This window comes from Pimephales promelas, chromosome 24 (genome assembly GCF_988280905.1).
Source record: "Pimephales promelas chromosome 24, fPimPro1.hap1.1, whole genome shotgun sequence".
Classification (NCBI taxonomy): Eukaryota; Metazoa; Chordata; class Actinopteri; order Cypriniformes; family Leuciscidae; genus Pimephales; species Pimephales promelas.
The window spans coordinates 20,736,468-20,880,646 of record NC_142792.1 but is presented as its reverse complement, the minus strand read 5'-3'; the positions used below and the strand labels follow the sequence as shown (position 1 = coordinate 20,880,646).

General features: G+C 41.6%; 2 protein-coding genes across 2 annotated transcripts; both read left to right on the top strand.

Annotated features, from left to right (window-relative positions):
• The first annotated feature begins 46,434 nt into the window (after positions 1–46,434).
• On the top strand, positions 46,435–104,297 carry LOC120462309 (potassium voltage-gated channel subfamily A member 1). The gene is made up of 2 exons (XM_039650916.2): positions 46,435–49,044; positions 103,680–104,297. The coding sequence occupies exon 1, from the start codon at positions 46,452–46,454 to the stop codon at positions 48,090–48,092; it is 1,641 nt and encodes a 546-aa protein (XP_039506850.2). The 5' UTR covers positions 46,435–46,451; the 3' UTR covers positions 48,093–49,044; positions 103,680–104,297.
• A 15,249-nt stretch (positions 104,298–119,546) lies between these two features.
• Positions 119,547–120,695, top strand: LOC148965232 (zinc finger BED domain-containing protein 4). Its single transcript, XM_089127323.1, has one exon. The coding sequence runs from the start codon at positions 119,547–119,549 to the stop codon at positions 120,693–120,695; it is 1,149 nt and encodes a 382-aa protein (XP_088983449.1).
• Positions 120,696–144,179: the final 23,484 nt, after the last annotated feature.

Here is a 144,179-nt window from a genome sequence, read left to right as displayed (position 1 = left end):
AATGCACTTCCACTGCAGTCACGAGTAACAGCAGGAATAGGCGGTTAAAGTTTTCTATGCTTAATTTGATTTGATGACAGTCACGAGACCGATTACTCGATCCAATCACGTTGATGGATAAAAATAAAATAAAATTAAAACAAGCATGTAACGAGCACAAACAGAAGGAAAATAGAGGGGAAAAAGTACCGATACATCACTTAAAATGTACTCAAGTAAAAGTAAAATTACACAATTTTAAACTTACTCAAAAAAGTACAATTTCTGAAAAAAACTACTTAATTACAGTAACGTGAGTATTTGTAATTTGTTACTTTACACCCCTGGTGTCTCTCAGTGGATTCAAACCCAGGTCTCTCACACCCAAGGCATTTGTCTTATCCATTGCGCCATCACCAGCCCTATGCGGTTCCAATGCGGTTCTATAAAAACAAAGAAACCTAAGAGCACACCTGTCTCATGTCTATTTATGGCCTCTTATGTGTGCAGTCTAATGACATCATCATCAGAGGTTATTTAAGCCAAATTCTTGGTATGTTTACCACACGAGCTTCACAACAGGTCAAACAAAGATGTTTCTCATAGTGCTAACTCAGCACACCATTGATAGTAGCTTTTGAAAGGGAACATATTTTCAAACTGCCTGAGGTTTTGTTATTACCACTAAATGGAAAAATGAAGTTTTTAAAGCATATTTGTGTGTGTGTGTGTGTGTGTGTGTGTGTGTGTGTGTGTGTGTGTGTATGTCTATAGGAGAAAGGTCTGAAATGTTAAAGTTATTGGTGTGAGTCAAAGATGGATGAGCACTGCTGGCGGAAAGCTGTCAGACATCACTGCTGTCAGGCTGGAGCTAGACAGGAAACACCATGTCGCATGGGGTGAAGGTTGTGTGTGTTTGAGATTATGACACTCTGACACTGGGATAATGTGTATAGCAAGATTGTGCACAATACAGAACTGATTTGACAATGGCTTTTTTAATTATTGAATCCCAATTGCGCTAGTAAACAAGATGCAGAATTGTGTAAATGGAGTTAGATGTCACAACAGAATCTGCCAGTAAACAGCCTATTGAGTTTTAGCAATATGTACACTGTAAAACACTAAACAGTGCGTGACATGTAAGAGTAAAAATGTAGTACAGAAGACATTTATAGCATTCATTTTTTTAAAAATATTTTTTAATACTATACCAAACAATAACGATGCTTTCGGGAAACGCACCCCAGAATGGAACAGCATAACTTTCACACATACTCCGTGTTACCCCTTATTTACACTGCACATGTCTGTCTTACGGCTCTGACAAGGTTTTATTCTGTCCTTAACGCAGTGCTCACATTTCAGAAGCAAAGCAACTGGATGCATGAGAGCACGTGATTTGCTTGTCCGACTTGTTTTTTCTTGATTTTTTGGGTTTCTACCATACAGTCTATGGTTTCTACCAAGGATATATTGGTGTGCAATACAATTGGGAGTATGCACAGGGTGTTTATTTTGAAATTGACAGTGTTTTCTGACTTTTATTTTGGATTTACGGTGCGGCTTGGATGTAGCGTCCGTCAAAAATAGAATCTATTTAGTGCCTATCAGTGCAGAGAGCCGCTTCTGGGACACTTCTGAAACGCGCCGCATTGCGGCTGACGTGTGCAGTCTAAATAAGAGGTAAATAAGGGGTAAAACGGCCGTGAAACAGTAACCAAGGCTTAGCCAGTGTCAATGAAAAGCTACTGTCGGGGTTCTGTCACTTCTGTCAAGTCTATTTCTTGGTTTTGTGACAGAGCCCTGACACACCCGTTTTGCCTTGTGTCTAGTTTCATGTACTTTCATGTCATATTTTTTCTTGTGCTGTTTTTGTGTTGTGATATTTTGTCTTGTGCTGTGTTGTCACTAGCTGTGTGCTTTCATGTTGTCATGTTTTGTGAAACACGTGTAAACACGTTATGAGTGTTCTTATTAGCTGCGTTTTGTGTGAGCACATGGCTTGTTATGTTTCCTTGTGCCATGTGCTCTCCTGTTGATTGTCTAGCCCCTCCTTTCTTGTTACCTGTTTATTGATTTATTTGCCCCACCTGTCCTCTGTTATCTGATTAATTCATTTTCCCACCTGTCCTTCCTCGTTACATGCTTTGTTTGCTTTCCCTATTTATTCTCCTTGTTTTTTCAGTCCTGTGCTGGTTGGTTGTTGTATGTACAAAATGTGTTCCCCTGCTGTCAAGTCAATTCAAGTCAATTCAAGTCATCCCCAGTCAAATCAAGTCATCCCTAGTCGAGTCAAGTCATCCTCAGTCAAGTCAAGTCATCCCCAGTCAATTCAAGTCATCCCCAGTCAAGTCCAGTCATCCCCAGTCAAGTCCAGTCATCCCCAGTCAAGTCATCCCCAGTCAAGTTATCCCCAGTCAAGTCATCCCCAGTCAAGCCAAGTCATCCCCAGTCAAGTCAAGTCATCCCCAGTCAAGTCAAGTCATCCCCAGTCAAGTCAAGTCATCCCCCTTGGGGTAGTTTTTGTTGTATTCTGTTTTATTTGTATTATTAATTAAAAATCCATCAACTCTGCACCTGAGTCCTCACTCCTTTCACCACCACCACACTTGACAGTTCATGCAAGTCTAGTCAAGTCATCCCCAGTCAAGTCCAGTCAAGTCATCCCCAGTGAAGTCCAGTCAAGTCATCCCCAGTCAAGTCAAGTCATCCCCAGTCAAGTCAAGTCACCCCCCTTGGGGTAGTTTTTGTTGTATTCTGGTTTATTTGTATTATTCATTAAAAGTCCATCAATTCTGCACCTGAGTCCTCACTCCTTTCACCACCACCACACTTGACAGTGCATGCAAGTCAAGTCATCCCCAGTCAAGTCCAGTCAAGTCATCCCCAGTCAAGTCAAGTCATCCCCTGTCAAGTCAAAGTCATCCCAAGTCATCCCCAGCCAAGTCAAATCACCCCCAGTCAAGTCAAGTCATCCCCAGTCAAGTCAAGTCATCCCCCTTGGGGTAGTATTTGTTGTATTCTGTTTTATTTGTATTATTCATTAAAAGCCCATCAACGCTGCACCTGAGTCCTCGCTCCTTTCACCACCACCACACTTGACAGTGCATGCATACAAACGATCTTGACACAGCAGCCCAAAATGTAAAAGCACAATCCTACTCATTAATTTTAGTTGGATTCTCCAGGCCTTTCTTTCAGCAAATTCATCCATGTCCTTGGTGTTTAATTCACGGCTTTGTGCATTCTAAATAAAAAAGATAGTCTGTTCTGTGACATGGTGCTCTGCAAATCTTTTTTAATTAGCTTGAGTTTAAAAAAAATTGTGCTGAAGCAAAAATAACCTTTCACACACAGGTTTCTTTTTTGATTTGGCGTTATAGAGCGTTTGCACGTAGTAAAATAAACATGGTGAAATTACTGCACATGACATACAAAAATATGTTTATTTTGGCCACGAATTAATGAATACATTCCCTCATTCTATTGGGAGGCGGGTTGGGCCCCCAATTGGCCCGTGCCCATTTGCACGGGCATACCCTGCATGCCCAGATGCTACGCCACTGGTTTAGCTGTAGTTAGCTGGTTTTCCATCCAAGTAGGTTAGGCTGTTCTGTTTTGATGTTTTCATAGTTGTACGGGTACTTGTCAACTGATGAAGCCGGGAGACTAGCTAAACTCTGCTAAGACCAGCAAACAGGCAAATAAACTTCAGGTGGAGATAACAGTTGCTTATAACAGCAGTGAGTTTGAGAAACCTCAGATATTCAGAATAACATTTCTGTATATTAGCATCTCACCACAGCTTAGCAGAGAAAATCCTCCGCAGAGAGACACAACTGCAGGCCACCATAAACACCATGAGTCACAGTATTCCTCTTGCCACCATTTCTCATCTCATGTGCTCTCCCTGTTTTTTAACATTCTTCCACTTTCACTGTCAAGTGTAAAGCACTGGTGGTTTCTAGGTCATAGGTGGATGTGAACGAATAGTTGACACCAAAATGAAAATTTTGTCATCCATAATTTATCATTTCATATAGGGGGTATATTTGTCCCCTGGAATTGATTGCCAGCAGATTTTTGAAACCTTTGGAAAGAGAATATTTGTAATAATCTTATTAAATATATCGGTGTTGTTTTATGTCTATACTTTACATTTCTGGGTTTCTCAGAAGCGGAAGTTGTCATCGCTGGGTTATTTCCATTATTTCAGCATATCTGAAAACTTGCAATTTATCACAATCTCTACATATGTCTCTCCATAATTCAAACGCTCTGCTGATGTTGATCCATGTTTTCGTTCTAAGTCGATCCAATTTACGTTTGGCCTGACGAACTTCAGCAGATACATTTTTGTTTTGTTTTTCATTTATGTGGAGTTTGTGTTGTGCTGGAGGCAGAAGTTTTTGGGGTGTCAGACTCCTGTCGTCAGCTGCAGTGCCGTCACACAGACTGTATATAAAAAGGGGAGAGGCTCGGGAGCACGCATGCACGTCATCCGATGGATTTCGCAGAAAATCCGATCCGGAGACTTTACATAGAAATAGGAATACTAGTGTCACAGGTGGGCTGACCTGACCTGCACCCGCCCCTCGAGACCCGCACCACCCTTGGGAAGCTTGACGAAGGACAGAGCAAGGAGGACAGACAAGAGGAGAACAGTTAAAACCAGGCTTTTATTAACAAAGATATAATGTCTAAAAGAATGCAGGGTCAGGGCAGCTCTGTTGTCCACTTCTCCGGTAGTCTCTCAGGGGGGAATTTAAAGCACTTATTCATTTCGGTTGCAGGCTGGAGGTTTCACTGTGAAGCAGACAGGTGAGTATACAGGCACGTCATCCTCTTCACTGCAGGGCCTACAGACACAGAGCTTACAGCGGAGGAACTTCACTGCAAAGCAGACAGGTGAGTATACAGGTACGTAATCCTCTGGCATACAAACACACACTCCTCGTCTTAGCACATAATCCTCTTCCTCTCCGTGGACAGTGAATTTACGGCTGGAGGTCTCCACTGCAAAGCAGTCGGGTGTGAGTATACAGGCACGTCATCCTCTTCACTGCAGGGCCGACAGACACAGAGCTTACAGCGGGGAAACCACTGCAAAGCAGACAGGTGAGTATATAGGTACGTAATCCTCTGGCATACGAACACACAATCCTCGTCTTGGCACATAATCCTCTTCTTCTCCCTGGACAGACAGAGAACTTACGGCTGGAGGTCTCCACTGCAAAGCAGTCAGGTGTGAGTATACAGGCACGTAGTCCTCTTCACTGCAAAGCAGTCGGTTACACATTCCCTACGTGTCTCTTCACAGCGGGCTGCCAGATAAATATACTCAATGGTCTGTGGAGTACAACAGTGTTAGCCTCTTCTTATACAGTCAGAATGTGATAGAAAACTCAGAAATGGACATCCAGCGGGTTTAGGTTCACACTTCACACAGCAAGCAGTGCATCTCAGCAATTCAGCACTCAGTGGGAAAATACACATATATATGGCTGTTGCCCATCTTCTGATCTGGCTTTCACATCTAGGTGTCCCACAGACACAAGAGAGGATGATGGAAATTGATTTGGTCTACTCATTATCTCTCACAAACGATCTTCAGCCCCATGTTTACCCCTGTCTCCCAACTCACGGGCCTGCGTCCGTCTGTTGGCCCCACTTCCTCTTCACCATGGCTCACTCTTCCCACAGTACACTGTTCCCAAAAGCAACGCCCCGTTTAGTCTCTACTTCCTCCTTTTATATTCTTTTATGACATGACGTGTCCCAATCGCGAGGCTTTGTTCCCCATGTGCAGCTGTCAGCGATCTTCTCTGATTATCCCGTTTGAGGGGATTGTTTGCACTACCCCGGAACTAGCCTGGTGTCCCGTTGTTATGGGTCCGGCGGGAGGCAAAACTCAGAGAACTTTGGTTCCACTTGCACTCTTTAAAAAAATAAAATGTGTCACCCCATGACACTAGCAAGGAAATAGCAAAACCCGACAAGGGGATCATTGCAGGGGCATAGCAGCCATTATAGAAGTGGGGTTTTTTGTGATTGTTTTTTTCTTATGCAATGAAATTGCAGGAACTTGCAAAAAGTGCGGTTAAATGAGAAAGAGAAAGTGATTCGCCAACACCCTGTTCTCACAAGGCTACTACCTTAAAGGAGTCATGAACTGGCTTTTTAAATTGTATTATATCGTTGTCTGAGATCAACTTATGACATTCTCTTGGTTTTTGCATTCAAAAACATCAAAATGAATAAGTAATAGACTATTTTGTATAAGCTTACCTGAAACATAGTCGGTTTTTATGGGCGTGTCGCACTGAAGACTTGGAAGTAAACGCCCACTGCTGCGAGTGGAGTGCACGGGGAGACCCGTCGGTGCACGTGGGGGAAAACGTCCAATGTTGTAAAATGACAACCGGATTCGCCCATACATGTTCGACCCAGTGTCCGTGTGTTGCACAATTCCTGTCAGATCCAATATAGATGGCACAGCACAGCTCTTTAATCTTAATCGGTCTGCAAATCCATTCTTGTTTACAAAACAATACTCGGTGAAATTAAGCGAACAGACGACGATGTTTTACCCTCATCAGCTGGAACGTCATTAAAAATAAAGTTTATCCATGCAGTACTATTGGAATCCACAGGAAGCATATGCAGCGACTGTCTTCTTCCACAACCAGTCACTGCACAATATTCTGTATTGCTCGGTATCTCGATCCGGTTTGTCATCATGAGGTAAGCATGTATGTTACTTAGTCAAGTCAAGTCAAGTCACATTTATTTATATAGCGCTTTTCACAATACAGATTGTATCAAAGCAGCTTCACAGTGATAACATGAAAGTAGTACAACACAGATCAATAATATTTTTAAATATTAAATAACCCTAACTGAGCAAGCCAAAAGCAAGGCGACAGTGGCAAGGAACCAAAACTCCATCAGATTGGATGGAGAAAAAACCTTGGGAGAACCCAGGCTCAGTCGGGGGCCAGTTCTCCTCTGGCTTACATTCATATTGTTTATATTTAAATATTAAATATAAATATTGTTTATGTATAAAACGGCGCCATAACATATCGCAGGCGCTGGTCTTCTCATCACAGGCGTTGGGGCATCCGAAATCCCCGTGAGAGCCTGGATACAAAACTGGACCTGACGAACGCCATTTTTCTCGGGACAAGCGTCCCGAGATAACAGCAGAAAGGCAGATGGGAAATAATTAGCATAGCTGATGTTCATAATGATTTCCATTATACGGGAGTCGGTGTTAGAAAACCCCTATCTCACAAACTCTCCCCAACCCAAACTCTCTGCAACCCAACCATACGCGCCGACCCGTTTGTCTAGAAGGCTGTCGAGCCCCACTGGTGCGTTAAGCAGTTAGCTATGCGTTTAATGCGCGAGTCGGTGGGCGGGGCTAAACCGGCTGTGTTGAAGTAGGAGTTGATCTTCTGCGGGGGTGGTGTTTTATCCTCTTTGTCGTCATAGTTACCCACTTTTAAAAACGAGTCGTTTGTAGAGGCTGGTGTCAATAAACGCTTTTATTGGACTAACAAGGACGTTTTCAGTTCTGAAAGTTACAGGATATTATTATAATATGATGACCTCTTAGATAAAGCTAAAGGAAAATTTGATTTCTCAGTTCATCACCCCTTTAATGTAAAGATCATTTTTTTTACTTCCTATACTACATTACAGAAATTGTTGAAATATTTCAGTTCTCATCTGGTTTTATTTCAGACCTTAATAAACACGACTCAACTTACAAGAGAGTCAAATGAGTTCTGTAGCTTTACAAAAGGAATATGCTACAACTTCTGTAAAAAAAGAATGAATAAAATATATTTAAAAAATGTGTGCTTCATGTTTTACTGCTTTTTGATTAGGTTCACTTAAATGAAATAAAGATATTTTATGATATTTACAATATTTCAGTTACACTTGAACCATAACTTTCATCTTACTTCTTAACAGTTGTAAAAATAAGTGTTCATTGAGTATAGAAATTACATCTACAGTAATTTTATACAACAGACATTTTATTAAAAAAAAAAATATATCAATAAAACCTAAATCAATGTATTTGGTATTGGACACAAATTTAACATTGACATTAGATGTTGAATTTAATATTGAATTTGGTCACCGAAATTTAACCAATGATGATGATTCGTGCTGTGATTGGCTAAATGTTAGTTCACTCAAGTCTAACAAATCAGAGACCACAGGAGGAAATATTGGCACTGGGTAAAAAAAAATTGCAGGGAACAAAATTAATCTGTTTCTAAAAGTGTCCCCCTGGTTGCTACGCCCCTGCCACAATGTGTGATTACAACCCCCTCACACACAGGCAATAAAAAAAGGATTCGTTTTAGAAAAAAGTTCCATATAGCACCTTTAAAGAGCATGATGGATTGTAGTGCGAAATAAACATAAATGTAATGCTGCAATCAACACTCATTCATTTTCACTTTAATTTTGAAAAATAGATTTAGTTAAATTTAGCAGGGGCATTTTTTTCCCTTTCCTTGAATTTGTAGGCCATTTAGTTCATTTTACCGGCTTTTTATCAGTTCATTTTTTTTCAATATCATGACTGATATTCAGCCTGTTTACTCTAGAAGAAGTGATGACTGCATGTTCCTATCTCAGATTGGACTGTGAGGCCTTGTGGCTGGGAGTGTAAAGGCCTGTCATATGAGAAAACGTTGAGTTTAGCTATGCATGACATCTTTTGTCATCACCTCATTAATGACATATCTCAGCTAAAGACAGAACGTAGAGAACAACAAAACATGATGGGTAAAAATAGCACCACATGGTCAAGAAAAACGTTCTTCGTTTGCCTACACTGGTGTCGAATCATAAAGATTATTGTTTAAATTGTTTATTTTTTTGACAGAACTTATTTCTTTAAGATCTCATCTTAACTACAGTTCAGATATCTCTCTCACGTGTTCTTGTTTAGACCGATTGAAGCGGCTAGCATGTTACGTGCAGAATCGACAAGTATAGCCCACTGTGCTGTGGGTGACTTACATACTTACATAAGAGACTTCATAAGTGAAGATGACTAATGACTAATATAGAAACACACATCTAGCACTTGCTCGATGCAAAATGCCAACACATTGTCATCTGATTTTCTTAAGGCATTTCCTGAAGTCCCACAAAGTCTTTGCAACGTGATTTACTGACGTAAGACACGTTTCTGGATCATTGCTTTGTTCACCCTGGAACAACATTCTTGTCAACAATTGATCACAAAGGGTCACTGGATATATCAGTTAATGAATCTGTTCTCTTTGGTGAATAGATTCAAAATAAGTGACAGGGAGGATTCAAAATGCCCCACTTATTTAGGAATACTTGGGTAAATCAGGTTAGGTGTCCCCTAAATATTCTTGAAATTCTAAAATAGTGTCTCTACAGTTAATATCTACATAAATATCTACAATTTTTGTCAAATATTAGTGGAGCCATTCTTCATTTGGGGTGGCAAGTGGTGTCCCTCTGCTTTGGAACAGTTTAGATAAACTTTAAATACCAACAACATTTTTGAGTATTTGTGGGGTGAAACAATTTGTTAAAAGTTACATTTTTGAGTCGCTGGCAACAATGTATGCCTTTATGTTGTTTAAGTTTGGTTAATAAACAATAAAGGTAAAGCAAGATGGCCTGCTGATATTTATTTTAGCTGCAAAGGAAAAGCATGAATTGTGACGGGGAGGATAATTTATATGTGTGTCAGGTTTCTTGACAAGAAAGACTTCCACATAGGATACACTTGTGCATCCTCGCTCATAACTCCTCGCCTCCTCGTGGTGCAATCAGAGGAGGGTGCGTTTGTTTTGTTTAGTTTTATTTTATGTATAACAATCTTTCTGTAAACATTTTTGAGATTTGGATATGTTTTGTGTACAAAAAACTGCTACAAATAAAATTATTAAAAAAAAAAAAAAAAAAAAGGATGAGGATGCGTTGTGCATGGTCAGTTTATGCATTAAGCATTTCTGCTGGATCCTTATATATTTTATATCTGGACAACAGTAGCATTAACGTGACTGGACAAACTGAGGGTATGTTTACATGACAACAATATGCTTAAAACGGAGAAGTTTATCCTTTAAGTTTTCCGCATAAATACAACACTAATGTCAAAAATATCCCCCTTCACACGATCCACGAAAATGCCTAGAAACAGTATTCTGCTGCCAGGTCACTAGATGGCGATGAAAAACTATAGATTGAACATGTAATATGCATGTGAATGACATCATCGTCTTCAGAAGTTCATGTTTTTGTTTTTGGAGACCGTTTTCAAAAATTTGCACTTTGAAACCCGTTTTCAAAACGTTGCAACGTTGTTTGTTTTCAGGCACCCAAAGCGCCGTTGTCGTGTAAACAAATGGCTAAAATGCATAAAGAGTTTTACGTGTCCAGTTGAAAAGCAGAGCTCACCAGGGATGACAGCCCATGGCAGAGTTGTGGGAGGGAGGAGCCAAGGTGTAGATGTGGCTGAAGACCTCTTGGTGACGACTGACAGAGGCGGAGCCGATGGATCCCAGGATGCATACGGAGATCCGATGGAATTGAGCAACATTGCGTCTGAGGCGGAGCCGGTTTGATGGAGGACAGAGGCGATGCTAAAGGGAAGGAGGAGTCCGCTGCAGCCGTAGGGGTGGAGGAATAGAGCAGAAAGCAGACTGACAACTGACCAAGGTGGGACGAGGGAACCCAATGAAGCCATAAAGTGGCTATCTGGTGGAGCCGAAGGTGGAAGGAGCCAAGGCGGAGCCAAACAGGTCGACGGGCCGAGATGGAGCGAAGGGATCGGAGGTGGAGCCACAGGATCCACTTGCTCAGGCACTGATGGAGGTGAGTCTCGGCATCATAGCAGGGCATCCTTAGAGACGGCGAAGGGCTGCAAACCTCCAATACAAGCAGGTTTGGAGGACTGGCTGAGCTCTGCGGTGATGTGACAGAGGTAGGCTTGACGAGATCAATGACGGTTATTCCAACAGTGTCAGTGCAAACTACAAGGGATCAACTTAAATACTAAAGATAACGAGGTGTAGACAGCTGAAACAAACTAACTAATAACAGTGACCATGGAACTAATGAGTAGCGGGAAACACACGTGATGAAAGAAAACAAACTAAAAGTCCATGAAAGCAAACTAACTGAACATTATGGTGACATCATCATTTAAGCTAATTGTAAATACATAGCAATGCATTCTTCTTCATACTCCTGTACAAATCACCAAAATACCAGTTGAACAAAAGGGAATGAACAAAATAAGGATTTAGTGAAAAAGGAGTCATTTTTATTTTAAAATATATTAATTTCAGATCTATTCATTTTACAGTTTTTTTCGATTGCTAAACGACAATGAGCACAACTGGAGCTAAATGTGCAAAACTCTAACCACAGTCTGCATTACCAACAGTCACCTGAGCACAACTCTTAACACACGGCTCAAAACAGGCTCAGTGTGCACAACACTATGCACAACCCTCACTGAGATAACACACACTGTCACTCAGAACACACTGAGAGGAAAAACAGTAGCATCAAACACCAATGCAGAAAATCCAAACTTTTCATCTTTACAGTTTCAACAATTTCACACTTGATACAAAGTAATATTTTCTTCAAAGAAAACAGTGACATTCTTTCATTTGATATATTTACATTTTTAGAACATAACAATTGAAAATTAGCAGTTTGCTTCAATAGTCTGTAGTAATTTACAGAATTACAGTAATGAGAAAAAAAGGTAGAAACTAAAAGTACATACTGTGATACTGTAACCCTCCCTCCCCAGACAGCAAACTGACATTGAATCAACGTGGAAACGACGTCTCTCATGACATCGAAACAACGTTGATTTTGCTCATTGAATTACAGTAACGTTGAACCAACGTCAGACGCGGCATTCTTCAAAGCTAAATGAAAATCGAAAATTGGTTTGCTTTCGTAACGTTGAAACAATGTTGATTTCAAGTTGATTTTCCGTTAGTTTTGAAAGAATGACACGTCTGACGTTGGTTCAACGTTAATTCGATGAGCAGATCAACGTTGTTTCGATGTCATGTTTCCACGTTGATTCAGTTTGCTATCTGGGTCTCTCAAGCATTAGGCCACAAGTTTTCAGCCTTTCAGCTGAAATAGTTTGAACATCAGCAGTGTGTGAAATGCACAAGGCTGAAATTTATTCTGTTTTGAATGAGTGGTTTACAGTTTTGACAGCAGTGTGTTAGCATTTGAACAAAGTGCTGTAAATCCACAGTGTTGTGCAGGTTGTGGTTAAAGTCATGGGATAAGTGTGTAGAGTTTTGAAAACTGTGTTCAAGCACTGAAAAACGATCTAGAGTTTGGTCAACATGAACTGCTGCTGTGCAGACTGGAGTTAGAGTTTTGCACATGTAGCTCCAGTTGTGCTCCACTGTGGTTTAGCAATCGAAAAAAACTGTAAGCATTTGCATATTTTGCAGAATAATGACACTGATTAACTTTAATAGACTGACTTTTTTGACACTGTTAAAATTGTATATTTGTGGGTCGATGAATTTAACTCTTAGAATAATGAGTGGAATGATTCTTAGTACCTCATGACGCCATTAGAGGGCGGAGTTTGAATTTTTGTATTGACTGTTGGCTCTGACTACAGAGGTGAATCAGATTGCTGCAAGCACTGTTTGATTGACATTAGAGTTTATTTGTCTGTTTCACTGTGCATTTTAGTACTTGTTGGTAAAGGGTTCTCTGTGTGAGTATGATACATGTCTTGTACAGTACATGTCTTGTATTCCGCATACTCAACTCATACTCTTGTGCACAGGCTGATTAGAGAACATTGATCAACTTTTTAACTAAAGTATTCATTAAAGACAATCTAAAAAAAGACAAGAAACAAAGTCTGAATTCTGTAATAAATCACCATAGGACTTTTTATTTTTCATTGGTCATGAACATGACCATTAGAAAAGATAATTGTTTTTTTACTTTATTAACGGCATCATGAAATTTATTTGAAGTAAAGTACTTTAGACCTGGTGCTAATTATTATTATTCTTTCAAGTAGCCATATTATTTTTCCATAGCCATTAAGCACCTCCTGATAAAGAACATGGCATGTATTTTCCATTAATGACCAGTAGGGGTCACTCAGTATTTGTGTACATTTTCTAATCCGGTTGTCTTTGAATGTGTTTGATTGTTACTGTTTACTGTTACATTCCCATTCATCTTAAGGACATTTTCACTGATTGCTCATACAGCCCTGGGAGTGCTATAATGAGTTGTGAAGACAGCAGGCAGAAAAAGTCAATTTCATGCTTTCAAGAGCTTCCAATTAACTTTAACATATCACATTGATTCTTAAAGGGATAGTTCACACAAAAATGAAAATTCTGTCAGTATTTACTCAGAATTTACGTTCAAGATTTTCGTTCATCTTAGAAACACAAATAAAGATCTGAATTTTATGAAGAGACTCGATCACAATATATGATTAAACAGATTTAATTTACTTTTTAAACCATCCCTAGTTAAAAGACTAACTTTCCCTTTAATGGTTGTTGAGGGTTTTTTTCTTACAGAAAGATGATTTCCTTAATGATGCAGTTAGCATATACCAGGGGCTAACTGTCTATGCTAACCAGCCAAACCCTAATTTCTCTGACATGATGTGAATATTGCATCATGAACACTAATTTGGGCACTAACAAGGGCCTTAATCCACTACATATTGGGACAATGATGACTCACTGACCTGAAAGTTAGTATTTCAGCATTGCAGTATTTTGTATTTGTCATTCATTCTGGCGGTGTTATAATGTGATTTGCGCTCTGTTTTCTGCCTGTTTGTTTACTGTTTACCAGGATATGGAACACAAGAATGGCCAAATGGAGCGTCAGATGATGGGCTAGATGTTTCATGCCTCTCCCACGCTGCACATGTGAGCTGTTATCAACATTAAAATTATGTTATAAGAAGGAGTAAAACTAGTATAATGAAACTAAAAAAATGTCTGCCTTCCAATAGAAATGTTAGCTTTTCTAGACAACATTGAGGGTTCTTTTGTATGTAAAGCATCCTTTGTTTTTAAATGATTCATTTGAAAATCATACTTTTCTCAAATATTTGACTGTCTTGACAGACAAATGGGAGGTTCTGGGACATTGTGCTATATCATTCTCAATCTCTATAAACCGAAGAGTGTTCTCAGAGTGGGGCGTCCTCTTGAGTTCTGTCCTAAATCCCAGTGGGCTGTCTGTAGAGTCACTCCTTCCGTCAGTCTTATAGGGGTCCGACCAATCTGCCACCAACCACAGCCCAATTTTATTATCATACACAAACAGTAAAATCAAAATTAAATACTGAGACACATAGTAAAATTCAGATTTTGAGTTTTTGTAGTTAAAAAAAAAGCATATGAATTTTCTAAAAGAAAGTACCAAACAAAACAACATGTACTGCATAATTTATGGAAATCCTTTAAATTGATGCCTGGTTCTAGATATATTCTCTTTTTACTAGAAAAGACAAGTATATTCATTAAGAATGTGAATGTGCATGCATGTTCATATTCAGAATTCCTCTGGTATACAGCAGTATTTGCTCATAATTTAGACGGCTGTATGTGCATTGAGGACATCTCTGTAAATCCCGGTAGATTGAAAAGCAATGATCAGACAGTGTTATCTGCAGAAAACACACGCTCTTTTCACATGTTCAGGAGGAGAAAGACAGGAAAGGACATCAGCGTGCAGGAATGCTCTGGCTATGATTTCCTCCTGTCGCTCCTCTTAATTCCTAATCTGAGGGGAAAGCTGTCTATCTAGGGGATTTGTACAGCTGTCAATTAAAATCCCTTGACACAGCCCTCCCCCTCTCCCTCCCCCTCTCTTTCTCTTTTATTCACTGCTTTTCCCTTGCCCTTTGTTTCCCTTCTTCACTGGGGCTGTGTAGTCTTTAAAGTCATTGTGAAATGGCGACCTTTGCAATCCGGAAGAACATTTCAAAGAAAAGATAAGGGGTGCAATGTGTAGCATTTCATGTTAAAAATACCCTTTTTCTAACCCATACATGCTTAAACAATTGCCTGATGGGCTGAATGAGCCCTTCTCTGATCACTGCGATTGCCTCTATAATCCTGTACAGCAAAATTAATAAGAGGGATTCGGGCTCGAATTTGAGACTGGGCGTGACGTCATGGGCTCGCTTGGCTATGACTGACTGACAGGTTTGTGTATTCGCCGCCATTCTCCGTGTCAGAGAAGATAACTTGAGCGACAAATCTTTAGTCAACTTTCCACAAAAGTAGAAGATGGATTCAAAGGGGCCGTGTACACCTGGGGCCTCATGTATAAACGTTGCGTACGCACAAAATGGCCATAGAAATATGCGTACGCATTTTTCCACGCGCACATCGGGATTTATAAAAAATAAACTTGGCGTAAATAAGTGCGCACCGTAAGGATGCTCTTGACCGTGCGTACGCACTCTTTTAGAAGATTATAGGTTTTGGCGACACCGATGGTGAGCTGGAGTCAAATGTCTTTTTGCTTACTATTAGACAGAGAATCTAAAGAAAATTATACATCTACAGAAAGATAATACAAATATAATTTCACAAACCTATCATCACTTGAAGCAAACATCCATCCCTTCTTAAATGACCGCGCCAGCACGCGCGTTGGGCCATTTGGTGAAACTGACGCATATAGCCTATAATCTAACGGCAGATGGAGTAAAACCGTAAATCTTCATTATGAGTCCAAATCATAAATACAGTCCATATTCACAATAACAGTTTAAATAAATAAGAGAATGGTTTAAACTATGTTTTACTTCTGATATAAACATGTAGATTAAATATGCCATTCTCATTAATGGAGTTAAACTCTTAAACTACATGAAATCATTACTGAGAAGTTACTATATATATATATATATATATATATATATATACAGTATATTCAATAAATAGAAATAGACCTATTTGTTGTGGATGCATTGCTTTTGAACACTTTTCTTCTGGCATGCTGTGTTTTAATGTTTTAACTAGAGATTGTCTGGGAAAACTGTTTCGTGCAAATAATGCACAACCATGTCTATCTCTTCCATTAAAATCTCTTCCATTATCCATTAAAATATAAATCAATTAAAAATACTATGGCCAGTGGAAAAGATTGAGAAAAACTTTCTCTGAAATGTATTTAACACTATTTGATTTATTCATTCAAAAACAAGGCAAGGATAGGCTACTAAAAAAAATGTTTGCAATAATGTGACGGCACATCCGCATTTCATATTTTCCTAACGTCTTGTACCGTTAAACTTGGTATCACGTGGATGAATAATCATATGCAAATGATATGCAGATGAGGATATGCATAGTAAAACTAGGCGTTGTAATCTTCATATATAGTTATTTCGGGGAGGAGACGCACGTGCGCATAATCTCCCGCTGACTGGGATTTATAAAGTGAATTCTGCGCAGCTTCTGGCATACGAACGGTTTTATAAATCTGAAAACTTTTGTGCGTACGCAAATTCTGCCTTATGTGCGTACGCACACTTTAAGGATGAAATCTACGCAAAGTTTTATACATGAGGCCCCTGGTCACTTCATGTGTTTTCTGTGATTGGATAGCTATTCGATCGTGAAAAGACCTGGGGCCTCATTTATAAAACTTTGCGTAGGATTTGCGTCAGAAGTGGCGTACGGATGAAACATGGACGTGCGTACGCACAGAAATATTCGGATTTATAAAACCGTGCGCACGCACATCCTACACAATTTTCCCTTAATAAATCACAATCAATTCTAAATGTAGCGCAGCTTTTGAGGCTTCATGTCACGCCCATAGTTGCCCATAAATAGTCCGTGAAACGCCCACAAGTTAATATTCATCGATTGCGAAATCATGTTAAACACAGAGAGGAAATAAAAAAAAACGTAACTTCACTCAATCGTTGGCAAGGTGAAAAAGAGGAGAAAATGTTGTTTGGAGGGCACAGTGTGGGCATTACTAATGCCAAAAAGGCACTTGAGTGGCAAAAGGTTACAGACGCCGTAAATGCTCACAACCTCGGACTGTGGCCGAAATAAAAAAGAAATGGTCGGACATCAGAGTCGAGGCAAAAAAGCGTCTCATTAATTCAATTAGAGAGATGGCCAAGGAGTTGGGCGAATTCAAGACGGTCCTAACTGAAATAAACTGCACAATGAGGGAATTCTTATTCTTGAATAATAATATATTTTATTCCACACCTTTTGTTGTGAAGATGATGCGTTCACTCCGAATCCTTCCATTTAATCGCCACATCTTCTAAGAGCGCAAGATCAGCCATTGTGCGTCATTATACGCATTGTAATGGGACATTTTATTTACATCCATTTAATTCTGCATCTGACAAGCTACGGATGTTGGTTACAATCTACTTGGAAATGGGAAATAGTTCAGCGCAAATGTAATTTCTTGCAGCTTTCTGAATGGTTGAGAGTTGAGACGTACGTCATACGTTATTTTATCAAAAATAAAACAAACTAAAGGCATATGAATACCATGATTCCGTAGCTGATGAAAACATTTTTACTGTGAAAACAACTTTCCCCAGTGGACAAATAATACATCCATTTATCGATCTATCTATAGCCTAATATCTCCCTATCATCTATCTATCTGACTGACTATCTAATTGCTATAGGCTATCTGCTCCGTTAGACAGAGATATTGGCGATATCAATTTTGTACATTATTTCGTTCTGTTTACCGTCTTATTTATGTGGATGAATTGTATAACATTCCAATATTATTGCAGAACATATTTCACCTTTCTTTTTGGAAATAGGCTATGTGTTAATTTGCATTTCTGTTGCAGATCGATCAAACGGGTGTTCGTGTAGGCTGTTAATTGTAAGACTTGCTTTGTGAAGTCTTCGTGTTATTTATGTGAGGCAGCATTGCCATTTATTTTACACAACCGTCTACAGTTTCACACACTTTCACGTGTTTTTTCCAACTGCCGACGGTGTCGCCATTTCTCATTTCACCCGTTTTTGTGCGTACGCCTGGGTCAGAGCTTGCGTGAAGGACCGCACATTTTACCGTCAAGTTTGCTTTTTATAAATACCAACTATTGCGTAGAGAGCGGCGTACGCCTTCTTTTGTGCATACGCAACGTTTATAAATGAGGCCCCAGGTGTAAATGTCCTCCGAAACGCATTCGAGACGGATTTGAATCTGATTGCTCAAACCACTTGAGGACGTGGTCTGGGCCGCATTCCAGTGTAAATGCAAGTGTAAATGCATCTGGTTGTTGAAACCAGGCTATTTGTCATGTTATTTTAGTCAGAAATGACGATGCTATACTGTGAGATGAGCAGCTGAGCCCCTATTCATAAAGCCAGCGCACCACAATCTATCGCAAATCAAAGTGAAAGTAATTCCCAGATGCTTAACACTACCATCTTCATTAAAAGTAAAGAAATTAAATGATCTTACTAGGGCTGTTGCCGCTCTCTCTAATTGCTGACTTTGCTGATTTTGAAATTAGCCGATCATCAATAAAATGCAGCTCATATCTGTTGCTTTCGGTGACGTGCACTTCATTAAATCTGTATATAGCGCGGAAATTATCGGATTTATATTCGTTTTGCAAAAACACATTTATGTGACCAGGTGTAAATGGAGTCGTTTTGATAAATCAGATAGCTATCCGATCTGAGAAAACGCATGAAGTGGCCAGGTGTAAACAGCCCCAAAGAGACCGGCTTGTAGTTCATTCCAAGCCGCAACGCAAACTCCACGTAAAACAAAGAAAATAAAACTTTTGTCTAGTGCCAGGTGTCGAATAAGACGAGAGAGTCAACATCGGGATGCTTTCAACAAATGGAGAGATCCCAGATAGCAAACTGACATTGAATCAACGTGGAAATATGACATCGAAACAACGTTGATCTGACATTGTTTTGCTCATCGAATTAACGTTGAACCAACGTCAGACGCGTCATTCTTTCAAAACTAACGGAAAATCAACTTGAAATCAACGCGTTGTTTCAACGTTATGAAAGCAAACCAATTTTCGATTTTCATTTAGCTTTGAAGAATGCAGCGTCTGACGTTGGTTCAACGTTAATTCGATGAGCAAAATCAACGTTGTTTCAATGTCATGAGAGACGTAGTTTCCACGTTGATTCAATGTCAGTTTGCTGTCTGGGATCTGTGGTCTGCTCTAGCGCTCAAACGGGTCCTATACAAAGTAATAACTTATATTGTTCATGAATGTGTTTCCATAATAATACAATCATAAGTGGATACAGTAAGCACATAAAACAGTTCAACATGGAGATAGAAGGAAACAAAAAACAAAGTTTTCTTTGCTTCATTTAGCACAGGGGTGCCCAATCCTGCTCCTGGCGATCGACTGTCCTGCACAGTTCATCTCAAACCCTAATCAAACACACCTGAAGTAGCTAATTAAGGTCTTTAGGATCACATTCAGGTGTGTTTGATTAGGGTTGGAGATGAACTGTACAGGACAGTCGATTGCCAGGAGCAGGATTGGGCACCCCTGATTTAGCATATGTGGATTCATGAATATGCAAATAAGTTCCACCTCTACTCACTCATTCAGGCTTGTCTACAAGTCCATGTATCGGAATGGTAATGTGTTTTATGCAACGTCGGACATTTAATCTCCTTGGTCCCCTCGGGAACCTGACAATCAGATCGTGCCTTCCCAATGATTTTCCATCCATCGTGATTTGTGGCAATAGAGCAAACACTTTGAGGGTGGAGGGAGACAGATCGCTCCAACCCATTTTGCTGGAAAGAAAACACAGAACTGATCGAACATCATCAGTTCAGGGGTCTTCATCATCAGGGGTCTTCTCGGCGAGAAGAACACCACTCAATGAACAGGTTCCACTTGAGGGCGAAAGCATGCCTTGTAGAGGGTGCTCTCGCAGAAGTGATGGTGTCAGAAGTGACTGTGGTAGATCACCTAGAACCTCCACGTTCCGTCCAGGGACCAACAGTCTGGAAGCAGACCACCTTGAGGCGACTCTTGAGGCAGTTGATGTGCCAATGCAGGTGGGACCCCATCCAGATCTCAGCTACTTCATGTCATGAAGTCAGTGATGAAGTGGTCTCATATGAAGCAAGCCGAGCGGTGTAACTGCAGCTGCAGCTGCCGTATGCCCCAGGAGTCTCTGAAAAAGTTTCAGTGGAACCACTGTTCTGCTCTTGACTAAATTCAGGCACTTCAGCAACAATCAGACACGTTCCCACGTTCTGTTGGACCGAGTCCAGCTTCATACCGAGAAAAAAGATCCTCTGCACGGGGGCGAGTTTGCTCTTCTCGCAAGACCCAACTGGCTGGAGCAGCAAATCCCAGTTTTCGCACAACTGCTCCCAAGACTGCGCTAGTATCAGCCAGTCGTCGAGATAGTTGAGAATGCAAACCTCATGGGAGTGATGGCTGCCTCCGCGACCTTTGTAAAGAAATGGGGCGACAGGGCCAGCCCAAAGGGTAGTACTTTGTACTGATACGCCCAACCCTCGAACGTAAAATGCAGGAATGGCCTGGGTCGCGGCAGGATGGAGACATGAAAGTATGCGTTGTTCAGGTCGATCGCTGCAATCCAATATTGGAGATGGATGTATTAGAGAATGTGCTTCTGTTTTAGCATCCTGAAAGGGCGCTTGTGAAGGGCCTGGTTCAAGACACCCAGGTCCAAGATTGCCCCCAAACCCCCCTACACGTTTGTGACATAAGAAACAGGCTATTTCAAACCACGTCTTTTTTTTCTCTTCAGTTTTAAGGAGAAAACACTCAGCAATGATGAGATGACTTGCAAATGGCTTGTCTTAAAGAATATTAAACACACCACATAGACATATAAACAATATTGGGAAAAAAAACAAATAGTCTTTAATAGTCTATAAATGCATTCTATCTCTTTAATCAGAACAATTGATAAAATCAAGACAAAAACAGCCTTCAATCAATCAGCTGTCATTCTGTTTGTCAGCTAAAACTACATGATACTAAAACTGCCATTGGGTGGAGGGAAATCATTGTCCTAACAAGTGAATAATTGAATCATTCAGTCAAAATGACTAATTAATTCAAAGCAAGTGACTGGCTGTGTCAAAAAACGTAGGCATCTGACTGAGGGCAATGCTGAGGCAATAGCCGCGTTTCCACTGCTGGGCCAGGGCCGAGCTGTGCTAGTGCGTGCCAGGGCCAGTCGTGTTTCCACTGTCACTTCCGGGGGTTGATCGGGGCTTACTCGGGGCCAACGGCCAGGATTTCTGGCCCGTCGAATACCTTGGGCCAGAGGGGGCCAGCTCGGGCTAGAGGCGTGCTCAAGGTAAAAGGCGGAGTTTATCGGTGTTCTGGAACGTTATGATCTGAAGCAAGATGCACATTTCACTTTTTTATATCACGCAAAAAAATCGCTGCTCGAAATGAAGAATCGGCTGTACTGGTCTGTCGAAGATACAACAGCTCTTCTGAGCATTTGGGCAGAAGAAAGGGTATGGTGTCAATTTGACGGCGTGTGAAGAAACAAGTATGTTACAAAATACATCGATGCCGAACTTTCTTAGCTAAACTTTCAGCGAGCAACGCTTCAAGTTCAGGAAAAAATAAAAAAGGTTGCGGGCGCAATATTGTACAAGGCGATTAAAATGCACAATGGACAAAGCGGAGTTCAGAGAAGGATTTTTCCATGGTTCGACTTGATGGACGGTGTACTGGGTCACCGTCCCTCTGTTAGTGGCGACTCGCGAGACAATTGGGAATTCATAATACCCGCTGAAATGGGTTTGGATTGTATGACATTTGATCCAGAAAGGCGTGTTAGAGGCGGGGTTTAGGGCAGCACTGGCCCGGCAGTGGAAACGCAAGCCCGGGGCTCGAGGCCGGAGGCCACGAGCTCGGCTCGGCTCCCTGTTAGCTCTGGCCCAGCCCTAGCCCGGCAGTGGAAATGCGGCTAATGACTTTGCAGGCAGTATTTGTGCTGAAGGTACCTTACAATACTGATTTCAGACAGGCTTCTGAGGCAGTGTAATGGTTAAATGATCTACTGCAAAGTAGAGCAAGCTTTGGTGAAAACTAAGCAAATATTTCTCGGTATAATGACATCAAAAGCAGAAAACATTAGTCAAAAACACACATTTACACAAATTGACCACCAACCACGACTTCCAGGCACTTTATTTTATTTAACTAGACTGTCATGGAATGGCATGCACAGGATACATGCCCTCAAAAATCGGTCAGATGAAGGTATCTCAGGAGACAGGAAGTGAAGTTACCATTAGATTAAGACATGCCTTAATGCCTTCCTTAATGCCTTCCTAACTTACAATGTATCCTACTAAGGCAGCATTTTTAAGCTTTTGGACGCAGCCACTGTCTTTATGAATGAGTCGTCGAGTCATTCATTAGAAAGATTTGTTCAAAAATGCAGATTAATTCAAGAAGCAAATGTCACTGTATTGCTTGGAGACACACAATGGCTGTTGTGTGGATTTGTTTAGAACTAAAATGTCTAAAATGTGTAAAATGTCACCTAATATGCTTGTTTATTGAACTGTATAAAATCAATATCACATTTACAAACTCACTGATATTCAGGAAATCAGCAATCTTGCTTGTGTGGTATTGCTTATTAATATATTAAAGTCAAGAACAGAGACATTTATTGCACTATATCTTGGACTTTGGCAGTGTTGGACACTCAAGTTGTTCCAAACCTGTATGAATTTCTTTCGTCTGCTGAACACAAAATACATTTGCAATAATATGGGTAACCAAACTTTGGTGAACAACTTTTTTCAAAATATTTTCTTTTGTGTCCAACAAAAGAAAGAAATTCATACAGTATTTTGTCTTTTTTACCAAATTGCTTCCTTCAATTATTTCCTCCTAGTGTCCTGTCTCTTCTGTAGTCTACTACTCACCGGAGGAGGAGCGTGAACGGCCACACTCTGCCTCTGGCCCAGACTCCAATCCTAAGACTGTGACGGACCAGGTCCCTCAGATGTGTTACTGTAGGTGAAGACTCAGACTGGTACAGCAAGTATCCCCTGAAAGATGCCGACCCTTCTCCCGCCTCTCTAAACCTTCTGCCTACTGTATCTTTAGATGTGCCAAAATGTTCAGAGGGCAATACTGGTACATCAAGGAGAATGTTTTTCTCATTCTCCTTGATTTCTATGACCGGTGTCTTAAGTACGTATTAAACACAGTTTCATTGGCTGACAACAGTCCATGACGTCGCTACCAGAGCTTCTGTGTGTATAAGAGAACAACAATTATAGTATATATAGTATTATAGTCTACAATTATAGTAATACAACTTTTTGGTCTGAAGGAGATATAGGAACTAGGCAAATAAGACCGAGGCATGGCAATGAGACGCGGTGTTTCATTCCCCTTCGCAGGAAATTCCCCTTCTTGTTGAACTAAACTCTGCATCTTGGATTGATGCCATGGAGAACAAATATCCACTCCACCATGCTAAAGGAATGCCTGCCTCATTAGCTGTGTCTATGTACTACAACTACAATGAGACATAGCATTTTTGACTTTACGAACTTGTTTAGGCAGATTCATTTTCAGGTATGTCAATCATACAGGTGCATCCTAAAACTCATAGACCTGTCAACTGGTAATAATCCCTTGACCATTTGCCAAGCTCATAAGCTCTGTGACAAGAAAAGTCCCAACCTTTTTCAACCTTCCTCACTTGGCCCAGTCTTAGCCATGTGCAGAAGCAGAGCAGAGCTCGAAGGTTTAGCTATGTCAGCTTCTTTAGCTTGACATAGCTATTCATGAATACTGCCCCAGACTATTTTTATAAGCTACCCTGGGCTACCACTACCACAAGAGGGAAGAAACCAGTTGCCAGGTTCTAAGGCTCCAACAGGAAATGGAGGTCCATACATTAAAATCCTGATGCTATTGGAGGGTTCTACTCTACCCTCATCCCAGAAAGGACTTTCCAGGCCTGTCCAGGATACCAATACTCCCAGCACCTGACAAAGGTGCCTGATAGGAAAAAGAGCTACTAAACAAAACAATTTAAGGAAGCAATCTGTTAGGTTCCACAGGACTAGTTGAGGCTCCAACAGGGAGTGAACGACCCTACTTTAAAACCTAAACTGCAGTGGAGGGTTCTACTTTACAGTCAAAACTTGCCAGGGTCCCAAGAATCCCAGCACCTGACCAAAGGTGACTTATAACGAAAGTTGCTAAAGGCAAATTAATCCTTACTTGTTATGTTATACTGGGCTGTTTGAGTTGCAACAGGGGCTGGAGGATCCCATTTTAAGGGATGTTACTTCTCCTATGTGATTTGGTCTTATTTACCAAATGGCTTCCTTCATGACTTCGTCCTAGTGTCCCGGAGGTCTAAATCCATGGTGCCGCATGGCTCCATGACCGCTTCACAGGAAACAGTCCCTGCCCTGGTCCAAGTCTTTAGGCAGATCTGTCTGGTAAGTTTGCACTGTCATCATGTGCAAGGAACCACCAGCCTGACCTATTGCTGTATAAGTCCTGCCGTTTAAACACAAGTTAGTCCTCAATTCAAGGACTAGCTTCTGACCCGAACCACGGGGTGTAGGTGCTCAACTCTCATCCCTCAAGAAAGAGTCAAGCATAGGTGGAGCTTCTCACTGTGATCGCATCACAAAGCACTCATTCAACTCCTTCAAGGCCCGAACAAGCTCCGTTCAAAGCAAAATTCTTATCACTCACTCAGAATTTTAAGTCAACAGTCTGCTACCACAAATGCATTGCTATGAGTGCCTTCAACTCCCTCTGGAGCTGAACAAGCTTGTATAAATGCTGACAACTATCCCTCGGATGAGAATCAAGAAAGTTTCTTTCTTGTCTCTTTCAGTCAGTATCACAAATGCATCATAATGAGCACATCCGGCTTCCTTGAGTCATCGAACGCATTCCACTCACAGTGTTTGCTTTAAACAGTTATACAAACGAGGATCTCCTTAAGACAAACAAGCATCTATTGCAGGTGCCCTCTTATACACACACAAGCACTCTGGTAGTGATGTCATGTACTGTCGTCAGCCAGTCAAAATTGTTATGTGTATACACGTGCTTCAGACACCGGTCACATAGATTCTGTTCCCCATAGCTTTTGAAAGTGAACCTTTTTAATCTTTATAACAGTTGTATTCAAATGGCGAAAAATCTATTTTAATAATTCTCAGTATTAAGTGGTGTGAAATTTACGCTTTAAATACAATATGCATTGATTTCCATGGCAACAACAAATAAAATAACATAATATTAATGTTAATTGCTAATTCGTAATGCTGTTCAACCATGATAGTCTATTAAGAAAGTTAATTTTTATTCATGTTGGATGTAAAAGGCAGTTTAGCAGGCAGATACAGGCTGTGCATGAGTCGCTACATTTTTACAGCTACAAGAAGTGCTACAGACAGACTTTAGTCTTGTTTAGAGCAAGAGAAAGACCTTTCCTTACGCTGACATGATGAAGGGATGACTCAACTGTCTGTGCTGCACAGAAGGGTTTAACCCGTTCACGAGCTTCAGGAACAGGCAGGGCGCCCAACAATGACAGCAGCTGCTGACTGACTCTTCAAAAGAACTAATATTAATGATGCTTTATGTAATGCAAACATGAAACATACCACCAAACCCTTAAGCATCACACCCAAACTAGGACGAAAGCATAGAAACAATAAATGGACAAATATTATAAAAACAACAAACATTGTTATTATTATTTTGGTGCCTTATATATTTCTTTTAAAATTACAATATTTACAGAGACTTAAAATATATTACTCAAAAAATATGAATGCTTTTAGGCAGCGTCACTAAGATTTTTTTTTTTTTTTTTTTTACAGTAGAATGTGGCAAAAAATATCACCAGTTGAGAAACAAGGTTGAAAGTGATAATAGTAAGAAATGATTTCTAAACATATTTGTGTCATGTTTAAGGGAGTATTATGCATGCCATTTCGTTTTGTTGGTACATATATGCCCCGACATCAGCTCAGATCTGCTGTCAGGACGCTTTACCTTCATAGAATGCACTCAAACCAGCCCTCACCGGCTAATTCTCTCTCTCAGTGCACAGATGCCACAGGCTCTCTGTGTTTGCTGTGAGTGCATGATGGTCAGTGTTAGTCATCAGACCCTCTATTCCCTGCAGGTACTTCATGACTCTTCTTTTCATTCCAACTTCTGTCTTTACTCAGTGCACTGAAAGGGGCTTGAGATAATAGCACTTTAAAGGGCTTGTGTCGTGAGGAAACTCATTTCCTTTGATCTTTTCAGATAAAAGACTTAAAACATACTATGACTTTTTATTGAAACTAAACTGCACATACTCAGCTCGCACAGTAGAGCATGATGCTAGCAGCACCAGTGGCATTGGGGCAGTTGTGGACTGTAACGAAGTACAAATACTTTGTTACTTTACTTAAGTACATTTTTCACGTATCTTTACTTTACTTAAGTAGAATAAATAGTGCATACTTTTTACTTTTACTTCGTTACATTTTGCAGCAATTATTATACTTTCTACTCCACTACATTTCTACAACTTCTGTTACATTTTCGTTACATTTTCTGATCAGTTTTTCCCCTGACAAAACGTAATCTGACCGTCCGTTCGTTGCACGTTTGTCTCACCAGTGACGTTTGGTTGCCATAGATACATCAACTAAATGCGTCTCGCACGCAGTGTGTTTATCGTGCAATTTATACGCGAAAATTTGTTTTTATGTGCATAGGAAATGCACCGTGTGTAATATACGTTTGATTAGGATTATGGCAAGCCAAGAGGTTCAGAATTACACCATAAATGAATCGCGTTTACTGCCAAACATCCTTATTAATATATAGTATAAGCATGATGTGCATATTGCCTAATTGCAAGCTTGTTTCAGAAATGGTGACAACAATTTTTTTCCATAATTTTTGACCAGTAGTATTAGGTGGAACGAGTTAGAATTAAATGTTTTATTAATCATTAGAAAAAAATAGATATTAAGAGAATAAATTGTTATGCAAGTACTTTTACTTTTAATACATTTAAAATCAGGTACTTTTTACTTTTTACTTATGTATGGTTGTCATTGTGTTACTTCTACTTTTACTAAAGTAAATATTTATCTGTTTATTTGTACTTTTACTTAAGTACTGAGATTCAGTACTTCCTCCACCACTGACCACAAGACAATGCATGAATAGATAAAATGCATAATTTGAATGCAGTGGAAGTAAGCATATCCCTGAAGTTATCCTTACTTTAAAGGGATAGTTCACTTTGAAATTAATTTTTGGTATGTTTTAGCTTACCTCAAGGGCATCCAAGATGTAGGTGTCTTTGTTTCCACAGTATTTTCAATTTTGACATTTTTCGGTCAAACCGTTGTTGTCTATCAGTCATATAATGCAGGTTTAGGGGGTCCACCCTGAGTTCACCTCAAAGAGCATGCACAGAGAAATCAAATTAAACATGATTTAATGACTCATAAATGTACCCAGATAGCAAACTGACATTGAATCAACGTGGAAATATGACATCGAAACAACGTTCATCTGACATTGTTTTGCTCATCGAATTAACGTTGAACCAACGTCAGACGCGTCATTCTTTCAAAACTAACGGAAAATCAACTTGAAATCAACGCGTTGTTTCAACGTTATGAAAGCAAACCAATTTTCGATTTTCATTTAGCTTTGAAGAATGCCGCGTCTGACGTTGGTTCAACGTTAATTCGATGAGCAAAATCAACGTTGTTTCAATGTCATGAGAGACGTCGTTTCCACGTTGATTCAATGTCAGTTTGCTATCTGGGTAAGTACACATTGACGGCCTAAGACACGAAACGAGCGGTTTGTGTCAGAAAAAGAACAGTATTTATATTGTTTTTACCTCGTGTAACCACAGCCATGTCCAGCTGATCTGAAGGCATGGGCGCTTCAGTCTGTGCATGCACCGGAAGTGATCGCTTGCGCGTGTACGTCACATATTGTTTACACAGAGATTTAAGAAGTTTTACCTTTCACTGTGAAGATCTTAAAATATTTAGATATACAGGAAATCGCAATGGAAGAGGATTTCGATATATGTAAATATGTTTAGTGAAAGGTAAAACTTCCGAAATCTCTGTGTAAACAATGAGTGACGTACACGTGCAAGCGATCACTTCCGGTGCCGTCAGATCAGTTGAATAATGGCTGTGGTTGCACGAGGTAAAAACGATATAAATACTGTTCGTTTTCTCACACAAACCACTCGTTTTGTGTCTTAGGCCATCAATGTGTACTTACATTTACGAGTCATTAAATCATGTTTAATTTTGAATATGACTGATAGACAACAATGGTTTGACCGAAAAATATCAAAATTGAAAATACTGTGGAAACAAAGACACCTACATCTTGGATGCCCTTGAGGTAAGCTAAAACATATTAAAAATTAATTTCAAAGTGAACTATCCCTTTAAGGCCAGGCACTACAGGCAAAAACAGTAGCTGCATTTACATGGACACTTATAATCGGATTGATGGTTCAAACGGACTAAAAACTCTTCATGTAAACACCTTAATCGATCTAAATGAGCTGGATCCGATTGGAATTTCTAGTTTACTCCTTTTGTAATCCGATCGACAGAACCTGTAAACACTCGATCAGATTGAAAACTGAAACTGATAGGATTGCGTATGTGCAGTGACGTATGACTCACGACACGAGCTGTTCTGATGTGTCTTATAAATGGACTGCATTTATATAGCGCTTTCACAGACCCAATGGCCACCAAAGAGCTTTACATTTTGCCTCACATTCACCCATTCATACACTGACGACAGTGTCAGCCACACAAGGCGCCATCCAGCGCGTCAGGAGCAGCTGGGGTTAGGTGTCTTGTTCATGGACACCTCGACACTTGGTCAGGTTGAAGCGGGGATTGAACCACCAACCTTCCAGTTTGTAGTCAACCTACATGAACCACTGAGCCACTTGCCGCCCCTGAGTTTAAGGACAATGTTACTCCAGTTCTTGTTTCAGATTATCATCCACGGACAACTCGTTCTGGGCACGGGGTTTTACTGCGTGATAAATATTTGCAGCATGGTTCGACGGTTCATGCTCATCATCTCCAAATCATGACCAGAGACGGATAAATATTATGTCCTGTGTTTAGAACAAATAAAGAAACAATAGATCATAGGCATATTCATGCAGTGTGCCTTTGTCAAATTCAAATTCTTGCGCATCCTTTCTTAAAGGATTAGTTCACTTTTGAAAAAACTTTTGCTGATAATTTACTCACCCCCATGTCATCCAAGATGTCCATGTCTTTCTTTCCTCAGTCGAAAAGAAATTTAGGTTTTTGATGAAAACATTCCAGGATTTTTCTCCATATAATAGACTTCAATGGGAACCGGATGGTTCAATGTGCAAAAGACAATTAATAACTGTTTCAGATGCAGCTTCAAATGTCTTTAAACGACACCAGACGATGAATAAGGGTCTTATCTAGCGAAACGATCGGTTATTTCAAAGCTTATTCCAAAAATGTAACTTTTCTAAGGACAAATGCTAGCCTTGCTATATTCTCTGAGGCGCGTTTGTAACGTCACGTAATACGTAATTACGTTCAAAAGGTCACGGGTGACGTAGCCGGAAGTACAGAATCAAAATCGTCCGACATCGTTATACCTTTTAATTCCTTTTTTGTAAACGGCGTTTGAGTTAGTTTTCACGTTCAACCTATGCGTTCAACTTGTAAACACTCTGACTCTGTACTTCTGGCTACGTCGCCCGTGACCTTTTGAACGTAATTACGTATTACGTGACGTTGCAAACGCGCCTCACAGAATGGAGAAAGGCTAGCATTTGTCCTTAGAAAAGTTACATTTTTGGAATAAGCTTTGAAATAACCGATCGTTTCGCATGATAAGACCCTTATTCATCGTCTGGTGTCGTTTAAAGACATTTGAAGCTGCATCTGAAACTGTTATTAACACTATCTTTTGGACCTGAACCATCCGGTTCCCATTGAAGTCCATTATATGGAGAAAAATCCTGGAATGTTTTCATCAAAAACCTAAATTTCTTTTCGACTGAGGAAAGAAAGACATGGACATCTTGGATGACATGGGGGTGAGTAAATTATCAGCAAAAGTTTTTTTAAAAGTTAACTAATCCTTTAATCATTGTTTATTTGCTTCCCTGAACTCTATCTGCTTTATTAGTGTCAAGTTGTTAGGCCTTCGTTAGGCCTCTCCTTGACATACATTGGATGTAGCCAGTCTTCCTCTCTTGTGAGGATCAGTATATCAAGCTCTCTGTCTTCCAAACTCAGCCTGGGGCTAAGTTGTTAGGCTCTCTGTGAACGTCCTTGGTCACTGTTAGCTTTATCAGAGCGTTGTTAGGCCTCCTCTCACTACAGGGAGTCATTCTTTAGAGGCCTCTGCTCCTCTGGGCTCTGCTGATTATTATGCCAGGCTGCTAGCTTTGTTATATAATAGACTGAAATAGAGCTCGACGAGCCTGGTTTGCTAAGTCGTTATGGTTCTTGTGAGCCTCCTATGCTTCTGCAAGCACTGTTAGGCCTCCTCTCGCTAGAGAGAGTTATCTTACCGAGGCCTCTACTTCCAAGAGATCACAGAGAGCTCTCTGTGAGCCTCCTTACAAGATATCCTGTGTGGGGCATCGTTAGGTCTCCTCTCCCTTTGAGAGTCATAATGCTGAGACCTCCACTCCTAAAGCTCGGCAAGATTGTTTGCCAAGTGGTTAGGCTCTTTGTGAGACTTCTTGGCTGCTGCGAGCATCGCTAGGCCTCTTCTCACTATACTGTATATTATTGAGGCCTCTGCACCCCAGAGCTCCGCTAGGATAGCAATTACGAGTTGTAGGCTCTCTGTGATTTTCCTTACAAAATACCCTGAATGTGGTGCGTTGTTATGTTACATTCACGCCGGACGCGAATAGCGCGTCAAATTCGTGTCTACCACGTCTAGTTTGACACTTGACCACTTTGAATCCATTCGTGCGTCAATTTAAAAAACAGAAGTTTGAAGCGAAATTTACACGCATGATGTTGGCGGCCATTTTTTTTATTTTGACCGAGCAATTATTGAGAGAGTCACCGCTCTGTATTTACTCTGGAGAGCAGAATGGCGGTGTGGGGATTATCGTCGCCGTATTTGTGTCTACCGGACCCTTCGGAGGCGAACCGTTTGGCGAGTTTCACCGTTTGCTCGCTCCAGGAGCTGCGCTGGATGACGGCCGCTGTCAGCGGTACTTCCGCCTGTCCCACGCCCAGACCTGTTGTCCGCCATCGGAGCGAGGATCACCCTCGCCCTCATCCACCTAATCTGTCATTTATTTTTGTTTTGATGATAAATAGAGCCAGCCTCCTAAAGTTATTAACCTGTTCTGTGATTTTTTTTCTCTCTCCCGTCCAGACACGAGCTAATGCACTAGTATTTTGTTTGTCTTTACATCAAAATAATTTCATATGATCTAGATATGGAATAAATTACATTCAAAATGACACAAAATGAACATGTCTCATATGTTGAAACTTTTGAGTGATAAAATATTTGCTTTGTTGTGCATTAGAAGCACAAGCATATTAGTCATATTACAAAATAATTTATTGAAGCATTCAGATCCTTAACCACGTGAGCAAGCAGCTAGGCTCCTGATTGGTTAACGCGGCATGAATTTTACGCCAAAGTTCAGATTTTTCAACTCAGGCGGCAGATGCGAATTTGCGTCAAACGCGTGAATGCACAAATAGCACTAACTAAATCATTAAATCACTTAACGCGCCAGACGCTCAATTTGCGCCATTCGCGCGAACTTGACCGCACCGCGCTCTATGCCTCATTCGCGCCGCAGGAATTTTTTTACCCGCGTAACGTGTCTTTGCACACACAGCCGGGGGATCAGGCCTCAAACAGAACGCTATATCAGAGCCAGGCCAGGCGGCCAAGAAGCTCTCTCCAAAACGCACACACATAAACAGACATTGATTGAAATCTTTAACTTGTGTTAGACAAACTATAATGACCTAATGTTCCAGACTGTGCATAATATGGGTAACCAGAATAGGATGTGTGTGGCATATTTGGTCTCTATAACATGGTAGTATGTAGATCGAAATGACTGTGTACATGATATGTCGATAACCAAAACATATGAGTATTAAAAGGATCTTTCATAGTTCTTCATCGGCTAACACCCCCAGTGCACCCTCAGAACAAAGAGCAATAAACCAAATTCCCCCCCTGGGATTTCCAACCCTCTTATTGGCCGAGCCAACACGGACAGGATGGACTTTCCTCAGATTATAAAATGCATCCTCTGCAGACGGGTAAATTAATTTAAAGGGCAAGTTCGGTATTTTACAATTAAAGCCAGATGCTTTTTTTTAGTTTTTTAGACAGATGCTCCTTTTTGGATTCTGTGTTAGCACCCCCCCACCTTTAGAATGAAAGCATAGGTGCACTCGAACAATCATTCATTAAAACGCATAAAACTTTAGTTTACAAAGACGTGAAACTCACCGAGTGGTCTGGGGTGTTCACTGATATGCTCACACAAAAATCGCTGCAAAAGATGCTTTCCAACAGGTTTTATCGTCGTTTTTGTCCAAGTTCATTTTCTTCCTGTTTTTGGTCGAAGTCCACAGTAGTCGATTATCGAGTTTGCGTGCGCGATCCTTAGTTACCAATGATCGCGCACGTGAACTCGACAGTTTATTACTGTAGACTTCGACTGAAAACAGGAAGAAAATGAAGTCGGACAAAAACTACGATAAAACCTGTTGGAAAGCATCTTTTGCAGCGATTTTTGTGTGAGCATATCAGTGAACACCAAAATGTAACAAACACAACACAGAAATATTTAACAGCCTTTAAATCTCCTTTATAAATGCTTTACAAGGCATGAATAGTCAACGTGTTCTCATAGGGCGTCATATAGTGACACTTTTGAAATTTCCTCTAAATCCAACGCACATGGCACCCTTTAGCATCAATATAACACGCACAGAGCTTTGTTCGGTTATGGGTAGGTTTAGTTCTGGGGTAGGTTTAGGGTTACAACACTAGGATGCGCCTTCTGGCCCATATCTGCGAATGTACATTTAAATAGTTTATTATTCATTTACTTACACATTCTAAGCAATCTTATGTAGCACTGAAAACTCTTAAAAAACTGGTTTATAAAAAATGTAATTCTTCATTTATAAATGATTAATTGATCATTAATAAAGGATGAAAATACAATTATTAAACAAATTATAGATATGTTTTTAAATCAAGAAGGCATTTATAGCTGTATTTATAACTGATGTCTATTATTAATGCTTTATGAATGATGAATTAACTGTTTACTCATGCTTAACTAATGATTATTAGCGTGTAGTTATTATACAGGCTATCTTTGTAAATTCATGGCCTTTCCTGTGAATCCTTGAGATGATTTATGTGTGAGAATTGATAAAGATAAATAATTTTAACCTCTCTGTAAAATATAGTCTACATAGGCAATTAATTATATTACCCTTTGTGGTTAATTGTCTAGGTACATACATGAATGCAGATGCAGGGAGATACATTTTCGGGAGATTTAATAATGTAACGTTTATCTGGTTCAAACCTGTATGAATAATTATTAATTATCAATTATTAATTATTGTATACATATTCTCCAAATTGACCAGAGATACTCTACACTAATAAAGCCAGAGAAAGGCCCCACCTGTCCAGGTTTGCTTGCCCAGTGAGAAACTAACATGGTAAGACCTTCTTCCCCGTCTGGGGGTATGGGACCACAGATCCCAGAGTGAGTTTAAATTATTATTTGTTAACAATAACAAATACTTGTGTCTGATTTGTCTCAGTCGTTACATCGCTTAATTTTGATAGTCTACTTGACACTCTACTGACTAGTATCTTTGCAACTACATCAACTTCAACTAACTCTAATCTATCTACTAACAGTCTAGTCTGCTAATACTCTAATGAGAGCTAGTCGACGTGTAGAAAGTTACTTAGACTGTCGAAAGGGGACCATTGAAATAAATTGTAACCTAAACTACTACTTCTGTAAGAGTATTATTTTTATGTTTTTTTTTTCTTAATATGCAATTGAATCTATATAATGTATTGAGTAATGTCTGGTCTAGAATTTGAGGGATTTGAGGTAGTATTATATTCTGTGTGAATTTGTGTTAAGAACACTAGTTTTTCAAATTAGACATTGTTTCAAATCAGTTTTACAGAGCATCGTGATGTTAATTTTTACAATATCAGTTGAATCTGAAATAATCACTACATACAAAAATCTCAAGTTGGTATTTTACCAGCTAATGGCAAGTAAAATTGCAGGACACATTTGGACTCATGTCTCATGAATAAGAAGGGAGCTGTGCCCGTGGATATTAGCATCTCTAGCCTGCTGATCTGAACAACTAAATTCTTCCACTGCAATTAGAGGTGCTCACTAGTGTGCTCAACATGATCAACGCTGGTTGTTAGTGGTTACCTGTTGTTATGGTTACCATTTCCCTCCTCGCAACAAAATCTCCCAAGAGCTCTGTGTAAGCACCAAGACACTGCATTCTGTTTGAACCTGGCATTTGTCCCTGAGATGTGCAGCAGACACAGACACACGCAGACAGTTACTCAGCATATATAAACCCACACACACACACACACGTGTGTTTCACTATATTTTGAGGACTTGCATAGATGTTGGGGCTGTAATGTTTTATCGGGATGTTCCATAGGCATAATGAATTTTATCAACAACAACAATAACAACAACAAAAAACTGACAAAAAATGTCCCCACAAAGTCAAGGATTTGTGATATGGCTGTCGTTTATGGGGACGTAGGGTTTACCAGGACCAGACACACACTCCATTTGTCGATAGGCCTAAATGGAAAATAAAAATATGAAATTTAATGCAAACACTATATAAGTGTAAAATAAAGACCATCATTTTAATGGTAATATGTTTATGCATCTGTTTGTTCTAACAACAACAACAAAAACATGTTTTTTGAGGCAATTTTGTTACAGTATATTTTGACAGATCCAAAATGATGCATTCAATGTCCAACTATGTTTTTATTTGATTTGTTAACTTGGAACAACAAATTTCTGCTTTATACCTTTTTTATTTATTTATTTTATTAATATTTTGTAAAATTATGTTTTATATAAGGTTTCTATAGGTTTTACCATATATACTGTATGTATAGACCATTTCACAAGATGTAAACAACACTGGTCCAGAAGCACTTCCTGTTTCAGTTTGTAACTGTTTTCTTTATTTCACATGTAAAGAAAACATCTTAAAGATGTTTAACTTTTTGATTCAGTTTTATATGTTCTGTTGGTTGTATTTTATCCCAGCTTTTATGTAGTGTTAAAAAACTGAAACAGGAAGTGCTTCTGGACCAGTGTTGTTTACATCTTGTGAAATGGTCTATATATATATATATAAGCCTGTTTCCATTTCAGCATGAAAAATACATAAGAAAATAATATTTTTTATATCTCAAAATTGCGACATTAAGAAGTTTTTTTTTTACAAAAAGGTTATTTAAAAATGTATCACACATTTTTATTTTTTAATTACACAGTTTATAGTTTGATAAAATGTATTAAACTATATAAATTTTTTTAATGCTGAGATCAATTATTAAGCAGTTTTTTCACATTTTTACTGTATATATGACTTAATATATACAGTATATATATATATATATATATATATATATATATATATAATTTATTATATATATTCAGTATATATATATATATATATACAGTGTATATATATATATATATATATATATATATATATATATATACAGTATATATGTATATTAATAGTGTAGTTCTGGTATTTGGGGTTGGTAAATAAAATGCATGCGATAAGAAAACTTTGTATCTAGTGCATGAAATTGTACTGCTGCTATAGGCCAATTACGCTGCCACATTAGCTGCTGTTGTTTGCTTTTATATTAGCACAGGCCTGCGGACAAAACCTTTATATGAGTCAAGAACATGCAGATTCTCACAAGATTAAACTGGGCGAGCAGATAAACATACATATAACAATCACAGTCATCAAAGCAGCAAATGCACTGGAAGCCTTTAAAAAGGACATACATAAAAAGGAAGCAGCCATCATCTGAGCTGCGGTCATCTCTCGATCATGTCCAGAGCTTGCGTCTTTTTGTATTTGCATTTCACTGAAGACTGGCATTATTGCTCCGGGCAAGCTTTCATGACAGTTAATGCAAAGACGAGAAGAGCTGTGTCACGTGTATAGATTAGAGTCTCTCACAAAAGCCATGTATTCAGACTGCAGCCCTTGGCATCTGCTGCACTCTCAGCTCCTGCTGAAACAAGAAAAGGAGCTTCTTTAAATCTCCATTGACTTACCGCTCATTCAGAATGCCTAAAGGGAGCAAACGCAACAGACGAATAAAGCTATTTGCTGTGTAAATATAAATGGGGGCTGGCTGGCAGTACCACATCAAACAAAAATCAATAGTAGGCTACAAGAGAACAAGAAAACTCAAAACTTGAGAAATATTAGGAAAAATAATATTAGACAGCATATTAACCACCAATTGTTCTTATCTGTCCAACAGCTGATTGAGCAGAAAAAAAAGCGGAAGCCTAGCATATCATTTTGTTGTGTGTAGGGTTTCTGGGTTTATTTTTGGGAAACAATTTCTAATGTTTTGAGTTCGTTTTAGGTTCTATTATTTGTAACCATAAATTAACATTCCCAGAATGTTGTAGGAATGAAATGTTGTTAGTTGTATGGCAGCATGAATTGTAATTGTAAAGCACTATGAAAATTAGAGATTAATCGATCCTGTGGGCAGTGTGGAGGGCCAGGCCCGTGTGGCGGAAGTGAGCCTAGACACTAAAGGTCCTTGCACAACTGAGTCCGAATTTTTCGTATGTGTTTTCCAAATTTCCGGAGGCAGTGTTGCCAAAACATGAGCTTGAATTTATTTTTTAACGTGTAAAAATTTTGGACACGAATTTCGGACTCAATGTGCAAGGACCTTAAGGTGGAGACGGAAGTTCCGAGAGCCAAGGCGGAGGTGGCAGTGACAAGGATGGAACCAGTGGAGTAGAAGGGCATTCAAAGATGGAGCAGGATGGAGCTGAAGATCTCAGGACACCACCAGGGTGAAGTAGGCCAGACAGAAGACCACCACAGCCAAGTAGATGGGACTGAAGACCCCCCTGGTGGAGCAGAAGGCCACCGCAACCAAGTAGAGGGGACCCAAGACCCCAAAAGTAGAGCAGAAGACCCCCATGGTTGAGCAGACAGGGCTGAAGACCATGGTGGATCTGGACTCCACGGCAAAACAAACATAGAGAACAGAGAGATTATTGATGGTGTCAATGGCTGTATTGGAGCTCAGATAGTTCAAAACAGGCAGATATTTTATGAATGGCCTCCTTTGTCATGACAGGACAGACAGATCATATTCATCATATTCAGTCTCCTTGGCTGTGACTGGGCAGAGAGAGAATTCATTTTTGGCCTCCTTGTCCATGAAAACGATAACTGGGAACACAGGTAAAAAAGAGTTCACAAGCAGACGTCTCGGAAGGAGCTGTAGCGGACGATGCCGCCACAGGAGGAGCTGTCTCAGTCGAGGAGCTGTAGCGGACGATCAGGAGGAGCTGTCTCAGTCGAGGAGCTGTAGGGGTAGATGCCGCCTTAGGAGGTGCTGTTGCGGTCGCGGAGCTGTAGTGGTCGCTGCCGCCTCAGAAGGAGCTGAAGCGGTTGCTGCTGCCTCAGGAGGAGCTGACAAGGAGCTGTAGTGGTCGCTGTCGCCGTTGGAGGAGCTGTCACAGTTGAGTAAATGTAGATGTTGCAGCTCCCTCAGGAGGAGCTGATGTGGTCGAGTGGCTGTAGGGGTCGCAGCCCCCTCAGGAGAAGCTGTCACTGTCAAGGCGCTGTAGGAGTAGCTGCCGCCTCAGGAGGAGCGGTCGCGGTCGAGGAGCTGTAGGAGTAGCTGCTGCCTCAGGAGGAGCTGTCACGGATGAGGAGCTGTAGCGGTCGATGCCATCTCAGGAGGAGCTGACAAGGAGCTGTAGTGTTCGCTGTCGCTGTTGGAGGAGCTGTGACAGTCAAGTAAATGTAGATGTTGCAGCTCCCTCAGGAGGAGCTGATGCGGTCGAGTGCCTCTATGGGTCGCAGCCCCCTCAGGAGGAGCTGACGCTGTCAAGGCGCTGTAGGGGTAGCTGCCGCCTCAGGAGGAGCGGTCGCAGTCCAGGAGCTGTAGGAGTAGCTGCTGCCTCAGGAGGAGCTGTCATGGATGAGGAGCTGTAGCGGTCACTGCCATCTCAGGAGGAGCTGACAAGGAGCTGTAGTGGTCGCTGTCACTGTTGGAGGAGCTGTCACAGTCGAGTAAATGTAGATGTTGCAGCTCCCTCACGAGGAGCTGATGCAGTCGAGTGCCTGTATGGGTAGCAGCCCCCTCAGGAGAAGCTGTCGCTGTCAAGGCGCTATAGGAGTAGCTGCCGCCTCAGGAGGAGCGGTCACGGTCGAGGAGCTGTAGGGGTAGCTGCTGCCTCAGGAGGAGCTGACAAGGAGCTGTAGTGGTCGCTGTCGCTGTTGGAGGAGCTGTCACAGTCGAGTAAATGTAGATGTTGCAGCTCCCTCAGGAGGAGCTGATGCGGTCCAGTGGCTGTAGGGGTCGCAGCCCCTTCAGGAGGAGCTGACGCTGTCAAGGTGCTGTAGGGGTAGCTGCCGCCTCAGGAGGAGCGGTCGCGGTCGAGGAGCTGTAGGGGTAGCTGCTGCCTCAGGAGGAGCTGTCACGGATGAGGAGCTGTAGCGGTCGATGCCATCTCAGGAGGAGCTGACAAGGAGCTGTAGTGGTCGCTGTCGCTGTTGGAGGAGCTGTCACAGTCGAGTAAATGTAGATGTTGCAGCTCCCTCAGGAGGAGCTGATGCGGTCGAGTGGCTGTAGGGGTCGCAGCCCCCTCAGGAGGAGCTGACGCTGTCAAGGCGCTGTAGGGGTAGCTGCCGCCTCAGGAGGAGCGGTCCCGGTCCAGGAGCTGTAGGAGTAGCTGCTACCTCAGGAGGAGCTGTCACGGATGAGGAGCTGTAGCGGTCGAGGCCATCTCAGGAGGAGCTGACAAGGAGCCGTAGTGGTCGCTGTCGCTGTTGGAGGAGCTGTCACAGTCGAGTAAATGTAGATGTTGCAGCTCCCTCAGGAGGAGCTGATGCGGTCGAGTGGCTGTAGGGGTCGCAGCCCCCTCAGGAGGAGCTGACGCTGTCAAGGCGCTGTAGGGGTAGCTGCCGCCTCAGGAGGAGCGGTCGCGGTCCAGGAGCTGTAGGAGTAGCTGCTGCCTCAGGAGGAGCTGTCATGGATGAGGAGCTGTAGCGGTCACTGCCATCTCAGGAGAAGCTGACAAGGAGCTGTAGTGGTCGCTGTCGCTGTTGGAGGAGCTGTCACAGTCGAGTAAATGTAGATGTTGCAGCTCCCTCAGGAGGAGCTGATGCAGTCGAGTGCCTGTATGGGTAGCAGCCCCCTCAGGAGAAGCTGTCGCTGTCAAGGCGCTATAGGAGTAGCTGCCGCCTCAGGAGGAGCGGTCGCGGTCGAGGAGCTGTAGGGGTAGCTGCTGCCTCAGGAGGAGCTGTCACGGATGAGGAGCTGTAGCGGTCGATGCCATCTCAGGAGGAGCTGACAAGGAGCTGTAGTGGTCGCTGTCGCTGTTGGAGGAGCTGTCACAGTCGAGTAAATGTAGATGTTGCAGCTCCCTCAGGAGGAGCTGATGCGGTCGAGTGGCTGTAGGGGTCGCAGCCCCTTCAGGAGGAGCTGACGCTGTCAAGGTGCTGTAGGGGTAGCTGCCGCCTCAGGAGGAGCGGTCGCGGTCCAGGAGCTGTAGGAGTAGCTGCTGCCTCAGGAGGAGCTGTCACGGATGAGGAGCTGTAGCGGTCGCTGCCAACTCAGGAGGAGCTGACAAGGAGCTGTAGTGGTCGCTGTCGCTGTTGGAGGAGCTGTCACAGTCGAGTAAATGTAGATGTTGCAGCTCCCTCAGGAGGAGCTGATGCAGTCGAGTGCCTGTATGGGTAGCAGCCCCCTCAGGAGAAGCTGTCGCTGTCAAGGCGCTATAGGAGTAGCTGCCGCCTCAGGAGGAGCGGTCGCGGTCGAGGAGCTGTAGGGGTAGCTGCTGCCTCAGGAGGAGCTGTCACGGATGAGGAGCTGTAGCGGTCGATGCCATCTCAGGAGGAGCTGACAAGGAGCTGTAGTGGTCGCTGTCGCTGTTGGAGGAGCTGTCACAGTCGAGTAAATGTAGATGTTGCAGCTCCCTCAGGAGGAGCTGATGCGGTCGAGTGGCTGTAGGGGTCGCAGCCCCTTCAGGAGGAGCTGACGCTGTCAAGGTGCTGTAGGGGTAGCTGCCGCCTCAGGAGGAGCGGTCGCGGTCCAGGAGCTGTAGGAGTAGCTGCTGCCTCAGGAGGAGCTGTCACGGATGAGGAGCTGTAGCGGTCGCTGCCAACTCAGGAGGAGCTGACAAGGAGCTGTAGTGGTCGCTGTCGCTGTTGGAGGAGCTGTCACAGTTGAGTAAATGTAGATGTTGCAGCTCCCTCAGGAGGAGCTGATGCGGTCGAGTGGCTGTAGGGGTCGCAGCCCCCTCAGGAGGAGCTGATGTGGTCGAGTGGCTGTAGGGGTCGCAGCCCCCTCAGGAGGAGCTGATGCGGTCGAGTGGCTGTAGGGGTCGCAGCCCCCTCAGGAGGAGCTGACGCTGTCAAGGCGCTATAGGAGTAGCTGCCGCCTCAGGAGGAGCGGTCGCGGTCCAGGAGCCCCCCACGAGCGGTCGCGGTCCTTAGGAGGAGCCCTCCTCCTGAGGGGGCTGCGACCCCTACAGCCACTCGACCGCATCAGCTCCTCCTGAGGGAGCTGCAACATCTACATTTACTCGACTGTGACAGCTCCTCCAACGGCGACAGCGACCACTACAGCTCCTTGTCAGCTCCTCCTGAGGTAGCAGCTACTCCTACAGCTCCTGGACCGCGACCGCTCCTCCTGAGGCGGCAGCTACTCCTATAGCGCCTTGACAGCGTCAGCTCCTCCTGAGGCGCTATAGGAGTAGCTGCCGCCTCAGGAGGAGCGGTCGCGGTCGAGGAGCTGTAGGAGTAGCTGCTGCCTCAGGAGGAGCTGTCATGGATGAGGAGCTGTAGCGGTCACTGCCATCTCAGGAGGAGCTGACAAGGAGCTGTAGTGGTCGCTGTCGCTGTTGGAGGAGCTGTCACAGTCGAGTAAATGTAGATGTTGCAGCTCCCTCAGGAGGAGCTGATGCGGTCGAGTGGCTGTAGGGGTCGCAGCCCCCTCAGGAGGAGCTGTCGCTGTCAAGGCGCTGTAGGGGTAGCTGCCGCCTCAGGAGGAGCGGTCGCAGTCGAGGAGCTGTAGGGGTAGCTGCTGCCTCAGGAGGAGCTGTCGCAGTCAAGGAGCTGTAAGGGTAGCTGCCGCCTTAGGAGGAGCTGTCACAGTCGAGCAGCTGCAGTGGTCACAGCCACTTCAGGAGGAGCTGACATGGTCGAGGAGCTGTAGCGATTGCTGCCGTCTCAGGGGGAGCTGTCGATGTCAAGGAGCTGTAGTGGTAGCTGCCACCTCAGGAGGAGCTGATGCGGTCGAGGAACTGAAGCGGTCGCTGCCACCTCAGTGGGAGCAGTAGCGGTCAAGGAGCTGTAGGGGTAGCTTCTGCCTCAGGAGGAGCTGTAGCGTTCAAGGAACTGTAGGGGTAGCTGTCGCTTCAGGAGGAGCTGTCAGGGTCAAGGAGCCGTAGTGGTAGCTGCCACGTCAGCGGGAGCTGTCGCAGTCAAGGAACTGTTGCGGTCGCTGCCGTTTCAGGGGGAGCTGTCACGGTCGAGGAGCTGTAGGGGTAGCTGCCACCTCAGGAGGAGCTAGTAGTGGTTAGTAGCTTATTACTTTGAGGAAAATATAAAAACGATGCACCCCATTTTTTCTCAGTCCCAATGCCTTCTATGTGTCATAGACATAGGTGTTTAAATGTAAATAAATAAATAATAGCCTGATCTTATCTCACTTTTTTATATTCATATCCAGTTGGGATAAATACTTAATTTTTTTTTTTGGTAAATATTGGTAAAAATTCTCAGACATTACTGCTTTGGTCCTCAGGGTCCAAGATTCTCATCTTTGATTAATATTTTGAGTGTTTAGGATTTTTTCTTTTACAAAATACAATGGCTGCCTCGATGGAAATGATTTTTTTTTTTTTTAAAGTATTGTCTGGTACCTCTGCTGGGAAGGAAATAGAGACTGGACCTCTTGGAACTTTAATTGAATATCCCTGCTTTAGGTGAACACTTGACCCTGATTTCGATGTCACAATAGGGCCAATCCCAATTCTACCCCTTACCCCTTCACTTTCCCCTTCCCCTCCGTTTTGCGCGTCCACGTGAAGGGGTAGGGCTGTCCCAATTCTCTTTTGGTTGGAGGGGGAGGGCTAGGGTGAAGGGCCAGATAGCCCTTCAAACGAAGATTTTTCGGGAGCACACTTCAAACGAAGGGGTATGAGAAGTGTCACTGCTAACCCAGGCTACAGACGCAAAATGGCTGCCCAAGCAAAAAAGGAGACCCATAAATGTAAGTATTTGTGGCTTTAATAAGTATTGTAACGACAAATAATTATTTGCTTTATGTTACATTCAATATTGTGTTCATATTTACGGTCAGTTTCTTCACAGAAACGTTTGTAAAAAAATCGCTAAAATTACTGTAGTTTGCTAACGATAGTCCCGCAACATATTTTTGTCGTCTCCGTTGTTTCCTGCGAACTTCACAAGATAAATGCAAGAAAATAGCTGTAACCCATGCGACTGAGATAACTGCAGCTGTCGACGGCATCTTGGAAGTTGTGATAAACATCGGCGCATCTCCTGTGACGTAGGCGCAAGCGACGACTTATAATGACGTTTAACGGAGGCGTAGTGGTGTCCCATTTCTTAGGGGAATATTTTCACCCCTACGCATTGCCACTCTGTTTGAAGGGTCAAGGGGAAGGCGAAGGGGTAGGGCTAGGGGAAAGTGAAGGGGTAAGGGGTAGAATTGGGATTGGCCCTTATACATCTGGTTTCACAAGTGATAGCCTCAACAAACTACAGACAGAAACAGGTGAATGCAGTTCTATTTTAAACTGTTTTATATAGCTCTGGAGATTATCTTGAAGCATGGATAAAGACTGAGGTCATGTGAGCCATATTTTACCACAGAATGGAGTGAATGAGAAAGAGTGCAAATGCCACGATAAGAGAGGCAGCAGCAGGTCTTCAGCTACCTTATTCAGTGTTAATTCTCCACCGGGATCAGTTCTCCATCACTGGTTACCCGCTTGACACCTTCAACACATAATCTCTCTCTTTCCTCTTACACTTAAACCACTTATTCCCTTTTTAAGCATTTACCATTTCCCTACTTGTCTTCAACAGCAGAAGTTTTTCAGTGTTTTATTTCCACACAGCCAGATTGTTTAGCAATATGGCATATTTAGCATATGGAGAGGTCAAATGAGGCAGTGTTTGGGGGATAAAGGACTTCTGTAAGATATCACAGCTTCTCCTTGTATTAATCCATGAAGGCAAGTCAAGATACAGTATGCGCAGGGCATTTGTAATATGTATTGTTAAATCAAATTAAGGTATTGGGCTTTTAGGTAAAATAAGAGTTTAATTTAGAAAATAATTTAAAAAAATCACACTAACAATGACTTGAATGCATCTCTTTAATGAAATAAAATGTTATTTTAAATGTTTTATTGTTGAAGTAGGTTTTGATGTCGGTTTTGATTGTAGGTTTATTATTGAAGCAGGTGTTGAACACTCTATGTGGTGTTACTGTACCACCCTCAATGAAAAACAAATGTTAAAAGTCTCCTTTTATAATTTTAACCTTTTTATTTAGGACATGGTTGGTTGATGGTTCGTGAAAATTTGGTAAAAAAAATAAAAATGTTTTGTCACATTCTATTTTGGTACCTTAATGAACTGAGTCATGAAGTTGGCTTCACGTGTCTCAATCAGAAGTGCTGTTGCCATAGTTTTATCCCAGTGGGAGAAAATATTCCAGATTTTGAAAATCTAATTTTAAATCAGGTGCTTTGACATCTGTGTTCATGCAAGGCTTAAAATGTGAGCAAGATGATATCACACAATATTTGAAGAAGAAAGTCTCTGGTCCTGTGAGATTTAATTGAAGTAAAATTGAGCATTGTGATGCATCATTTGCAATTCTTAATTGATGTACATACAGGAATTATCCATGTGAATTTCTCTGTGCTCAGTTAGTTGAATATGTGCACCGTCTCTCAAAATAACGTCAGAAAATGAGACACACACATTCATGAACTATCGTGGTGATGCAACTAAGGCCAAGTCAAAATAATGTTAACTCATGTGTGAATGTATGCTTATTTAGCACAGATGCCAGAAAATAAATCACACGAGAAGAGTCAGAAAATGGAAGTTGGCAGGTTTTCAAATATTTCATAGACCATTCTCTATAGATAATAACCTAGCTACAGTATGTGTCTGTACATTACATATAAACTGTAAATAAAAAGCTTAGTGAGCTTGATGAAAGAATCTACAACAAAGACAATAGTATTTATATTTAATTAATGCTTTCACTTTAGTTACCCTTTTATTAACTGTGTTGCTTGGGGTTAAAATCCCAATGAAGTGCCCTGAAACACACAGCATTATTCAATGTGACGTAATTTCGACTTCAACAGGAAGACATATTGAACAGCTCTTCCCCCTTTTAAAATAGCCAATAGCATTTCGTTTTCGATCACAGCTCGACCACCGGACCCGTTGAGTTCGGCAAAGCCGCAGTTTCCTCCAAATCTCTACCGTCGCTTTAAAATATAGCATTCTGTGCAGAATTCAAATGGGTTCGATATACTTTTTGTGGTATGTTCTAACTCGCGCATAAGATATGCTCTGTAGCATTGTGTCTCTGGACCGGAGCAGACTGTGTACGTGGTGCACCGGTTTGCGTGAAACCAGACTTTATGGGCTCTATGCACGCCGGTATTTCCGGTGAAGGTGTAAGGATGCTCGATAACTTCCGCCGATCGTAGAGTCCAATGCAAAACCGAGAATTTATATTGAATTTTATACTCCATGGTTATAATAAAGAAACATTAGTCACAAAAACAGATAAAACAGACACCCCTTGTTGTGTTTATGCTTCTTTTTAAAATGATATTAAATAAACATAACTATATATACAAACGTATGTTTCGTTTCAAAGACGGGAGGACAGTAAATTTTGAAGACTCTGCCATAATCCCGTTTTCCTCGGTTTTCCTCCGCTTTAATCTCCACAACCGGAAATGGACGAGCATCCTTGCGTCAAATGCAGAACTTATGCGTGCATAGCCCATTCGCCCCAATGGAAAGCATATTTATAATCTGAACAGTTGCCTATTCCCGATATAGGGCATAAATGTGCCATTCACCATGTAGAAAATAGTAAATGTGTGAACAAGTGAGTGTCTATCTATATAATGTAGCACTTATAGATTCTAGTGAGCATTTGATTTGGCAGAAAATCTGAAGTGCAGAGTGATGTCATCAAAATCATTGATATCCTACATATTGGCAGAAATGATCAGACTGTCTGTTTTATTTCTTATATCTTTTAAATGCGAATTTTGTCATTGTTTTAGAGCACACTAGCTTATAGATAACCATTGGCTTACATTAAAAACTTAAATCTTAAAAAAATAAAAGGCTTATAACTATACATCTACATGGGTCAGTGATCAACGATTAAAAACTCAAATCTTCGATCCTAAATAGGGTATTAATTAATTAAATTAATTTTATAGCATGTTTGATATGAAAAGAAAAAACATTAGCTAGACTGTTGAACGGTGGGATCTCTCTCCCCACACATTTTTAGCGAAATGATTCACTTCATTCAATTCATTTGTGTGACTAGTTCTGGTACCCGCGTGGCAGGTGGCTGCTTCTTATTAATAGAATCAACATTTTGTTTATTTATCACTTCGAATTTATTTCCATATCCAACCACCCCAAAGAAAATCCGTACAGCCGAGTGATACACCAACGCTTTGCGAATCGATTCATTCAGAAGAATCCGCTCAAAAGAACCGAGTTATGTGAATCACTCCAGTACTTACGCTCAGAGCACACAACATGTATTACCAGAGAGACGGGAGGATGTTTGGATTATGATGCACATCTTTTCCCGAAGCAGAATCTAACGGCAAAAAAGCGAGTGTGGATTTATGAGTGGCTTTTTGTTTTTAATTCTACAGGTCTTGTATTAATGAATATTTAATGGCTTGGAAATGGAGATAGCTTTGGTGAGTTTTGATAAGCGAGGAGATGGAGGCAGTGATGGAGAAACCTACCAGAACCAAAACTCACTGGATCATCCACGCTTGGTCCACAACAAAGAAATATACTCCAGAAGTCCACAACAGAGCTCATGGAAAATGAACGACATGAACAACACAATGATGGGCTCCACTGAGAATACGGTGGAGTATTACAGTCCCCATTTGTTTGATGAGGACATTCTGGATATGGATATGGACCATGAGAACAACGAACGAGTTCTTATTAATATCGCCGGGCTGAGGTTCGAGACCCAGTTGGGCACTCTGAACCAGTTTCCCGACACTTTACTGGGAGATCCTGACAAGAGAATAAAGTATTTCGACCCCCTTAGGAACGAGTATTTCTTTGATCGTAACAGACCGAGTTTTGACGGAATTCTTTATTTCTATCAGTCCGGCGGAAAAATCCGACGACCCGTTAACGTGTCGATCGACGTGTTTGCCGACGAAATCCGCTTTTATCAGCTTGGAGAAGAAGCGATGGACCGTTTCCGCGAGGACGAGGGCTTTATCAAAGAAGAGGAGAAACCGTTGCCACAGAATGAATTTCAGAAGCAGGTTTGGCTCATTTTTGAGTACCCTGAAAGCTCCAGTCCTGCGCGAGGCATCGCTATCGTCTCCGTGCTCGTCATCACCATTTCCATCATAACTTTCTGTCTGGAAACTTTACCCGAGTTTCGCGACGAGCGAGAGCTTCCAGTGACCAGTCGCGCGATCAATGGAACTCAAGAGCGCCCGTCGCTCACCTTCACCGACCCGTTCTTCATCATTGAAACCACCTGCGTGATTTGGTTCACATTTGAGCTCTTCGTGCGCTTCTTTGCTTGTCCCAGTAAGTCAGAATTCTCCAAAACCATCATGAACATCATTGACATCATGTCCATCATGCCTTACTTCATCACACTGGGCACAGAGCTGGCAGAACAGCAGGGCCAGGAACACAATAATGGCCAGCAGGCCATGTCTCTGGCCATACTAAGGGTCATTCGCTTGGTTCGGGTGTTTCGCATATTTAAGCTCTCTAGACACTCCAAGGGGCTTCAGATCTTGGGTCAGACTCTGAAAGCCAGCATGCGAGAGCTGGGCCTCTTGATCTTCTTTCTTTTCATTGGTGTCATATTGTTCTCCAGTGCTGTCTTCTTTGCTGAGGCAGACGAACCTGAGTCTCACTTCTCCAGCATCCCAGATGCCTTCTGGTGGGCGGTGGTGACCATGACAACAGTTGGGTATGGTGACATGAGACCGGTGACGGTGGGGGGCAAAATCGTGGGCTCTCTCTGTGCCATTGCTGGGGTGTTGACCATTGCACTACCGGTGCCAGTCATCGTGTCTAACTTCAACTATTTCTACCACAGAGAAACTGACCAAGACCAGGCATCTCTCAGAGACGAGCCAAATATTGGTAGCCCTTCAAACCCATCTGATGAAATACATGGGCTGAGGAAATCATCAACCTCCAACTCCAGAGATACAGAAAACAATGAAGAAACAACACCTGTTGAAAAGACTAACATGAAAGCTAATAGCAGAATGGATATTAAGCGTTCCCTTTATACATTTTGTCTGGACGCTAGAGAAACGGACCTCTAGTTCATCCGTCACCACCCCATTGCACTACCGGTGCTCGTCATTGTTTCCAATTTCAGCTATTTTAATCTCAGGGATACTGACCTGGAGCAGTGTTGTTGTGTCATGTGTTGAAGAAATCTTCAAATTCAACAGATTAAGAATTCAGAGAGGAATCAAACATGTTTGAGAAGACTAACGTGATAAATCGAATATTAAATGCTCCTGAGAAAGACAAACCACTAGTCCATCCATGCTTAATGCACCCAAAATCTGTGCAATCCAAGGATCATCGCACCGCTAAAATCCTGGAAAGTTGCAGTTATTTTTTTCAAAGTACATTTTAATCTGTTGATCTCTTGGAAAGCACCAACAGCTTTTAAGAGTTTCTTTTAGGATTTCTTATTCAGAGCAGAAAATAAAATAATAATGAATTAAATTAGTAAAATATTAAGAACTTGCTTTGATGGGATGCTTTGAAATTCAAAAATCACAGGCCTTAATTTATTGTATATAGTAGTTCCCCAATGTCTCCAAATTATGTGAAAAGCCAAAATAGCGGTTCTTCTTTTAAAGCATATTATTGAGAAATGTACATAATTTTCTGTAAAATAATTGTTTGGACTTTAGGGTCTTGATCAATACCACTTTTATTGTTAGTCTAAAACACAGTTTTTGTGAAGTTTGTGGCTATCAGTATCTTAATTTATTTATAGCAATATTTTTTCACTCAATTTCAAAACTATTTGGTGTATGAAATCTAAGAAGCACTCCAAGGAAACGGACCACTTTAATGTGTTTTGCCGCTGAACTCACAAAGATGAAGCCTTGCCAATTTTATCCCCGAAGTTTGATGTATTCAAGCAGAAATGGCCGTGTACAGGAGAGAGAAACCCCTACAAATGACTGAAGCATGATAATCCACTGACACCAGAGGAGAACTTGAAGAAAATCCAGTGATCCGATTTCATATAAGGTCAGTCTCCTCAGTTAGTCTTTCTTCAATGTCTGTTTCATTTGCTTTCAGTGCTTTTCTTGCATTCGAAATGTTGGGTTTTTTATACACATTTGTAACCACAGTTATCTTATATTGATATGATGTACATTATGACATTATAATATTTTAGCGTTTGCACATTTAACCCTAATAGACGAGCCAAAAAAAAAAAAAAAAAAAAAAAACATGGTTTATGTACTGGGTAAAAAACGTTAACCCCAAAAATGTAAGTACATATTCTTGACTATGTTTATTTCTGAGCAGTTGACCCACACACTTAACATTAACATTTTCATGATTCTGGAATACTCTGGATTTTACCTCACTGACCCCCTGTAAAGTACCTGAAATGGCATGCTGTGAAAATAGTTGTTCATAAAAGGATCATTCACCCAAAAAATGTAATTCTGTCATCCTTTACTCGCCCTTGACTTCCATAGGAGGAAAAACAATACTACTTTCAAAGATAGAAACTCAAACCACTTGAGGGTGTGTAAATGATGACAAAATCTTCACTTTAAGGGTGAACAAATTGTTCTAAACAAGTGTTGCAATTATAGCCATTGCGTTGCATGATCTAAAATTCAGAGAATTAGTTTGTTCATGTTTTTTTATGTTGAGCTGTTAAATGACATATCATAAGACAAAATAAGAGTCATTATTGACTCTGTGTGAACCTCCTGTATGCATGTGCTTGAAAGAGAGTGAGGTGTTATTAGGTGCCAGGAACAAGAAAATAAGTGTGTGTGTGATTGTGGCGGCGGCGATCACGCACACGGTTGTTCTATGTGGAGTGACATATCCTGTTTCACAGAGGATTAGATATGCCCGTTATAGGTTATATCACATAACCTTCGAGAAAGTGTTTTGAGTGTGTGTACTGCATGCTTAGTTTGGTTGCATAGATACATGAGACAGCTGCATTTTGGACAGTGGGCAGTGCAGGTCAGGAGTATAAAGTAAAAAGACTAATAGCAATATCCACACGTGACTGCTGGAAGATCTTCATGCACTCTGAACTAAGCTCTATGGTGTTTTATTGTTAATCACACACTAAAATATAAAATTTGCTACAGTAGACTTGTTCATCTACTCCTCCATCGACTTTTCAAAAATGTAATAAAATAAAACTGCAAGCAAAGTGATTTCATATGACTCTTAATGTTAATTTGTTGGTGTGTTTAATGTAGTCCGGTTGATTTAGTCAGTTAAATTAGACGTAATGCCGCATTTAGGTTTTCTTTACATAACATTTTTCGCATTTTAGCACAGTTCCTACTAGTTTTTCAGCAGGTGACGAACCATCACACTTGCAATATCATGAGGACTTCTATTGGTCAATAGACTGACCATGATGTAGAGGAGTGTTTAAAGAGATCTGTTGACTAAAGAATATTACTCTTAACGCGCAGCTTTTTATGATTCATTGATGTAATTTCCACTGAAACATACACAAGGCGGGACACATTGAATGGCTTCTCTCCCTTTTTAAATAGCCAATAGCATTTAGTTTACCTCACAGACAGCAATTCATACTTGACGACACCATGGAAGCGAATCCGATCGTTGATGATACATTGGATTCAATAGTGGAGGTGTGAATAAATTCTAGTCATTTCATTCTTAACCAACGTAGAGTTGGAAAACGGAATAAAACTTGAACGTTTGAGCAACCAAACACTCCTATCTCCAACCCATATTGTTCCATGACGTGTCAACGGTCGCTTTGGCCTGGTAGTTAGCATAGGGGGCGGGAGTTTTGGGACGCTTTAGATTCTAGAGAGCATTTGATTGGACAGAAGATGTGATGAGAGGCTGAAGCCCACGGTGATGTCATAAAAATCCAAGATCCATTTTAGCGGAAGTCAGAGACTATTACGTTTTGAATGCTTATACAGTATCTCCTAAACGCGAATTTTGTCATTGTTTTGGAACACACCTGCTTATTCATAACCTTAAAGCCCAGTTTATACTTCTGCGTCAAACTCGTGCCATAGGTATTTCGTAGGCTCTGTGTAGCACGTGTAGCCTCTGCCAATTCTGTCAGTAATTACTCACCCTCAAGTTACCTTCTCGAGTGAGTTCACGAGAGCTCCACGATGCGAGAACTGAGAAGTATTCTCATTGCTTGATGACTTAAGGTTGCACCACTGTAGTCACTTGGACTATTTTAAAGGAACACTCTGTCTTTTTGGGACTTATTCACCATCCCCAGAGTTAGATATCATTCCTTTTTCATCTGTGCATGCTGTAACTCTGTCTGACGCACCCACACCTAGCCTAGCTTAGCACAAAGACTGGATGTAAATGGCTACAGCTAGCATACTAAACCCAAATAAGTGACAAAATAACACAAATTGTTCCTATTTACATGTTGTGATTTGTATAGTCACAGAGTGTACAAATAACAAGGTCATATGAGAAACAGCCATCTTTTAACCGTAGAAATATTGGGAACTATATTCTCAGAAGGCGAGGCACTGCTGCTTGGGCGGAGTGATTACCGCAGCACCTGAGACGCACCGTGGTTAGGAGCAGAGAGTTTGTTCAGATTTGGAATATAGAGTCAGCATTTACTAGAGAGTAAAAGCATAGTTTACAATCATGGGTGTTTGTTGTATTGTAAAGAGCTGCGACAATAAACAGGGGAGACCGGGTAATACCTTGATGTTTCATAGAATTTCAACCAAAAATGCATCCTGACTAATACATATCACAGAATATGAATAACAGTAATCGATATATTTTAAATGCAATTTATTACAGCTGAACCAAATGTATTCAACAGCATATAATACAGTAATGTTTGATAATTGCATTACAATAGGCCAGAATAAGGGGAAAGTAATTGCAAATGTTTTTTTGCACAACAAACCCACAATAGCCTACCGGTACTGGACAAGGTCATTGTTTCTCAAAAAAAAAAAAAAAAAAAAAAAGGTGAAGGCTACAGTCCTGAGTGTACCTCTTGCTCCGCTCATTTGTTACTGGGGCGATAGAGTGCGTTTGTGCCAAAACAATACTAACATTAGGGCCTGCTAACACGTTGCGTCTTTTGCGTGCTCAAGTTCAACTTCTTTTTTCATGGTATTACCCGGTCTCCCCTCTTTATTGTCGCAGCTCTTTACAATACAAGAAACATTGATTGTAAACTATGCTTTTACTATCTAGTAATTGCTGACTCTATGCTCCAACTCTGAATGAACTCTCTGCTCCTAACCACGGTGCCTCTCAGGTGCTGCGGTAATCACTCCGCCCAAGTAGCAGTGCTTCACCTTCTGAGAATATAGTTCCCAATATTTATACAGTTTAAAAGATGGCTGTGTCTCATATGACCTTGTTATTTGTATATTCTCTGACTATACAAATCACAACATGTAAATAGGAAAATGTTTGCGTTATTTTGTCACTTATTTGGGATTAGTATGTAGGGTTGGGTATCGTTTGAATTTGAACGATTCTGATTCCGATTCCTTGTTTCGATTCCGCTTCCTAACGATTCTCGATTCCGATTCTTTTAAGAGGCAGGGTCAAAAAAGTTTAGCTAACCTTGCTAACCAACGGCCTTTCTGAAGGAAATACTCCTTCTGTAAAAATACTCCTTTTGTCACAAATTTTGCATTTTGCCGAGATTTGATCATTTTTAGAAAAGTGAAGCCACACTTTGGATCGCCGAGGTACTTACTCATGTAAGGTACTCATGTTCGACTCGCGTGGTTATGCCAACACTTCCGGTAGACGCTTCTTCGTTGGTGTTGTTCAGCGGTTTCTTCTTCCGCTCGGCGGACTGTGAATATCGAAAATAGGAATCGAAATTTTAACTTTTGAACGATTCTGGGAAAAACGAAAAGTTAGTCTCGGTTCCAATCGATACTCGATTCTCGATACCCAACCCTATTAGTATGCTAGCTGTAGCCATTTACAGCCAGTCTTTGTGCTAAGCTAGGCTAGTGGTGCGTCAGAGTTACCGCATGCACGGAGATGAAAAAGGTATGTATGGACTTATCTAACTCTGGGGGATATGGTGAATAAGCTAAAGTCCCAAAAAGTCAGAGTGTTTCCTTAACAATGTCTTTACTAACTTTTATGGGCCGGCAGATGCAATGACGTAGCAGTCTATGAGTGAGCCAGCTCTCAGATTTCATCAAAAATATCGTAATTTGTGTTCCGAAGATGAAAGTCTTACGGGGTTGGGACAACATGAGGGTGAGTAATTACTGAGAGAATTTTCATTTTGGGGTGAACTATCCCTTTAAGGCTAAGATATTCATACTAAAAGCTAAATAACTTGAAAGTGCTTAAAAGCTCTTGAAAGTGCTTCATGATTGCAAACATGTCACAATTGTCTGTTTTTCTTTTTTATGTGTGCAAGCTAACCATGTTAAATTTGGTTGAAGAGGAGGGTGTGAGCTCATCATAAGCATTTGCTGGAGATGTGATAAGCTCAGACCCCTCTTTTCAACCAAATATAACATGATTAACATAATGGTTAGGCTGCGAATGGGGACGAATTTGACAAGGACCAATAGTCATGGAGGCTTTCAAAGCAAGAGTACAAAAACAGCACAGCCATTTGCCATTATAGTGAGACGAATAACATATTCTGACATCACCTGTGCCCCTTACTTTAATGTCCTTTTATATAAAAAAAAGTTTAAATGTAATTCATTGCATCACAATAATTAAACAGCAATTTCGTAGATTTACTATAGCCAAATAGCTATTGCTGCTGTTATGACACATTTTGTAGGCCAAGTGGCCAAACACAGACGTTAACTTTACACTAGATCAAAAAGGATTTTTTTTTCCATTTGTTTTAGGATAATTCTAGAAAATAAGCTCTTTGATCACCAAAAGATTATGATTCTTAGACTTTTTGTTCATAATGTGTTCATAACACTGAAGTCTAAATAGAATCGCCAGAACTAAACAGTCACAGTTAGAGTTCTGGCTGTAAAAGCAAACTAGTGAGTAGATGAGTTCACCTGTCCAACTAATGACATTTAATGACCACTTTCAGGTATTTAACCAAAAGCCCATTTAAAAATCCCATTGACTTCAGGACAACAGAACCAGAAGTGCTAAAATGCCCTCAAGTTGTTCCAAACCTGTATGAGGTTCTTTTCTCTGCAGAACACAAAAGAAGATATTTTGAAGAATGTCCAAACAGTTGTGGGTGGACATTACTTCCATAGTATTTTTTTTCCCTTCAAACTGAACAGTTTTGATTGTGAATTGCTTGCCTTTGTTGAATCAGTCATCTGTATTGACCATATAATGGTTGCTTCATTTGCAATCACTGTCACTGTACCCCGATAGATACGCTTTTGTTGGTGTGATCTGGCTTGCTGACTGGAAGTAGTAGTAATACCCGAAAGTAATTATATCTGCATTTCCCTTTTTTGGGGTGATTATGTTGAAAATATTCGTAGATTATCAGTAGAGTATTATTTAACACGACAATTTATCTTTCATCAATGAACATTAGCTATGATGCTAGAGTGTCGTGATGCTAGGGTGTTTTAAATAAAGCATTGCTATAGTTTCTTAGTGTTTTTATCATGTTGTGCAATGGCTACAGTGTTCTAGGTATGGTCAATAATTAGTTTAGCTTAGTTTTTTTTTTTTTTACTCAAGTATAACTTGGTTTTAACCTAATGTTGAAATCCTTAAAGGGTTAGTTCACCCAAAAATGAAAATTCTGTCAGTATTTACTCACCCTCATGTTGTTCCAACCCCGTAAGACCTTCGTTCATCTTCGGAACACAAATTAAGATATTTAAGATATTAAGATCGCTCCTGCATACAGTCCATAGGCTTCTTGAGGGACTGGCTCTTGCTGTCCCCGAAAAGTCATTAAAGACATCGTTAAAATAGTCCAAGTGACTACAGGGGCTCAATCTTAAGTTTATCAAACGACGAGAACACTTTTGTGCGCAAAAAAACAACAAAAATAACGACTTTATTTCAACTATTCACTTCCTTCTCCATGAGCCTGTAAGTCAGTTAACGTAGTGTGATTGCGTAGAGCTACGTCACACGTAGACTCACTATTGGCCGACGCTGGTCATGTGTGTGTGATGCGTGTGACGTACAATAACAGAAGCTTACGCTATTAAACTAGTAACCTGACTCGCGCAGAGGGAGAAATAAATGAATAGTTGAAATAAAGTCGTTATTTTTGTTGTTTTTTTGCGCACAAAAGTATTCTCGTCGTTTGATAAACTTAAGATTGAGCCCCTGTGGTCACTTGGACTATTTTAACGATGTCTTTAATGACTTTTCGGGGACAGCAAGAGCCAGTCCCTCAAGAAGCCTATGGACTGTATGCAGGAGCGATCTTAATATCTTAAATATCTCAATTTGTGTTCCGAAGATGAACGAAGGTCTTACGGGGTTGGAACAACATGAGGGTGAGTAAATACTGACAGAATTTTCATTTTTGGGTGAACTAACCCTTTAAGGAAATAAAATTGCCACCCTGGCTCAGATTACAGTTTGCTGGTGTAAAATCAGCATAAATGTGGTCTATGTCATTTTGTGTCTATTTTATTTTCATCATTCTTCAGTCAAATGCATCAATATTGTGGATAAAGTGTGATTTCAGGACCACAGACAGCTCATACATTCTAGCAAAGCTTGTAGAGATTCATTTGCAAGGCATTTAAAAAAGAAACCATTTGAATGGTACAGTCGTCAGATAACCGATGAAAATGGCATTAGACAGGCTTTAATCGAAGATTTAACCTTTAGCGGTTCCCTTTTCAACTGATTTGTCAAGGTGAAACACTCTTTATGACCCACATCCTGCAGCTTTGTAAAAATTTGAGCATGAAGTTTATAGGAATGTTCAATACTGGTTCAATGTTCGACATACGTAACCGAGACGCTCTTTGGACTTAACTGAAAGTAGTTTTAATTTTGGGTGAACTAAACACAATACATATTGTCAGTATCCACGATACGTACACCCCTATTTTTAATACACCCCTATTTTTTTTTTTTTTTACTGAAGAACAGTCTGAAATTACACCACAAATACTGTGAATAGAGCTTAACTTGTATTGAACCCAGAACATCCTTTTAATCTTACAAAGATTAGCAAATGTTTGACTCCCAAAAGTACAATGTGACTCCATTTGAAGGAATGCAGCAAAAACTCTTTTATTAGATAGAATTGACAAGCAGCGTGATCCTCACCTCCCTCTCGTGTTAGTATTTTCACAGGAAGTGTCACACGCAGTGAGGCTGGCAGGATAAATCAGGTTCAATCTGGCAGAAGTGCGCTGCTAAACTACAGCCTATATCAGCCTACAAAGGCACTGTGAGGATTGTTAAAAGCTGTTACAGTTACTGGTAAATCAGTAAGCAATTTGACTTGTGAATCTTGAAAAGACAGACATATAAACTAGGCAAGTAACAATCTCTAGCCATTTCAACATGCATGGTAATGTCAAACATGACTCAGATGGAAACACAGCTAAGATTAGATCTAATCCTAATTTAGTCATATTTTATTTTTTTCTCGAGTATTTCCCCTCACTGACCCTTAGAAATAAAAATAACTTTTTTTGTGTGAGTTTGAGACCTCTATGCAAATGCCTTGTTCTCCACACACACAAAGCAAAATTACAGAATTGACAACTGGATGTACAGAACATGATTTACTCCAGAAACTGCAATAAATTGACACCGCAGTAAGGCTTTGGGTATCTCGTGTGTTTGGTATCTGCTATTTCAACCAAAGTAATATAACAGTGACAAAAGTTCTGCAATTTTACCTAAAGCACAGTTGAAGGAGGCATTATGTTTTGTTTATGCTTAAAGGCTCATGTCCACTTATACAGGGCTCCAGACTAACTTTTTTTGTTAGGAGCGCTATACCACTTAACTTAAAGGATTAGTTCACTTTTGAAAAAACTTTTGCTGATAATTTACTCACCCCCATGTCATCCAAGATGTCCATTTCTTTCTTTCCTCAGTCGAAAAGAAATTTAGGTTTTTGAAGAAAACATGCCAGGATTTTTCTCCATATAATGGACTTCAATGGGAACCGGATGGTTCAAGGTCCAAAAGACAGTTAATAACTGTTTCAGATGCAGCTTCAAATGTCTTTAAACGACACCAGACGATGAATAAGGGTCTTATCATGCGAAACGATCGGTTATTTCAAAACTTATTCCAAAAATGTTACTTTTCTAAGGACAAATGCTAGCCTTTCTCCATTCTGTGAGGCGCGTTTGTAACGTCACGTAATACGTAATTACGTTCAAAAGGTCACGGGCGACGTAGCCGGAAGTACAGAATCAAAATCGTCCGACATCGTTGTTTTTCCTTTTAATTCCTTTTTTTGTAAACGGTGTTTGAGTTAGTTTGCACGTTCAACCTATGCGTTCAACTTGTAAACACTGACTCTGTACTTCCGGCTACGTCGCCCGTGACCTTTTGAACGTAATTACGTAATACGTTGCAAACGCGCCTCACAGAATATAGCAAGCTAGCATTTGTCCTTAGAAAAGTAACATTTTTGGAATAAGCTTTGAAATAACCGATCGTTTCGCATGATAAGACCCTTATTCATCGTCTGATATCGTTTAAAGACATTTGAAGCTGCATCTGAAACTGTTATTAACCGTCTTTTGATACTTGAACCATCCGGTTCCCATTGAAGTCCATTATATGGAGAAAAATCCTGGAATGTTTTCATCAAAAACCTAAATTTCTTTTCGACTGAGGAAAGAAAGACATGGACATCTTGGATGACATGGGGGTGAGTAAATTATCAGCAAAAGTTTTTTCAAAAGTGAACTAATCCTTTAAAAATGTTAGGAGCACCGGCAGAAAATGTAGGGGCACAACTTAAATCAAATGCAGTCATTCACATTTCCCCCCATTTTGGCTGTATTACTAACAAATGCCTTGGTAATAAATAGACTTAACGTATATAAACATGTAATATAAATATAAATTTAACGTATATATTACAATGTGCAGTGTTATTGTAAGTTCACAGGGCTCCTGACTAACATTTGAGGGCAAAAGCACTGGAGCCTACAGAAAGTATTTGGTAGCACTGTGGGGCTGACAATAAAGCACTGAGCTTAAGAATTTTAATTATTATCCTTCGTAATGTCTTAATATTAGTTCAAAAGCAAAACAAGCGTCCTCTGCAGCCACCTACTGGTTACAATGGTAATTTAATCTTTTTTTTAATTTTTAAATAAGTGTGTAAACAATGTTTCTCCTGGTTTCCACGTCAGCGCTGTTTGATCTGATTTTTTATGGTTTTTAACAGAGAACTATTCCGCGAATCTGAATGTTTCTCATTGAATCTCGCTGCGATGTAATATATCCTGTTGCGAATTCAATGGACTTCTTCACTGGATCTCCCAGCAATGAGTACTAACAGTGTTGCGTGATCAAGATCGTCCCGCGCCTGGAAAGTAACTTACAGCGCTGCATTATAGTGTCTATTATTGGTCCAAACTAATAAACGGTCCGTGAAGCAAAAACGAGTAGCGCAGTTTCGTTCGCTTTCATCTCGTTTGCCATTTAATGCTGGGCAACGTTATACCATTTGGTCGTAGTCTGGAGCCCTGTATTAAGCTTTGCTCATAAAGCGATCGGGTTCGGGAAATAGAGTTCCTATTTACAGCATAAAGCATTTCCATTTATTTTGTGCTGATTTGCTTGCAAGATCTGGCAACACGAGTCTTGATTGTACCCCAGGATTTCTTGCATGGCACATACAGGTGGAAAGATACATCTTTGGTGCATGTTAAAATATATAGAGATGTGTCTCTCATAGGGTTGGGTATCGTTTGAATTTGAACGATTCTGATTCCGATTCTGATTCCTTGTTTCGATTCCAGTTCCTAACGATTCTCGATTCTGATTCTTTTAAGAGGCAGGGTCAAAAAAGTTTTGCTAACCTTGCTAACCAACGGTCTTTCTGAAGGAAATAATCCTTTCTAAAGGAAATACTCCTTCTGTCACAAATACTCCTTTTGTCACAAATTTTGCATTTTGCCGAGATTTAGTTATTTTTAGAAAAGTGAAGCCACACTTTGGACCGCCGACGTAAGCTACTCATGTTCGACTCGCGCGGTTATGCCAACACTTCCGGTAGACGCTTCTTCGTAGGTGTTGTTCAGCGGTTTCTTCTTCCGCTCGGCGGACTGTGAATATCGAAACTAGGAATCGAAATTTTAACTTTTGAACGATTCCGGGAAAAACGAAAAGTTAGTCCCGATTCCAATCGATACTCGATTCTCGATACCCAACCCTAGTCTCTCATCTGTCATCTCTCATATCTCTAGTCGTACATCATGAACAACTACGTAGTTGTTCAATTCGGTTTTGTACACAGTGTGTAGAATTTTTGTAAATGCATTTTTTGGGAGTTAATTCAGTTGTAGAATGCGTTGTAACTCCATTGTAATTCAGTTGTAGATGCTGCGTTGAAGCATTAAAAGGTGAACTGAAAACCAAGTTTAAAGTCCCTCTGTTGTCAATAATTGTATCCCTTAAAACTCATCTTTGATCACCAAAATTACATATTGAAATGTTTTTTTTTCCTTGAAAAAAAATTCTTCATGCCTTAAAATAGCTTCAATGTAACTCTACACACTTGGCTCTTTTGGTATAGTGGTTCTATGCATATGCAAATGAGCCCCGCCTCCACTTACTCTCACCAGCTCAGAGATCCACTGGTTGACGATCACACGTTTCCCGAAAGCATCGTTAGCCAACTATGGTCGCAAGTTCCGTCGTTATCAGCATAGTTCAACGATTCGGTGTTTCCCGAAACCATCGTTCCAACGAACATTCGAAAACAGCATCGCAAAGTTGGGTGGTTTGAACGACAGCTCTCGACCTAAGGTTAGAAGCATCGTTTCTATATTGCAACACATTTGGAGGTACAACCGGTGTCTTTTATTTAGAATACTTACAAATGGAATTTACGTCTTTTAGTTTGTCAAGAGATTTGAAGTAACGTGTTTGAAAAGTGCGCATGTGCGAACGCGCTCCGCTATGTAAGAACGAGCTAAATATTGAGTCTGGTAAATAAAGCAAAACAACTGAGAACAAGTAGAAATAGTCCTCAGATGACATGTCTGTAATTTATATAAAACAAATCTAGCGTTAATTGGATCTCAAACAGTTTCATTAAAACGATACTTTGCGACAGTGGGTTTCGGGAAACAGTCGTGACTAGCTAGTTGATTTTTCCAACGATGCATCGTACCATGGTAGTGAAGCAGTGAACTACGGGAAACGCACCCCTGATTGGTTACAAGGTAGTTTGGGACATCAGTGATTTCTAACTGTGTTTTTGAGACTGTCTTTGGTTCACTGCAGTTTTAAGGAGAAAATACCCAGCAATGGTGTCAGCTTATGAATTTACTGTACACATGGTTTGTCTTGAAGCATATTAAAAAACACCATATACAACAAATAAACAACATTTAAAAGCTTGATTTTCAGTGTGTACGTGGCCTAAAAGTCGTAAAGGGCACGAAAGCACCATTAAGAAGTCTGATAAAAGTGTCTAACATAGTCATTCGATAGCTTTTTATGAGCAATAAACTGTCAGGAAAAGGAAAAATAGTCCGGATAGTGAACACCGGATAGTGTTCATAATTAAGAAAGAACATTTTTTAAATGGTTCAAATGGTTTTCAATTGAAAACCAAAAGAAATTATATTACAATAATTGTAATTGTAATATTACAATATATAATTGGTTCTTGTCATGTGTGGTTGCAGAGTAGAAGTAATGCCATTGGTTGGTTGTGTTGTTGTTAGGTTGTATGTTAAAGTTAGACTGCTTATCCTGATGTGACTGTTTTATCTTGTCTTTGTAATAGAAAAAAAGGCTTGAAGCAAGAATACGGTTCCGGCTCTCTCATATAAGCGGCCCTTCTTCTCTGACCGCTGCTCACAGAGCGTAAATGGCCTTTCAATTAGACAAGAAAAAAGAACGTCTTAAAAGGAAAGGAAAAGTGATGTGGAATGAAACAAATTTAACCTCATGATCTGAGTGGAAGTGGATTAAAATATCACTTTAAATATATATATATACTGTACTATTAATATATACTATGACATTTTCTTTCTTGCTTTCATATTTGTTTTAAGACAGACAAAATTCAGCTGACTGTTATCACTTTATTATGTTGCTCTAAGTGCCATTTCTCTGTTTTCATCATATTTTACTTCCAAGTAAAGCAAGATATTCGACGAGCGCAGAAGATATGTAAATTTAATATCATACGTTGTGTTTTTGTTTATTTTATTGTGCTATTGTGCTATAACGGTGCATTTTGTCCAGAATATTTTTTCAAAAATGTAGTTTTTGTTCCACATAAGGAATCAATATGAGTTTGAAACAACATGAGGGTTATTTTTGTTATGTGATTTGTACTATTTGAGCTCTGTAGTTTAAATAACAACAGACATTATACCTTAAAAATCTGTCAGGTTTCTCAGCCTGCTTGGTAGTTTGCTGGGTAAGACATATGAATTCAGATATGCTTTGTAGTCAGAAATGGCTCGTTTTGCTTTTAAGAGATTAGCCCTATATGAGCAGCATGAAAGAGCTTGTGAGACTTTAAATGAATCGTTGGGCTGGTTGTTTTATTGGCTCGGCATTGTTGTTTCTTTTGGATTACATGAATGTGTCAACTAATGACAAAACTAGTCTGTGCAACCCCGAACATTCACATGTTCTACTCTTTTAATGGGTCCTTTTCACTCTTGACAGAAATAAGAGACTGAAAAGGACGCATGAAAAAGTTGGGGTTACAAGCAACCTTTTTTGACTTGAAGGCCTCCACGTATCATCTAACACAACAGAGTTTTGCTGTGAGGCAGGGATGACGCATTTTTGTAGGTCAACCCAATACGTTATCTTCACTTTGGTTCGCTCGACATAGGATTTTTTTTCCATTGGCTTCTGAATTATTGCCGAAAATAAGCTCTTTGTCCAACAAAAGTTTGTGATCCTTGCGCATCTTCACGAAATAACGACTTGAATTTCGATGCCTAAATACAAGAAGTAAAAAAAACTAAACGTAGGCTTTAAATGAACTACACCATGGTCACTTGACTTCAACATCACCACCATTTAGCTTTCGATGATGACTCTTTCAGCCTTAAAGTTGCAAAATAATGTGTAAAAAAGTTGAGTATCTATTAACAGAAATGCAATATGACATCCATAACTATGTTTTCAGTGGTGTGTAAAGAACTTACTTAATAAACCCTAATGTTTTTATTACCTTAGAATGAGACATTTATATCTCCATACCCGCGGGAATCCCCTTCTACGAAGGTCGCCATATTGTGACGTCATGTTTCTACCGTAGCCGAACGCGAACACACAGCGCTACAGAGCGCGTTTCATCACTACCTCGAAAGAGAAGCCGCAGAAAGCTGGAAGCTAGCCATAAACACCGTGAGTAGTGACTTTTCCCTTGTGAGTGGTGTAAAATATGTAGTTGTACTGTTTCATGTAACTTAGTTCTCCCTCGCTTTGTTATGGGTTTGTTATATGGGGATAAATGTGCTGTTTACGTTCGGGAGACAGCTGATTAGTACTCATGTCATTGACCGTACAACAGTATGTTACAGGAATCCCCAACCCGTCGATCTTGTAAGAGATCTAAGTCGATCGCGGAGTTTTCAAAATCAGAGAAAAAGCCTTTGTGTGTAGTAAATGGTGTCTATGGGATGTGGAGGTGTGTGCGCTGTTATAATCATGTCATTTTTGCTGCACGCACCTTTGGACTCATGCGGATGCGTCGAGTGTAAACAAGGCTTTAAGCTTTAACCAGTTCAGTACTGTCCACAGTAAGGCCGGATTCACATATAGCGCCTAAAAACGCGTAGAAAACGCTGGGCGCGCCCGCATTCTCCATTTTCCAAAGCGCCAGGGCGGTTGCGCTTCAGTTGGTTCTTGTCACATGTCCTAATTATCTCTGTGTCCCATTCATGACAACAACAAAACAATGGGATTACAGTTTCGTGCTACTGATCATTTTGAACATGGTCATCTGAATTAGATTTATAAGGTCAAAGGTTGGGCCTGTGACCTCTTTAGATGGCAGGTGATATATAGTAGACACTTTTATCCAAAGTGACTTGCAGTATATTTAATGTTTCCTTTCACTGCTGAATAACATCTGTATCTTTGAGTCTGGCTCATCACTGTACGGTGTATTGTGGTTTCTGTATTGAGTGTGTACCTTATGCTGTTATTATAATAAAATCATTTTTAAGATGTTATTTTTTAAGATGTAATAATTAGCAATTATGAATAATATTGTAACTTGCAATATTTTTATTTTTTCCCCCTAGTAGTGGAGATTTATCTCAGTAATTTGAATCTTTTCAATCTGTTTACTATAAAAGATTTGTTCATTGATTTATTCAGTTCAGCGTTAAATGTCAGTATAGTGAGTCATCTTTAGACATACATTCGCAAACTTTCCTAAGCATTTCCTAGTTGATACTTGGAAGTGCGTGCAAGGGAAGTAGTCCAACCTACATATATACACTTGGTCCCAAAATCTAAATAATTTGTGATGTCATAGTAGGTTGTGTTCTTATTAGAATAACATCTAACTTAACTTTAGACTAAAATTCTTAGAATTTTGCCACGTCCCAGAGATGTCCAAAATGGCCCCCGCACCCTCAAATTGGGCATTATTTGAAGGGACAGTCATTTGTAGAGGTGTCCCGAAACCATAGTGGACGTTATCGAGAGCACTAATTCAATCCCATAATGCACCGCAATAACAAGAGTATGACCGATGTACGCTCAGTGAATAGAGAATACCTGTAATGCACTGTGAGAGTCACACGCCAAATGAATTCCCGCGTTTGCATAACCCAAACACATCAAATATTGATCACATTTAGAATAAGAAAAAAACATCTCGGGTTACAACTGTAACCCTTGTTCCCCGAGAAGGGAACGAGACACTGCGTCATCGTCGATGACACTTTGGGTAACACCCCCAGCATAGTGCGTCTGAAGCATGAATGACATCTGTCCAATTCTGATTGGTGCTACGTCATTGCGTAGTAGATGACGGCATTACCGGAAGCAACAAAGGGATGCCCCGAGCACACACACATCAGCTCTATTGCGATGAAGCAAGCGCTCTGCCCGTGATAGGTGTGGCGACGAGACAAGGGTTACAGTCATAACCCGAGACGTTCCCCTTTGAGGGAGCTCACATTGCGTTAACGTCGATGACACTTTGGGGAACAAAATACCCACTATGCCACACCGTACTCACGCCTATGCCACACCGTACACACACTCAGTGTGAAGCTGGGAGACCTGGCACACTTAGGACGTGAGCACTCTGGCGTCAGGCGTCACGGGAAGTTGCAGACTGTAGAAACGTATGAAGGTGTGCGGGGTGGCCCACCCGGCCGCCTTGCAGATCTCTTGGAAGTGAGACGCCAGAAAGGAGGGCCACCGGAGAGGCTATGCCCCTGGTGGAATGAGCCCTCACGGCCATAGGTGAAGGCAAATTGCGCACCTATTAAGCCATGGCTATAGCCAAGACAATCCAATTACTGATTGTCTGTTTGGATGCAGGCAGCCCTTTCTTGGGTGAACCAAAGGACACCAACAACTAGTCTGACTTCCTCCACTGGGAAGTCTTTTCCAAGTAAACCCTTAGAGCTTTGACTGGGCAGAGCAGGTGAAGTCTCCCCTCTTCCGCCGTCCCTCGAGGTGGAGGATACTGACCGTGCTGTACTAGATGGCACCTGGGGCACATAGTCCAGTCTGTGATGTAAGATGGCCCTTACCCCGCCAGGGACAAACTCCAGGCAATTTGGCATTATAGCCAGGGCCTTGAGATCCCCCACTCTCCTCAGAGAAGTGATGGCAAGGAGAAAGGCCACCTTGAAGGTCAGGTTCTTTGCCTCAGCCAACTTCACTGGCTCAAAGGGGGCCTCAGCCAACCCTTCAAGAACCACCGCCAGGTCCCAAGTTGGGACTCTGGAGTGAGCCGCAGGTCTCATCCTCAGGGTCCCACGGTGTGGATGGGGTAAAACTGGCGGAGAAACAATCTTGGAGGAACTCCAGCACTGAAGCTACTGGGCAGTTAACTGGATCCACCTTACGCTCTCTACACCAAGTGGAAAACACATTCCAGCTCTGGAGCTGAGCAGGGCTTTGACAATATCTGCTGACAGGCCAGCCTCTAGGTACCAAGCCCCCACAGGGGCCAGACCCAGAGGTCTCAAAGCTCCAGCAGGGGGTGAAATATTGTGCCCCCTGCCTGCAACAGCAGATCCCTCCTCAGAGGAACCTGCCACGGGAGGCCATCCAGCAGTGCTACAATGTCCGAGAACCATACCCAGGTCGGCCAGCGGGGTGCTAGTAAAAGTAGGCTGATCCCCTCCCGGCAGACTCGCTCCAGAACTCCCGGGAGCAGAGCGAACGGGGGAAATGCATACAGATGCTGGCTCGGCCACGTATGCATCATGGCGTCCAGCCCCAGTGGAGCTGGATGCCTGAGAGAGAACCACAGTGGACAGTGCCACATCCAACAGATCCACTTCCACTGGGCTGAATCTCATGCACATGGCCTCCACCACCAAGGGTGGAGTCGCCACTCCCCGGGCCTCAGCCCCTCCTCGACAGAAAGTCTGCTTCCTGATTTTGGTCCCCGGGGACTAGGCTTGCCGCGATAGACGGTGTTGACGGTGTTACCGGTTTTAAGCCCCATCACCGGTGACATCACTTTCCCACCGTGACACCGCGATGTCTTGACTTTTTTTTTTAAAGTATTCGTTTTTGCTAAAATATTTATTTGAATTAATTAAAAATAATAATTTTCAATTATTTAGTTCTGAAGAGAGCATGATAATTAAAAATGAACTGCGCAACGCGTGCCGTCACGTCACAGATCAGCAAGCATCAGGATTCCATTTAGCACGTGTGGAGACGAGAACGAGTCAAATTACAGAAAAGCAAGATAATGGCGGAAGATTTGGTGTGAAAACGCAATGCAAAAGCGCCTGTTTGGCAATATTTTGGCCAATATATATTAATGTTAATAAATGCCAATTTATAGTGTTTTACTTTTTTTTAGAGTGCTGTCATTTATGTAGGCTAAGGTCCTTTTTAAAGTTTTTATTTTATATTCGTCTCTTTTTATTTGGTTTTATCTTATTTAAACTTTGTTTAATTTATTTAGGCCTATTTTGTTTTCTTATTCGTTAATAAATGTTTTATTTTTTTTTGGGCCCACAGTTTGCCGATTTTCACTTTTTTCAGCCTATGCATGGGGTTATTTTTATTCGTTCGTCATGCTAATAAAAGTTCTGTCTATATTTTATTCGTTTATTATTATAATAAAGGGCTGTCTAAATAAAAGTTTATTGTCAGCGAGTTGTTTTTTTTTTTGTTTTTTTTTGTCCATTCCAGCAATTGACGCTGAATTGCAATTGACGCTTATTTCGAAAGTGAAAGTATGTCATTTATGTAGGCTAAGGTCCGTTTTGAAGTTTTTATTTTATATTCGTCTCTTTTTAATTGGTTTTATCTCATTTAAACTTTGTGTAATTTATTTAGGCCTATTTTATTTTCTTATTCGTTAATAAACGTTTTATGGTTCTTATTTTTTTGGGCCCACATTTTGCCGATTTTCACTTTTTTCAGCCTATGCATGGGGTTATTTTTATTCGTTCGTTATGCTAATAAAAGTCTATAAATAAAAGTTTTATTATCAACGAGTTGTTTTTTTTTGTCCATTCAAGCAATTGACGCTTATTTCGAAAGTGAAAGTATAACGCGCACGCATTTAAAAGCTATTTAACCCCCCCGCCCTGCCCTCCACGGTGACACCGGGATTACCGGTGTTGTCACACGTCGATTAACCGGTGGGAAATTTTCCTCACCGCGGCAACCCTACCGGGGGCATACATCACTCTGAGAGATGACAGTTTCCCCTGGGACCACAGACTAATTTGGTGTGCAAGTCTGCATAGAGGGTGCGACCTCAGACCCCCCTGATTATTCAGATACGCGACTTCAGATTTGTTGTCCGAGCGTATTAGGACATGGTGGCCGCGGAGGTCCGGGAAAAAACTCCTCAGAACTTTGTAGTTGATGTGCCAAGAAGAATGCCCGGTCTCCCACAGACCTCTCGCAAAGGGGCCGTCCATGACCACAAACCAAATAGTGAGGGACGCATCTGTTGAAACAGTTTTCCTGCAACATGATGCTCCCAGCACCGGTCACTGGGATAGGAACCAAGGTTTTCTCCATATGACGAGGGAACGGAGGCATCTGCGTGTTACCCTGATCATACGGAATGGATTTCCCCTCGGAGAAAACCCCTTGGCTCTCAACCACCACTGTAGGGGTCTCATGTGTAGCAGGGCAAAAGGTATGACGTTGGACGCTGCTGCCATGATCACCAGGAGTAGTCTCTAAAACTGCTTCACAGTGAGGTTGTGGCCTAGCTTCACAATCTACGGCACCACGCTGCCTTGTCAACCACGGGCCCAGAACCGCGAGGCTTGCAAAGCTCGCAAGCTTAGCCGCTTATTTGATCAAACACGGCCAGCCGCGAGCGCAACACTCTGAGTGGCAGCTTATCACACTCGCTACAAGCGGCTCTCTCAAGAGCCACTCTAGCGTGCTGCATGTCCAGACAATGCACACACAGCTGGTGTGTGTCCATGCCCGTAATATAGCATGGACCCGGATGCACACACCATCTGAACTGCTCGCTAGACATAGTGCTTTTCAACTGTGGGACAAACAACAATAAATAGAACAGACAATTCAAACAGTGTGCTTTAGCTGAAGAGCAAAAAAGCTGATGTGTGTGTGCTCAGGGCGTCCCTTTGTAGCTCCCGGTAATGCCGTCATCTACTACGCAATGACTTAGCACCAATCAGAATAGTACAGATTTTATTCATGCTTCAGACGTGCTACGCTGGGGCTATTGCCCAAAGTGTCATTGACGATGCAAGTTTCCTCGAAGGGGAACTCCAATGCAAGAACAAGGCCAAATTATGAGACACAGAAACGATTAATTCACTGCTTATCTGGGTCTTCAGGCTATGTAGTCTGTTAGTTTACCTCACCTCCCGATCTGAGTCGTTCGTTCATCCATCCCGTGACATCCCCATACACTGAGTTTTGCAGTCTGTAGTACCGGATACAGAATTGATTTGTTCACATCTCGAGTCTTCGGGTTCAAGTTGTTCATTCATCACGTGAAAGAGCCATTTGCTGAAGCTATGCAGTAGGTACCAGATACAGAATTGATTAGTTCATCTCTCGAGTCGTTCTATCTTTTGTCATGTAACTGTAAGTTGATTTTGTTACCACATTCAATGTTATGGAAAAGAACCATGACAGAATTTTTAAAAATATTATATATGTGTAATAAGTTAAAAATCTACAATTTGAGCATGTAACTGTAAGAGCATGTAACTCACTCATTTTCATTCACTTCTTCAAGTGAACTATAATAGTGGACTAATGAAGACTAATGGCATAGGGGGCACCGATTTTGAACACAGCCTAAGTTTGGTGAATTACTCTCTGCAAAGTAACTTGTTTGGGAGGGCATGACCTATGAATGCCTTGGCGCCAGCCATTTTGTCCATATATATTTTGCTTGCCCAAATTCCAGTGTGACTGTTGTTTATTTCCCTTAAAGTTGCATTAAGTGGTTATTTTACTAGAGTTAGCATCGCTGTTCTTTGTGTACTTAAAAGGCCAATTCACACTGCACAGACATACGGCAACAAACACATTTGTTGGGTCTTGTCGGACCAGTGTCCTTGTCCTGTCAGCATCTTTTGGCGTTGGCGTTGGGTTTGTTTTCACCCTACTGAACATGTTCAATCAGATTTTTACTGTGTCTTTTGGAGCAGTGTAAACATGACAGAAGGTTTTCATAAAATTCTCAATCCAACGGCCAACTTGATTGTTGGCGTTTTTGCTGTGTGATTTAGCCTTAGGTATCAATACCATGCTCTGCACTCCAATCTATCATCATCTCTACATTTTTTTTTTTTTTTTGTAAATTAGAGAGTTTCAGAGAGTCACTACTAAATAATTAATTCTCTTCTCTGTCCAACAAAAAAGAAGCAACTTGGGAATCCCTACTCAGGATTTTCTCCATCATCAAATCTTTCGAGTCAAGTCTCCAATTTTGATACAGTGTTTTATACAAGTCAGATTGTCTCAAAGTAGCTTCACAGTAATAAACAGGAAATCGGTGATGCAAACTTCATAAAATATGAGAAATTCTCTTCTACTGTAAAGCAGCTCTACAGAAGACAATAATAGGCTACGTTCACACTGCAGGCTGAAACGACCTAATTCCGATTTTTTTGCCCCTATGCGACCTGTATCTGATTTTTTCATGACAGTCTGAACGACACAGATCCGATCTTTTCAAATGCGACCCAGGCCACTTGGGTATGTGGTCTAAATCCGATATGTATCCGATCTTTTGAAATGCGACTTCAATCTGAACGGCCAAGTCACATATATCCGACCCGCACGTCATTGCAAGCACCTGTAGCCAGCCAATACACGCTAACTCCAACGCGTTTCCTCACTGTTATGGGCCACTGCAGACGTGTCTCTTCCCCAGTGTTGTGCCTGAACGCGTTCAATGAACGATAGTGCATGAACGCGTTCATATTTTCGCGTATCATATTATTCACGTTTGCCCGAAATAAACGTACTGTATTACTGCCTGATGAGCATTACTGTGAACACGTTCATTCTGGTGTATGTGAACGTGCGCTCTCTGTCAGTATAACTTTGTACAGTAGGGTGCCAGATATAGAGCCTTCCAAGCGAAAACCTGGCTAAAACACATGTGAACATGCCTTAAAATGTAGCGAATAACCACCCAATCTGGCAACACCGCGGCCGCCGGTGACAAAGCAAGGAGCGCCGCGGACACGCACTATCAATTAAACGGGTTTTATGACGAGGTCGGTGAGGATCGGAAAAATCTTACATTTATGTGCAAACTGCCCGTCGATAAAATAATTATTGTCTGTGTTTGTATATGGGCTGTGGCAATAATAATAAAACAAAAGCTCGCAACCTATGAAAAAAAAGAACTATTCTGCAAACAACAAGTGACGTCTTGGACCGTTGATTACTCTTCTGCGCATGCGGGTCACTTCTGGGTCATTTCACGTTCACACAGGAGATCACAAAAGGTCGCATTTAATTGGAAATGTGAACGGCCTTGCAAAAAAATCGCATTTTTTCAAAAAATCGGAATTGAGCATTAAGCCCTGCAGTGTGAACGTAGCCTTATTCAACTCAAGTCAGTTCGGTGTTGATTCAGTTAAGAAAGTAGTCTACGCAAACGTGTATGCCGTATCAGTTTTTATACACTTGTTTTTGTCTTTGTCGATCATACGTGTACTGATTTTCCATTGTCTCACGATGAAAAGTCTCGATATATGCCTTTGTCTATATGCACTCGCTCAACATAAACAATGAGATACATCCGATTCCATGAGACAAAGGGAAGCTAGTGAGGGACGGGCTGTGTTCCACTTCAAATATTTATGCCCAAGTCAACCAAGCAGAACTTATTCTTCATTGAAATTTGTGTCTACTAATCTCAAGAGACTTCACATAACCACAGGATATAGTTAAAGGACACAAATTGTTATCAGGATTTAGTTTTAATTGTATATGTTCATCAGTAATCTCAGATATACACATTCACAATTTTTCTTATTCAAGAAGGTGATATCCCATTTGTTCATGAATGAAATGTCTCGCTCTGAGTGCCGGTTAAAATTAGTGTTCAGGAACTTTGATTAAATAAAAAAAAATTAAATGTACCTCCAGACTTTGGATGCTGTTTGTTCATAAATAGTCAGTCTTTAAAGGCATTATAGAAGTCACAAGCTCTTGTATCATATATCCTTTCCTTCCAAGGTGCTTGCAATTTTTTTTTGGCATCCCTGGCGTCTGGTGCCCTGGGGCCTTGCACACGATAATAATCCATCCTTGACATAACAACACAAGAACCTCATGAGCTGCAGACACACTTGAATTATTCAGGGAAACTGAGCTCAGCTGCTTACAGAAACAAATGAGTGTGTTTGATCAAGGAATCTGATATGCTGATCTTGATCACTTAACATGTTCTGCATCAAATCTGAGGATAATAGTGTGTTCTAGCCACTATAAAAAAAACATTTATTTTTATTTTTATTATGTACTGGTTATATAAGTTAAAGCAGCATTTAAAGCAGAATGACCAGTGAAGCGAGTTTTGTGTCTCTATCAGGTTAAACGAAGGCGTAATGATTCCCAGAGGCAGTGAGGGGTGGATGAGGAAAACAAATTCCTATTAAGGTCAGTTTAATTCACAAGAGATTACTTTTACAGCTATTTAGATTACCCTTTAAATCAGAAATGATTAGGGGGGCGCCGATACCACTTTTTCCAGAACTAGGTGGATTCATTTTTGGCACTTTCAGATACAGAGAAATGTAAATTCCATCAATAGGCCTTAATCAGAAATCGAAAAAGAAGAAGCTTCAAATAGGAACGTGAAAAAAGCTTCCTCTGCAGCCTGTAGCAAGCAATGGCTGTGCAAATAAGAAGGGATTGTGTTGATTTATTTTAGTCAAATTCAGAACAGATACTTATTTTAAAGACACCAAACTCAGCAAATAAAAAGGTGTCGTAATATTCAGAGAATGATTTAAAGGGGAGCGCGGTCAGACATACTGTATGTGTATTGCTCAATGCTTCAGTGTCTAATCACAATTTTTTTTTTCTCCTAGCCATTACAATAGGCTTTTGGCTGCATTTTGCCATGGACCACATTCTAAATGACAATGTTGTAGACAACCAAATGCAAAATTTCAACTTTTATTGATAATTATTGATCTATTGACAGTCCAGAGAATAGACCTAGACTGGTTTGGTTCCGATCGGGCGAAAAACCAGGGACTAGTTTGCAAAAGTACTACTTTTTCTTCAAGTACTTCAAGGTTTTACTGTGGTGTAAAACCTTGAGGCTATTCGTCAAACGGTCTAGGTGTAATGAGCAATTTTGTACTTTTGGTTGCTGTAGCGCCACCTATGGGCCAATCAGACTCATACTCTGATACTCATACTCTTCCCAATTTGAGGCCCTACCATTTGGCTGAGTTTCATGTCTCTAGGCCTCACGGTTTGGGCAGCACGATGCGTTTTAGGGGATTTTTTTCTCCTAGCAATTACAATAGGTTTAAAAAAAAAAAATAATTCTTACTGACCCCAAACTTCTGAACAGCCATGTAAAATGCTACAAAGGCTTTCTGTTTCAGAGAAATGCTGTTCTTTTGAACTTTATATTCATCAAAAAATGGTACACAACTGTTTTAAACATTGATATTAAAAATAATATTGAATGTATTTTGAGCAGCAAACCAACATAATAGACTGATTTCTATTAAAAAGATCATGCTTTTTTTTCGCATTGCATGTTTTCTTTTTCGAGTTCAACTTTACTTTTACTTCTATTTCCATTTTGGTTATTAAGTCTCCCAGGCACTATACAAATATTAAGAACAGTCTGCTCAGGACGGTTATCCATTCAACTATAAGCATACACTTGTGTACAAGTAAAAACTATGCAGAATTTGGGCTTGAGATCATGGCTGATGCTTTACATGGATAAAGAAATTTAATGTGTGAAAGGGCAGATGCTTAAAAATAAAACGTGCTTTATGTTTGTAATTCTCATATATGACACTAATGTTGCAGAAACATCTCAGGTTACAACTGTAACCTATGTTCCCTGAGAATAGGGAACGAGACACTGTGTCGAATAACACTTTGAGGAACACCTCCGAGAAAGAATGTCCGGTGTTTGTGGTAGTGTGAGATCCGTGATCAACGGAATGTTTGGTGGGCAGGCCCAGAGACATGACAAGGAGACGCAGTGTCAAGTCAAGTCACATTTATTTATATAGCGCTTTTCACAATACAGATTGTATCAAAGCAGCTTCACAGTGATAACATGTAAGTAGCACATGTTTTTTTTTTTTTTTTTTTAATTTTGTTAGTTTATTCTATTGTATTTTTGTGTGCTTCTGTAAATTGTAAAACAAAACAACAAAAATACATTGACTGAGCAAACATTTAGGTGTTTTCCAAAATGAAATTCAGGCCCTGGTATTCTAACAAACCACCTGTAATATTTCCTGAACATGTATTAGATATTACGTTTTGCTGATTGTGTTCCTCATATGGTGAGCAGAAGGATTTATGCAGCTGTAATAAATGCAGAATTAGAATGAACATAAAGAGCATGCCAGTGCTTATGTCCACCTACTTCAATCTCAAATCCTCAGGCTCTGATTTAGACACTGTAAGGTTTTACTGTAGTAGTCATAATGGCTGAGAGAGATACAATCCTGTCAGAGCCGAGCTTAGAGTATACTACACTAAAAACATTCAAATGAATAAATAAGAGACTGTTCAAATTGTGAATTAGGCACAAACATGTCGGCACATCTTTAACCCAAATTCACATTTCTTTCATGCATTGCTTGGAAGGTACGACCCGAGACACTGGGATGGTCTCTGGCATCCCCACGATCCTACATATAGGACACGTTTTTGAAGAATAGATTAAAAAATCCTAATGGTCCATTTTCTATTAAAAGAATAAACTGAACAGACAATATTTGTCTGCTTGAATAATATGAATAATGCCATGCTGTGATATGACACAACAAGCCCGCTCCGCTTAAGTCCACCCACATACAGCAAAGCAATCACGCAAAACACTTGAACCAGCCCTTCTGACTGCATGTACTAAACACATGCAACCACATACAAAATCTCAAACAGTCTTAGTCTTAGTCACAAACCAAACCTTCATGTCAGGCTACCGTGACATAATGTTGTTTTCCTTTAACTGAGACCACATGTGTGTCATGTTACCCTTTCAGGCAGAGATTATCCAATATGATGCACATCATCATCCATGTGCAGATGTAGTATTTATAACTAGCTCAAGAGTAAAAACGGATTCTATGCAACAATAGAATGTATGTTGACCTGCTTTGGTCAGCCTCAGCATGGACTCTATTGGCCCTATTTTAATGATCTGAAACGTAAGTATCAAGCGCGAAGCGCAAGTAACTTTGCGGGCGGGTGTTGGCCGCTGTTGCTATTTTACCGGCGGATAAATGACTCTTGCACCCGACGCAAGTTTAAAAGGGGTTGGTCTGAAATATCTTCATTATTCATAGGTGTGGTTTGAAATAAACCAATCAGAGTGTTATCCAACATACTTTTTAAGAGCAGGTGCGCATGTTGCATGACGGATTGTTATTATTATGGCAGATTTACCAGGCGAATGACAGGAGCGGTTCAAAGTCGAGGAGACTGACGTTCTTGTCATTGCAGTGAAAGAAAGAGAAGTGACGTTGTATAGGGATGGGAGAAACCCACCCAAATCAGCGTCGGTTAAGCAGGTGTGGGAGGTAAAAAAAGTAAATTTTCATGGACACAATGATTACCCTCATGTGTTAATATTTTTCCTTGTTATAATGTATGATGTGCAAAAATAAAAAACTGCTGCATCTGTGTTGATGAGAGAAAGGTAGTGCACCCTTTTTTTCTGTTTCTAGAGGTGTTCCTCAAGGTCCGCTTCATATGTTTCCCAAGGGTCAGATTATTTGTCAGCACGGCTTAAATTTCCATTCAAATGCAAATATATTCAAAAAAAAAAAATCAAATCTACATCATAGGCTCCCATTCTATCTGTACCCAATTTCTTTCATTAACTAACAGAATTGATTCTTTGAAACAATTCTGATAAGACTGAACTATTTCGTTAGTTGTCCCCAAATGTTATATTTAGATATTGATGGTGTTTTGCTCACCAACTGTTCAAAATTTCAGAGTGGTATTTGATTCCTCTCTCAGTTTTGAAGCCGGTATTATTTGAAGTTGAAGTTGAAATATCTTTAATGTCCCCAAGGGGCAATTTAGTTCACAACAGGTAGCCAACACATACACATTTACCCAAAAACAGATAAAAACATGAGATAATAAATAGATTAAAAAAAAATAATAATAATAATAATAAGAAAAAAAAAAAATAAATAAATAAAACATAAATAAATAACATGTCCTATAGTTTGTTGAGAAACCCAACAGCTAATGGAACAAATGATTTCAAATATCTATTGGATCTGGCACGTTTTCGGTAGGTATACCTCCTTCCTGATGGTAGGAGGCAGAACTCTGAGTGTAGTGGGTGAGTGGTGTTAGCCAGAATGGCCATTGCCCTCTGTGTAGCTCTGACCTTATGCGTATGCTCAATGCTATTCAGATCAGTACCAATTATTTTCCGACATATGCTTACAGTTTTTCCCAATCTGTTTTTGTTGATTACACTCAAATTGCCAAACCAGCAGATCATTGCAAACGATATATTTTTATTATTATTATTTTTTTGACACATTTCTCATGATTTTCAAAAATAAAAACTGCTGCATCTGTGTTGATGAGAGAAAGGTAGTGCACCCGCTACATTATGGCCAAGCATGCGCGCTTAAAATATTATTATGAACAACGCGCAACGCAATTGTTTTCTGGAGCTGCAAAATAGCACCTGGGAATGTGTGCCGAAACACGCCTCCTTTTTGCGCCGACCCGCCCAGGGAGCGCAAGTTCATTTCCTAGTTAACCGACCTGCGTCTGTGGAGGGAAAAGCCCGCTTTGCGCGGGTGCAAAATAGGAATGCTAAATACGTCAGTATAAAGTCATTTGGCCCGGGTGCAAGTAACACAGTCTCATCCCAAAAAGTCATATAACTGACGTCTTGGGACGTTTTTCGACCGTACGTCAATATCCGCCTTTTTAGGGCCCCCTTAAAGGGCATATTGCAGGTTAGAGGACCCAACGAGTCAATGCATAGAAAAACAATGTAGGAACTAGATTTTCTTTAAAATATACGCATAAACACGCTATAGAAGCTTCTGCAGTCGTTTTTGTGAGAAAATTTTACTTCCGCGTATGAAAATGGGCGTGACGGGCGTGACGCAATGAGCGGGAGAGCCGTCGATTCACACAACAGGAAAACAATGAATCGCATGACATTTCGGACGCTGAGGAAATAGTCGTATGACGGATCAAGCCATAAAGTTATGAGCCTGCTATGCTAAAGAGATCAGGGACAGGCCAGGATAATGTCAGACAGAATGGTCAGAGAAAAATTGAGCTGTGGTGTGAGGAGAACCAGTGGAGAACAGGACAGGTGCCTTTTAGGTGAGAGACGTGCTTATAGGCTATACACGTTCGCTAACGATATACACTGTGCTCACAATATTGTACAGATTATTATGATCCTATAACAGGCCAGCAGACATTAGTGTGTTTAGGGTAGATTTATATACTATTAAATGTATAAAAACTTTACTTGAGTAGCCTATATTTCTATACTAAAAGCATAGCCTATACTCAGGTAAATTTTTAATACATATTTTTCACCTAGGTTATAACATAAACAGAACATTAAAGATTTGAGTATTTAAACAACCAATTTTGTTTTTCAATTATAAGTTCTATTTAGGGCATGACATGACTAAGTTACCTATATAACACTATTTGATGCCATTGGTAGTATACGACGATCAATATTCTTGCTTCGGCATACCATGTTGAACTCCATCATATCGCCGGGATGCTAATCATTTGATCTGAAGTGAACGCTACACACGACCGCGTTTTCCGAGCCGATGCAGAAGAGAAATCCCATCTCTTCACCTGCTCAACCCGCACCAGGAACGAAAGATAGGCTATATAGCACCGTCACTTTTATTGTAATGGAAACTTGTGGACTCGATCTTGAAGTCCTGACAGGCTGGAGTTTTTGCAATCTCCACAAACACAATAATTTACCATGACGATGATAAATTAAAATGCAAAAACTAACGAAAGCACACTGACTGACGAGCGCTCTCACTGAACACCAGCCTACTCCGCACTGAGCCGAGGCTGCGGCTCCCTGCTATGACGTCAAATGACGCGATGTTGAAAAAAAAGCCGTTTTTACTAGCAGTCCAAGAAACGCTCACTTTATCTTCTAAATTAGTGCCCTAATGTTGTTTTAAAACATTTTAAATCCTGCATTAACTTTTCATATGGTATTTTCATACAAGGTTATCTATAAATTTCGATTTTTTTTTTAACCTGCAATATGCTCTTTAAACGTCGGTAGATGGCGATCCCGGGCCGTCATACAACTGACGCTTTACCTTTAACGTCAGTTAGGTGACGGGTTAGGTTTAGGGTTAGGTTTAGGTATGGGGTAGAGTTAGGATCCCATAACCTCATCTACCTACGTTTAAGGGGGCCCTAAAAAGGCGAATATTGACGTATGGTCAAAAGACGTCCCAAAACGTCAGTTATATGACGTCTTGGGATGAGACCGGGTTGGTCCAAGATAGGGCCGTATATCTCCATTTCCATATTTGAATACATTGCATTATGATCCCAAGAATATTATGCAGCAAAGATCAGCATAGTCAAACACATTCCAATGTTCTTTGGATTTTCATCAGATGTTCAAGGCGTTATTCAGGCCATTCGAGTTCTTCCACACCAGAATTGTTCCAACAAAATCGGAAGTACACAATCTGGTGCATTATGATTAGTCTAACTGCAATAGCCAACCCGTTATTTAGAAGGGGGCATCCACAAACTTTAGGCCATGGGCAAATGTGTTACCTAAATTCACGTAAATAACTATTGACCCCAGTCACACATCCCTGAGAGGTGAATTCCCACCATTCCATTGGAGATTTCCCCATAAAGCTGTCTTTAATCTGCTTTGCATCATTAAATGAATGGAGGTTACATTAGTGCTGCAGAGTCCTCAGAAAATAAGTCCATGTGGACACTGCCATTTCAATCTTAGTATAGATTACACTGCTCATCTGCCCTCCATGGGCGCATGTAGGCGGCAATAGTTGACAGGCTTGGCAGAGCCAGAGGACTCGGAGTCATCATATTGAGTGTCTTGTTTTGTCCACAGTCTTTTCAGAATAAGCTTTGTTTCCCCTAGAATAGCAAAGCCATGGAAATACAGAAATGAGAGGATTCGACAATTATTTGTTGTTTTACCATTGTTTCTCATGGACAACATACTTCAGCTGGCAAACATGTAGTTGATTTTGCAGCTGAAGCAGACTGAGATATGGGACTTGTAGAATCATGATTTGAACAGTTGAATAGTGTCACCTAGTGGCTTTAGGCAAAACTTTGCTAGACAGTGTACAGTGTGTAATACAAATTGTAAATAAATTGGTTGCCTACAATCATATTTTCATATTAATATTTTTAACTTTATCAAAATATTTATATAACATTATTGTTTGTAAAAAAAGAAGAAAAAAAGTAAGAAATTTGCCATCAAATGGCATCTCTCAAATTGTAGGACTATACGTGTAGATTAACTTTCATGTCCACAAAATATCAACACAACCTTCAATATACGTATGCTCACTAGTGTACTGTAGCAGTTTGGACAGAGAAGTCTGGTCTATTTTGGTCCATCGTTTTTGTAAGCCGTCTGAGGACACAGCTCCTACAGTTCATATTTTTCTTTGATACCCTGGTCCTGGAAAAACACAAATTTGTTCCTAGCAGAGTGATGATAACCTATATATCCTTAATTCTGAATGTGTCATAGTGCCACCCAATCAGATTGGAGATTGTGATTTCAGCCTGCTATTCTTTTTATGTGCAATATGCAATATTAGGTCAATCACGGCGAAAAGCAATAGTACACATATGCAATTTTCCAATATAAATAATGTTTTCAATATTTACTCAAATTTAGTGTTGTTGCCTAACTAACTCCTACTGTGTGAGCTTAATTTAGGCTATCTGTTATGTATACTGGCATATTTAATAAATTTGTCTATTTCTTTCTGTTTCTAGAGGTGTTCCTCAAGGTTCGCTTCTCAGTCCACCTCTCTTTTTAATTTATATGCTTCCCAAGAGTCAGATTATTTGTCAGCACTGCTTAAATTTCCATTCATATGCAAATCTATTCAAATAATAAAAAAAAACATTCAGATCCACATCATAGGCTCCCATTCTAGAGTATCTTTACCTAATTTCTTTCCTTAACTAACAGAAAAAAATGATGGCTTCTGATTCATTGAAACAATTCTGATAAGATTGAACTATTTCGTTAGTTGTCCCCAAATGTTATATTTAGAAATTGATGGTGGTTTGTGATGTTCAAAGTTTCGGAGTATGTGATTCATCTCTCAGTTTTGAAGCCTGTTTTATTATTTATTATTATTATTTTTTTTTTTTTTCACAATTGCTAGGACACATTTCTCAATAATTTTTCCCAAACTCTTCACACAGTTATCCTAACCAAATTTCATCTTGGCACAGCAGTTAAATTCACATTCAAAATGCACTAATCTACCAAAACACTTCATGTCTCAAATGAACTCATTCTTTCAGAACACTAGCAAAGGTTTTTACCCAGCAAACACACTTTGTCAATCATAAAATACAAACCTAAAAAACACTAACAACATGTAGCGGTATACATTTTCTTTTGTACTATGTCTTTACAAAACAAGAATGACACTCTCTACTTTTTTATAATTCACTGCAGTTTGTTACATAATCCATGTTTACAGTACAAAATTATTCCAAAGTTTTACCCTTTGAATGGATGATGATGAAATTGAAAGATTAACACTTGTGTAGTTGTTCCGTTTTATCTAATTGCTTTGATTGTATTTGATTTTTTTAGATTCAGTATATTTCATTTCAATATTACTGTACAAATGTAACATCCTATTCAGTTTTTTTTTGTATTATGTTATGGTTTTGAACTTATGTAATTTGGTTTTGAAAACAGTATGTAATCATATGCAAATTGGCCTGAGGTACACAGAGTGTATTTGAATGCATTCAAATGCATTTTGTGCTAAAGCAATGATAAATGATCCATAGTTTAGCTCACATAAGGTTTCTGTTGGGCTCACTGTGTGAAGAGTTTCACAAAAGTGACCCAAGGATTGAGAAATGTAAAAAAAAAAAAAAAAAAACTGTAACCATCTCATCAGGTACTCATTATTACTTCATTGTTTACAACTTGCTCATGTTGTCACAAAAACTAGTAAATCACTCCAATAGGATAGATCCTACTGTGTCACTCAGCGCTACTAAATGATGGAAAACATATCACAACCTCTAGATGAGTAAAATCTTAGATATTCAGAACTGAAATCTCACTTCACTTCTCTTATTGTAATATTTCTTGTTTCTAACTCTGCCCTGATTCTCACTTCATTAGTTTTTGTTTTGCTATTGTTTGTTTAGATTATGTATTTATTTTTATTTCTGCCGTTCTCTGTTAAGACTTACATCCTATTCATTTGTTGTTTCTTTTTTCCCTTTGCAAAGCGACCTTGAGCACTATAGAGTGCCTAAAAGACAATATATAAAAATAAATTATTACTATTATTTAATTTTGATAATTACATTATATTTTTGCCGGAAAATAATTAAATGAATCACATAAATTAGATCAAATTAGTTTAGATGTTCCAAATGTCTGTAACAGGGCTGAAAACAATGATATTGTACATTTCTGTTTATATAAAATGAATAGAAACAGCTAATATAATATTTACTTTGGTCTGATAAAGGTTAAGCTCCTCCTTTAGCAGACCCATCCATCCATTTTCTAAACTGCTTGTCCTGTAGTGTCGCAGAGATGCTAGAGCCTATTCCAGCATCCCGGGCCATAGGCACTTTAGCTGACCATTTGTTGAAAATGAAAAAGAAACAAAATCTTCATTTTGTAGAAGTTTCAGGCTTTTTTTGTACCCTATTGATGCAAAGTGCCAGGAGCTCTGTGGATGCTGTAGGCTTTGGTGGACATGTGGCTTCTGTACTGTCAGAGTGTTTATGTGCATGTATCCACTGAAGCAGCATAAACTAACTAGAATACGCAGTGAAGCAGAATTTGACCACAAGAGTCTCATGAGAGAGAGAGAGAACTATATATATTTCTACCTGTGTAATGTGGATCTTTTTAACCTATTTAAATGAAAACCTGGGATTGTTTATATGTAACTTAAGAGAGGCATTTAAAGTTGACTATGGGCTATGGTCTGAATATTTTCCCCCTGATGTAACCAAGGCCTTGTTACTGAGTCATGAGTCAAGACAGTGTAATTTACAGTATATTTCAAGCGTATGTCTTAGCAAATATTGTGGCCATTTCTTTAATCATATTTTACAATATTATATATAATTACAAATAATTACAACACCAAAAGCACTATCCTTTCTCTACTTTTGCGGTACACATGAGCGGGGCTTCACAAATGTCCCCCCTGGCAGCTGGAGCAGCTGTCCTCATACCAGAGCGAGGGATTTCTCTTTCTTTGAAGATGAATGAGATGACAGTGTATGAGAAAATTGTTTTCTTCAGACTCAGTGACCTGAGAGCAAGCGAATAAAGGAGAAATACATTACATTACTAAAGTGTCTGTGTAAAAAAACAAACCAGGAGGGAGACATGAGAGAGTATGTGGGTACACTCAAAATGTGCAAAAATTGTACCTTTACAAAAGAGTACAAAAGAGTACTCGCACTGTACTCGCACTTTGGGGGAGTTATTGTATTCAATATAACATAAAAACTTTACACTTTTTTAAAAAAAAATTACATTTATCTCCTAAAATGTATGCTCATTCATTGCATTTTTACAATGGGGTAATTTTGTTTTTAAGAAGTTACGCAACACAAGGAACCTTGATTAAAATTTTTGAATTAAACTGAAAAAGTAGAACAAAAAATACAATAGAATAAAGATACCTATAAAAAGAAAAGTTTTTGCTGAGGTCTGACACCAGTATTCAGAAATAGTACTACAGAGACTGAATAAAGTAATCAAATGGGTCGTATTTTAGTCCTGAGAACTAAATTAAATACATAGGATATAAATGAAAGCTATGTTTTGTTGTTTTGACAACCAAATTAATGACAGACCATGGCTGATGTCACTGTATAAGCTTGTTCATAGATCCTGTAGCCACTAACATTATACGGTCATGTGCGATGTATGCTTATTTAAGACATAACCGACTTTAGAGGATACTCACCAAGACCGAAATTGACATAATTTTCGCATGTTTTTGACCATTAAAGCGATATAATCCACAAAAAATAACTGTTGTTACCCACAATCTTTTTGTGAGATGGCTTGTATGTGTGCAGAAAAAAAACATCTCTCAGACAGCGCACAAGTAGTCTACCGAATAGTTCAAGATCGTGTGAATTTTTAAACTGGTAAGACTTAAAAAGATGTGCAAATGGTAAACTTAAGTTACTCATGATGCAATGCTGGCCCGATTATGCAAATGACAATCCCGACTCCAAAATGCGAGTGTAGTATTATCGCCGCCTGAACAATTGCCTTGAATGCTTGAACACAAATGCTGAGAGAGAGATGACGCAACACCGCTGAATCACTCATGCGGTTTGTGAAATTGGGTCTCGCAGAAAGTTTTAAAATAACTGATTTAATTTACTAATACAACCTACATGCTAAAGTGAGTCAACGTTTGTGGGAATTTCCCGCATTATAAGTTTGAGACCTGTGGGAATAATTATGCGCAATCCCCGTAATCCCTTTGCCGAAAATCGAGCCCTGCTGCATCGATGTTACTGGGGGACGCTTCCGCGTGAACCGGTGTCATAAACACTTATCCATTCACTGCAATCATATTGACTGGCGAAAGCCTATGGAAGTATATGAGAACGCCTAGAGAACATGTCATCCTCTTTTCGTCTTTATGGACTGTTTTGTTTGTACGTTTGAAACCTGAAACTTCAAAAGATAATCAAGGCTTGTGAAAAATGCATCAGGAAGTGTGTGAAACCTTGAGGGAGCGTCTTGTGCTAACTGAGAGATTTTCCCTTAAGAAAACTCCGCTCTCGTCTGGCCCTCTTCTCAAGGGAGGAGGAACAGGCAACTGTGCCAGCCAGTTCAGGTCCTGCTCGCGCTGAGGCAGAGTGGAGACTAGAATTCTAGGGTTCTCAGAAGGAACTCGCCAAGGAGTTTGAGAGAGGTGTTAATCTCTAACGTCCCTCCGAGGCTCACAAGAGTGAGCTGCCAAATGAGCATGTGTTGTCACTAACATCCTCTGATCTGGCAGCGAGTGTTCTGCTGGCACCCAGCCCAAGAGAGCAGGAGATGGCGGATGAGGGTGAAGAGGATGCATAACCCTGATGTTGAGGGAACTACACTGATGTTGAGGGGATGCGTGAACACGGGTATGTGTCGATGCCCCCAGTTGATGAAACATCCGCCCTGCCTTCTACGCCACTAAAAATGACATTGCGCTTAAATGGCAGGGCATACGCGGTGGCGGGTCTGGCTGGTGCTGCCTTACACACAATGGCTGTGTTGCAAGTATGCCAGGCTGATATGCTGAAAGGTTTGGACCAAGGTAAGGGTGATCTCTCCCCTGAGGCAGTGGACAAGCTGCACCAAACCACAGATTTAGCTCTCTGGGCCACCAAACAAACAGCCTCCACCATTGAGCGTCCACGGCCACGGAGAGGAATCTGTGGTTGAACTTGGCTGACGTTGGGGAGAAAGAAAAAAACTTTCTTATTGCACCAGTGTCGCCACCGTTGAGGTGGTGGTGGGAAAGTCCAGAGAGGCGAAGACACCCTCCGGCTGCATTTAAATGTTGCATAACACTGTGGTCTAAATCTGTGCCTCCCCAACCTCCTCACCCCATGCACTTCTTGCATGAGCCCTGAGGCTGGACCTATGATGAGTTATTCCTGGAACCCTTCTGTAGGTCTGGCATCGGGTTTGGTAGTAAGTGCACTCTTTCGAGCTCATAATGGGCATTGGCCTTCATTTTGTAAATGTTGTTTGGAAGGTCTAATCTATTTACAAGAGTTCTAGTAAGGTTGAACTGTAGACCCAGGTTTCCTGATAGAAATTATTAAGGGGTGTGTTAGGTAGGGTTTTTATAGGATGGTAAGCATCAAACAGACATTTCTGTGTGAGATGGCTTCCCCCCTATCGGGAGCTATTCTACTAAGTGCCAGCGCTCTGTCAAGCTCCAGATATAACTACAAAGTCAAGCGTTGGCCCTTGTCGGGCCACCTTGAAATCATTCTGTCACCTGATGGAGTTTTGGTTCCTTGCCACTGTTGCCTTGGCTTTTGGCTTGCTTAGTTGGGGACATTTAATATTCAACAATATTATTGATCTGTGTTGTATTATTTTTATGTTATCACTGTGAAGCTGCTTTGATACAATCTGTATTGTAAAAAGCTCTATATAAATAAAGGTGACTTGACTTTACTCTTACAAGTTGTCTAGCCAAGGCCCTCCTTTTGCATTAGGTGTAAAAATGCTATTGGCAATCTTTAAAAACCCTCTTATGCAGATATATCATGGGTATTTGTCAGGTCTTTCTCTCTAGAAAGTAAGAAGCAGTATGCTCAGGCCCCCGCCCTTTAGAACTGAGTATAGTAGCTAGTATATACAGCAAGGCCTTAAGTTGAAAGAGAATATTTCCTCTATGACTTGAATTCTTTTATTCAAGGCGCTCAAGGTAAAATGCTGTTGACTTACTGAGGCCTCCATTCCATTGGGTTTAGTAGAGAATATAAAATCTTTCTGATAGTATTCTCCTTGTTAGGGTCATCGCCTAGGCAATGAGTAGCAAAGTGTAGAGACAGATAAGTGTAGATGTAGAGACAGATTAGTTACTCCCTCCCATTTGGGATGGTTGAGTAGGCTCCTTTAGAGTCAAAGTACACCCCAGGCTGACGTCCGTGACATTTGAAGCTGTAGGCCTTACAGTACTTCTCTTTGATAGTTCGGTAGCGTAAGATTGGCAATGTTAAATAAGTATAACCAGGCCCTCAGAAATGTCTGTGAGAGCACCTGGATTCTGAGGCTAACTCTGCTAACAGTCTCTCAATCAAGTTGTTAGGCCTTTACAGGCCTCCCTGAAGGCAGCTCTGAACCAGTTGGATGCTTAGCATTGCAAAGGCATCAAGTATCACATTTTAGGCTCCCATGTAGCCTCCCTGATTCTAGCCCAGATTCTGGTCAATACTTGTCAGGTTGAACATAGTGTTCCAGACTCTATTTGAGGATCGCTTTGTATGAATACTTCGCTCCCTTAATCTGGTCTGAAAGTCGAAGGACTCTCATGAGGCCTTTCCTTTTAGAGTGCATTTTGTAGATCCAGGATCGAGGAGAGTTACTTACCTCGTTTGCAAGGGTTTGAAAGCGCTGCTGAGTTCTACTCTCCAGGACCTCTTTGATCAGGTCTGTGAGTGATTACTGCCACTATCTGCAGTCCTTCCTATCAGATGCCTCCACAAGTTGAGGCAAATAATGTTTGAGACTGTTTAGGAAACAGACAGGTTGTTGGCAAGAATAGGCCAGTAAATTAGACCAGGTCAGCCTCCCTGGTGGCATGTGGGTTTGACTTTATGTCCCCCTCAGAAAGTGACCAAACTGGGGACTCCTTTCGGACCCTTCAGCCATATTCCCTTAAAGGGCCCCTACCTTTAAAGTTGTTGGTTCCAAGCCTTTGATTGGCCTTGGTAGGCCTTCGTTGTATCACAGGCCTCTTTGCGGCTTATAGCTTGGGCAGTGGTCGTAGGGAATACTTTCACTGACAACCTGTATGTGACCTGAAGGGGGAGTGTTTGGAATTTCAGTGAAACTGCTGTTTTGTCTCAGCCATAATTGGCATGCACTCACCTCAGCATGGTGGCATGGGTGCGGTATATCATTCCCCAATAGCGTCATCGACGCAGTGTGAGATCCCTTTAAAAAGGGAGCACAGAGAACAAGACACTGCGTCATTCGCCCATGCCTCGGGGATCCCTGCTGAACAGTCCCTTCAGACAATAAGCAGATGACATGTTCTCTAGGCCAGTTGTTCCCAAGTTTTTGAAAGCATGGCACTCCTTGGTAGCATTTTTTTTCCCCATGGCACCCCAACTCAATTAAACTAAACATACATGTGTAAATACATATGTTTAATATTATTATGAAAATAGTATATAAATGATCAAATTGACTTGTTTTATCAAACAACTTGTCGAGAAAATGAGAATATAAACATATATATATTTTAATTGTGTGTCATTTAACCACATTTTACACTCACTGAAGTTAGCTGAGCAGCGTGTGGGACATGCCAAATTCACATACATCCAACCATAGAAAATTGAAAATATGAAAAAATATGAAATGGAAAATAAACACATTTCAAGAGATTTTTCATTGTACTTCTATGTGTGTACATGTTTGTTGATTTATCATAAGACACTTTATAGTGATTTTTAATAATTCATCACATTTATATAGCGCCTTTCTGGACACTCAAAGCGCTTCACATAGAGGGGGGAATCTCCTCAACCACCACCAGTGTGCAGCATCCACCTGGATGATGCGACGCCTGCCATAGTGCGCCAGAAGGCTCACCACACACCAGCTTACTGGTGGACAGGAGACAGTGATGAAGCCAATTGGTATATATGGGGATGATTAGGAGGCCATGATGGACAGAGGCCACTGGGCAAATTTGGCCAGGATGCCGGGGTTACACCCCTACTCTTTCGAAAGACATCCTGGGATTTTTAAGGACCACAGAGAGTCAGGACCTCGGTTTAACGTCTCATCCGAAGGACGGTGCTCTTTGACAGTATAGTATCCCCATTACTATACTGGGGCGTTAGGACCCACACAGACCACAGGGTGAGCACCCACTGCTGGCCTCACTAACACCTCTTCCAGCAGCAACCTGGCTTTCTCAGAAGGTCTCCCATCCAGGTACTAACCAGGCTCAGCCCTGCTTAGCTTCAGTGGGCAACCAGTCTTGAGCTACAGGGTGATATGGCTGCTGGCAAGTTTAGTGATTTTTAAGGCACTTTATAGTGATTTTGACCCATATATAAAATTAAATATAGACAAACAACAAATGAAGCATAAACAGCAGCATGAATTTAATATGAATGCATCACAACAGACATAGGCCTACCACCATGTCCTAACCAGACACGACACAACCAGCCGTGACACGCAATGATTTTATTTTAGAAACGGTTTCTATTTCTGCGAATAAAAGCATCGGTGTGAGTTTGAATATCATTTTGTGTGTATTTTATAGCCTTACTTAAAGCAATTATTCACCTCAGATCTTCAAAATAAATAAAAGTGAACAAGAATTTTCAAACTGTCAACTCATTGTTAACAGACAAGTGTAATTTATTACAATTGTTTCAGTAAGTGATTTGAACCAATTACTTTATGTGTGAATCATTGGAACAACACACATTTAAAGATTGATACTTAACTATTTAAATAATAATAACTTAACAGAAATTAGATGAGGAAGAAGAGGTCAGAGATTTATGTGTACATGATGGCGTGTATCTAACAGCCATTTCACAATGCATGCGTGAGTGGCGCATATATTTTTTTTGCCGTGCATTTTAATCAAAGTGCATTCACACCGGGAGCGGGAGCAGGAGCAGCGCATGAGCGTTGAGCAGTAGCGGTGCGTGAGCAGCAGTGAAGCGGGGGTTTCGGCGTTGACTCTGTTTTTGCTGCACTGCTCACGCTCAATTAAAGTGAAAACAAGTTTTGATGGACAAAAATAAATATGACAAAAAGTCACAGAATAAGCATATCTAGTGAGATTTAACAAGAACTTGAGTAGGCAGATAAAAGAAAATAAAGACTCAAAAATATTTGTTTTTAATTATTCAGTTTGGGTGAAAGTTGTGTATTATATATAAACGTTCTTTTAGTTTATGTAACACACAGACATCAACATTGGCTAGCACAACCCAAATCAAACCCGAGTGTGTGGTTTATTTGTGTGTTTTGTTTTTTATCCGCGGAGTTGCAGTCTTGTAAACATATCGAAAGTATGACTGAAACTAATAATAAATAGTTAATAAATGGAGCCACTTTCGTGGTTGTTTTGTTGTTTAACATTTATATACAAATGTTGTACACCTCCCCATTACAAACCTTCAAGACTATCAATGTTATGTAAGGGTTAATGCACCTCCGCTGCGCGTCGGCCGGTTCACGCCTCACCGTCGTCCATTAAAACCTGACAATGGACACCTCTGAGGGCATTAACCCGCTTATACCATGGTCACTTGCCAAATAAAACATTTTTAAAACATTAGTTTATATTTTAATTAGGCTAAATCTAGTTTTTACAAATAATAACTTGCCTGACGGTTTATTTAGCAACCGGAGATATTTATAGTCCGCTCAGCTTGTAGAACCCTTCAGGTTCAAAAATGCAATTTTTTTTTCATGAAACACAGAGGTAGGCATAGTTATTTTTTTATTACACAAAAAACAATTAATCAAACAAAAATCCAAAAAACACACAAAAAAAACCCCAATTAGTTCTGAGCACCAGCGATTTGCGCTTATAGAGGGCAATAAATTAATCAGATCAAAGAGAGGGTCATTTGCCTACATGCTAGCTTTTTTATTTACAATTCATTTCAACGTTTCCATTTATAGTGCAATTTGAAAAAGTCGGCCAGTCAGGAGGATCCACAAAAGCTGGGTAACGTTACTGCTGCCTATGATGGGCACTTGATGCAGACAGTACGTTGCTCCAGCTTCGTCTCTCATGGAGAGACGAAGTCCAGTAAGCCCCCAGACTGCTCTTGCATCGATGGCCAGTCACCGACATTATTTGACGGCTCTCCAGTCCAGCATCGGAGAGTCGACCTACAGCATACCAGTCGTCAAAGTTGCCATATTCTCCATAAATGTTAAAAGAAATAACGAAGTCGCCGTGTCCTAACTACACGCGATGCGACGCCGCGACACGCGATAAAAGGTATCTTTTCCATGTTAATCAGAGTTCCCTTTCGTAGTCACTTCGATTTACGTCAGAAGTGACGGAGAATGGGGGTTTCGCATAGAAAGCCAATCCTCTTCGAGTATTTAAAAACGAGCCAATGGCATGAAAATGCCTTGGGGCTGCGGAATTTGCATAGCGTATCTCCGCCCCCCTGCGGCTCCCCTCCCTCCCACGTGCCCCCAGCAGCAGCCTTTATCCGGGTCGCCGCGCGGAGGAGGCCGCAGGCAGGCGTCACAGCCCCCTCAGGCCGCACGCCCTGCTAAACGCCAGGCAAAGCGACGTTCCTGAGACAGCCTGCTCAGTGATGAAGTCGAGTTTTTCCCAGGAGGCGGTAGCAGGCCCCCTCCTTCCCCCGGTGGAGGGCCGGGGGAGAATCTTTTGTTCTCAGCTCCCCGCTGCTCACCCACGGGTGGGCAGTACCCTGAGTTGGTTAAAGAAAGACTTGACATCATCACTGAGCACACAGACAGGAATGAGTGCGCTCGACGTCCCAGTGCGTCAGCCCACTCATTCCTCTCTGTCTCTGAGGGTGCGGAAGGGAGCGTGTGTCGTCCCTCGACTACGCCACTCCCCTCCCCCTCTATCGCCAGACCCCCGGCAGAACAGACCCCCGTGGAACGCTGGTCCTTCCCTGGTCTCTTCTGCCGGGGAGCGGGCTTCGACTGTGTTTTACAGCCCCTACTTCATTGAACCCAAGAAGACCGGTGGGTTACGACCGATCCTGGATCTGCGCATTTTGAACCGTACTCTCCATCGACTACCGTTCAAAATGCTCACAGCCAACCTGGTGCTCCGGCACCTAGCCCGTCTGGGCCTTCGGGTCAACCGGGAAAAGAGCAAACTTTGCCCCGTGCAGAGGATCTCTTTTCTCGGCATGGAGATAGACTCGGTCGCCATGTCCGCGCAGCTCACGAGCGAGCGCGCGCACTCACTGCTGACTTGTCTTCGACAGTTCGAGGGCAAGAGTGCGGTTCCACTGAAACTATTTCAGAGGCTCCTTAGGGGAATATGGCATCCGCGGCCGCGGCAACGGCGCTCGGTTTGCTTCATATGAGACCGCTTCAGCTGTGGCTTCGCGATCGAGTCCCGAGGTGGGCATGGCATCGCGGCTCGCTCCGAGTTCCAGTGACTCCAGCGTGCCGCCGAACCTTCTTCCCGTGGTCGAACCTCAGCTTTTTACGGGCCGGTGTCCCTCTTCAGCGAGTTTCCAGTCATCTCATTGTCTCCACGGATGCGTCTACCACGGGTTGGGGTGCCATGTGCAATGGGCATGCAGCCGCGGGTTCCGCGAGAATAGTATACGCACAATATCGGATTTGGATCGGCCTCGTCTGATTGATGGCAGTAGCACAAGTACCAGTGCTGATCGTGAGAGTCGTGGATGTGAGTTTTTCCAGTCTCTCAAGCTGTTGCCTGTCTTTAAGGAAGCTGGTGATCCACTGACAGATTGGGGTTGGCACAGAGAGCTGGGTCAGTTTGTCTGTGAGAAGATCAGGCATAATGGTATTGAAGGCCACACTAAAGTCCACAAATAAGATCCTTGCACAAGTCCCAGGTCTATCAAGATGTTGCAGGATATAATGCAGTCCCAGGAAGGGTCCGGTAATGTTCTTCAGGTACAGTATGTCAGCTCCAGTCTTTCAAACAACGTCATGACCACAGAAGTGAAAACAACTGGTCTGTAGTCATTAAGTCCAGTGATCTGTTGAACAGGCAGGTTAAACACCGTCTAGGCTTGAAGCTTTCCTAGTCTTCTGTTTTTTGAAGACCCTGCTCACGTCCTCCACACAGACCTTAATTGTAGGTTGAATAGCAGGAAGGGAGTTGCAGGAGGTGTATGTGAGAAGTGCAGGTCAGAGGGTAAGGGGTTTGGGTCTGGGCTTTTCAAACCTGTTGTAAAATGTATTCAGATCCTCAGCCATTTGTTGATTCTCCACAGATCGGGGGGATGGTGACTTGTACTTTGTAATTGTCCTCAGGCCTGTCCAGACTGATGCCGGGTCATTGGTCGAAAACTGTTTGTTTGTTTTTTTCAGCTTTTCAGAGTAGCGACTTTTAGCCACTTTGATCTGCTTTGATAGTATGTTTCAGTCAGGACCATTATTGTCAAATATGATTGACAATTAGCATGATTGACAATAGGCGGAATGGTTCTGTTCTGGGCAGGAACTGTATGCGCATCCATGCAGGCTAGCTTGGATAAGAGCAGGGAGAGCAGCAATAACCCCTCTTAGAGTAAACAGAACAGAATCAACATGAATGTATTGCAGATATCATTAATTCAAGATTTTAAAGTACAATACATAAAATATAATTCGATCATTAATGCTTATTCAAGGGGAATCAGAATGCCAAATCCTAACTGACGAGAGGAGGGGCTGTAATTAGCTAATATTAAACTGACATTCTTGTAAAGTGTAGAAAACGTAGTAAAAAACATCTTAACATTTTGACCAGTGTAGCTCACACGATGACAAAAATACTTTTTATTTTGGTGGCATTGGGAAATTTACTGCAACACTAACTAGGTTTTGAAGCATGAATTAAATGTTTTGGGTGTGTAATGTCATGAGTTGTGATGTTCCAGCAAACAGTTGTGTCAAGTGCACTTAGAGTTTAGAGAATGTTTAGAGAATTTCAAAAAATATACTAAATCGATTGAGAAAATATGGAAGCTTGTTTCCGCCCCTGATTAAAAAAAATTAATAATTTAAAAAAAAAAAATTGTGACTTTTTATCTCACAATTGCAAGATATGAAGTCAGAATTGTGAGAAATAAAGTCGCAATTGTGAGATATAAAGTTGCAATTGCGTGTTATAGTCAGAATTGTGAGATATAAAGTCAGAATTGTGAGATATAAAGTCAGAATTGCGTGATATAAAGAGAAAAGAAGACAGAAGTGCGACTTTATCTCTCAATTCTGACTTTTTTTCTCAGAATTTTCTCATTGATTTTCAGGCCAATTCTAAGGGGAAAAAACTTTTTTCCCCCTCAGAATAGTTTAAATCTCACATTTCTGACTTCATAACATGCAATTGCGACTTTATATCTAGCAATTCTTACTTTACATTTCGCAATTCTGACTTTATAACACGCAATTGCCACTTTATATCACACAATTCTGACTTTATATCTCGTAATTCTGACTTTATATCTCACAATTCTGACTTTATATCTCGTAATTCTGACTTTATATCTTGCAATTCTGACTTTATATCACGCAATTCTGACTTTATATCTCGTAATTCTGACTTTATATCTCCCAATTCTGACTTTATATCACGCAATTCTGACTTTATATCTCACAATTCTGACTTTATATCTTGTAATTCTGACTTTATATCACGCAATTCTGACTTTATATCACACAATTCTGACTTTATATCTTGCAATTCTGACTTTATATCACGCAATTCTGACTTTATATCACGCAATTCTGACTTTATATCTTGTAATTCTGACTATATCTCACAATTCTAACTTTATATCTCACAATTCTGACTTATATCTCGTAATTCTGACTTTATATCTCGCAATTCCGACTTTATATCACACAATTCTGACTTTATATCTCGTAATTCTGACTTTATATCTTGTAATTCTGACTTTATATCTCGCAATTCTGACTTTATATCTCACAATTCTGACTTTACATCTCGCAATTCTGAGAAATAAAGTCAGAATTTCAAGAAGTAAAAAAAAAGTCAGAATTGTGAGATAAAAAGTCGCAATTACCGTTTTTATTTTTCATTCTGTGGCGGAAACAAGCTTCTGTAAGACATACAAATAGACCACATTAATGGTTACATCAATGGTCACGGCTACATCATGATACATACTGTGTGGCTTTTATAAGGTTACTTGGATGGTCTGGTTTGGTTTCTGAGGATAATTGGATGGTAGTTAATGAGTGTTGTTTTTCTTGTGCAAAAGTCGCCTCCACCGCAATGCTAAAGTACCAAGTGAGGTTGCCAGGGCATTGCAGTTGCTTATGTGTTCTGAGAACTCATTGTGTTTCTATGTGATTGCTAAATGTCAGTTTTAAATAGTGCATTGCTACGTGGTTTAGGGTGTTGGGAGTAGTTGGTCTGTGGGTGGTTTATCAGATCATAAACCTATGTGCAATTCTAACTGTGTGGCTTCAAATGCTGTCAAATGCTGAATATGAACCCATGGTAGTATTTCAGATGAACATGAGGTGGACAGCAGTAGCTGTAGTTGCATGCTGGACAAGAAGATCAGTAGTGTATCATTGAGTGACTGGGGAGTGCAAGTGTATGCACTCAAGTGTGTCCTCGATGGATCAGGCCTGCAGGCCTTCTGCATATGCTGCACAGGATTACACTGATCCAACTTAATACTTAAGACCAAGGCATCATTCATAACTACAGCCACCATCTGGCATCACTGCCCACCCGACCAGCCCACCGGATTAACTTTGAGGAAGATTCCAAGAGCGGGTGTTTGCTGCACTCTCTAATACCTCAGATGGGTCAGCATGCACTGCTCTGGGTGGGCTTCCTGTCACACCAATGACTAAGTGCTTTAATTGCAGCCGTGGTCACTGCACTTATCCATCGCAAACCTTCACTGATCTGCCCTGACAGAGAATCGGCTAGCCAGTAAGAGACTGTTGAACAGTGGGTCAAATGTCAGAGGAGTGCTGTTTTGTTGTAGGTGTGAGTCTTACACAGCAGAAAATCATTTTCAAAATAAATACTGTTTACTAATACAAATTTATAAAAAATTCCATGAGATAAAAATACTTTTTTTTTTCAGACAATAGTTTATTTTTTGTAAACTCTGGATCAGTGTCACCTTACCCTGTAGATGCATTCTTTGATATGTTACAATAAGTATACTGTTACAGTATTTACCGCATATCCACATTGATGTCTGTCTTACAAAGTATACTGAGGCATTGAAATACATTGTGGATTATTTCCAAATGCTTGATTAGAAGTGTAGAGAACACTTTAAACTGTTGTCTTTAGACCGTTTGGCCAGGACGTGGCCGCACAAGGATCCAGTGCATCAAGTTTTTTTTATCATTAGATATGTTGGTCAAATCTTGGTCCCTTTTCATTCTTCAATGAATAATTGTATTTATTTATTTAATGTGCTTTACTGATCATTTAACTCTGCCTACGAAAACAATCTATATTGTCAACATGTTCTTGTACTGCATATCCGTGATTAATATTGAATATTTACAAGGTATTTAAAAAAAAGAGAAAACATGAGCAAACACATAGGCTTCATTGATGGGAGTCAAATTCAAAATCAAAATGTGTTTGTCACTGTTCACAAATGTATGTATTCTTTCACACATGTTGGGTTTTCATGTTTAAAGGGACTTTCCAGAGATAATTATTTTCATACTGTACAAATATTCTACGCCCTGACGTTGACCCCGAACACAATCCTCACCAGTGGGGGAAGATGCGTGGGCATTAATTTGCGTTATTATATGGACATGTCCATTCAAGCATTTCATACAATGGGCTTAAACAGCTTTTACAGCAGATTTGGTTCACAAACAACTGACAGTCATGACCTAAATATGATTTTCATTAACAATGCATCTTAAAATTCTTAGTTTTCATGCCATCAGTTCATTCAAACTGAGGATCTCCCATTTTGAGTCAGACTTGTGAATTCAGCTGATTGGCATCTGAGGACTATTTATAATTTTTCTCAGTTATTTTGCTTAAAGGGCCCCTATCATAGCATTTGAAATGTTCCTATTTTTGTTTTAGGAGTTCCCAAAAACAGTTTAACATGCATGCAAGGATAAAAAAAACACTTTATTTGTCTTATAATATGCATTTATTTTTAACTGATTTGCTCACCGACTCCCAAATGATTCGTACAACGTACGAATCAACGTAATCATTCGTACAACAATCATTTTTCCAAACCACTCCCCAGACAGCAAACTGACATTGAATCAACGTGGAAACGACGTCTCTCATGTCATTGAAACAACGTTGATTTTGCTCATCGAATTAACGTTGAACCAACGTCAGACGCGGCATTCTTCAAAGCTAACGGAAAATCAAAAATTGGTTTGCTTTCATAACGTTGAAACAACGCGTTGATTTCAAGTTGATTTTCCGTTAGTTTTGAAAGAATGACGCGTCTGACGTTGGTTCAGCGTTAATTCCATGAGCAAAACAATGTCAGATCAACGTTGTTTTGATGTCATATTTCCATTTTGATTCAATGTCAGTTTGGTATCTGGGTCCTTTGCGTGACGCTAATTGGTCAGATGACTGACCCAGTCAGTTATTGTTTGTTAGCTTAACACATAAACATATTGTTAAAGCACTGCAGTATTACAAGACGCTCTATTCTTTATGACAACTCCAATAACAGTGACAAACATTTCACATATTTAAAAAAAAAATTGACATTGGAGACCTAGAAGCTGTGCTGAGCGTAACTTACACACACGCGCACACACATACTTATTGCGCCTTCCCTCCTCGCGCCCCGTAACCCATAAAAGCAACAATTATTAATAATACTTACAGGTTGTGATTCATAGGAGGAAGCTGATCCATATACACTGGGTAAGTAAGTTACTGAGCATTTGAATCCACATTTGAATTCATTGGTGTTTTTGAACGATTCGTAACGTTAATTAAAATGATGAGAACACAATCGGCTATACTGTTGTGGTATCGTTGCAAATATGAACTCTAACCACCGATTCTTCACATGCTCGTCCCTGGTAAATGAAAACAAAGTGGCTGAACTATCGTTGCATTGTAGAACACAGCGTCTTCTCGACATGATGCTATGATGAAGTATTTAAATGTGTAGACTTCAAGTTTACACTTCCGTCTCTGGGCGCGGCCAATGACCTCTCTACGTCACGATGTAACAGCTAATGACTCGTTTCAAAAACAATTCATTTCATAGACTCAGAGTCGACTCTCACTTTTGAAAGACAATAACTTTATATACGGTGGACTTTCAGATATAAATGTTTGCAGGATGTTTTCATTCCCTTAGAGCTATATTCCACACCATATGAAGTCATTTTCAAAAATCCATGATAGGGGCTCTTTAATTTCCAGATTCAATCTAGGCTTTTTTTTACGTACTAGAGCAATTTCGCACTTATCGAAAACGGTGCTTTAAATTTCTTGACAAACTAAACACTTAAATGATATTTGTGTGTATTCTAAATAAAATATATAGATTGCACTGAATGTTTTCTTGCTTATTTTGCTCAAGATTTATTGAGTCTATATTAGAGGTCTTCTCGGGTACTAAAAACTGTACCCGACCCGAATCACTACTTACCCGAAGCCGACGTGTATAAATTATTATTTTTTTTAAGAAAAACCCGACCCGAGACAGACCCGATAAAATTACACTCGAGTCCGACCCGACCTGACGACATTTCATTTAGAACCCGACTGGACGCGAACGTAAATGGCATTAACAGTGTGCACAGCCAGCAGCCCTGCGTTTCTCAAAAATGCACTTAACATAGACGCACAAGTGTACGTAAGTGCGCTGAGTGCTAAAATGTCAATCACACATCACTGTAACCCATTACGTCCTATAAAATTTGGCATAATGTTATTTACCGGACCATACGATGATTAGAACCACTTTATGGTAAAATTTACCGATGGCTGTTTTTCAAATGTAGCCTATAACAGATTTTCAATCAAATTCTCCCAGTCTTTGACTTTTACTAAAATTGTGTTATTTAGCCTACAATCCATAATTGTTACAAAAACATAAAAATTTTGTTATTTAGCCTACAATTGTAATAATTGTTAGAAAAAATTCGATTAAAACAGCTCGGGCATTAGAACTACCACAGGTCAAGTTTACCATGTGCATGTCTTTATTTTTACAACTTATATTTATTTGAGCAACGTGTCTGCTTACTGTAAACAGTCACACAACGCACTTAGAAAATAAGATGTTTTAGCTTACTCACAAATGTTAAAAAATTGTTTAGCAATTTTTTGTCGTTTATTGTTTGCTGGTTGCTATATTTATTCAAGTCTGCCCGTGAAGAAAATTCCGATCTATGATGTAGCCTAATGAATAAAACATTTTTTTTAATTACCTCAAGTTTAATGGGTTGTTCTCTTATTCAAATTATAAAATTATATAACTAGCAAATTAAGTCACATTTATTTATATAGCGCTTTTCACAATACAGATTGTATCAAAGCAGCTTCACACTGATAACATCATAAATAAATTAAAACATAAATTACTAGTTTATTAGGTGAAACTGTGCGCTTTCATTTGTCGTTGCGTCCGCGGTGGATTATTATTTCTCATTATTGTCTATTTAGAGTATTTTAGTATAATATTTTTCAAAAATTTCAAGGTAATTATCTAAATAATTAAATATTATTTCACTAGCCTAGGGATATTCATCAGGGATATTCACCAATCGAGCAGTGCTTTTTTACCCTCAAACACAAAGTGATGATGACAAATGCAGGAACTGGGATGTATTTAGAGGTTAGAAGCAAAATGAACAATGATATCACTTTCCCCTTTCCCAACCTTTGTTATATTGTTCTTAAAAGTGATGTAGCCTAAATTATGTTTGAATTAATGCTGTTTATGTGGTGGCATCGATGACTAGCCTAGGCCTACTATAATCACGATGTTTTTACAATCGCATATTATACATTTATTATTATTATCGTTTGTTGCGGATCTTTAATTATTCATTGGAGGTCAGAAAGTGAAAATGCAGACATACATCAATCATTCGTTTTTTATTTCATCTTAGAATGAACAAGGGTAATTTACTTTGATAAATCAATAAATAACTTTAAAACATTTGATGATATTTTATGAAGCCAAATTTCTGTCAACACAAAATCTTTGTGATCATCATATAGGCCTAATGTAAACAAATAGCCTACATCACAATGCATGCAAAACAGACACGCATCTTCCAAAAAACATAAGTTGGCCAGAACATTTTAAAATAACAATCCAAACTCCAAAGCCTAACTATTAGGCTAACTGTTATGTTTAAAACGTGAACTTTTTTAAACCAAAGCATCAATAATATTATTGCCTCGATTTACAGGCAGATTACCGCAGAACAGAACAGAGATGACCCTATTTAACATGCTGGTTTATCCTATATAGGTTTCGAAATAAAGTCAGTTAAATGTTACAGTGTTGTACAGTTCTCATCTCAGCCTAGCCTACTTGTCGTTGCTGTTCAAGAAGAGCAAAGCATTGACACTTGCTGTACCTAGAGAGGTACGTCGGTTCTCCAGACACACTGAAAGCACACTCACAACTAACGCTGGAAGCTGGAACGAGTTGCCATCTTTGGGAAGAGGTGTTCTGTGTTTTTCCATACACCTAAAATGTCTCTGTCACTATCGTGCATTACCATTTTTTTATTCAAGTAGGCATTAAACTCATCCACTGCCATGTCTCGGTCATCCACATCCTCCCATTGGCTGAAATTTGCAGACGGACCGGCAGCAACAGCAGCACATTCTGTGGCTGCGATATTTGGATCTGGAGGGTCCGTGTCTGTTGGGCTGGGAAGGCTGTCCAACTCGCTCCGGGCACTTTGGTATATTTCGTCTCTCTCCTCGTTTGTGAACACGCGTAGCTGCTTAAACTTAGGCCACAAAAGCACTGCAAGCTTTGCTTGTTGGTCGAGTATTATTCGTTCACTCAGAAGGTCTTTGGCTCTGCTTCAGAATCTCGAGTGCTTTAGGGTCAGTCGGTGTAACCACGCAGTGCTCAAGTAGTGTAGATTTCCATAAAGCCAGCAGATGGATTGTTGGATAGTTCGAAGCGCTCAGTTCATCGATTGCCGCTTTGAATGGGGTCAAAAAATTAACTAGCATTTGGAGAGCATCTTTTGAGATGTGACTCATTTTGTGTATTTCCCCTCTTGTCATAAGAAGACTTTGCACATCATCGAAAGAACCGAGTACGGTTACACTTTATTTTGATAGTCACTTTAGACATACTACTAATTATAAGTAACTTTTCAACTACATGTCAACTAACTCTCATTAAAGTATTAGTATATTATAGTAGACTGTCAGTAGACTGGTAGGTTATGGTTAAGTGTTAGGCTTTAGGTTAGGAGAACAAGTTTACTTGTAGTCGACAAGTTACTTATTTGTCTGTTGGTGGACCAACACAATAAAGTGTTAGCAGATATTAAGCTAACAGTCTACTAATACCCCAGATAGCAAACTGACATTGAATCAACGTGGAAATATGACATAGAAACAACGTTGATCTGACATTGTTTTGCTCATCGAATTAACGTTGAACCAACGTCAGACGCGTCATTCTTTCAAAACTAACGGAAAATCAACTTGAAATCAACGCGTTGTTTCAACGTTATGAAAGCAAACCAATTTTCGATTTCATTTAGCTTTGAAGAATGCCGCGTCTGACGTTGGTTCAACGTTAATTCGATGAGCAAATCAACGCTGTTTCAATGTCATGAGAGACGTCGTTTCCACGTTGATTCAATGTCAGTTTGCTGTCTGGGACTCAATTGACAGTTAGTTGACATGTAGTTGAAAAGTTACTTATAGTTTGTAGAATGTCTAAAGTGGACTATCGAAATAAAGTGCTACCCCGAGTACAACCATTGCGAGCTTAGTGTTCCAGCGAGTCTCACATTCCTGTTTGAGGGTGCGTGTCAGGTGGAGCTGCAAACCAGAATGCTTAAAATATGTCGTCAGCGACTTACACTGATTAATACATTCTCTCACGGGCTGTAACGAATCTTCCTCATCCTCATCGATTCCCTTCTTGTGTTTCAGCACAGTGTTGAGAACGTGTGCATTACAGCTTCTGTGTTTCCAGCTGCTGAGAGCCGCCTTTATATTAGCGCCTTGATCGCTAACAAGCACAAGTTTGTCTATTTCAGCCTGTGACAGTCCGAAGTCATGCAGCTGTTTCAATAGTTTCGTTTTTATATTTGTGGCTGTTTTTGATTCAAATGGGAAAGCACTGGTGGTGCATATTACCCGGCTTTGAAACATCCAGTCTTTGAAGTGGAGAGTGATGCATGTGTAGCTGACCTTTTTAAAATCATCAGTCCACATGTCAGTGGATGCTCCACAAGCAAATGCCATAGCAATAGCCTGCTTGACTTTAGGTAAAAGCTCTTGTTTCAAGACAAGGCACCTCTCCAAAGTGGCACGAGAAACAGTGACTCCCGAGGGGAGAATATCTTTGACATCACATGCTTAGCTCCAATCTTGATCAAGATCTGTGCTAACTGACAAAATGAGCTTGTTTCAAACATTCTGTATGGTCTGAGATCTTTAGCACAGACTCGAATGCAGTTTTCAAGTATTGTCTTTTTATACTGGGCAGGTACCCCAGTGCTCTTCCTCACAAACGAATGCATGGAGCTTTACTTTGCTGTTTTGTGCCGACATGATCTCTAGTGCTTCAGCAAATGGGACGTTCCAGTTTTAGCAGAATCAAATCTTAATATTGTGTTGCAGTCAACGCATTTAACTGCACCAGTCTTTTTTCCCTCCTTATCAACAATCAAAACAAAAGTTCCCCACACCGATGACGACCCTGGATGTTTTTCTTCAACATATTCGTTTTCCCTCACCTTTCTCGAAATCTCTGTAATCACCTCCATGCTCTTCTGACAGTGTCGCATATTTTTTAAAATTGATTGACAGGCCTGGCTTAACGACAATACTAATACTTGCATGTAGTCAAACATCCGTCCACATGATGGCGCACTAGTTCTTCTTGGCAAACGGAGGGGTTGGTTTATGTGGAGAGAGCAACTGAGTAAATAAATGCGGAAGCAACCGTGATTATGCTTATAGCCCATTGCACGAAAAAGCGCGGATTCGCTCTCTCACTTAAAAAATAAGTCAAAGAACGGTGTCACAAGCCATGTTTCCATCGACACGTTTTTATCCGAATTAAGTGATATCGAATGAAAAATGCCTTATGGAAACTGTAAAATTCGATGAAATTTCATGAAAATCGACTCAAATGAAATGCGTTCGGTCTCATCGGATTTTCTCTTGATCGATATACGGCTAATGCGATAAAAGCTGATGGAAACGTTATTTGCCGAATAAATAATGAATTGCGAAGTTTTATGCCCTTTTATGGTTGCAACACGTCAGAAGACGAGTTAATTTCCGGCCAGTCTGTTTGCGCACACATGGCGGATGTCAACAAAGACAGATGTAAGTGGACAAAGCAAAAAGATGCTTCAACCAAAGGGTTTCCGTAAACCACGATCTCCCAGAACTGATGGAGCGCTGTCGTTCCCAAACCACACCCAGACAGCAAACTGACATTGAATCAACGTGGAAACGACGTCTCTCGTGACATTGAAACAACGTTGATTTTGCTCATCGAATTAACGTTGAACCAACGTCAGACGCGGCATTCTTCAAAGCTAAATGAAAATCGAAAATTGGTTTGATTTCATAACGTTGAAACAACGCGTTGATTTCAAGTTGATTTTCCGTTAGTTTTGAAAGAATGACGCGTCTGACGTTGGTTCAACGTTAATTCGATGAGCAAAACATTGTCAGATCAACGTTGTTTCGATGTCATATTTCCACGTTGATTCAATGTCAGTTTGCTATCTGGGGAGTCACCTCCGCTGTCGTCGGGCATACGTGCATCGTCATCATCATAGCAATGTTTATAGCGTCGCTGTTTTCTTAGGTTAGTTTTGCTTGTTTTTACTGTACGTGGCTTGGTTGAATTGTAATGTAGAATGTGGTCTGTTATTTCTAGTTAACAGACTGCGGCGCTTCTAGTATAACACACCGTTCCCAGACAGCAAACTGACATTGAATCAACGTGGAAACAACGTCTCTCATGACATTGAAACAACGTTGATTTTGCTCATCGAATTAACGTTGAACCAACGTCAGACGCGGCATTCTTCAAAGCTAAATGAAAATCGAAAATTGGTTTGCTTTCATAACGTTGAAACAACGCGTTAATTTCAAGTTGATTTTCCGTTAGTTTTAAAAGAATGACGCGTCTGACGTTGGTTCAACGTTAATTCGATGAGCAAAACAATGTCAGATCCACGTTGTTTCGATGTCATATTTCCACGTTGATTCAATGTCAGTTTGCTATCTTGGTTGCCATGGACACAGTTCAGAGACGGAACAGACTATTTTCTTTAGCAGAAGCAATACTCGTTTTTAAATCAATAAACTCGTTTTTAAGTCAATATTTTGTGTCAAATTATTGATTTATTTATTTATTTGGTTGATTTATATGTAGGCTAATAAGCAGGATAATATATAGCGAGGCGGTTGTTATAGCGAATACAACAACCGCCTCGCATACATTATCCCATTCATATGTCGCAATCAGCTGCCACATAAGCATTATTAGCCTTCAATTTGTGAAATATTGATCATTTTTGGTAGATGGCGCGATCCGTTTTGTCCAACAAAACTTTGTTCGCAAAAGTTTGCTTGAATGTTGTTCGATTCAGTGCGAAAATAAATGGAAACACCTTAAAATGTCTCAAATCAATTCGATATACCAATTTGATCGCAAAACAGCATGTGACGTCATTACGTACAGGTTTTTATTCGCTTTAAAGCCGTTGGATGGAAACACACTTTCACCAGCTTTATCCGTTTTATCCGTTATCAGCTTTATGAGTTTTTTAACCGAATTTCAGATAATTCGATTGACAAGTGGATGGAAACATGGCTATAGAGTTGTTTTACTGCAATTTTGTTAAATGCCCAACATTGTTTAAAATAATTCGGGTCTTCTCGGGTCCATTTGGAAAAGGCATATTTATTTTAGTTTACCCGAGACCCGAGGCCACTAATACCGAACCCGACCCGTATCCGAGACACTCGTCAGAGTTTGGAACCCGAACCCGCTCGGGTCTCGGGTCGGACCTCGGGTTTTCGGATCTAAGTGGACCCGTGAAGACCTCTAGTCTATATGTCATGCAAACAAGAAACTATGCTTAACAACAGGTCGAGAGCTGTCATCCCAACCACACAACTTTGCAATGCTGTTAGCGAATGTTCGTTGGAACTATGTTTTTGGCTATACAAAACTATGTTTTTGACCATAGTTGGCTAACAATGCTTTCGGGAAACACACTCCAAATCAATTGAATCCGTGAGTTGTTGACTGAATGAACAGACGCCATTGGATCAGCCCAATTCGGGAATGAATCATGTAGTGCAATTAGTGAATAGCTAAAGATGTGTATGTATGTAATTTAAATATAGTCTCTCAAACTTGCATACAGACAGGTAATTATTGACAAAGGAGTAATTTATGGGTGGGACACGTCCTCATGGTTGATTTTGTCCCCACCACTTTTTGAAACATATTTAGTATTGTATTAAATAATTGGCAATCTGGTGCTGGAACGTGTTGGTTTTTAAATCATGCTGGGCAAGCATGGCTCGCAAACAGACAAGCAAAATATTTCGATTTATTGTATTATATTGTATTATAGTAGATATAAGGATGACATTATCAGAAAATGTGAGATTTTAACCTGCGCTAGCAAATATTTATTATTGGAATCTATTTCGGAGTTAATAATTAAATAAATCTGTTTTTCTTTTTATTTATTTATTTTGTCACAGATCCCAGAAGAGGAGTCATAATCATGACAAACGGATTCTTCACTCTCTAAACACCTCCGCAGAAAATCTGTGCCTTTGATCAAACCCTGTGAATCTGGAGATTTATGGGACCAACATATGATGACTTGTACTCCACTTCTGACAGACACCTTTATGGACTGAACAGGTGTCATGTAAAGCCATGGATTCCAACAAATCTGTGTAGAACATAAATCATGTTAGAGGAAATCCCATGTGCAATATTTTAGATAAGTAGATTTTGGATGACTATGTTTATTTGGTTTATTTTTTTAAAGCTTTTTCCTGATGTATATTTTTCTAAAACAATATTATTCTCCAACGGAGGAGACACTTCTGAACACCTATAGATAAAACAGAGTCAGGCAAAGAAAACGCCTCCTTTCTTAAACAGGGGAAAAGCCATAGTACCTCTCATCAACAATAGTGATCATGTTAAGATTGGCATTTGCTGAATTGTGTGTCATCCTTACATGATGTGTATGTGTGCCCTATAATTTGATTTGCTGTATATTTGAGTGATTCAATCATGATCTAAAACAATGATTCACATAGTTTAAAGGATTAGTTCACTTTTGAAAAAACTTTTGCTGATAATTTACTCACCCCCATGTCATCCATGATGTCCATGTCTTTCTTTCCTCAGTCGAAAAGAAATTTAGGTTTTTGATGAAAACATTCCAGGATTTTTCTCCTTATAATGGACTACAATGGGAACCGGATGGTTCAAGGTCCAAAAGACAGTTAATAACAGTTTCAGATGCAGCTTTAAATGTCTTTAAACGACACCAAACGATGAATAAGGGTCTTATCATGCGAAACGATCGGTTATTTCAAAACTTATTCCAAAAATGTAACTTTTCTAAGGACAAATGCTAGCCTTGTAATATATTGTGAGGCGCGTTTGCAACGTCACGTAATACGTAATTACGTTCAAAAGGTCACGGGCGACGTAGCCGGAAATACAGAATCAAAATCGTCCGACATCGTTGTTTTACCTTTTAATTCCTTTTTTGTAAACGCCGTTTGAGTTAGTTTTCACGTTCAACCTATGCGTTCAACTTGTAAACACTCTGACTCTGTACTTCTGGCTACGACGCCCGTGACCTCTTGAACGTAATTACGTATTACGTGACGTTGCAAACGCGCCTCACAGAATGGAGAAAGCCTAGCATTTGTCCTTAGAAAAGTTACATTTTTGGAATAAGCTTTGAAATAACCGATCGTTTCGCATGATAAGACCCTTATTCATCGTCTGGTGTCGTTTAAAGACATTTGAAGCTGCATCTGAAACTGTTATTAACTGTCTTTTGATACTTGAACCATCCGGTTCCCATTGAAGTCCATTATATGGAGAAAAATCCTGGAATGTTTTCATCAAAAACCTAAATTTCTTTTCGACTGAGGAAAGAAAGACATGGACATCTTGGATGACATGGGGGTGAAAAGTTTTTTCAAAAGTGAACTAATCCTTTAAACAATTTGATGACTAAGAGAAATTTAAAATTTGGATCTGATGTTTTATTTAGTAAAAAAAAAAACCATGATTTTGATATGATTATCCAATGCTGTCTCACGACCAATTCCTGCAAATTTGTACGATTTGTCTAAACACCAGTGATGGGTAGGTTTAGGGGTGAGGTCAGGGGTAGGTCATTTGTGCGAATTCATATGAATTGGCCAAGAGCAAAAAGAGTGAGGTTGTATGAATTCATATGAATTAGCCACCTTAAATATGAATGAATTGCCTTGAGATCGGGTTGCATTATCATGTTTTCAAATCGACAGCTTGCATGAGTTTCTTAATGTGTGCTTTTCGTGTTTAGGTCTCAAAACGCACAAAATTTGATGAAATATCTGCATTATTTTATATTCATCTGAGTCTAAATTAAGAAATAATAACATAGTATTTTATATTGTACACTACACTAGTAAATCAAAATATTTCACTTTGCTCTTGTTCACAAATATTGAGTCTAATACACACAGTATATTCTGCAAATATGCAACCTTTTCTCCCAAAACCATGTGTGCTTCACATCATTACCTTTAGTGACAAACATTTTGATGACAAATTGACGATTTTCATTACTCATGATATATATATATATATATATATATATATATATATATATATATATATATATATTCATTACTCTTGCCTAATGCTGAAGTTACAGCAAAAAAAAAAACTACTGTCAACTATGTTACTCAGAATATTAAGTATAGATCACTATTTATTTTATTGTCATTCGTTCAGTGTTGCTGCACAAAATATATTAAGATAGAATTATAATGTTCAGATTGTCAATTGTCATGTCAACTGTTACCTTTATTTATTTATTTTAAACATTGTCAGTGACTTAAATTGACTTGAAAATGCTGCTTCTGATATGCTATAAAGTGCATTTTATATCCCCGCAGGTAGGACTTCTGCACACCACACTCAAAAGTATGAATCTGATCTCTGTACTGTAGATTTATATGTATAGAAGAACATTACTATACCTATACCCATGAAAATATCAGTTCTTTAACATCTGTGTCACCTGACCCTGTAGATGCATTCCTTGATATAACAGTAAGTATACTGCTGATATATATGCACATCTGTGTAAAAAAGGATACTGAAGCTTTGAAATACTTTGTGGATAATTTCCAAATGCTTGATTTGAAGTGTAGAGAACATGATTGATTGATTGTTTATTTATTTATTCATGACAGGTGCCCTGGTTTGAGAGAAAAGAAATTTTTTGGGGGCAGTACATTTTCTTAATTCACCTGTTATTGGCAGAAAGGTAATTTATACTCTGGCTACAGTAGTAAAAATATTTATTGTTGGATGAAATGGCACAAAAGTTCTCAGAATACATGTACGGGTCATGCAATTGCACTGGGATTTTATGGAGATGCTGGAGAAAAATGATCTGATTTACAGTGTCTGAATAGATGTAGTGTTTTACAAAATCATACAATCATGTCTATATAAACAGTGCTTTATTTCCTTGTTACTTCACTCACGTCTTTGTCAAGTGTTGCTTATTCTGTTCTGTTATGAGAGGGAAATATCTCAATAAAATGTTAAATTTGTCATTGTCCTAATGGACATGTTGTTAATCTAAATATTGATGAGTATGTTCATTTTTCATCCTATCACTGAATAGAGCTTGTGAGAATTTTATGGATCTGAATGATTTTCCCAGGCAACCCAAGCAAAGCTATCAAACCGGTGTGAAGCAAAATGACTATTTTCCACAGAACTAGATTGGGTAACACTTTATTCTACTGTGTCATTGTTATATACTGTATTTTACGTGCAGTTACTATAGACCATTTTGCAAGACGTAAACAACACTGGTCCAGAAGCACTTCCTGTTTCAGTTTTATAACACTACATAAAAGCTGGGATAAAACACAACCAACAGAACATATAAAACTGAATCAAAAAGTTAAAAAAAACATCTTCAAGATTTTTTCTTTACATGTGAAATAAAGAAAACAGTTACAAACTGAAACAGGAAGTGTTTCTGGACCAGTGTTGTTTACATCTTGCAAAATGGTCTATAGTAATAACTATTAATAACATGCAATTCACCTTAAACCAAACCCTAATCATAACCCTATAGTTAATTATTATATTAATTAGTACTTAAATGTTCAATTACAGCGTAAGACACCTTAAAATAAAGTGGAACCCTAGTTTATACACTATTAACATCATTATGTAAAGTTCCCATAAAACATGGAAATCCAAACTGTCTCAACCTAGTTGCAAAACAGCAATCTCATTGTAATTTGTTTGGACATATTAAACATTTTTTTAAGTTAAATTAAAAGTATTACATTGTGGGATAGTGTGTTGTTGTTTCATCTTAAAATGAATTCATCTTAAAGCTACAGTCCGGCGTTTTTCCTCTTTGTCACCATCTCTGTTCGAAATCTGCAATTGCAGTTATTCGCGTAATTGTCAACTTTACACAAGTTGTACTTCCTTCGACACAAGGCCGCAAGGACACACACAGTGTTTGAGGAGAGTGTGCAGCTGTCAATCGTTCAGAGATTAGATTATTCTTTTTGGAATTAAGCCAACATAAGAATTTTCACCGGAAAATGTCATCTGAACTAGCAAGAAACATCCACTTTTGTTCTGGTTCTGACATTGCAGGAAATCGCGCTGATTAAATCTATAAATTGCTTGTAAGTTATCATATTTTGCAAAACTGTGCAAATTCTAATTTGTTCTCAAACTGTTAATGTTAACAACGTCAGCAAGTATGGCGTGACTACATATAATGTCCTTCAGATATGTATCCTTGTTTTCGCACGGGTCCGGTTGCAGTCTCTTTTTTTCTGTAGCCACTCCTTGTCACAGTGTCTGGTTGTGTTTCCCTGGGTTGTCACTAGAGGTCATCATTCTCACGGTGTCTTTCACATTTGACTTCATTTCCCAGCCTTCTGTCTGTCACTCATCAGTTCATTGCACTCAGCTGTTTCCCATCACATTGTTAGATCTGTGTGTATATATTCCCAGTCTGTGTCAGTGTCGTTGTTATATGTCACACCACTTTTTGAGTTTTGGATTGCCTGTTCTTTGTTTTTTTTTTTCCCTTGGATTGCCTTTTGGGTTGTAACCCTTGCCTGAACTGTTTTGTGAGTACGGATTCCCCTATTAAACTACCTGCTATTGGATTTCTGTCATCTTGTGTGTGTTCCGTGACACTCCTAAGTCCAAACTAAGTCTTTTCCATTGTACACCGGTTGAATCTTCAGTTATCACTGGTGATTGTCGTTGGAACTTGCGCTACGTCGAGAGTGACTCTGTGGGAACGTCTATACCAACGCTGCCATAGTGACCAGTGCCTGTCTTGGGTGAAATCAGGTGAGCACAACAAAGAAGGAATCACCTGGGACCCAGGGGTAAAGCCTAAATCTAGGTTTTAAACCTGAAAAATAGGTGCAGAAAGGACCAGGTTGTAGGGATATCCCCTATTATAAGGCTAAAGGCTGGTTCACACGGCAGGATTATTTGCCCGATTTTAGCCCCGATTCACCACTTCCGACAATCTTAAGGATGCTCCGATTATCGTAAAATAATCTGATCAGATATTCCTGCCGTGTGTGGTGTGTTAAGACTGCTCTTGTCTGCTCGGAAGGATGCTGGGACCGCTCCGATTTCAAATCGGGGATATCCAACATGTTGGATTGTTTTGGCCCGAATTCTCCTCGTGTGTGGTGTCCCCCGATGACGAACGAGCACGCAGCCTGTGAACTGTGGCGTGTAGCCAATCAGAAAGCAAGGTGACGAGGCGCAGAGGAAGCACCGGCGGGAAATAAAATCAAAACAGCCGGCAGTATGGCGCAACAGAAAGTTCGGTGGACGTCCGAAATGGAGGACCAACTTGTCGACCTGTGGCAACACCGTGAATGTTTGTACAATATATCATGTAAAGAATATCATAACCGCAATGATAAGGAGAGGAATTGGGCAGAAATTGCTGCTGCACTTGAGATACCAGGTAATACATAGTACCTCGTATAAATGTATTTGTGTGTGTTTTCTGATGATGGTTTAGTCTATGAATAGGGTAGGATGAAGAGCTACATTAGCCACTGAATTGAATCCCAACAGTTATGGATCCTATTTAGGAACACATATTTTACTCATTAACTCATCATCATCATCATCATCATCATATCTTTATTCAGGACATACATATTAAATGGTCCATAGCACTATACAAAATAAAGTACATTCAAAATAGAAAAGATACCCAACAGTTACAATTTACCGAACATTACTGTAAATATGGTCATTGCTACGTCATGGGAGCAGTCTATATCCCTCCTAAATCATTCATTTGTACATGCACAGCGTAATAATTTATATTTTATGTTGGTTGTCGTGATTGTTATCCTGAACGGGCCACCGGTCCACGGGTCTTTGCGTGATCACGGTAGGCTAATGGCTGAATCGGAATTTATAAGCAAGATCACGGGAATCAATAACCTACATCCCAGTTGTGCTAAAATAAATATCATGAGACGTCCATCATCAGATGAATGACATGGAAAAGTTAAGTTAGAGCCGCTAAAGCCAGTGCAACTACCAATGCGAATATGAACACAAGCTTTTCCCTCCAAAAATATAGGCCTAAAAAACATCTAAGTTGTCACCCTGCCTCTCCAAATGCAACACTGACATTAATCAAACACAATAAAAGCTTAAAAAGTACTTTGGTGTGCGTTTTACTTTATATTTACCGTTTAATAATGCAATCGCTGCTGTCTGTCCATTGAAGAACATGACAGCCCGCGTCTGTTTTGGAACTATTGGGGCTTCCATGAACCACGTGACAGCCTTGCGGCGACATCAAAGCGTGTCGCAGCTCTCTCAATACATGGCTCTGATCATCATAACCCAACCTGTAACACCAGCCACTCTGATTGGCCAAGGCAACATGCGAGGCATATGGCGCGATCGGCGCGTTTATGGTTTTTCAAGCAGAAAATAACGGCACAGATGCGAAACGCCAATAAAAGGAAGAAGAAGAAGAAGAAGAAGAAAATAACGGCACAGATATTCAGCCTGCATCCCCGTCATGATCGCTGGTGAACCCATCGTTTCCTCTAAATTGAAGGTAAGTTGAATTCGTCCAGTCTAGTGAATTCTATGTCCATGTGTACTTAAAGTGTACTGTTTGGTAGTTTAGCGTTATTGTCTTAAACTTCACAAACCTGCTGTGGTTACTGCCGCGAATGTTCAAGGGCGTTAACCTTAACGGCACAGTTTTTTTTTTTTTTGCATTAGCTTGCTGCTCTTAATTCTTTTTTAGTTTCATGTCAATTTGAACAATTTGGGACACTAAACTGTAGGTTGCACGTTGTTATCTGGCTGCTAGCTAGCTACCATTCTTTGCTAGTAATCAAGCTAACTCGGATTGGGTGTTCAACGGGCTTTTCCCAATGCGTTTACTCTGAATATCGTCAGAAATTATGGAAAAATTATATGTGCCAGCCCAGGATCATACAAACTCAAAGTTCGTTATGTGCTTGTATGCTCTAGTGTAGGCTATCCTTGTTTGTAAAACTGCGACACTTAACTGTTTTGTGATGGAGTGAAATCCTTAAGGTGTTTAAGTTAACCCATTTGTTTTGTCTCTCAGGTGCTGTAAGAAGTGAGGTGTCCAAAACTAAACTAATTTGGTATTAACGTCTGTGTTTATAGATGACTTTGAGAGTAAGACGGTGGCGAAAACGCCAAAGAGAACTGGAACATGGCATGTTATATTCAGTTATAAATGTTTGGCCAAGTTATTAAATTTAAATGTTACTAGGTGTTAAGAAGTTTTGTCCCTCATCTACAAGGTGCTAAGCATGTGCCACACCCCCTCTTAGCCTATTAATCTGCATATTAACTCTAGCTCCAATCACCTGACTTCTTAACCAATCAGGACTATATATCTGGCTTTATTAACTGCACCTGTGACCACAGCATCTAACTTTGTAACTTTTACACATGGATGTACTGTGCAGAGGACTGAGGTTTTCTCCTTTTTGCTTTTCCTGCGTGTGCGTAATTGACTATGTAAGTGCCTTTTGTTTTATGCTTGGTATCATTTTGTATTCCTTAAATTTATCTTTAAAGGTGTTTATTCTTATGCTTGTTTAATTTCCTGTTTAGGCATGGTCTTAGTTATTTAGATAACTCATATATTGTTTATTGTAACAAATGGTGTATTCCTATGTTCCTTTGTAGACACCACACGCACACAAAGGCAAATAAAGAATTGATTGATACCTGAGTGACTAGACTGGACCTGATCTTACCGACAGCCCCATTGGCTTCAAGCTAGCTACCTTGTTATCCCCCCACTCCTTTTCATGGTCCTTCGAGCCGGAGCCCATTGATGATCGGTGGATATGTCTAGTCACTCCCTGCCCTCATTGTCTCAGTCTGAACGCCCACGCCGCCAAGCCCGGCTCCCCGCACGGTATGATGATTTCATCCTGCAATATCATCAGCCAGCACAACCTCCCGCAGAACCACCAGAGCAACAACTGCTTCGTCCTGCATATAGTTCTGGTACTGGTCCTCATTATCAACCTTGGAAAGCGGACGAGTCAGAGGAAGAGCCAGAGGAGTTGGAATTGCCCATGGAGGGAGAGGACGACATTCAGGAGAATATTCCACACCCTGGCTCACCTGTCCTAGCTGAGAGAATGCAAACCCCTGATGTTGAACACCTATCTGCCTCTCCTATAGAACCCATGCCTGATACTCAGACTGCACTCCTACAGCAAGTGGTAGAAGAGTTGAGAAATCAGGGTAGATTAATCCAGCAGTACATGCTTAGGAGCAGCACCCACTCCTCACGGTCTCACTTGCTATCCCCTTGCCCTGATGATCTGAACCTTCAAGCACCTCAATCACCACAAGCCCATCAGACTATGGAGGAGCATAGGCCCCCTCCTATTCCACTTCAGTCACCACTTCCATCACCTCCTCCTGTAAGCCATGCCCCTCTTATCCAGCCTATACCACAGTCCTTGCAGAGCATGCATCCTGGCTGTGGTCTGTTTCCTGCCAGATACCAAGTTCCAGCCTCATATAACCCCATGCAACCAGCCTATACACTGCCAAGTCAACCTTTGCCTTCTGTTTTTTCCCATTCTGCCCAGCCGGCATACCAGCCTCTTAATATGCAACCACACCACCTGACATCGGTTTCCCCTCTAAACCAGCTAGTTCCTCCTGTTGGCCTCCAGCAGTTCCACCATAGGAAGATAGAAGGCCCTTCTTTCCCTGATCTCACAAGAGAGGACGAATGCCAATACATGATGTTAAAGATGGCCCTATCCAACTTGTTAGATCCAAGAGAATCGGAGCAATATAAATATCACATCCTGTTGGATCATCTGAAGGTAGATCAGGCGAGGAGACTTGCTTTGGCTTATGCTTATGCTCCAGATCCTTACACTCAAGCTGTACGAGCACTAGATGAGCGTTATGGTCAACCTAGACAACTTGCTCTGAAGGAGCTCCGAACCATAATGGAGATCCCTGTTATTCGTACAGGTGATGGTAGAGGCTTAGACCAGTTTTCCCTCAGAGTGCAGGCATTAGTGGGCCTCCTTCAGTCCATGGGCCCTGAAGGTCTCTCTGAGCTTACCTGTGGCTCACATGTTGAACGACTGCTAGAGAAGCTTCCCCATGAACAGTTCTGTCAGTTTAAGAGATGTATGAGTTTGAGTAAACCGGGCCCCCTTTCCTATAACCTCCTTGATTTTTCCAACTGGCTACAACAAGAAGCCCGCTGCCAGCCCAGAAGAGAAAGATCATCTCAGCCTATCGGTCCGCCTATCCGGCAGAGGCCTCCACCTCCTCACCCATTAAGGGGTACAACCATACTTCATGGTATTAAAACATCCTCTCATATGAATTCCTCCAAAGTTGTTCAGCCTCATCCTAACAGCATACCTGAATGCTATCCAGTATGCGCTTACTGTGATTCTACTGAACATCATGTCAGTAAATGTGGTGGTTTCCTCCAGCTTACCAGAGACCAGAGAACTAACTGGATCAAGGAACAGAGGCGTTGTTGGCGATGTTTACGAGATCACTTTGCAACCCAATGTGACCTGAAGGGACGCTGCAGCCAGTGTAACGGGAAACATCTACACATCCTATGCAACATTAACCAGAGGCAAGTGCAGAATCTATATCTTGACCACCCTAGTGACTGCAATAAAGTACTACTGAAGGTAGTTGAAGTGACCTTGCACAATGGCAACAGATCCTTAGATACTTATGCCATACTGGATGATGGGTCCGAAAGAACAATCCTCCTTCACCCTGCTGCCCAAACACTTCAGTTAAAGGGAAAATCTGAGAATCTAAAGCTGAGAACTGTGAGACAGGATGTCCAGACTCTTAATGGAGCTTCTGTATCCTTCACCCTTATTCCTAAGGCCCATCCTAAGAAGTCTTATGTCATTAATCAAGCCTTCACTGCTGACCAGCTATCCTTGTCAGAACATTCTCACCCAGTGAAAATCCTCCAGCGGCGCTACTCACACCTCCGTCAGCTCCCTCTCAAACAATTTAATGAAGTAAGACCCCTTCTCCTTCTAGGGGCTGATCACACACATCTTATCATACCAACACAACCTGTCAAGTTAGGCCCTCCTGGAAGCCCTGTAGCGATCAAGACCCGGCTCGGCTGGACACTGCAAGGCCCTGCAAGAGATCTCTCTAGCTTTTCTTCTACTTGTTCTCACTACATCTCCTTTAAATGCCCACCTGATGACATCCACCATAATGTCCAGAAGCTGTGGCAGATTGATGCATTACCTCAGAGAAGCATTAAAGATGTGGTTCGTTCCAAACAGGATCAAGAAGCAATGCACCAGCTTGAGACCCAAACCATCAGAATACCTATTGATGGCACCCAACGATATGCAGCACCTCTACTCCGTGTAGACCCCTGGCCCCCTCTGAAGGCCCCCAGGAAGGCAGTAATGTCCCGTCTCCGTAGCTGTGAAAGGCGACTCCTTCAGAACCCACAACAGGCAGAGACTTATACCAAGGAGATCCAGAAATTGGTCAATGCTGGGTATGTCAAGAGGTTGTCATCCTCTGAAATAGAAGATGCCCCTGAGTCCTGGTTCATACCCCACCACATTGTGCAACACAATGGTAAAGATCGCATTGTGTTTGATTGTTCCTTTTCCTACCAAAATCAGAGTCTGAATTCACAGTTACTTCCTGGACCAATCCTTGGGCCTTCACTCCTTGGCGTTCTACTCCGTTTTAGGCAGCACAAGACTGCTATCAGTGGAGACATTAAATCAATGTTCCACCAGGTGCGTCTATTACCCCAGGATAAACCTCTCCTGCGATTCCTCTGGCGTGACCTGGACTGTGAAGCTCCTCCAAGAGTGTATGAATGGCAAGTTCTCCCCTTCGGCACGACCTCAAGCCCTTGCTGTGCCATTTACATTCTCCAGAGGATCATCAAAGATGCTCAGGCAGACAAGTGTATTCAGCATTCTGTACACAGTAACTTCTACGTGGACAACTGTTTACAGAGTTTCACGACCCCAGAGGAAGCCAGAGATCTCCTTTATAGCCTGCGCTCTACCCTCTCCTCTGGTGGTTTTGAAATCAGACAATGGGCTAGTAATGATCCTCAGGTCATCTCTGACCTACCACCTGAAGCTAGGTCAGAACAAACGGAGCTCTGGTTATCACACCATCCTTTCCTTGATCCCTCAGAGTCTACACTAGGCCTCCACTGGAACTGCCATACAGATACCCTTAGATACAGGCATAGAGTCATTGAACCTACCATGCCAACTATGTGCCATATCTACAGAGTTCTTGCTAGCCAGTACGATCCCCTTGGCTATATCCTCCCTTACACAACAAGGGCCAAAATCATTGTTCAGCACTTATGGGGAAAGGCACGAGAATGGGATGACCCAAATCTCCCTCGTGATCTCCTGGAAGCCTAGGTTTCCTGGGAAAATGAACTCTCTAACCTCTCCCCTATCACTCTGCCTCGCTGCCTCACCCCTCCTTCAGTAGATACCTCCTTAGCCAGTCAGGAACTTCACATCTTCTGTGATGCATCAGAGAGGTCCTATGGTGCGGTTGCCTACATCCGCACAGAAGATGGTAAGCAACAAGGGTATGTGTCCTTCCTCATGGCGAGGTCCCGTGTCGCTCCCAAAAAACAACTATCCATTCCGAGACTTGAATTATGTGCTGCTCTTACAGGGGCCCAGCTATTTGATCTCCTCCAAACAGAGCTCACCTTCCATATCAGAAGGACCGTTCTATGGACTGACTCTACCACTGTACTCCATTGGCTCAAGTCTGACTCTTGCCGTTACAAAGTTTTCGTTGGAACCAGGGTAGCTGAGATTCAGGAGCTCACTAAAGGCCAGGAGTGGTGTTCTGTGGATTCTCAGAACAACCCAGCAGACGACCTAACTAGAGGAAAGCAACTTGCTGAACTTAGCAGGCCCTGTAGGTGGAACCAAGGACCTGCCTTTCTTTTTCAATCCTTTGAACTGTGGCCCACTAGCCCTGCAATAGATCCATCTGATGATGCCGAAGAGCGGCATAAGCCCAGCTTCTGTGGTACTGTATCCCTCAGTCCATACCCCTCCATCCCTGACCCCAGTCAATTTGCCACCCTCCAAGATCTCCTTGACTGCATGGCTGCATCCATTCATGGGGCGGCAAAGCCCCCATCAGCCGAAAACTACCATGAGGCAGAAACCGCCATGCTGAGACAAGCCCAGGTGGATTCCTTCAGGGATGATTTAGCCTGCCTTGAAAACCAAAGGCCCCTTCTCTCTTCAAGTCGTTTACTCTCCCTTGCACCAGAATTAGATCCAGCATCAGGGCTCATTCGAGTAGGCGGGAGGTTACGGCAAAGTAGTGATCTACCCCCTGACGCCGTTCATCCAGTAGTCCTGGATCCTGTCCATCCAATTACAACGCTTATAATTAAGGATTGTGATGACCACTTACAACATCCTGGGCCAGAAAGGCTTTTTGCAGAGTTAAGGAGGCGGTATTGGATCCTGAGGGGTCGTGAGGCAGTCAGAAAATATCAGCATAGGTGCCCAAAATGCCAGCAATTCCGAGCACATCCCATTATTCCCCGAATGGCAGATCTTCCTCCCGCTCGCCTTCGCCTGCACGAACCTCCATTTTATTCTACTGGGATGGATTGTTTTGGGCCCTATACAGTCAAGATTGGCCGACGAGCTGAGAAAAGGTGGGGAATAATTTTCAAATGTCTGACAACTAAGTGCGTGCATCTTGATCTACTCAGTCACATGAATACAGATTCTTTCTTGATGGCGCTCAGGCGTTTTATTGCCCGCAGAGGTAAACCATTTGAGCTGCTCTCTGACAGAGGTACCAACTTCGTTGGAGGCAAGGGAGAGCTACTGGATGCCTATCAATCCCTAACCCCTGACCTTCAGGAAACCCTGGCCAAGCAGAGGATTTCCTTCAAATTTAATCCTCCACACGCACCTCACTTTGGTGGAAGCTGGGAGCGTGAAATACGCTCCATCAAAATTGCTCTGGAGACTACCTTAGGTGCTCAAATTGTCAGCGAGGAGGTACTACGCACAGTCATGGTTGAAATTGAAGGCATCTTAAATTCCAAGCCCATAGGCTATGTGTCATCTGACATTGCTGACCCTGACCCTGTGACCCCTAACTTGCTTCTTATGGGGCGGCATGATGCTTCCCTTCCTTTGGTTACATATCCAGACTCTGAGCTACACAGTCCTTTCTGATCATTTTTGGGCCCATTTCCTTAAAAATTATCTTCCCTCTCTTCAGTCCAGACAGAAGTGGCGCACAGACCATCCTAACCTACAACCTAATACAGTTGTACTGATTCTAGATCCTCAACTTCCCAGATCCCAATGGTCAGTGGGTAAGGTCATCACCCTCCATCCTAGCAAGGATGGTCGTTGTTGGGTTGCTGATGTACAAGTCAAGGACAGGACATATACAAGGCCCGTTGCTCGCCTCATCCCTCTTCCAGCCCTACCTGATATACCACCCTGACTGATCAAATTTGCTATACAAATTTGGGGGCGGCTGTTAAGAAGTTTTGTCCCTCATCTACAAGGTGCTAAGCATGTGCCACACCCCCTCTTAGCCTATTAATCTGCATATTAACTCTAGCTCCAATCACCTGACTTCTTAACCAATCAGGACTATATATCTGGCTTTATTAACTGCACCTGTGACCACAGCATCTAACTTTGTAACTTTTACACATGGATGTACTGTGCAGAGGACTGAGGTTTTCTCCTTTTTGCTTTTCCTGCGTGTGCGTAATTGACTATGTAAGTGCCTTTTGTTTTATGCTTGGTATCATTTTGTATTCCTTAAATTTATCTTTAAAGGTGTTTATTCTTATGCTTGTTTAATTTCCTGTTTAGGCATGGTCTTAGTTATTTAGATAACTCATATATTGTTTATTGTAACAAATGGTGTATTCCTATGTTCCTTTGTAGACACCACACGCACACAAAGGCAAATAAAGAATTGATTGATACCTGAGTGACTAGACTGGACCTGTTCTTACCGACAGCCCCATTGGCTTCAAGCTAGCTACCTTGTTATCCCCCCACTCCTTTTCACTAGGTTAAATGTTCGATCCACCATAAGGTCTCAGCAGCTTGATAATAACTTCTAAAACACGTTTTTTATGGTATAGATGCAGTGACTGAGACTGGGAGATGGGTCTTCCCATTGCCTTGGGGTGGTAAGTATTATATATTGGCAGTGGAGAAGATGCTTTTAATAGACACCTCTCTTGTGAGCTAACAAACTTTGCAATTCTAATTAGAGTATTGTAAATTTCACCAAATGTGTTTATTTATTTCAGTGTTCCAGAAAAAGGTCCTGAAACTACTGGTCAACATCCGCCATCGCCATTGCAAAAGTCCTCTTACCGGCTCCCGCTTTGTCGCATGTCACGTTGGCTGCATTGACGGAAAAAAGAGGGAGGGGGAGAGCGAGGAAGCGGGAGCCGGTAAGAGGACTTTTCATGAGTGAAGGTATTATTGCGCCAAGTTGAAGTGCTCTAAAGCACTTTTTTATGGTATTCCGCCATACAATATAGTAGGGGTGACCCCGAATAGTCGAAGATTCGATGCATCGATATGCGGAGCCTGATTCGACCACTGATCTCACAGTCGAATCTTCGTTCGCGGGATTTATGAAACGTGGATCATACCATTTTGGCAATATGGGGGTGCTCAATGTCTAATTTCACACAGAATTACTGATTTTGTACGGTTATAGTAAGTTATATACAGCCTTTAATTATGATAATGCTGTAAAAAAAAAAACGTGAAAAGAAAGAAGCGTTCAATAAATATTTTTAACGTTTGTGTGTGTTAATAAATCCAACCACCGCTCACCGCTGTGACAGATTTAAGTTTCACTTTCCCTGATCCGTGACAGACGAGGAGCATCTTGACGGCAGGGATTACAATGTCTGGAACAAAAAAATCTAAAGTGTGGATGCACTTTGAAATGGTTAAAGATGATCCAAAAAAAGTAAAATGCAAGTTGTGCCAACAGCTTATGTCCTACCACTCATCAACAACAAATATGGCTTTCCACTTAAAACGGGTAAGTTTCTTAGCTTCAGAAGCTAAGCTTCCAATAAGGATGGTTCACTCTTTAACTGGCGCTTTTAATTTACGAATAGCAATATCATATGTTGGGACTTAGAATATGTTCGTCTTTTTTCTAGATCCACCCACAGTATCAGACTAACGACGGCAGTTCATCTAGTAGTACCGGAGCTGCGCCAAAACTAACTCAAAGAAAGCTAGATTTGAGACCGCCATTGTCCGAGAAAAGGAAAAGAGAAATCACGGGCAAAATTGCAGAGTTTATTGCGCTCGACATGAGGCCAGTGAATGTTGTGGACGGTGAAGGTTTTAAAGAATTAATGCGCACACTTGAGCACAGTTCCCAAAAGAGAGACGGTTATGCATGCGGTGGATGCGAAATACGCGTCCATACGCGCGGAGGTTTACATGTTAATAAGCAATTGCAAAGCAGTCAGCCTCACCACAGATATTTGGACCTCGCTGCAAATGGAGGCATATCTTACAGTTACAGCCCACTTTATTACTGAAGCCTGGCGACTGGAAAATTTTGTGTTGGCAACAAAAAAAATGGAGGAAAGTCATACAGCAGAACATATTTCACAAACACTGAAAGAAGTCATTTCTGATTGGGACATTCCAGGCACTAAGATCGTTTCTGTTGTCCATGACAATGCAACGAATATGGTTGCATGCACCAATCAACTGGCCCAAGACCCATCGTGGGGAACTGTACAGGGAGTCCGTTGTGCGGGGCATACACTGCAATTGTGCATTAACAGCGCATTAAAGAAAGATCCCGTGTGTCGCACTGTCGCTGCTGCAAGGCGCCTTGTTTCACACTTCAAAAAAAGCGCCAAGGCCACAACAGCACTTGCAGAAAAACAAAGAGAACTGAATGTTGCAGAGCATAAACTTGTACAAGATGTTGCCACTCGATGGAATTCTGTCTATCTTATGCTCGATCGCCTGTTAGAACAAAGGGGTGCAGTTTCAGCCGTGCTGACGGATTCAAGTGTCAGCAATCGGTCCGACCGTGATCTAGAGCTCACAACATCCCAGTGGAGAATGGCAGAGGACATAGTCAATGTTCTCAAGCCAATGATCAAACTGACAGAGCTTTTGTCACAAGATATGAACGCATCTCTGTCTGCCACTGTTCCGATGCTTATGAACATTAAGAAACGACACTTGGTGGTACATGAAGACGACAGCGCTGTTACTAAGACCCTCAAGATTACCCTGACCGAGGATATTGACAGACGATGGGAGCTTAAAGGCCGTCTTTTGGAGAGCAGTATTTATATCAAGGCTGCAATTCTTGACCCACGTTTTAAGAAGCTTTCCTTTTTCACTGATGATGAGCAAAGGAATGAGGCGTATGCTGTGGTGGAAAATCTGGCTGAGAGTTTAGCTGCCAGGCCTGTACAGGAGGTAGGTGATGACAGTGAATTGGTGGAGGAGCGTGATATTGCAGGCCCTTCAAGACAAGAAAAAGAGAAAGACCAAGTGATGTCGATGCTGTTGTCCAGCGATGAAGAGGAGCAACAGCCAGGGGACAGTGAAATGAGGGCTTATTTAAAGGACACTACAAGAAGCAGTACAGGACCACTGGAATGGTGGCAAAAGAATGAGGAGAGATACCCAAAGCTGTCCAGGGCCGCAAAGAGATTCCTCAGCATCCCATCTACTTCCACACCATCAGAAAGAATTTTCTCCAAGGCTGGATTTATTATCAGTAAAACCAGGAGCGCACTGCTGCCGGCCAACGTGAACAAGTTGGTTTTCCTCGCACACAACTTAAAAAGACTCAAACGTGCACAAGCAGAGTGAAAGACTGGATTTTTTTCGATCGGGTAGGGTACAAGTGTTTTCAAACATTTCAGCCGTTTCTAATTTTAATTTGCTGTGAACATGTTTAGCTAAAAAAAACTGCCAGTTTGGCGTTTATTGTTATTTTGGCAGTTAAAAGGAGAAGGTTCACAATTCTGGCTAAACTTTCGTTGTTTTAATAATTTATTTATTTTAATTTTATTTATTGATCACTCAGGGTTACTTAATTTAACTTGTATTTTTTTTAAATATGTGTTCCCCTGTACTTTGGCATTTTGCACACATTTATTATGCTCCCTGTGACTTGATTCTGACTATTTCGTTTTTATTTATTTTTTATTATAAGAAATATATATTCTGTTCTAATTTAATTCTGTAAATTAATGCTTTTTTTTTCTTTTCGTTGTGTTGATGTTGCGCTGCACTGAAAGCATGCTAGCACAGGCAATTTTGCCGATTTAATTTAATTTCGCAAAATGTGAAATGCTAATCCTGTCTGCAGTCAGTGTGTTCTTTTCCGATCTAGGCAGGTATTTTTTTTAGGTTTATTTATCAAAATGTTCTTTTAGATATTTGTGTGATGTTCTGTATTTCGATCGCGGCTTTAAAATGTTATGAGAGAACGTTTTACGAATGTTTATCCACCACATTACCTTTTATTAAACGTAAATAAGAAAGCCATTGTCATTGGCAGGCAGTTTTGGTCGCTTTATTAAAAGTTGTTGCTGTGTGCAGTGTGTAAAATAAAATAAAAATAGTTTTACCCTCCTGCTGACTACCTAGTGTCGTGCCCCTCCCAACACATTCACACACACACATAGATGATTCGACTATCAGTCGACTATAGAAAGATTCGAAAATTCTGATTCGAATGTGTAAATCCTTAGTCGGGGACACCCCTACAATATAGTCATCAATTTTAAATGCTTAGAAAAACACAACGTTTTATTTTGTGTCACCAGCCTAGGTCGAGTTACACTAATCGAGTAACTGTGAAAACGAGGAAGTGTTTTGTCACTTCTCTTTTTGGCCCATATTTAATGCACTGGGCTAAGCTAAGTGCTAACATAGTTTTGCGACAATACAGAGCGATGAGTGCACGCACTGAGACGAGAGAGGTATGCATCAGCTCGTCTTAGTTAAGGGAATAACATAGTTTAACATGAAAACCTGGTGGAGTATCCCTTTAAAATATTGTAAAGTTAAGGCAGTTCAGTGTCAATTTCTTATTCATGTTCCATTTCCAGACACTTACAATTTGTAACTTATACTGAAGAAACAAGTAAAAAATGCTGTATTTGCAGAACTATACGTTTGTCAATGCAAAAAAAAGGGAAAAAGATTTTCTGAATATGACATGTTTGAGCCTAAATGTAGTTATGGCTCCCAGGCCATCTTGTCTCCAGGTACCCTCCACAAATCTGTGGTCACCGTCTTCTGAGTCAATCAGGGCTGGAGGTGCATATGTGTCAGACCGAATCCCACACAAATAATTGTGGAGACGCACACAAGCTAAGGTCACCTTCTGTACCTTGTCTGCGTTGAGCATTATGGTGGTGAGGAATACTCTCCACGAATCCATTTTCCACAACTCTGCGTCCTCGAGACAGCCTGTAGTTAAAAACTCGCTGCTGATAGTCCATCTGACAAAATGAGTATAGCTTCGTGAGGTCTGTGCGTAATGGATTAGCATCGTCGACTCCAATCTCATGAAAGTTCGTATCTATGGCACGAATGTGATGCATCTTCATGAGACTGTGTTGCGTCGTCGCCCAGGAACAGAAAGGGTGGTTGTATGTCTGTTTGTGGAAGTGGTTTTGCTGCAGGGATATTAAGAAGGTCCTGGTCCGGTGCTTTCTTGAAATCTGACTCATTAAAGACTCCTGCATCTGATGCTCTTTCCTGTGCTCCCACACTGACATACAGAAACCGGTACTTGGCATCAACAAGACCCATCATTAAGACAGAAAACCGCCCTTTGTAATTATAGAAGATACTTCCAATATGAGCTGGGGGCAAAATGTTGATATGTTTCCCATCTAGGGCACCAAGGCAATGGGGAAACTGCCACTTTTGATGAAAATATTGTGCTATGTCCAGCCACTTTTCCTCTGTAGTTGGTGTCTGAAATGACAGATTTATGCATCAGGGCAAAGATCTTAAATAATTCAACTTTCAGTAAGGACCCTGCAATATTTGAAGTGATATCAAATATTTGTTAAAGGAGCTAAACGCAAGTATCTGAGTTTTTGCAGAACTACTCCCCCTCTGGCGACAAGCGAAACTCACACATATACACGCACGTTTGCACGAGCTGTTCATAACCAAAGGAGCATCAGCCGCTCACTGTGCGGCACACATCTTTTGTTACAGTCATAATGAGGTAATACAGTTATAAATCTGCAGGTCATTTGAAATATATGAAAGGAAAGGCATTCGAGTAGGCTGCACAATGTGTGTGTGTGTGTGTGAGGGGAAAACAGGGGTAGTAGAAAACTTCGGTTTTTGTTTCCATCTATCTCCATATTGAACTGTTTTATGTGCTTACTGTATCCACGTATGGTTGTATAATTATGGAAACATGTTCATGAACAATATAAGTTATTACTTTGTATAGGACCCGTTTGAGCCCTAGAGCAGACCGGAGATCTCTCCGTTTGTTGAAAAGCCTTCCCGATGTTGACTCTCGTCTTATTCTGACGACTGGCACTGGACAGACAGAAGTTTTATTTTCTTTGTCTCACGTGGAGTTTGCGTTGGGGTTTGGAATGAACTACAAGCCGGTCTCACAATGCGTTTTCTCAGATCGGATAGCTATCTGATTTATCAAAACGATTCCATTACACCTGGTCACATAAATGTGCTTTTGCAAAACGGATATAATCTGATCTTCAATTCTCGCGCTATATAGGCTAATTCATGAAGTTCACGTCACCGAAAGCAACAGATATGAGCTGCATTTTATTAATCATCGGCTAATTTCAAAATCAGCAAAGACAGCAATAAGAGAGAGCGGCAACAGCCCTGGTTGCATGGTAAGATCATTTCATTTCTTTACTTTTAATGAAAATGGTAGTGTTAAGCGTCTGCGACTTACTTTCACTTTGATTTGCGATAAGTTTCGGCGCGCTGGCTTGATGAATAGGCGCTCAGCTGCTCATCTGAGGTGATATGCGTCGTCATATATGACTAAAATAACATGACATAACCTATAGCCTGCTTTCAACAACCAGATGCATTTACACTTGTCTAGTTTTGTCTGGAATACGGCCCAGACCACGTCCTCAAGTGATTTGAGCGATCGGATTCAAATCCGTCTCGAATGCGTTTCGGAGGGCAACCTGGTCTTTTCACGATCGTATAGCTATCCGATCACAGAAAACACATGAAGTGACCAGGTGTAGGCTAAACAGCTCCTTTAAATCCATTTTCTACTTTTGTGGAAAGTTGACTAAAGTTGTGTCGCTCGAGTTGTCTTCTCTGATACGGAGAATGGCGGCGAATACACAAACCTGCAAGACATGGGCACATAGCCAGGCGAGCGTGAACGCGCATGTCTTGCAGGTTTGTCACCACACACTGTACGACCAAAACTGTTAGACCCGTGATTTTTTATCGCCGTGTGTGGGGTCTCTCAGGTTTGGAAAATCGGCCGACAATTTTAGAATCGTCCCGTGTGAACCAGCCTTTACAAATACGCCATACTCCTCCTGATCCGAAGCACCATGGAAAAACCAACGGTTTCTCTCCAAAGACACCACCCAAACATGTGTGGTATGCAGCTGTAAAAACGACAACTCAAAATTGTTCCCCTTACTAAGATTTTTGCATTCACTGAAAATAAAATTGCTAGTTGGAACTTGATCTGTTGTAAGCCACTTGAACTCACTTTCAGACGTTTCTGACTAAATCATTCATCTTATGTTATAAATTGAGTTGATTTTATTTTGAAGTTGTAGTTGACACCCAGTTGGAGTGAGGTCAACCTATCTGCGCATGCTCATTTGAAATTTGTCATGGCAACTGGCTGCGACTGGGTTTCCAAGGATTTTCCCAGGAGCTCCAGTTTGAAACGGTTTGAAAGTTTGCGTCCGCCATCTTTTCACGATGCCAGTGGTAAGTTTCCCTGACGTCTTTGTCGAAGAGAAACATTCCTTATAACCAGGGGCGTCGCACCCGTGGGGGATGTGGGTTTTAACACCCACACTTTTCTCGGTGAGAGGGTTCAACACCTGCACTTTTTCTGCAGTTTTTCCCGTTTTGCATAAACGCCTTAAATACAGTCACTCTCGTTCAGTCGTTTCTCTGGCGCTCTGTGTCTGCGCGCTGCCTGCGGCTGCCTCATCTCCACCTCCCTCTCAAACATGACACCGGCTGATGATTGGCTGTTCTGCTCGGTCAGATACACCAACACATCAAGAGAGGCGGGTCCCCGCCTCTCTTGATGTGTTGGTTTATCTGAACGAGCTGACGAGGCGGGAATTTATGGCTAGTTATTTACGTCTCCCTTTTCCAGGTAATTTGAATGAATGTTTATGCTTTCGAGGTTTTTAAATACACTTCATATGTATTTGGGAAGTTATGTTTTGTTGACATCTCGAGTGTTTTCGGTATTATATTTAGTTTTTTAGACTAATGCTAATTCCTAATTGGGATATTGTTCAGCTAACGTAAGCTAAATAATGTTATGTGGCTTGTAACGTTAATGTATAATGTAACCATGATGAAGAAGGCAGGGAATTGACGAGGAGGTGGAACAAACTGCCATTGTTAATCAGTGTATTTATAGGTTTATTGTCAGGGAGCAATTGATTTTGATATTTTGAGCATTGCTTGTTGTTTATCCGAATAACTTACTTTTTGTGGATACTTACCTGTTGTGTTTGACTGTACTTGTTGAGGAGAAAAAAGTGAGAAATTATGAAATTGTTTGCATACCTGTTGAAGAACTATGAAAGAAAAATGTACATTATTTTAATGTTTAAAAACAGTAAATTGTTACATTATTTATACCACCAGAGAAAAATGTGGGCATTTTTTATTTTTTATTTCCCCTTTTCAGTCACAGCCCTGTCCTTTCCTTGTCACGAGGTTGGGTGCAGGCAGACGAACAGGCAGAGTCCAAAAGCTCCAATACAAAAGGTTTTAATCACAAATAAACCGGATACAGGCGGGCGGAACACGGGGTAACATTAACATTGACCGACAACACTGAATCAAACTGAACTGAACTAAATACACAGAGGAATGAGGTTAATTGGGATGAACACAGGTGAAAATGATAATGACAGGACGAGGAACAGGTGGCTGATTGGGGAGTGAGTCCGGGAGAGGAACAAAAGGATCCGGGGAAGTGTGGTGCAGATGACGGGACAACTGGTGAGGACGACAGACTGTGACATCACTCCCCCCTCCCGGTAGGCGTGGCATCACTCCCCCCTCCCGGTGGGCGCCCTGGAGGCTGTGGAGGGTGTGGTCAGGAGGGAGAAGCCCCCCCCCCAGGGCGGAGCAGGATGAGGGCGAGGCCAGGGCGGAGCAGGCTGAGGGCATGGCCAGGGCGGAGCAGGCTGAGGGCGAGACCAGGGCGGAGCAGGCTGAGGGCGAGACCAGGGCGGAGCAGGCTGAGGGCGAGACCAGGGCGGAGCAGGGTGCGGGCGAGACCAGGGCAGAGCAGGCTGAGGGCGTGGCCAGGGCGGAGCAGGCTGAGGGCGTGGCCAGGGCGGAGCAGGCTGAGGGCGAGACCAGGGCAGAGCAGATGGAGGGAGGACCCCTGGTGGAGCCGATGGAAGCGGGGCTGACAACACCAGGGGGCCGACTGACAGGGGTGGAGCAGATGGGAGAGGAGACCAGGGTGAAGCAGAGGGACAGACGACATCGGGTGATGAAGAGGGACAGAGGGACCATGGTGACACCGTAGGCTCGGGTGACAGAAGTGACGACAGGGGCACAGAGGGACATGGTGAGGGCAGAGGGAGTGAGGGCCGATGGGTGACTGGAGGGAATGAGGAGTCCGACAGAACCGGGGGGGTGACATGACAGGGCGGGGCCAAGGGAAGGAAGTCCAAAGGTGAAGGGAGGATGACGAGGGAGCGCAGGGAATCCGGAGGGTCGAAGGAGTCTGGCCGAGGTGGTGGACTGAGGGGCCAAGGAGGAGCTGAGGGAGGTAGGAGCCACGGGGGAGCCAATGGGACCGGGGGCCGAGGAAGTGTCCAGATGGAGGAGGTGTGAGGCGAAGGCCGGGGATCCAACGACCCTGCTGGGTCTGGATGGCTATGGGACAGGAGGGCTGATGGGTGAATGGTGGGAGGAGGCGGGAGAGGGAGGCTGGGTGGGATCCTGGTCTCTGGCTGGACGGTTTGGACGGTCTCTGGCTGGACGGTCTGGACGGCTGGACGGTCTGGACGGTCTCTGGCTGGACGGTCTCCGGCTGGACGGTCTGGACGGTCTCCGGCTGGACGGTCTCTGTCTGGACGGTCTCCGGCTGGACGGTCTCTGGCTGGACGGTCTGGACGGTCTCCGGCTGGACGGTCTTGGGCTGGACGGTCTCTGGCGCTGGCTGGACGGTCTCTGGCGCTGGCTGGACGGTCTCTGGGGCTGGCTGGACGGTCTCTGGGGCTGGCTGGACGGTCTGGGCGGGGCTGGTCGGAACCAGCGAAGAGGAGAGCCTGGGCTCGGCGGGGCTGGACGGAACCAGCGGAGAGTAGAGCGCGGGCTCGGCGAGGCTGGACGGAACCAGCAGAGAAGAGAGCTCGGGCTCGGCGAGGCTGGACGGAACCAGCGGAGAGGAGAGCGGAGCTCGGCGGGGCTGGACGGGACCAGCGGAGAAGGGAGCTCGGGCTCGGTGAGGCTGGACGGAACCAGCGGAGAGGAGAGCTCGAACTCGGCGGGGCTGGACGGAACCAGCGGAGAGGAGAGCTCGAGCTTTACAGGGCTGACGATGAGCGCAGGCTTTCGGGGGACCAGAATCAAGCGGGGCCGACGAATCGGGTAGATTATCCCCCGAAAAGTCACTGCGGTCATGTTGCAGTTGGGTCGGTTAATCTGTCACGAGGTTGGGTGCAGGCAGACGAACAGGCAGAGTCCAAAAGCTCCAATACAAAAGGTTTTAATCACAAATAAACAGGATACAGGCAGGCGGAACACAGGGTAACATTAACATTGACCGACAACACTGAATCAAACTGAACTGAACTAAATACACATAGGAATGAGGCTAATTGGGATGAACACAGGTGAAAATGATAATGACAGGACGAGGAACAGGTGGCTGATTGGGGAGTGAGTCCGGGAGAGGAACAAAAGGATCCGGGGAAGTGTGGTGCAGATGACGGGACAACTGGTGTGGACGACAGACTGTGACAGTCCTGTCTGACCCATGTCACTATGTCACACATGTCTTTTTGTCAGGCAGTTTCATTAAGATGCTGAAAAGAAAGAGGCAGGAGAAGATTGACAGCTTTTTCAAGAGAAATCCTGTAAGTGAAGTTGAGAGCTGAAAGTTGCATTTTTTTTTACATTAAACAACAGTAGCCTATTACCATTAGATATTGTTTACATTTATTTCATGATATTTCTTTCGTTTAGGAGAGGAAGTTGCTGAAGGCATTAGTTTCAGAGAATGAAGGTTCACAGGTGAGCAATGAAATGAATGTTTGTGAAAGAGGTCTATGAAGGAAGAGAGGCCATGTGGGTGTGTTTGTGTTATGGGTGGTGTTTATTTCCATCCCAGGTGCACGGGTGTGTCTGGTGTGTTTATAATAAATTCATAATTTATTTTCAAACATTTTGATAGGGTGTAAATGAGAATGTGGCCAGGAGTGAGGAAGATAGATATGAAGAGGGAGGAAAAGGCAGACAGGAAGCAGGAATATATGAAGCAGACAGAAATGAAGCAGGAAGACACGAAGCAGGAATATATGAAGCAGACAGACACAAAGCAGGCAGACACGAAGCAGGCAGACACGAAGCAGGCAGATACGAAGCTGGAATATACGAAGCAAACAGACATGAAGCAGGCATATACGAAGCAGGCAGACACGAAGCTGGAATATACGAAGCAGACAGACATGAAGCAGGCAGACACGAAGCTGGAATACACGAAGCAGGAAGACACGAAGCAGGAATATATGAAGCAGACAGACACGAAGCAGGCAGACACGAAGCAGGCAGACACGAAGCTGGAATATACGAAGCAGACAGACATGAAGCAGGCAGACACGAAGCTGGAATATACGAAACAGACAGACATGAAGCAGGAAGACACGAAGCAGACAGAAACGAAGCAGGAATATATGAAGCAGACAGACACAAAGCAGGCAGACACGAAGCAGGCAGACACGAAGCTGGAATATACGAAGCAACAGACACGAAGCAGGAATATACGAAGCAGGCAGACACGAAGCTGGAATACACGAAGCAGGAAGACACGAAGCAGGAAGACAAGAAGCAGGAAGACACGAAGCAGGAATATATGAAGCAGACAGACACGAAGCAGGCAGACATGAAGCAGGCAGACACGAAGCAGGCAGACACGAAGCTGGAATATATACGAAGCAGACAGACATGAAGCAGGCAGACACGAAGCAGACAGACATGAAGCAGGCAGACACGAAGCAGGCAGACACGAAGCAGACAGACACAAAGCAGGAAGACACGAAGCAGACAAACACGAAGCAGGCAGACATGAAGCAGGCAGACCTGAAGCAGGCAGACATGAAGCAGGCAGACACGAAGCTGGAATATATACGAAGCAGACAGACATGAAGCAGGCAGACACGAAGCAGACAGACATGAAGCAGGCAGACACGAAGCAGGCAGACACGAAGCAGACAGACACAAAGCAGGAAGACACGAAGCAGACAAACACGAAGCAGGCAGACATGAAGCAGGCAGACCTGAAGCAGGCAGACATGAAGCAGGGATATACGAAGTAGGCAGACACGAAGCAGGCAGACACGAAGCAGGAAGACACGAAGCAGACAGACACAAAGGAGGAAGACACGAAGCAGGAAGACATGAAGCAGGCAGACAAGAAAAACAGAGTGAGCGAGAGGTCAGAGAGGATAAGGATGAAGATGAAATTGTAGAAAGAAGAGCAGAGAACTCAGACGTGTCTGTTACTCGCCATCAGTTCACTAAGCCCAATCAACCAGATCCAAAATTAATTGCCAAACAATCCTTGCCCAAATATACTCTGAGTTTTCAAACTCAGTGGTACCAGAAATTTCCATGGCTCCATGTGAGACCTGGTGTTGAGGGTGTATTGTGCTTTTACTGCTCCAAAGCCTTTAACTCTGAGACATCACCTCTTGCCAAGAATGCTGATTCAGCATTCATTTCATCTGGGTATAAAAATTGGAAAAAAGCCCTTGAGCGATTTACTGTGCATGAGAGATCTGATAGTCATAAAACAGCCATGACAACGCACATCTATGAAGATCGATCAGTACAGGTTCAGCTTTCTAGTGTGAGTGTGAAACAACAAGAGGAAGCAAGAGGATGTCTTCTCAAAATCATTGGTGCTGTGCAGATGTTGGCTAGGCAGGGCTTACCTTTTAGGGGCCATGAATCTGGTGAGGGAAATTTTGAACAGGTTCTGAAGTACAATTGAGAGGATGACCCCTCTCTAAACAAGTGACAGGTGGTAGAAAGGATGTATATACTTCAGCTATGGTTCAAAATGAAATCCTGACTTTGTTCAGCAGCGTGATCATACGCGAAATAGTTGAAAACATCAGATCGCTTCCACACCTGCAGTACTCAGTGATGATGGATGGGACACGAGACGTGTCTGGAAAAGAGCAAGAGGCAGTGTGTTTAAGATTTGTTGACATGGATTTAGTCCCTCGTGAAGAATTTATTGGTCTTTATGAGGTTTCTTTGACAACAGGAGAAAATCTAGCAAAAGTAGTCATGGATGTTTTGCAGCGCCTAAACTTGCCTATCACTGGATTGCGTGGCCAAGCATACGATGGGGCCGCAAATATGGCTGGCAAATACAATGGAGCACAGGCCATTGTAAGAAAAATACAACCTCTGGCTCCCTATGTTCATTGTGCTGCCCACTGTGTTAACCTAATTACAGAGGTCCTGTACTGCCTCAATATTTATCCGGAATTCTCTGGATTGGGTCAATGAGTTGGGAGTGTTGTTTGGGCAGTCAGGGAAACTGAAGGACATATTTAAGGGAATTGCAAGGTCTGAGGAGGGTCCATGTAACACTATAAGACCTCTGTGTCCAACAAGGTGGACGGTCCGCACTAGTGCCATCCGCACTGTGCTAAACCAGTATGAGTGAATTATCAAGGCTTTGGCTGAGATGGCAGTGAGTGAGTCTGATGCGGCTAGTAAGGCACATGGGCTGTATGAGACATTTCAACAGGGAAATGTCGTCCTTGGTCTTTTGTGTGCTTTGGAGATCACAGGGGAGTTGGAGGTTTTGAATATGTCCATCCAGCGCAGAACACAGACCCTAGATGGTATGCTTTCAGCTGTTGACTTTGTTAAAGAAAGTTTTAGCAAAAAGAGAAACAGAGATTTTTCAGGCTCTTTACGCGAAAGCAACAAGGATGTGTGAGACACTCCGTCTCACCCCTATTGCTGCTCCTCGTGTCCGTATCCCACCTCCACGCTTCACAGGTAGTGCTCCTGCCCATGTACATGTGTCCCCTTCTGACTACTACAGGACTGAATTTTACAAAGTTCTGGATGTTGCTGACATGCAGTTTAGAGAAAGATTTGAGCAGGAGGGAATGCAAATGTTAAGGCACCTGGAACAAGTTCTCTTAACTGGAAAGATGCATCATGTTGTCCAACAGTACCCAGAAATCAACCCAGACATCCTCAAAGTTCAGCTTGAATTGTTCAGAATGAAGTACAGCTTCCAATCTATTACTGAAAATTTTGCTGTTCTTCAATGGATGACCCCAGAGGTCCATGGTCTTTTTGACCAAGTCGAAACAGTTACTCGACTAATCCTAGTTGTGCCTGTGTCATCAGCAGAGTCAGAAAGGAGTTTCAGCAGCCTCCGGAGGCTGAAAACATGGCTACGCAGCACCATGACCCAAACCCGCCTCAACAGTGTTGCTGTGTGCAATGTACATAAAGACAAGCTGGACAGGGTAAACAGAAAAAAAGATTGCTGAACAGTTTGTCTCCTGTAAGGAGGGTAGAAAGAGCACTTTTGGTTCTTTTAAATGAGAGGCAGTCATATTGTCACAGTCTTCGTCTGCACCATCCTGTCTGCGTCTCCAGCACTACACTTCCCAGGATCCTCTTGTCTCCACACCTGAACTCACTCCCTCATCAGCCTCCCGTTCAGCGTCCTGTATTCATCTGTTTCACCTGTTTTCACCTCGTTTAGTTTGATTCCTGCGTGTATTTAGTTCCTTCCCATTCAGTCTGTCCTTGTCGGTCGATGTGAATGTCACCCTGTGTTTCGCCTGCCTGTTTCCTGTTAATTTGTGAATAAACCTTTTGTATTGGAGCTTTTCTGGACTCTGCCTGTTCGTCCTTCTGCCTGAACCCGCACCCGTGACAGATCGACCGACCCCCAAAAAGGGAAATATATGGAATTTGCAGCCGTACAACTACTCCTCCTGGAGCAGGAGGATCAATCCCTCGAGGCCCACACACAGAGGTATTTGGACTTGGTGCCTCATGTTCATTTTGATGACACAAGCCTCTGTGTGTTCTTCCGGGCAGGCCTAAACGCTGAAACCCAGGCACGCCTGCCCGGAGATGGGCCTCGAGGGAACTTCGTGGCCTATGTGGAGTGGGTGCTGGTGTCATGTGGATCTTCTTTCACCGTGGACGACGGCACCAGCCCCACTCCAACGCCAGAGACCGTCCAGCCTGCGCCAGAGACCGTCCAGCCGGAGCCCGAGACCGTCCAGCCAGAGTCCGAGACCGTCCAGCCAGAGCCAGAGACCTTCCAGCCTGCGCCAGAGACCGTCCAGCCTGCGCCAGAGACCGTCCAGCCAGCGCCAGAGACCGTCCAGCCAGAGCCAGAGACCGTCCAGCCTGCGCCAGAGACCGTCCAGCCTGCGCCAGAGACCGTCCAGCCAGCGCCAGAGACCGTCCAGCCAGCGCCAGGGACCGTCCAGCCAGCGCCAGGGACCGTCCAGCCAGCGCCAGAGACCGTCCAGCCAGCGCCAGAGACCGTCCCGCCAGCGCCAGAGACCGTCAAGCCAGCGCCAGAGACCGTCCAGCCAGCGCCAGAGACCGTCCAGCCAGCGCCAGAGACCGTCCAACCAGCGCCAGGGACCGTCCAGCCAGCGCCAGAGACCGTCCAGCCAGCGCCAGAGACCGTCCAACCTGAGCCCGAGACCGTCCAGCCAGAGCCCGAGACCAGGATCCCACCCAGCCTCCCTCTCCCACCTCCTCCCATCATGCATCCGTCAGCCCCTCCGTCTGCCAGCTCCCCTGACCTAGCTGGGTCGTTGGATCCCCGGCCTTCGCCTCACACCTCCTCCATTTGGACACTTCATCGGCCCTCTGTCCCATCAGCTCCCCCGTGGCTCCTACCTCCCTCAGCTCCTCCATGGCCCCTCAGTCCACCAGCTCGACCAGGCTCCCTCGACCCTCCGGACTCCCTTCGTTCCCTCGTCATCCTCCCTTCACCTTTGGACTTCCTTCCCTTTGCTCCGCACCGTCAGGTCACCCCCCCGGTTCTGTCGGACTTCTCACTCCCTCCAGTCACCCGTCAGCCCTCACTCCCTCTGGCCTCACCGTGTCCCTCTGTGCCCCTGTCGTCACTTCTGTCACCTGAGCCTACGGTGTCCCCATGGTCCCTCGGTCCCTCTTCAGCACCCGATGTCGTCTGTCCCTCTGCTTCACCCTGGTCTCCTCTCCCATCTGCTCCGCCCCTGTCTGTCGGCCCCCTGGTGTTGTCAGCCCCGCTTCCATCGGCTCCACCAGGGGTCCTCCCTCCATCTGCTCCGCCCTGGTCTCGCCCTCCATCTGCTCCGCCCTGGTCTCGCCCTCATCATGCTCCGCCCTGGTCTCGCCCTCAGCCTGCTCCGCCCTGGTCTCACCCTCAGCCTGCTCCGCCCTGGCCACGCCCTCAGCCTGCTCCGCCCTGGCCACGCCCTCAGCCTGCTTTGCCCTGGGGACGCCCTCAGCCTGCTCCGCCCTGGGGACGCCCTCAGCCTGCTTCGCCCTGGCCACGCCCTCAGCCTGCTCCGCCCTGGTCTCGCCCTCAGCCTGCTCCACCCTGGCCACGCCCTCAGCCTGCTCCACCCTGGCCACGCCCTCAGCCTGCTCCGCCCTGGCCACGCCCCGCCCAGCCCCCAGTTCGTCCCCACTCCTTCCTCTGTTATGCGGCGTGAGGTCACGCCTCCCGGGAGGGGGGAGTTCTGTCACAGTCTTCGTCTGCACCATCCTGTCTGCGTCTCCAGCACTACACTTCCCAGGATCCTCTTGTCTCCACACCTGAACTCACTCCCTCATCAGCCTCCCGTTCAGCGTCCTGTATTCATCTGTTTCACCTGTTTTCACCTCGTTTAGTTTGATTCCTGCGTGTATTTAGTTCCTTCCCATTCAGTCTGTCCTTGTCGGTCGATGTAAATGTCACCCTGTGTTTCGCCTGCCTGTTTCCTGTTAATTTGTGAATAAACCTTTTGTATTGGAGCTTTTCTGGACTCTGCCTGTTCGTCCTTCTGCCTGAACCCGCACCCGTGACACATATGTTCATTGGTCAGTTGGTTGCATTGATATATGTGTATATATTTTTTTAATAAATATATATTATATATTTCGTTCTTAATATATGTTGTTTGTATGTTGTTTGTGTATCTGGAGTTTGTACCAAACAACATTTACCCCTGGGATTATTAAAGTAGCCTATTACGGATTCTGATTCTTTAGCAAGTCTACTGTTGTGTATTTTCACAACTGAGTTTTGACTTATTTTTTTCAAGTGTTCCAAGTGTTTTTATACTTTTTTAGTATCATTCATTTAAATGGGAAGCTTTTTTATTCTTGTATGTTGTACCTTCCCAGATAGCAGACTGACATTGAATCAACGTGGAAATATGACATCGAAACAACGTTGATCTGACATTGTTTTGCTCATCGAATTAACGTTGAACCAACGTCAGACGCGTCATTCTTTCAAAACTAACGCAAAATCAACTTGAAATCAACGCGTTGTTTCAACGTTATGAAAGCAAACCAATTTTCGATTTCATTTAGCTTTGAAGAATGCCGCGTCTGACGTTGGTTCAACGTTAATTCGATGAGCAAATCAACGTTGTTTCAATGTCATGAGAGACGTCGTTTCCACGTTGATTCAATGTCAGTTTGTTATCTGGGTTTTGTACGCTTCTGTCATTGTATTCTTCATTTGAATTGTTAATAAACAAACCATATCCATCCCCCACACTTTTGAAAAGCTTGCTACGCCCCTGCTTATAACAGGTAAGCTAGAGGAAACATAGATGGATTTTTGGGAGCGGAACGAGTTGCACTGGGGGAGACTTCCAGTTCGACACCAGGCCGGTTCAGCATTGACAAGCGACAGCTGCAGCTGCAGTGGCTAATCAAGCAGCCATCGGAGCACATGTCTCCAACGGGGGATTTAAAAGTGTTATCTTGAAGAGGCAAGAAGAGCAGAGGTAGCGATGAAAGTGTGAGGCACGAGAGCAAGAGAGGCAAACGACGGGAAGGATAATGTGTGGTCGAGGCGCTGGAAGGGTTGAGCGATATGGCAAAAATATCATATCACGATTTTTTTTAGGAAAATCACAATCACGATTTTTTTTATCACAATTCTTTTTCTAGTTGGTTTTACTATTTTGCAAGTGGCTGTTCATTACAGCCAAACTAATGTCCCTATGTTAAAAGCAAAGCCTTAGGTAACAAAAGAAAAATGAAAGGCATACATTTAGGCCAGTGGCGAAAATAAAATTCTTTGTTATTATTTTCTTTGTTATTAAAAAAATAAGACAAGATAAACATTACACAAATTAAAGAGGGGGGGGGGGGTTGATTGTAATTTCACTTTTTTGTGAAATTTATGTTTGATTATGTTCCTGAAAATGACAATCGTAAAACAAGAGACAATTATTATAGCTAGGAGAAAAATAATGTTGAGATAGAGAATATATTTACCCCTTATATAATGTGTAATCATGATATGTAGAAATTGGAAAATATAAGGTGCAATCAAGGTATACTGTATGTTCAGTGAAACTTTTATTTAGCCAGCATGAACCAAATTACCCAGGACTTTAAAAATATATATTTAGGTTCATGGGGAAAGATCAGTCTACTGACAAAAATCCAGCATATTCTGAACGGCAGTAACTATGTAAACCAGGCCAAAGTAGTCACGTACTGTAATGTCAAATTAGCTTGGGCTCACCCTGCTCAATGTGCAATACTCAACCAACACATTTTCACACCTTCAAAAAGAAGTAAACAGTGAGTAAACAATGAAAATGCCATTTACATTCATTTATAATAAAACAATCTTCCTGATTATATTTGTCTAAAGAAAATGAACAGCTAGCAGCTGAACAACTTAACTTACTACATACAGTAGGCACTCTGATTCCATTTATGGGGCATTTATTATTCATATGACACACAAACACAAGTAGATAACACCTGTTTAGTTCAAAATCGCTCGTTATGGAAAAGCGCAGATCATAAGTGATGATACGAGCAGCGCGAGCGCGGCCAGATCTGCCTCGCGCGCGCCAAGTATGCACACTATTGTGACTCCCCACCCTCCATTTACGTTAACCCCTATCCGTACTATGAATACTTCGACCTCGTCTAACATACCCAGTGATAATAGACTAATGGTGCGTTCTATTGTAGCCAACGAACCGACTCGGACCTCGGATTTGACGTCACGTCCACACTTCAAGCGTTCTGTTTTGCGCGTCCGAGTCGGAGAAAAAAATGGACGCCACCCGGAAAGCTGTTATAATGGTAGCACTGGCCGAGTACCAAGCACTTACATTAAAAAAAAATTATTATGACTACACCTTATTAAAACGCATCCATTTGAACTTGCAAATGTTCACTTTATTAATGTTTTTCATGTTAATCTTCTGTTAGCAACGCTAGCAACGTCAGTAATTGCACTCACAACAACCGATTCCAGGGGACGCAGTAATACGAGTGATTATAACCGTCATTTAAAATACCAAAGCGGTACAAAAACAATGAAAACAATTCATTCTTACAAGTCACAGGGCGCAGCCATCTTGAATTCCGAAACGGAATTCTTGCTCGGTGTCCTCACGGTTGTCCGACGTCCGAGAGGAGAAATCCGAGGAAAGGGGGCATGTTGCTAGGCAACGTCTGTCGTCCGATTCGGATCTCCGAGACGGATGAATAACGCACCAAAAGTCTCCACCTCAATTCTGTCGGGGGGTGGATTCGGTGGATTCGGTGAAATGCGCGTGCTGCTCGTTCATTCCTGACAGAGTGAGCGCCGCTCTCGTTCGCGTTCATTGTATGAAAAGTGATTCGATCAGTTCAGCGTTCGGCGACAATATGAACGAGTTCAGTGAACGTCGTTCATTGAACGCGTTCATGCACAACACTGGTTTCCATATATAAATATATCAGACAGACAACAGTAAATATCGGACAGTTTGACACAGTTTGGACAGTTTGACACAGGTCGCTTGCTGAGGCAACAGAAGCTAATTCCGTTTTGCACCGGATGCTCTTTTATCACAACCTGGTCATGACGTCAACCGCTGGGATGTTTATTCCTTGCATTGGACTAGTTGACATAGATGCTTCAGACACATTCATGTCATTGATGCATCGCTCGGGTAGTGATGCGCGGGTCGGCTTTTTTTCCAACCCGCGGGTCTCGCTTTTATGAAATTATTTGGCCCGCCCCAGCCCGCACCGCACCACTGTCTCTATTTTTACAACCCGCACCGCACCTGCGACCGTTAAATAGACATAGTAGCTAGCTACTAGGCATTGTAATGCAAATGAAAACAGCCTTTATTTCAGCCTGAAAGTGCTTGGAAACATCGCCATGTAAACGGGTAACAACAGACAATTATAAATATCCTGCTGCAACTACTTCTTAGAACCGCTCCCAAACATTAGATTTAGCAGCCTGAACTTTTTTATTTTAATCATGTATATTCCCGACCTCAATTTCTCCTGCACCTCGTCTTCCATCTTCACTTTTAGTTCTTCGTTGTTGTAGTTGTCGAGGCTGTCGCGTCTGTCGGCGGGAGCTGCTTGCCGCGGCGCTTTCATGACGTGTCACGTGACACCAAATGTTTGGGAACCTCACGCAAGTTACATTGCTACGGCAATCGTATTGTAACCTTATAAAATATGAAAATAGATATTCCCAAATATTTAATATAGGCTGGAAATTGCAAGCAACATGCATGGATAAAAAAAATAATTAAAAAAACGTAATGACCCGCCCCAACCCGCCCCGCAAATAAAGTGACAATTTCTTTACCCGCCCCAACCCGACCCGCGGGTTACCCGCGGGGTCCGCGGGTTACGAGTCGACCCGCGCATCACTATCGCTCATGAGTGTGGGATCGACGAAGCTGATATTTGCACTGTACAGTGGAATATCAGTAACACAAATCTTTGCTTACACTTTGTTACAAACATTAAGCCAAGCTATCTGGCCCTGCTGATTAACGCGCTGTAGAATGTAGAATGCAGATCAGCAGTTATTAAGAACACGCCACGTCACCGTAGTCACCAATGAACTCTGCAGCTGGTGTACTAGGAAGCAGCAGTGTGGCCAAGTTAAATACTTACCTAAATGAAGTTAAATCATAGGGGACACATTAACAGTGGCTGGTGGAAGTACCTACCAAAACTTGGAAACCGACTTGAAAGCCTTAGAAGTGGAGCTTGAACTCGAAACCAATGTGAGAAGATTGCTTCTTATGAATTGCAGAGTTCTTGATTCATGTCGGTGGGATCAGTGATCCGCGGAAAAAATGGCACCCGTGCAGACAGCGAGGTTCTTTTTGCTGGGCAAGCGGAGCATGATTTTGCAGTTCTCTTCCTGCCAGATTACTTTTTTTGAGGCTTTTGTTGTCATGTAAATGAAAACTGATGGGTAACCCAGGATGTTTTGGGCCTAGAAGGAGCAGGAGCACTTCACTTGATAGGCCTTGCTGATCAAACACTCTGAAGATTGCTGTGCCCATGACGAGATGCGGCACTGAATGCATGAACTGTGACGTGCAGCAGGAGAGACGGCAGGACAAATTCATCATCGGAACTTGATCATCGTAAACAATACGCCGCGTGTCCTGAGACACGTTGGTTGGCAGACGATGCTATGCCAGACACAAGAAGTTGACAGATACAATTGAAATGCAATGGATTTAACAGACTTGAAATGCGAGACTACAAACTTTCTTTATACTACGGGTTACGAGATAGGACATTTAGAACCATGTGAACTTAAAGTGAACATGACCTAAATAGAAAATCATATGAAATGCATATTCTTGGATCACATTAGAATTCTGAAATGCTGATTAAATGTAAAGCATGTTTATCTTATGTGACTTGAACCTAATGCTTATTTACATTTTCTTACTCATAACAAAACAATGGAAAGGGGCATGAAACTGTGAATTTGCTTTTACAGAAGGCAGCGAGGCTTGGTTAAAAACTGAAGAAGTAGATTTTGGAAGTTTAACAGTTTTTTATGATTCAGATCTACATACATGGCAGATTTTGAAGATATCAATAGATTTAACTACCTTACCTGGCTTGTGGCTTTTTGAATTGCCAACTTTTTATACTGATTTTATTTCAGTGAGGTTGTTAAGTCTGCTAGTCAATGTTCAGCACTTAGGGCCAGATGTACTAACGCTTTTGTGCCCAATTCAGGCGTATTTGTTTTGCAAAGTGCGCATAACACCATGGCGAGGAATGTACGAATGGGACGCACCGAGATGAAAGCGCAGACTGCCTATCGCGGGAACTGAAAATGTATTTTTTTACTCATGTGGCTGAAAGACAACAACTCCCAGAATGCACTTGCTTTGCTGCCCTTACGAGCCCACTTCCAAATCACGCCTACCGGTTACAGGCGGCAGAATCCGAAAATGGATACAACTAGACTTGCTTTGATGCATTGTGAGTTATTTGATAAATTTTCATCGAAATGGTGCTAAATTGTGTTGTACCGGGATGTACTAGCCTAACGTATAAAACACAACTTAGACTTTCACATTAAAAATATGATGCAAGGCAGGACCATGTCAGCAGAGTAGCTCTGCATATGAACCGTTTTCCTCCAATTGAAATCTTTAAGCTAAATTTCCTTAAGCTAATACATTATGTAGGCTAATCCATACTCTAGTAACACTAAAGGTTTATAAAAAGATCTACAACCAACGTGAGTTATAACTTTTAATTAAAAGTTATTATAAATTATTAAAAATAGATATAACTAATTAATATTAACACTTTAACACTTGAAGCTCTGCGGATTCAGCTATGTCAAATCTATGCGGTGAGGACCAACCTGCCGGATTACAAAAGTCCTGAGGGGAAACAAAGCCTTAGAGGCAGCCATACTCCTAAGCCCCTTTCACACAGAGATTCCAGAAAATACACGGATAATTTGACCCAGCATTTGTCCCGGGATTGTTTGATTTCGGTTCATTCACACTGCAAGTGATTTGCCGGGATCTGTGAGTGCGTTAACACACAACCCGTAAAAATCCCGGAAAGACACCATGACGTCAGGATGAGACGTATAACGGACGCGTCGAAAACATGTACACGCGCATACCGTTCCACAAAGCTGGTGAACGATCTCAGCTTCAGTACGGAATACGGATAGTGAGGAGCTCCTGGTCTCTGCGTCGCTCCAGTTTGCAGGTATTTGTTCGTCCTTTCTTTGTTGATGACGAACACAAACTTTCTTCTAAGAGCAACAGAGTTGCGCGATGGCACAAGCATCATCAATATGACACACCCTTTACGGCATTGGTCCTGTGTTTTGTTCACACAGCGCGCGTTCCGGGACTGATTAGTCAATGTTACTAGGTCCCCAACCTGAGATCAATCCCAGAATCAATCCCAGGTCGTGTTTGCGTTCACACTGAAGGCGTTCTGGCAATTTCCTGGGATCAACTCGCTGTGTGAAAGGGGCTCTAGTCGAATGGGCACGGACATCCATAGGTGAGGAACGCCCGACAGCATTATAAGTAGGGATGGGTACCGAAACCCGGTATTAAACGGGCCCCGGTACTGAATTTTGAAAGACCGCTGTATCGATAAGCTCGGACGTTATCGGTTCTGCTGTCAGTACTGGAGAAATTATTTATCATTCCTCTAAAGACGTTATCTTGAACATGTTTATATCGCCAGCCTTTTCTATATATAAACTGTATTTTAATTAAACCATTTGTCTGTGATGCAAATTTGAAATTCGCAGTTCAAAAGAGAGAGAGCGATCTCTCACGCAAAGCCACAGCACGCGCAACACGACAGCCTTTGCTTAATGAGTGACAATGAGGACAGAACTAAACATTCAACGTGGTTACACTTTAGATGTGGGATATTATTCTAATATATTTTGTATTTCGGCTTCCAAAGATAATAAAAAGAAGATATTTGAGATAAAACCGTTAAAAATCAAGACGCATGATCTGTCCAGCTTAACGTCCTTTAGCCTACTTCACAGCACTGCGGAGCGCTGTCAGTTCTTCCTAAAACCCAAACGTACCGTCAGAATCAGCACGATCGGCGATTGTTGCAAAATGCTGTCTTCTACTGTTGCAAGATCAAAAAATGGCTATTAAAAACACAAAAGCCTGCGCAAGAGACGCTGTTCACAAGGCGGTGCTCGCTCCGAAACGGACTGCAACGAGACAAGAAAAGTAACCTATACTTTGGGCTTCGTGTGTCCTTAACTATCAAATATACATAAAAATGTCAAAATGACCAGCTCTGAGATTCACTTAAACACAGTTTGCTCACTTAAACACAATTATGTCTTAAATGGACGTAAATAATAGGGAGAAAATGATGGTGCTTCAGTTACCGATTAGATTTGCTCTCGGTCTTAAAGGGGCAGCAGTCCAATAGCCTAAACGTGCTGACGATTCAGCCATTAATGCAAATCAAACAACAAAAGGCAGAGAAAATCACTCACAGCTTTTGAATGAGTAACTTTAGATTTAAAAAGCATTAATCTATCTATGATAAACTATACAGTGCTATTTTATATTTGATTACTAAATTAGGTTTCTTTTCAGACAGAAACAATTACCTGAAAAGATATGTTAGTACACCTTCCTGAAATTAAAGCACTTTGTATATAATTTGTATCTTTGATTAATTGTATTCTTGTGTTTGTACTTGTTTTTTTTCTTATGTGTCCTTTTTGTATATAAAACAAAAAAAGCCTGCACATTGCTGCATAACAAAAATATATTTTTCTTCGTTTTGCTTTTTCTATTTTACATTTCAAAATATAGAGTTGAATTATGTTCTTAATTCTTAAAAAAAAAAAAAAAAACAAAGAAAAAAAAAAAAAAGAACCGATAAGAATACCGTTAAAGTACCGGATCGATAAGCGGTATCGGTAAGAGTAGTAATACCGATAAAACCTTAACGATACCCATCCCTAATTATAAGCAATAGAGATAGCCTCAACTATCCATTTGCTCATCACTTGTCTCGATGCCGGGCAACCTTTCTTGGTTGAGCCAAAGCAGACAAACAATGGGCTAAATGCACGCATAAGTTCCGCATTTGACGCAAGGATGCTCGTTAGTTTCCGTTTTGGGATATTTAAAGCAGAGGAAAACCGAAGAAAACGGGATTATTGCAGAGTCTTCAAAATTTACTGTCCTCCTGTGTTTGAAACGAAACTTTCATACATTTTGATGTAATTTTATATATGGTTATGTTTATTTAATATAATAAAATAATATTATATTAATATTATTGTGGTGTATGTTTTATTTGTTTTTTGTGACTAACGTTTCTTTAGTATAACCATGGAGTATAAAATTCAATATATGAAGAGTTCAGATGCAAAAGCCTCTAAATGCCATTTGAAATTTTCTTCTTTAATGATGATTTTTATCAAACTTGTATATTTAAGTTCTGTAATTTCACTTAAATAACAATTAATAGGTAATTATCATTGCCATTTAAGTGAAATTACTGAACTCAAATATACAAGCTTGATAAAAATTATCATTCTAGAAGAAAATTTTAAATGGCACTTAGAGGCTTTTGCATCTGAACTCTTCATATATTCTCGGTATTGTATTGGACTCTACGATCGGCGAAAGTTATCGAGCATCCTTAAACCTTCACCTGAAATACCGCCGTGCATAGAGCCCATTGCTCTGACGTACGCTACAGGGCAGCTCTGTGAACATAGGCATACAATGCCCAAACTAGACATAGCAGATTGAGACTTTCCTGGACACTAGGTCCACAAAGCACACTGGTCGGCCAGTGCGGTGCTACTAATAACAGATGAGCCCCTTACTGGCGAACCCTTTCCAGAACTCCCGGGAGCATCGATATCGGGGGAAAGGCATACAGGTGTAGCCTCCGCCACACCTGCACCATAGCGTCCAGTCTGAGGGGAGCTGGCTGCATGAGGGAGAACCAAAGTGGACAATGGGTTGTATCGTAAGATGCAAAAAGATCAACCTGAGCTCGACCGAAGTTCTGGCATAGGAGCTCTACCACCTCGGGGTGAAGTCTCCACTCCCCGGGCCTCAGCCCCTGTCTTGACAGAATATCTGCCCCCACATTCTGACACCCTGGAATATACACTGCCCTGAGTGACAGCAATTTCCCCTGGGCCCACAGGAGGATCTGCTGAGCAATCTTGCACAATTATCAAGACCTCAGACCCCCCTGACGGTTGATGTAAAAGACCACTGATGTGTTGTCCATGCAGAAAAGCACATGACGGCGTCTCAGGTCTGGCAGGAAGTACTTAAGAGCCCGAAATATTGCCATCATCTCTAGTCAGGTTATATGCCAAGACTGTTGATGGTCCTGCCATAGACCTGTCGCCGAGCGGCCACTCATGACCGCCCCCCTGCCTGTAAGGGAAGCATGCTTCAATAGCGTGACGCGTCGACAAGGAACCCCCAAAACTGGGCCCCGGGCAAGGAACCAAGGTTTCTTCCACATGACCAAGGCACGTAGGCATTGCCGCGTGACCTTGATCATGCGAAACGGATTTCCCCTTGAGAAAACCCCTTGGTTCTGAGCCACCACTGCAGGGGTCTCATGTACAGAAGGCTAAGAGTAATAACGTTGGACGCAGCTGCCATGAGCCCCAACAGTCTCTGAAACTGTTTCACAGTGAGTGACTGGCCTAGTTTCACATTTGTATGGCAGTGAGAATTGCAGAAATGCATGGAGACAAACATGCTTGCATAGTTGTCGAATCCCACACTACCCCTAGATAAGTGGTCCTCTGTGCTGGGAGGAGCACACTCTTCTTGGCGTTTAGCCGTAACC

What these genes read in the sequence shown, in the direction of transcription:
- LOC120462309 (XM_039650916.2), top strand. Translation starts at nt 46,452, where the DNA reads ATGGAGATAGCTTTGGTGAGTTTTGATAAGCGAGGAGATGGAGGCAGT.
- LOC148965232 (XM_089127323.1), top strand. Translation starts at nt 119,547, where the DNA reads ATGGTTGCATGCACCAATCAACTGGCCCAAGACCCATCGTGGGGAACT.